General features: G+C 35.2%; 16 protein-coding genes, 2 long non-coding RNA genes and 2 pseudogenes across 26 annotated transcripts; 11 read left to right on the forward strand and 9 right to left on the reverse strand.

Annotated features, from left to right (window-relative positions):
• Positions 1-237: 237 nt before the first annotated feature.
• Positions 238-5,348, forward strand: LOC140832218 (transcription factor bHLH48-like). Of its 3 annotated transcripts, none has more exons than XM_073196114.1 (8): positions 238-427; positions 862-1,298; positions 1,427-1,561; positions 1,661-1,726; positions 3,660-3,728; positions 4,044-4,115; positions 4,265-4,472; positions 5,015-5,348. In XM_073196114.1, exons 2-8 carry the CDS (start codon positions 915-917, stop codon positions 5,050-5,052), a joined length of 972 nt encoding a protein of 323 aa, XP_073052215.1. In that variant the 5' UTR covers positions 238-427; positions 862-914; the 3' UTR covers positions 5,053-5,348. The 3 variants fall into 3 exon arrangements, with proteins under 3 accessions (XP_073052215.1, XP_073052213.1, XP_073052214.1); XM_073196113.1 differs by having other exon boundaries at positions 248-427; positions 859-1,298; XM_073196112.1 differs by having other exon boundaries at positions 245-1,298.
• Positions 5,349-7,742: 2,394 nt separating this feature from the next.
• LOC140832219 (uncharacterized) lies at positions 7,743-8,354 on the forward strand. The gene has a single exon (XM_073196115.1). It carries the CDS (start codon positions 7,813-7,815, stop codon positions 8,158-8,160), a length of 348 nt encoding a protein of 115 aa, XP_073052216.1. The 5' UTR covers positions 7,743-7,812; the 3' UTR covers positions 8,161-8,354.
• A 3,200-nt stretch (positions 8,355-11,554) lies between these two features.
• Positions 11,555-13,798, forward strand: LOC140831870 (chaperone protein dnaJ 6-like; annotated as a pseudogene).
• Positions 13,799-16,704: 2,906 nt separating this feature from the next.
• LOC140832220 (serine/threonine-protein kinase Nek6-like) lies at positions 16,705-22,550 on the forward strand. Of its 2 annotated transcripts, none has more exons than XM_073196116.1 (14): positions 16,705-17,105; positions 17,191-17,315; positions 17,902-17,971; positions 18,680-18,745; positions 18,867-18,913; positions 19,232-19,277; positions 19,369-19,449; positions 19,528-19,570; positions 19,663-19,712; positions 20,545-20,629; positions 20,714-20,763; positions 20,854-20,927; positions 21,017-21,068; positions 21,148-22,550. In XM_073196116.1, the coding sequence occupies exons 2-14, from the start codon at positions 17,197-17,199 to the stop codon at positions 22,240-22,242; spliced, it is 1,878 nt and encodes a 625-aa protein (XP_073052217.1). In that variant the 5' UTR covers positions 16,705-17,105; positions 17,191-17,196; the 3' UTR covers positions 22,243-22,550. The 2 variants fall into 2 exon arrangements, with proteins under 2 accessions (XP_073052217.1, XP_073052218.1); XM_073196117.1 differs by having other exon boundaries at positions 16,711-17,105; positions 17,905-17,971.
• An 848-nt stretch (positions 22,551-23,398) lies between these two features.
• LOC140832221 (target of rapamycin complex subunit LST8-1-like) lies at positions 23,399-27,659 on the forward strand. Its single transcript, XM_073196118.1, is given in 12 exon segments — positions 23,399-23,681; positions 24,007-24,129; positions 24,941-25,042; positions 25,156-25,268; positions 25,413-25,482; positions 25,897-25,974; positions 26,607-26,655; positions 26,658-26,722; positions 26,806-26,900; positions 27,042-27,121; positions 27,207-27,266; positions 27,349-27,659. Coding segments are annotated over 11 exon segments (945 nt in total). The 5' UTR covers positions 23,399-23,681; positions 24,007-24,021; the 3' UTR covers positions 27,474-27,659.
• A 1,781-nt stretch (positions 27,660-29,440) lies between these two features.
• LOC140832222 (1-acyl-sn-glycerol-3-phosphate acyltransferase 2-like) lies at positions 29,441-35,087 on the reverse strand. 3 transcript variants are annotated; one of them, XM_073196119.1, is made up of 11 exons: positions 34,674-35,087; positions 34,357-34,479; positions 32,782-32,821; positions 32,599-32,672; positions 32,465-32,524; positions 31,440-31,517; positions 31,138-31,296; positions 30,505-30,630; positions 30,176-30,268; positions 29,952-30,035; positions 29,441-29,872 (listed from the first exon to the last, which is right to left on the reverse strand). In XM_073196119.1, exons 1-11 carry the CDS (start codon positions 34,752-34,754, stop codon positions 29,645-29,647), a joined length of 1,146 nt encoding a protein of 381 aa, XP_073052220.1. In that variant the 5' UTR covers positions 34,755-35,087; the 3' UTR covers positions 29,441-29,644. The 3 variants fall into 3 exon arrangements, with proteins under 3 accessions (XP_073052220.1, XP_073052222.1, XP_073052221.1); XM_073196121.1 differs by lacking the exon at positions 34,674-35,087 and adding an exon at positions 33,671-33,727 and having other exon boundaries at positions 34,357-34,484; XM_073196120.1 differs by lacking the exon at positions 34,674-35,087 and adding an exon at positions 33,671-33,744 and having other exon boundaries at positions 34,357-34,482.
• A 1,072-nt stretch (positions 35,088-36,159) lies between these two features.
• Positions 36,160-38,809, reverse strand: LOC140832223 (uncharacterized). Of its 3 annotated transcripts, none has more exons than XR_012118088.1 (4): positions 37,933-38,809; positions 37,538-37,834; positions 36,645-37,452; positions 36,160-36,486 (listed from the first exon to the last, which is right to left on the reverse strand). It is a non-coding gene; the product is annotated as an uncharacterized lncRNA (long non-coding RNA). The 3 variants fall into 3 exon arrangements; XR_012118089.1 differs by having other exon boundaries at positions 37,538-37,639; positions 37,715-38,187; XR_012118087.1 differs by having other exon boundaries at positions 37,538-38,177.
• Positions 38,810-40,124: 1,315 nt separating this feature from the next.
• On the reverse strand, positions 40,125-44,148 carry LOC140832226 (zinc finger CCCH domain-containing protein 30-like). Its single transcript, XM_073196123.1, has 2 exons — positions 43,850-44,148; positions 40,125-42,965 (listed from the first exon to the last, which is right to left on the reverse strand). Exon 2 carries the CDS (start codon positions 42,942-42,944, stop codon positions 40,746-40,748), a length of 2,199 nt encoding a protein of 732 aa, XP_073052224.1. The 5' UTR covers positions 42,945-42,965; positions 43,850-44,148; the 3' UTR covers positions 40,125-40,745.
• Positions 44,149-46,547: 2,399 nt separating this feature from the next.
• Positions 46,548-49,802, reverse strand: LOC140832227 (pentatricopeptide repeat-containing protein At1g59720, chloroplastic/mitochondrial-like). Its single transcript, XM_073196124.1, is given in 3 exon segments — positions 46,548-47,243; positions 47,245-47,526; positions 47,765-49,802. Coding segments are annotated over 3 exon segments (1,758 nt in total). The 5' UTR covers positions 48,686-49,802; the 3' UTR covers positions 46,548-46,688.
• Positions 49,803-50,138: 336 nt separating this feature from the next.
• LOC140832228 (1,4-dihydroxy-2-naphthoyl-CoA thioesterase 1) lies at positions 50,139-52,071 on the reverse strand. 2 transcript variants are annotated; one of them, XM_073196127.1, is made up of 4 exons: positions 51,875-52,071; positions 51,076-51,348; positions 50,618-50,809; positions 50,139-50,414 (listed from the first exon to the last, which is right to left on the reverse strand). In XM_073196127.1, the coding sequence occupies exons 2-4, from the start codon at positions 51,208-51,210 to the stop codon at positions 50,262-50,264; spliced, it is 480 nt and encodes a 159-aa protein (XP_073052228.1). In that variant the 5' UTR covers positions 51,211-51,348; positions 51,875-52,071; the 3' UTR covers positions 50,139-50,261. The 2 variants fall into 2 exon arrangements, with proteins under 2 accessions (XP_073052228.1, XP_073052226.1); XM_073196125.1 differs by having other exon boundaries at positions 51,076-52,071.
• A 4,137-nt stretch (positions 52,072-56,208) lies between these two features.
• On the forward strand, positions 56,209-71,576 carry LOC140832229 (villin-3-like). Its single transcript, XM_073196128.1, has 22 exons — positions 56,209-56,368; positions 64,903-64,976; positions 65,112-65,211; positions 65,356-65,424; positions 65,503-65,739; positions 65,817-65,994; positions 66,105-66,235; positions 66,478-66,639; positions 66,708-66,858; positions 66,936-67,036; positions 67,143-67,301; positions 67,682-67,819; positions 67,930-68,067; positions 68,280-68,408; positions 69,264-69,411; positions 69,556-69,566; positions 69,650-69,790; positions 69,862-69,987; positions 70,236-70,298; positions 70,383-70,632; positions 70,723-70,958; positions 71,034-71,576. The coding sequence occupies exons 2-22, from the start codon at positions 64,921-64,923 to the stop codon at positions 71,145-71,147; spliced, it is 2,838 nt and encodes a 945-aa protein (XP_073052229.1). The 5' UTR covers positions 56,209-56,368; positions 64,903-64,920; the 3' UTR covers positions 71,148-71,576.
• Positions 60,781-62,558, forward strand: LOC140831871 (uncharacterized). The gene is made up of 3 exons (XM_073195587.1): positions 60,781-61,331; positions 62,000-62,381; positions 62,481-62,558. The coding sequence occupies exons 1-3, from the start codon at positions 60,781-60,783 to the stop codon at positions 62,556-62,558; spliced, it is 1,011 nt and encodes a 336-aa protein (XP_073051688.1).
• Positions 71,577-76,710: 5,134 nt separating the features above from the next.
• LOC140832230 (zeatin O-glucosyltransferase-like) lies at positions 76,711-78,318 on the forward strand. The gene has a single exon (XM_073196129.1). The coding sequence runs from the start codon at positions 76,811-76,813 to the stop codon at positions 78,197-78,199; it is 1,389 nt and encodes a 462-aa protein (XP_073052230.1). The 5' UTR covers positions 76,711-76,810; the 3' UTR covers positions 78,200-78,318.
• Positions 78,319-90,502: 12,184 nt separating this feature from the next.
• LOC140831584 (zeatin O-xylosyltransferase-like) lies at positions 90,503-92,074 on the forward strand. Its single transcript, XM_073195326.1, has one exon. The coding sequence runs from the start codon at positions 90,559-90,561 to the stop codon at positions 91,951-91,953; it is 1,395 nt and encodes a 464-aa protein (XP_073051427.1). The 5' UTR covers positions 90,503-90,558; the 3' UTR covers positions 91,954-92,074.
• Positions 92,075-92,404: 330 nt separating this feature from the next.
• On the reverse strand, positions 92,405-93,587 carry LOC140831585 (uncharacterized). The gene is made up of 3 exons (XR_012117901.1): positions 93,379-93,587; positions 93,136-93,287; positions 92,405-92,965 (listed from the first exon to the last, which is right to left on the reverse strand). It is a non-coding gene; the product is annotated as an uncharacterized lncRNA (long non-coding RNA).
• Positions 93,588-94,529: 942 nt separating this feature from the next.
• On the reverse strand, positions 94,530-95,882 carry LOC140831872 (cytokinin dehydrogenase 4-like; annotated as a pseudogene).
• Positions 95,883-96,006: 124 nt separating this feature from the next.
• LOC140831586 (cytokinin dehydrogenase 1-like) lies at positions 96,007-96,781 on the reverse strand. Its single transcript, XM_073195327.1, has one exon. The coding sequence runs from the start codon at positions 96,695-96,697 to the stop codon at positions 96,032-96,034; it is 666 nt and encodes a 221-aa protein (XP_073051428.1). The 5' UTR covers positions 96,698-96,781; the 3' UTR covers positions 96,007-96,031.
• Positions 96,782-103,518: 6,737 nt separating this feature from the next.
• Positions 103,519-106,818, reverse strand: LOC140832231 (probable inactive purple acid phosphatase 16). The gene is made up of 5 exons (XM_073196130.1): positions 106,361-106,818; positions 105,311-105,535; positions 104,550-104,841; positions 104,258-104,426; positions 103,519-103,878 (listed from the first exon to the last, which is right to left on the reverse strand). Exons 1-5 carry the CDS (start codon positions 106,632-106,634, stop codon positions 103,666-103,668), a joined length of 1,173 nt encoding a protein of 390 aa, XP_073052231.1. The 5' UTR covers positions 106,635-106,818; the 3' UTR covers positions 103,519-103,665.
• A 2,538-nt stretch (positions 106,819-109,356) lies between these two features.
• LOC140832232 (uncharacterized) lies at positions 109,357-111,825 on the forward strand. Its single transcript, XM_073196131.1, has 3 exons — positions 109,357-109,615; positions 109,780-109,885; positions 110,694-111,825. Exons 2-3 carry the CDS (start codon positions 109,801-109,803, stop codon positions 111,629-111,631), a joined length of 1,023 nt encoding a protein of 340 aa, XP_073052232.1. The 5' UTR covers positions 109,357-109,615; positions 109,780-109,800; the 3' UTR covers positions 111,632-111,825.
• A 1,381-nt stretch (positions 111,826-113,206) lies between these two features.
• Positions 113,207-114,842, forward strand: LOC140832233 (AAA-ATPase ASD, mitochondrial-like). Its single transcript, XM_073196132.1, has one exon. It carries the CDS (start codon positions 113,339-113,341, stop codon positions 114,680-114,682), a length of 1,344 nt encoding a protein of 447 aa, XP_073052233.1. The 5' UTR covers positions 113,207-113,338; the 3' UTR covers positions 114,683-114,842.
• Positions 114,843-118,706: the final 3,864 nt, after the last annotated feature.

Consider the following 118,706-nt stretch of genomic DNA (forward strand, 5'->3'; position numbering starts at 1 on the left):
TATCTAAGGGCAATAATGGAACGCATTTGTTTGTATAATATATGTTACTTCAATTATTTAGATAAATTAAATTTGGTGTGTCTGATCGAGTCGGTTTTGTTTTATCTAAAATAAACGTATTATTTTAAGTAAAGGTCGATAATTATATTTAAAATAATTAATAATAATTTGTTACAGCAGAGTAAGTGAATTTGGTTGGGACCGAAGCAACGAAGCTTTCACAGCACAGCTGGGGGGTTTCTATAATATATAGTGAAAAAAGGAAGCTGATGAATTTTACACTCAACAGCTCAACGCGCGAGCGATAGAAACCAGAAGAATGGATTTTGACCAATGCTCGCCATTGACGTTTAAGCTTTTAACGCAGAACTTTTAAAGCACACAGAGCTCGACTTACCTGCTTTTTCCTTCCCCTGAGACATTTCAAGTACTTCCACTTTTTCGAAACCTTTGGAGTTTGCACTTTCTTTTTCCTGGTCGGAAAATGTATCAAATATCTGGTGTGTGCATGTTTTTTTTTTTAAAATAACTTTTTGAGGAGAAAAACTTCAATTTAATGAGTTGTCGTTTTGTGGGTTAATTTTTCTTGATTGGAATCTGGTTTTTTCAAGATTTATTGAGGGTATTTCTAATTCTGGAATTTCAGTTCTCGATACTCGAAAATTTACTGAAGTTATGGTGGAACTGAGTTAAAGATCCCTAGTACATTCATTGTCTGCTTACTTTTACTCAATTTAGAGTTTATTTTCTCTCTTTCGCGAGACCAAGCTCTGGATTTTCAAAATTTCGGGTTTCAGAGAAATTGTTTGTCATACCTGATTCAATTAGTGATTTTTTTTTCAATTATGGAACCGCAAGTAGGAGAAACCCAGCTGCCATTTAGATCCGGAATACGCGGGTCAAATCCCGAAGAAATGGGCTTCGGATTTTTGCAAGCCCACGACGTAATATCCACTCAAACTCCATCGGAGACCGGCGGGAGCTCTTTTACGGCGCTTCTCGAACTTCCGCCGCCACAGGCGGTGGAACTCTTGGTGAACGAAGATTTTCAGGCAAAGACTCCGCCGCCTATTTTTCCTTCCAATACTGCCCTTATCGACCGAGCTTCCAAGTTTTCAGTTTTTGCTACGGCTTGCAACTCGCCGGAGGGTAACTGTGTGGTGTCAGGTTCTTGCTCCATGAAGCCAGATGTGGTGAAGCAAGAGCCACTAGAGTCAGATTCGCACCTTAATTCATCTAAGCCCGCAACTTCAAATCAGAGTCCCAAGAGCCTGAAGCGGAAGGAGAAGGAGAGAAAGGTGATTTCGAACCCCCGACCGTGATTTGCATGGATGTTCCTTTCTGGGAATGCTTCAACCATCTAATGAAAATTTCGTTATCTTATAATTTTTTTTTCCCTAAAAATACATTTCTGCATTTCTTTCAGGTTAATGAAACGAATAAAAAGAGCAAAAAAGTGGCGCCGAACGATATTTCTGATGGCAGTGGAGATAAGCTGCCGTACATCCATGTTAGAGCTCGCCGTGGTCAAGCCACAGATAGCCATAGCTTAGCCGAAAGGGTAGCACTCTTAATCTCATAATAATTACGTTTTATAATATTTGATTAGCAGCTTAAAATGCGGTTAGGTTGTTGATCGAATAACGGGTTTTTTATACAGGCAAGGAGAGAGAAGATTAACGCCAGAATGAAACTATTACAGGAGCTGGTCCCAGGATGCAACAAGGTTAGCTGTCATTTTCTGGTGCCTGATTGGTTGGCAGAAAGGCAGTTGTTTCCCTATTATTAGTAATTCATTCGGATCTTAGTGCTACATAACAATTAAAAGATGCAACATTTATAAAGTAGAAGGCATGCATTAGTTTGCACTGGCGAACCCATTATGAACGGAGGTGGAGCCGAGAGATTAATCTCTCCCACGGACCAAAACATATTTTAAATTTAATCTATAATTTTTCACAAACTTGTAGTCTCGTCTTCCAAATTTGTTGAGTCGTCTCCTTAAATACAAATCCTTCTGGACTTACAAGGCTGTCCGCGGGGAGCCCGAAAACCTGAAAATCTAAACTAGTCCAGTTGAATCTGGTTGGATTAATTCCGGTATGGTAAAATCAGGTGGTTTTATTCCCACATCCGGGTAACCTAATTAGATATTAAACTAAATGTAAAATTGTCTTTCATATATTCGGGTTTTATGCATTTCATAATTTTGTATACCAAAAAGCAAAAAAAAAAAATGAAAAAGGATCAGTCTGTGAATTGATTACCACCATTAGGGTGTCGCTGTCAACTTTTTAATGGGGGAATAGGAAGAAAAAGCTGATGGGATTTGAACCAAGAAAGGGGCTGCCCCTGTTGAATTGTCTCTCTCATGATTCTTACATTTCGGTTTCACCTTTTGGCCCTTTGCGTTGGGTCGTTACCTGTCATTCTAAGGACATTGTTGTCATTTGCTGCTTCACATCACCTCATTTTCACTAAATGGTATTGCATCAATCAGATTATATGGTTCACACTTTGGACTATTTCTTTTGTGATCCCAGACAAAAAAGGCACGAATATTCCACGTTTGATTTTATGATTTGGATTTATTACATTAGCTAGGGAGAAGTGATTGTAGGAGTTAGGTATTGAATACTGGAGTTGTGATTATTGATTGCTTTCTGTTGGTAGTTTAATGGGAAAATTTTGGAAAATCAAATTTTATCAAAGGACAATTGTTTGGTGGTTTTCTTTAATGTCAGCTTTTTGTAGTTTTCTACCTCAGAATCTCTCTTCATCATACTTGTTTCCTTTCAAATATTTTTTAGTGGTCTCAAAAGTGTACGTTGACTTCAGTGGCAATTTATAATTTTTTGAAGAAAGTAGGGAAACTTCAAGGTACATTGAAATGAAAAACCAAATATTCATGTCAGATTAATATACCGCGATGACAATTTATTTTCATTGTTGAAACCTTGTCTAAAAAGTTCGAGCTTATGTGAGGTGGTACAATCAGTAATTTTACCCTTTGACACACCCCCACACTTGTAAGGCAGGAATAAAGGAATATATACTCGGAAGCGATATCCAAGATGTATACGCGAAAGTCAGTTAAATACCAGCAGCAAAAGCTATCCAATTCCTTCTTAAGAAATATATGGGAGTTTTTGCGCCCTGGAGGTTTCAATCTTGCGACCCCATACATCTGATACCATTTTAAAACCACGCTTGTCCCGAAAGCTTAAGTTCGTGGAGATGCAGCCAATAGTTATATGCTTTAAGATGAATCTCCTGCAGACAAGGATCACACTTGAATATTTCCAATTATAGGCTTTGAAAATTTTTAAACTATTGTTATTTGGTTATAGTCAGCTGCCTTAATTAACTTTACTGTGTTATAACATGTTCAGGAGAATATTGACACATAATTTCTTTCGTTACAACAGTCTCTAATCATGGGTCTCTGAGGAATGGCGAACGGTCTCATACTCTTTTAAATAAAAAAAAATTTGCACGAGCCTATTTTCAGCTATAACGGGCCATTCTTTTTTTTTTGGTCAGTTAGTACTCTGTGAATGTTAGTCGAACGTGTGAAAATATCTGATTCCTCTTTGGTTGATACAATATCATCAACCCTTCAGAGTGAGCCTTTGAAGCTCATTTTGTGTGCTCTACAGATTTCAGGGACTGCAATGGTACTGGATGAGATAATAAACCATGTGCAAGCACTTCAACGGCAAGTGGAGGTCTGACTTGGTGCACTCTCACCTCTTATGAGTTATTCTGAATTTGACTTATATCTGGTGGAATACATGTAAATAAAACACCCCCACCACCTATTCTTCTGTCTCCTGAAGACTGAAAAATGGTGTAGAAAACAGTCCCCATATCTTCGATTTATCTTTTAGATATCTGTTTTTGTGTTCGGTCCTTGTTAAACGACCATTTAGCTAATAAAAAATTAGTTACTTGAGCAGTTTGTTCCTTTTTGTCGTCGATTCCTTGTCACCTTTGTTTCCTGCCCATTTTCAGCTAATCAAAAATGTTTCTTTTGACACCAGTTTTTATCCATGAGACTTGCTGCCGTTAACCCGAGAAGCGATATCAATCTCGATGCCTTCTTGGCTGAAGAAGTAAGTAGATATTACCTCTAAAACAGATATCACTGATAAAATAATATCAAAATGAGAGAACCATTTGCAAATCACAATAATTATATCATCTCTTTGTATATAAACAAGACTTCAAAATTTTTTTCTGTCTGACAAAATTGTTCATGTAGAGTGAACCAGCAGTTGATAATAATTACCAAAGCATGTTTACTGCATCAATGTGGCCCGAAGGCCAAATAAGTGGGAGCAGGCAGCAATATCAACAGTTGTGGCACTTTGAGGGGCTTCAGCAGCCCATCTGGGGAAGAGAAGAAGACAACTCTAACTTCATTACTACAGAAAATCCACTTTTAAGCTTTGATTCTTCATCAAATTCAGGTACTCTAAGTCTATAATTAATAATGACATACTTTGTTATTTTTAAGTGAAATAATTTGGCCTTTGAATCAAAAGCAATCCGTATCAAGGGACTCTGGATTTTGGAGAGGATGGCAGCTTAATGTAGCTTAGAGTGCGAAACTTAAGTCATCATTCGGTTTTTATTTTGGGCGTTTCTCGACAATGTTTGATTCAGGAAATGAATTGAGAAATGTGATAATTATGTTGTTTTTAAGTACTGAAAAAGCTGAAATGAAAAGAGTGATGATTGTGTAGGAAAGTGTGTTTAATGGGATGGAATATGTTTTGGAGAAAGAAATTAAAGATGAGATGAAAACGATTTGTTTCCACTTCCAAGACATATAACCTTTTCCCCAAAATAAAATCGTACAGAGTTACATTTGAAGTAAAATTCGCATGTAAGAGAATTTAAGTTAGGCAGAGTGTCTTTGCTTGCTTCCTTACATTGGCTGTGGGTCCTCGTCACAGTCAACGACAGTGTTATGTCTTGTTACGTGGAACTAACTCTTATGTTGTCATAGCTTCTCTGCACTCGAGTCAGCTGAAAATGGAGCTCTGAAGGAAGGCTAGAGTTTTTCGGGTAGCTCGGCCTGTATATAGCATATATCTTAGCAATCAGAGAGGTCTTCTCATTAGGGAGCCGTGAGTTCCATGTCTGGAAATCCTCATTTGAGTCTATATATAAGAAGATTAAGTCGTTAAACATATTGATATGTTGCTAATCTAAGCTAAACGTGTTGTTCCATCTTAATACATGTCATATTAACGAAGGTTGATTGATTCATAATGTAAAACAAGAATCTTAACTAATTTATGATGTTGGATGAAGCTAATGACATTACCAGCCTTCTTGTCTATTATTGCAAAATAGCGGAAATGCCTTAAGCAGTGAGCGATGTGTGCTTCGTGAATTATCAGGTCATTGTTCTGGAAATGTATGCTTCAGCATTCTTAGATATGGCTGTGTCATGCTTCATAATTTCGTGTTAGAAATCTTGGTGGCAAAATTTAAGAAATAGTTTATAACCCTTAGAGTTGATTATTGTAGGCGAAGCCATTAACTGTATAACCCATTAAACCCACTAGACTTGCTGTTTCTAGATGATTCTATGCTACATTGGGATTGCTATTCCCTATGTGGCCAAACATATTGTATAAAAAAAATAAGGTAAAAACTTGTCTGAGATGGTCTCACGGGTCGTATTTGTGAGACGAATCTCTTATTTGGGTCATCCATGAAAAAGTATTACTTTTTATGTTAAGAGTATTACTTTTTATTGTGAATATGAGTAGGGTTGATCCGTCTCACAGAATAAAATCCGTGAGACGGTCTCACATGAGACTCACTCAAAAAATAATTGATGGACCTCACATGATTAGTTTTTTATTCAAATGTTTGCGCGAACATCTCGTGTGAAAAAACACTGAAAATAGATCTCTTGGTTAATTAACATATATATCGTGCATTGTTCTAAAATCGGCTGCGCTACGGCCGACCGCCTAGAAAAAGGGTTAGCCAGCCTTGGTGGTAAAGAGCTTTTATTTTAATTATTTTATTTTTTTGGTCTTTTAATTTAAATTTAAAATATAATTTAAAATTGAAAAGTAGTTTTTTTATTTGTCATAAATCAAAGTCTAACAAAAAATGTGATTTGTTGGCTTGTTTTAATACATCAAATTTTATCTTCATTTACGATTTAGAGTAAAAAAACTTAACGAGGATAGTTTTGTATTCGAAGATGAAGAGAATCACAATGATGATATTGATTTAATTTAAACAATGATTAATATCTAATATTTTTGAGTATATTTGTTGTGAGATGATCTCACGGATTATATTCGTGAGACGAGTCAATTATGTCTATATTTACAATAAAAAGTAATATTTTTGGCATAAAAAATAATATATTTTTTTCATGGTGACCCAAATAGAATATCCGTCACACAAAATTGATTCAGAGATCGTCTCAATGTATTTTATATGAGCACCAAATTTGCAAGGTTGACAAGTATAAACACCAAGCTTTAGAGGCAGATCTTCACCAATGGAAGGCATGCGTTGCAACCGGCGGAAGTGAAGCACAATCCTTATGAAGCCAGTAATTTCACTGTTGTGTTGGCATATGAAGAGGATGCCATTTTTTTGTTCTCCACATGCACTACATACAGCACTGATTTTCCTGTGTGTGGGGCTTTACGGGCAGCCGCGGTGGCTTCTGTGTACTTGGTTTCCATCTTATTCGGAAAAGCACATCATGGATGAAGACTAGCATTTCGGTATTCAATTTCTTTGGGACAGTATGTGAAGCTGTCGCATATTTGGTAGCATTTTAAGCACTCCTCATCCTCACGTGTTGGACTCTGTGATAGAATAAAAGAGTTATACTTAGCATTAATAGAATCTGGATCCATAAAAACCTTGGGAAGGTCAGCACAATGTTCGTGCTGGCTGGAAAACACTGCAACTCGAAATTCTGCTACTGTAAAAGCGAGTACCGGCAATCATCAGAAGCCCACATACTGTACAAAGTTTAGGCTTATCATCATCATCATCATACTGGAAAATCAATGGATGCTAATGGATAAAATCTTTAACGGAATTCGTACCCATAAATATTAATATACTTCATAATTTTTAAATTTGAACATATGATGTTTTCATTTACAAAGTAGTAGCATTTCGAGTTGTAGTGTTTTTCAGCACAAACATTCTGCTGACTTTCCCAAGGTTTTTGGAAAATATAATAAAATAGGAATATAATTTATTTTTGAATGAAAATGAAATGATACCACATGGCAGAGACGATAACCAATAGGAAAATAAACAATAAGAAATAAGTGATATGCTAAAAAAATGATGCACTGTGATAGGCACCTTCTGAATCTATGAGACATAATGTTATATCTATGGGAGCAGCATCTTAAATATACAGAAGAGGATACATAGATTTTCAAGACTAATAGATCGAAAAATCAAACTGCGATCAAGACGCTAAGAGATGACTATGATGTTTTGTCGTATTAAGTTGAAAATAGAATTCATATATATCTATAATTAAAGAAAAAAATATTAATAATTTCAAATTTACAAATATATATTATATATATATACACTCGATACACTAATATATATATCGTAAAAAAAATCTTGGATTTGTGGGGCCACTTTCATTTTCTGGAAAGCTGGGGCAGTAACACTATTTTCACTAAATAAGGGACCAGATTGTCATTTACAACTTTGGCAACGACGTCGTAGTTATGCTGTCATGTTGGTAACAAGCCCGAGTGCTTCTCCAAACCCTTCTCTTTGTCTCGCGAAATGACGTCTTCCAAGCCATTCGCTGCCGCTGCAAACACTCTTCGATACCGCCTCAGCTCGTCCCTAAGGACCCGAGGCGGCGGAGGAGGAGGGGCGAGCCGTTGGACCAGCCCAGGCCACGAGGATCAGCCCAAAGGTTACCTATTAAACCGCACGCCACCGCTACCTGGGGAATCGAGGAAATGGGAGGACTGGGAGCTGCCGTGTTATATCACTAGTTTCCTTACAATCGTCATACTTGGGGTGGGCCTCAACGCCAAGCCCGATCTCACGATCGAGACGTGGGCGCACCAGAAAGCCCTGGAGCGGCTCGAATTGGAATCTTCCCTGCCCGTTGAAACTGATTGAGAAACCTTCAGATCGTTTTTATCCGGTGTGGCTTTGTTTAAACCTCTTTTCCGCTATTAAGTCTGGGCCTTTTGTTCGATATATCATGTTTTGGATAAATAAATTTAACGACTTTTGCTGTAGCTTCAGATTTCTGATGAATTTGAAGTGGTTCCTTTCTTTGAATATTAACCGATGAGATTTCAGTTCGTTAACTTACTGGAAGTTAGTTATAAATGATTTATACATACAGTTTCTTTATGCCTAGTTATGGTAGACTGTTCGAAGTAGATGATTGATGTTGCTGATAATTTTGCGTTTCTGCGTGGTTGCATTTTTTTTCGGTTTCATCATACTCCATCGAATGGCCTCTGGATTTCTTGTTTGATGACAATGTCACAAAATCGTTTGCTGTTCTATCTTTTTTTAGTTAGAAAAAAAAAATTAATAGAGAGCCATTTCTGACCTTTTTAGCTAGATATTGTGGTTATTCCGACATCTTTTCCTCACCGCTCAAGTAGAATTTAGACGTACTGTTATTGTCTGAGACAGGGTCATTCCAGCTAAAATGTACTTATGTTCAAGCTTCCACGAAGCATTCAACCTTATGCAGGTTTAGTACGACATTAAACTTGTAAAAATGACTATTAATTATATCAAATCAATTAATAATTGCACAGTAACACATAAACGCACAAATTTTAAGAGTAAATATGTAAAAATGATTATATTAGGTGTTCTTCGTTTCCACATATAATGTGATATAGATAGAGTCTTTACCTTTTAGGAAGTGTTGGTAGTGAAATGGACATGGAAGACTTGAAGTTGAGCCTTTTCGGATGTATTTTGATGCTAGCTGATTGTCAGACTGCTGGTAGTTCAGATTTTAGATATGCTTATTTTTATGAAGGAATCATCAAGGAATCACAAAATTCCACTCTTTGTTGAAGGTCGATCTTAGTAAAGGAAACAATATTGAGTCATTAGGCATATTGAAGTTTAATTTCATGAATGCATTCTGTTGAATGACCAATTATATGAAAAATGGTCCCGGCTGTGGCTGTTGATATAGCACGACGATATTGTACGTTCAGAAGATTTTGAGCTGCACTAAACCGATTTCCTACTAAACATTTGAGAAGCTTATTTGGATGCAGTGAAAGCCGATTTCTACCGCTCCTAGGTTTTCATTGTTCTAGCTTGTATCTGATGCCTCAGCATTTGACAATGCTGCTTTCTCCTTTTGTTGTATTGAGGTTAAATTTGAATATGAGTTTGGAAACCTTGTTTGGACAGATCATTTCAGTTCCCTACTTTCATCTTACTTAAGCAATGGTTGTCCACTTAACTAGCGTGCCCACGTGAGAGTAAGGCCTCTCTTGTGGAAGGAGTGACCCTTCTGCTAGCCAATAAACCCTTCCACCGAATCACCGATTATGGTTGCTACTTTATTTGCGAACTTATTTTATTTATTAATTTGTTTATATATTTATCTATTAAATTTATATTTAAATATTATGTATTATTATTATTCATTCAACAATTAATCTAATTTATTTAAATATTTAATTCACTTATTTTATATTTATCATTATTATAATAAATTTAATGTTAAAATGAGTAAATTCAAACTGTATGACAAAATGTTTAGAAAAAATTAAACTTATAATTGAATTGTTATAAAATAAATTTATATACGGTGTTTGCAATTCTTTCGCTCTATGCTAGGACACGACTATCAATTGTTTGGTATTTATTCCTCGAGAATAAGGATGAAATAGTATTAATAGGGAATTTAAAATTTGAAATGTTTCGAGTAAGAAGAAGTGAAGAACCAATAGTTTTAAAAACTTTATATATAACCAATTTACTGAATTATTTGGGCTTGAAGCCGGGTCGAGAGCTTGGTTGAGCTAGCTCAATTGAATTGTTCGTATTGGGTCATGGGCTTTGATGGCCGGGATCACTTTACACATGGGCTTGCTTTTTATTGGCCAGCACAGCCCAATTAAAGTATGGTATTTTTGGTTCATGGTCTGTGCCATCTAGGCCACTAGAAATATGGGTCTTCTGGGCCATGAGCTGGACTGGCCCAATTTCGTTATGGACTTCTGTAATCATGGGCAAGTCCTACCGGCGTTCAAGGGACATCAGGAACGTAATCCTTATCCTTCGATTCACGTTACTGTACACTGTCCCTCTCACATTGTCAATCGGTGGAGATGGGGGAGAAAAGAAAAGCTAGGTTGGCGATAAAGCTCCGGAAGAAGTAGATTACGATGAAGAAGAAGTCAAGGAAAATCTCCGGGCATCTTCTTCCTCAAACCCAAAAAGCTTGTACGAGGATTGGAATTTGTATTTCATTTTTCTTGCATTCACGTTCGTGGCGTTTTTCCTTGTTTATGAGTTGTTGAGCATTAAATCCATTAATTTCGTTGGTTCATAAGACAAACTATTTAATTTTTTTCTTACAACTAGCACCGAAAAAATTAGTAGAATCTGTATTTGAATTTCAAAAACTCTGATTATATAAACACAAAGTGCAGTAAAATCTAATTAAGTGCAGTAAAATCTAATATGCCGAATGGTGGCCATAGTGATGCAAGTTACTCGGGGAACTCTACTAGTATGATATGTTAACAATTGCAGGCTGTTTATGCATCACATGTTCGCTTATTCTCAGTTTTGGACTTCTGGTGTGCGAAGGAATGTGCCTCGGGCCTCAGCATCTATTTGGGTGGCAGGAAATTGAATAAACTATATATATATACTCATCTGAAGTACTGCCATACCTTGAGAATAGGCCTAATGTATTTGACTTCCATTTCTTAAAATTTGTACGTTTCTATGAATAGAGGTTTCCAGAAGAGGGGTAAAAGTTTGGTGTAAGTTTCGAAGAAGTCGGTTTTCATCTGGTGTGGCCAGAAAATAATGCGTTTATGATGATTAGTTCGGGTAATTTGGACAGAAAAAACCCAAAAAAATTATTAAAGAGAGCAATATTAGCAACTATTTGGGAGACGTGGATGAAACAGATAAATATTTGAAGAATATCAAGAAGACGATTCTCAACCTAGGCGAACATGGAATATTGGATTGCACTTTGAGTACACGTGGACAAAAAATCTTAAAAAGGAACTTCATTTAGCGTTATCATCTGGTTGACGACCTGTAATATCCTGGGTCAATAATCATGTAATATGAATATATGGTCGTGCTGAGACATGTTACCAAATTTGGGTTGTTATGTCTTTGCTTGAAGTATTGATATTAGAAATGTTCTATCCTTCAATTTTATCTCCAGTACTCTAAAGTATTGTTTTTGCTCCAGAAGCTGCATGTGCATGGTATTTTTAATCATCTGACGATACTTTGTGCTGAAAACGGTAAATTGTGTATTTGTGCTTCCTGAACTCTTGGGGTGGATCAAGCTGCATCTTGACAGGAAATAAAGAAAGCTTATTACAAGTTGGCGTTGCGACCGCATCCTTATAAAAATCCCGATGATGAGGTAAATAGATAATTTCAAGGTGTTGCGTATGGTTCCCTTACAGAATGTCTTATGTCCTATACCTGATTTTGGATATTCAAGAGTCTTTACGCAGGAGGCCAAGGAAAAATTTCAGCAGTTGTGAAAGGTTATGTCAATTCTTGGGGATGAGGAGAAATGGGCAATGTATGACCAGATTGGTTGCATTGATGATGCTGTGAGCCATGATCCATACATGCTTTTATTGCAGTTATTTGTTAATCTATTGATGTTAGTATGTTTTAAGACATTTAACAAGGTCTACACATTTGAAGCCTCTAGTAAGTTCATGCCATATTGTGGTCTGCATTAAGTTTTTCTGTGGAACAAATATATTATGCTGCCAGTCGCATGTGAATGGGATTACTCTTTGGTGTTGAATTTCAAATAATAGAGCATACGTTTGAGCTTTGGATTTTTACTACCTTAAACAGTGTGAGAACCTGATGTTAAGCTCTTTAGCTTTAGCTCAATGCTATTCTTTACGTGGAGTCACTTTTTAAGGTTTTTGTTTGGAGTTTAGTGTAGGGAGTAGGGACTAATACAGGAACTTGAAATGTGAATTAATGAAGCACCTCATCCAAGATTTTTGAACCATTATGCCGATTCTCCTCATTTGGGATGATTGAAATAGTTAGATTGTCACATATGTAGAGATTCTTCATTACAAACTAGTTCTAATTAAAGGACAAAAAGTTTATTGCTTTTCCTCTCAATGCCATACAATGGTACCTTATTTGATCTTTCAATGTTAATTCTCAATTGCTCGTTAACAGGACTTGGTAGGAGATGCCATCCAGAATTTGCAGACATTTTTCCGATCCATTTATAAAAAGGTTGATGCCATGCTCTGTTGTTTTGCAGCTTTATTTGATACATCTTTTGTTTGTTCACATTGAACTGGGTGCATTTATCGCTTTTAGATCTATGAAGCTGATATCGAAGAGTTGAGGCAATTTATAGAGGCTGATTCAGAAAAGAAAGATTTGCTTAAGCTGTTCAGAGAATCCGAGGGCAACATGGACAGGTATGCTATACTTGGGAAGCTGGATTGCCCTCTGATTGTTAATCTGCGTGGTTTGTGTTTGCCGATTAATTATTTATCTGTTTCTGTTATGTAGGCTTTTTTGCTGCATGCTTTGCTCTGATGCTAAGCTAGATTCTCGCTGATTTAAGGATATAACCTATGAAGCTATTTCTGCAGGTGAGATTTGTCACAATTTCCGTTTCCTATATTTGAGATGATGTTTTGCAAATTGCATGGTTAACGGAGTGGTGCAGAAAAGCTAGTTTTGCTATTGTGGTCAATATTTTTTTGGTTGCTAAGAATAGACATCTTGAAATTTAAGTTGCCAAATAATTGACGTTACTTTGTTTCTCATCTTTACCACTTTGTCTATTTACTTTACACAGGTAGTTTTCTGTTCTTTCGTTTTTTCCCTAACAAGTAAGTAGTACTCTTTTTCATGTCAGTTAACGCTCTTTCATTGACATGCACATGCATTTGTGGGGAAAATAGAATCAACCAAAGCATGTAAGAGATGGGCTAAGCAGGTGTCCAAAACCGAACCACCTACAGGTCCATCGAGACAAAGAAAGAAGTGAATCCAATTCTCTTCTCCCTCAAGAACCTTCAGTTAATTAGTTAATCTCAAACTAAAGATTTTTAAACGCTTCTGGACCCTCTTACAGGTGGAAGAAAAGCTCCGAAGATTTGTATGCTATAATTGCTCAAAGGCAAAACGAGAGGCGAAGCAAGGTCGATTCAGTGTTCTCAAATCTTGCCCACAAATACAGCGGAGGTGAAGCTGTTCCAGGACCGAGTGAAGAAGAATTCGAAGCTGCTCAAAGAAAACTCGACAGCCGGAAGAAATCCAAACAAAAGTAGTGCCAGTTTCTTGCCCTCTATATTCTGCTTCTACTTCTGTTAAATATTGATAGAATCAAAATTTTCCCTCTATTTTGTTTCAAGTGATCCGGAAACTTGTCTCGCAAAGGTGGTAAATAGTTGGTGTCTTCTGATATAGAGTCAAGGTCTGAGATTAGAGAAGATAAAATTTCAAATTATGGCGAGAAATTCAATCTATCATATCCACTATAGAAAAAAGTTGAAACTTGAAATATAGGGGGGGGAAATAAAATAAATTTTTTGCTTAAAATCTTGATGGAGAACTTTTTCCATAGTGGTTGGAACTAGTCGTGTTTGACCCATATTCAGCATAATTTTTCTTAGGATTTAGTTGAAAAATGGAAGCGTCTTTGAAGTCGACCTCAAAAATTTAATCCATGATTGACGTCGCGTTGTACGATCGGCCTCAAATTTCACACTTTCCCGTGAATGCGACAATACACCGATCGGTGTGAAAAAGATTCATTTAGGTGTACGATAGTGATTGAACAGTCCAAATTTCAAATTAGCTTTAAAAGATTGTGGCTAACCCTCCCTCTGATTCCAAAACGAGTTCAATCCAAATTTATTAATGATAAAAATTTATACTTTTCTTTTATAGATGAAACTTAAATCTTTTCTTAAATCTAAATATTAACGAAGTAGAGTATCCATCTGAAATTTTAGACGTTAAATAATTGATTATTTATATTTTTCATTGAAAATAAATAAATAGAAAACAGCACGAATGGTCTACCTGCCCACAACCTATTCTACCGACAGTTCTGTTCTTAATTATTTATCTTTTTTTCCAGACAAAACTCACTTGTCAAATAATAAATAATAAAATGACCACTGATCCATCAACCACTCAAGGACTTGTGTCCCACTAAATTCTCTCTAATCCGGTTTTATTTCCGTGTAAAACGTAGTAAATAAACATTTGAATTTTTCTAGTAAAAAAGGATGTAATTATTCGGAAACATATGAAATATCGAAACTTTGAATAAAAATCGAACTATAGAGAATCAACATACCTATGTACAAACACAGTCCGAATTACTCCAATCATTACCTCCGAAATAATCGAATCAAAGCATGAATAATAAATCCCATGGAGTTGGACACGTTTGTTTCATTTTTTAAAAAAGTGAAATGAGTGGATTTGTTTACAAAATAAATGAATAATAATTTACTCGAATAGTAATTAATTTGATACTACCAACTGCCAAAATAGAACAGTTTAAAGTAACAAAGATGGCTCTGATTTCAGACAATGAATGTCAATTCACAAGTACTAAGGCGTACGCATTTAATGAAATGGAGGATTTGGGTAGTTAGCCTGTAAACGCTGCGAATTTCTCCATTTAATGCATATACATAAATATGTGGCCATGGGAAATCTGGTATTTTTTTGTAACCAAAATTCAACATATGACTCCATTTAATTTTATATGATTCATATTTCAGATGAATTAGATAAGTTCAAACGTTATCTAACAAAATCAGCGTTGCAAGATCAAGCTAGATTATACGGATACAGCAACCGACATCGATTGGTTAGCATAAATAACGACCGAACTAGTTACTCCTGCGTGAAATATGACTTATAATAATTGAGTTTTCTTTCTAAAGATTTTGTCCTCAGGTCATATGATCACTTGTCTATGAAATATAATCAAAATATTTCAGCTGTCCTGATTTTCACGTGGTCCAGAGGTGTTCGTACAATTTTTATAAAAAAATTAAGATGTATTATGTCTTTTTTATTTTAACAAAAAGAGACCATAAGTTTGGTGCAAATAAATCTAATCTTATATCAACCGGGAAAATGGGATTAAGAGTGGAATCTGTTCAGTGCGAGAAGAAAATAAAAATAAAAATGGAGTTTGTAAATTGACAAAAAAAAATAAATAAAAATGTATTAATGATTATTAATAAATGAATGTAAGAACATTTCTCTTCAATTTATTTTAAATTTCATTAATTAATATGAAAAACATGGAAAAATTAAAAATAAAATGGAGTGTGTAAATTCACAAAAAAATAAACATGTATTAATGATTATTATTAAATGAAAGTAAGGACATTTATGTAAATTCACAATTCATATTCATATATTTATATAGATATAGAATAGATATAGATATTAAATGAATGTAAGGACATTTCTCTTCAATTTATTTTAAATTTCATTAATTAATATGAAAAACATGGAAAAAAATTAAAAATAAAATGGAGTGTGTAAATTCACAAAAAAATAAACATATATTAATGATTATTATTAAATGATAGATATTAAATGAATGTAAGGACATTTCTCTTCAATTTATTTTAAATTTCATTAATTAATATGAAAAACATGGAAAAAAATTAAAAATAAAATGGAGTGTGTAAATTCACAAAAAAATAAACATGTATTAATGATTATTATTAAATGAAAGTAAGGACATTTATGTAAATTCACAATTTATATTCATATATTTATATAGATATAGATAGAATAGATATAGATATTAAATGAATGTAAGGACATTTCTCTTCAATTTATTTTAAATTTCATTAATTAATATGAAAAACATGGAAAAAAATTAAAAATAAAATGGAGTGTGTAAATTCACAAAAAAATAAACATATATTAATGATTATTATTAAATGATAGATATTAAATGAATGTAAGGACATTTCTCTTCAATTTATTTTAAATTTCATTAATTAATATGAAAAACATGGAAAAAAATTAAAAATAAAATGGAGTGTGTAAATTCACAAAAAAATAAACATGTATTAATGATTATTATTAAATGAAAGTAAGGACATTTATGTAAATTCACAATTTATATTCATATATTTATATAGATATAGATATGGATATAGATAGAATAGATAATATCTAGTAGAATTTTTTTTTTATTCTTGAGATGGACCATAACTTTCAATGGAGTAGATTTTTAGTAATTTTTTACTGATGAAAAGTGACCAATTTCCATGATGAATCTTCGAATGCAAGAAAAAACATTTGGGCATCTAATCTCTTTGAAGTCCATTTTTACATTTCTATTCTATCCTACGCACAGAAAACTGTGTTCATATCTGACATGTAGTTGATCATTTGACTTCGTGTTTGCCACTTTGTATTTATAATACAGCATATATTATCAAAGATTCTTTATTACCATAAATGTTTTTTGTGTAGCCAAGCCTTAGCCTGTCTGTTTAGCAAAATAATCAACTGTTTAATGACCCCTCGTCGTTATTGCCTTTTCTTGACAGTATCTTGGCCTCATTGAAAAACCCGAACCCGTACTCCCCGCACTTACACAAGCACGAGTTATTAACCTGTTGTCATAAGTGTGGTCTGATACTTTCACAGCTTTACTTTTTGAGGCGTTTCAGAGTTGTTATAATTGCGTTAATTAATTCCGCGACCAAACTTTGAAGTAGTCTTCCGCTTGAAGCTGCAACGGCAAATCCAGGGGATTTGCTTTTTCTTGGTTTCTTGTGGAGGGTATACCGTGGAATCTACAGTTTCTTTCTCGAGTGGGCCAGGTGAGTTTTTCATTATTTATTTGGTCTAAAAACTGAATCTTTAGCTGAAACTAGAGAGACCCACATGAGTTTTTTGGCTTTGCAGGGATTGATGGAGGCGGAAAATGGCGATACTAAGAGCAAGATGGAAGATTATGAAGGAATTGAGCAAATTGGGAGAGGTTCTTTTGGGGCGGTGTTTCTTGTGCTCCACAAAACTGAGAAAAAGAAGTAATGAGTCCATGCATAAAATTTTAATCTTTTGACTTTTTGTGTAAGGTTGTTTTCTTGGTCTATGTTGGTTTACTCGTACTTGGGCAGCATAAATCGGAGATTGCAGAGTTGAGGGGAGTTATTTTAACGGCATAATACTCGGCTTCATTTACAGATTCTTCGATTTTTTTCCAGAACCGTTACGGAATATTTGGTGTGAATTAGATGCTGAAGTGATGCGCTTGTTAAGAAAAATAATTTATCCGTGTGTTTGATTCTTTGACTATAACCTCTTGTCTTAAATTTTCAGTGATGTTTCAATAAAGTTGTAATGTTTGAGAAAGTGTACTTTTTTCTCTACTTGGTAATTCTTATATTTTTACTGTGACGATGCATAAGAAGGCTAAAATAGCTAAGTTAATGTGAAACTATTATATGAGAAGTTCGAATATATTCCTTTCAAGGATCATTGTTTAGCCTCATTGGTTCCTGGAAGATGGTTTTGCTTATATATTGTCAATTTAATGAAGCTTCCCTTATCTCTGGTAAGTACGATGGTTTTGCTTATATATTGTCAATTTAATGAAGCTACCCTTATCTTTGGTAGGTACGTGTTGAAGAAAATCCGTCTTGCTAAGATGACAGAGAAGTTCAAGTGTACTGTGAATCATGAGGTTAATTTATGCTTTATAGTTAGTTTTTATGGCAAAATATGGAGTCATAATTGAAGCAATTTTTGTTTCGATTTTAAGATATCACTCTTGATTCTTGAATCTATATCTTGACGAGGTCTATATGTTTAACATTTGGAGCTGAAAATTTATAATTGAGGTTTTTGACATCCTCAATTGCCACTCTGGAGTAGTTCTGTTCAATTTGTTATCTATAGTGATGACTATAGCTATGTAATTTTATAAACCTAGAATGTCTTAATACTGCATCAAAGTTATGGAAAGAATTTGTTGATTCGTAAGCATAATAATGGTCAGTTATCAGAACTATGATTTTAATCTGCATTGAAGCAACTGTCATCAACTGTTTTTCCTTGGGCATTTTAATGATATGAATTTGGGTCAGAAGAAAGCTCAACGTATTTAAAGCGTGAATTATTTAACTTGATAAAGCTCCATTGCTATTTTTCTACACGAATTTTTTTGGCATTGAGAACATCCATCATCTGCCAAACAACATACCTTCTCATCTCATTTTGTTCCAATTTTATGAATGGATTTCTTAGGACACTTCTTTAAACAAAGGTTTTGCTCTTTTACTATGTTTTTGCACTTTGTTGCAATGCATGACCTATACAAGTGAATGGTTACAACATTTTCCTATTTTGTGATGAAAAATAATCTTTTCCATGCCTCTGGACTCTGATACAGATTGATGTAATATCGAAATTGCAACATCCTTACATTTTGGAGTACAAAAATGCTTGGTTGGATCAGGTAATGCATTTTTGAATATTCATGTCCAGTTGAGATCTTCCTCAATAGCTTTTATTTTGTGTACATGTGTGTGTTTTTACCCCGGAGTTGATTCTGAAATAATCTATTTTTTTATCCACAGGGGAATTGCATTTGCATTGTCACCGACTATTGTGAAGTTGGAAATATGTAAGTGATTCTTCAGGGTTATCTACAGTAGAACCTTGATTGAGGTGTATAAAAAATGCCGTGCTCTGTTTCATGTAAAGAGAAAGTTGTGCTGTTACTTCTGGAAATAAGAATTGAAACTTTCTCCTCCTAATATATATGTATTAACGAGAGGAAAAAACAATCAAGGAAATTGTAGCATTTTGGTGGTCTTTTGCCAAATCCTATAATGAATGTCTTTATTGTGTTGTTCTTTGTTAGATTCTCCTAGTTTTCTTGTATTTTTCAAGTAGTTTCTTTACATTTTTCTTCCTTTTTCACAATATTTCCATTGCTCAGATCTGAGAAAATTAGGATGGCTAGAGGAGCATATTTTCCCGAGGAGGTAATCTATTTGATATCCTTGTAAAAGCAAGCCTCTTATCTAAATGGAATAGCTTGTCCTTAGTGGTAATGTTCTTGTATTTGCTTTTCAGAAACTTTGCAAATGGTTGACTCAGATGTTATTAGCTATTGACCATCTTCATTCCCATAGAGTCCTTCATAGGAATCTAAAGGTTTATTCCGAAGTTGCTTGTCCTATTTAAGTGACATTCATTGACTATCGTTTCTTACATTATTCACATTCAATACAGTTATCTAACATATTCATTACCAAGGAAAATGACATCCGTCTTGGTAAGAGGGCCGAAATAAGTACTTCAAATAACTTGATTCTTGTAATAATTTCTATTGTATTCTTATGTTTTGTTCACTTATATATTTTACAGGTGATTTTGGAGTAGGGAAACTTCTTGACGAGGAAGGCCTTACCTCAACGGTATGGAATATATAATTTCCAATTTCTAGAGTTTGTATGGAAAACAGTTCTATTTTCAACTTTCTATGACATACAAGAGTGTGCAAGATACGTAGCCTACGAGAACTGAGAATAAATACTGGTGGTGATTATGGTGAAAAACAGAAAGTGAATCACTCATTTTATGTATAGAACTCGAGCTTGAATTTGATCAGTTCATGTTCGAGCTTGACATTGATTGAGCAAGTGTTCGAAATATGATTGAGTTTGAGATCTAGTTTTATTTTATATGTACTTATATAATATCTGTGAATATATTAAGTTACAGACCGTCAATGATTTTGAACTTGGCTCAAAAAATTGCCGAACATGTTTGAACACTTGAATCAAGTTTTATAAATAAATTTTCAAAGATAATATTATTTGATTTAACCCAAAAAGCTCCTTAGAGAACTTGATCCAGTTAAATCCTAAAGTGAGGAAAGAACTAATATAATGTTAACATGTAGTTCCCCAGTAAATTATTTTTTGCAATGAAGGAAAGGATTAGGAGGATACCTGCACTAACATGGAGAGGTTTGAGGAAGGGCTGCCGCTACGCTGTAGGTTAAACGATTAGAGATGATGGAACTAAAATGGGGCTGGTGGAACTCATTGCATTTATCTACTTTATATTATTTCCTTAGAAAATTATCGAGAAAATTCTTACTACAGAACATGTTTCACCTGACAAATTTTCATTGACTTGATCTAAAATAGATATCTATGGAAGTTATAATGTCTCTCCTTCGTATAAAGCCATAACAACTGTACATCTTTGTGTAATATGTATAATTTCTTGTTCAAATACTAGGTTGTCGGGAAACCCAACTACATGTGCCCTGAGCTTCTCACGGATAATATGCCATACGGCTATAAATCAGATATATGGTCGCTAGGTAACTCAAACTTCGAAGGTTCGAAGTTCACTGCGCAATGTTTTTCTTTTTGTTTGAATGTATCATTTTCTTATTTCTTCTTAGGCTGCTGCATGTTCGAGATTGCTGCACACCAACAAGCATTTAAAGCCCCTGTAAGTTTGATCCTTCTGTTTCTGTAGCATCTAATCCATTTCAACAACTTTAGTTGCACAAATTGCTAAAACTAGAACTGACTAAACTAGGATATGGCTGGACTTATCAACAAGATTAACAAATGTTTGCTCTCTCCATTTCCTCATATATATTCTTCGACACTGTAAGCAGATTTTAAATTATTTCTTGCTTTTTTTATTTTATTATAAATATGAAATGGATTGACATTAACTAGGACTTCAAAATTCTCAGAAAGCAGATCATTAAGAGCATGCTAAGGAAGTGTCCCGAACATAGGCCAACGGTGGGTTGATACTTTTCTTCCCTTCATTTCGAATTTGAGTGAATTTCCATTGTGTTTAATTCTCTTTCTTCCATCATAGGCTGCCGAATTGTTGAGGCATCCCCATTTGAAACCTTTCTTGCTTCGATGTCGGAACCTACCTACTGTCTTTCTTCCTGTAAAATCTCCATCACCTAACAGTACAAAGGAGAAAACAAGCAAACCATCGCCTAGCAATTCTAGTGGTGGAAAAGATGACAGAGGAACAGAGATGAAACCGAAACAGAAGGAACTACTTCCGTTATTTGAGGAAAACATTGATGTGCAGGATCTGAATTTACTAGATGTTGTTGTCTTGATTGAAGACAAACTCGAAACTAAAAGGGTTGACCCCACAAGCTATTCAGGGGAGATTTCTCATGACAGCGAGGATTCAAAAAGTGGGGTCACAAGTTGTGAGACGTCTGCTTGCAATGAATACAATCAAGAAATTTTCGAATCTTCAATGTCACATAAGGAAAGCTTCAACTTGGAGGTTACATCAGCCTTCGAAGAAAAAGAGGGAAATTCTCCCATATTGGAAGATTCCGACAGAAAGAGGGATAAATCAATCGAATTGGAACCTCTGTGCAGTCCTCAAGTCACGGAGGGAAAAGAAACAAAGGAAGAAGATGCAATTATTGAAAACTGCAATAAAATGATAATGCTAGATACTGTCTGCAGTGATGAGCTTGCATCTGTTCTTGAAGAAGTCGTTTTGTTAACTAAAGAAACTGTAACATCCAAAGTTGATGCAGAATCTCGCAACTCTTTAAGCCGGGAAGAAAGTGCGGGTACATATTCAGGAGTTTCCCCTGATCCTGTGTCATCTGAAACTCGCCTGGATAAGGATATGGTTGAAACTGAAACAGAAAACTCAAGGGATTCAAGCCAAACTGACAAAGGAGACACCCATCCAATGAATCAAGTTTCGAATGTTGAGATAAAAACTGAGTTGGGGAATCTTAGCAACGTGAGAGCGAATGCTTTAGAGTCGCTGCTCGAATTGTGTGCGCGGCTGCTGAAACAGGACAAGCTCGATGAGCTTACTGGTGTACTAAAAGCTTTTGGAGACGAGACCGTTTCTTCCAGAGAAACGGCAATCTGGCTGACGAAAAGCTTGATCAATGCACAAAAGTTAGCCAAGGAATCCTAGTTTTCAAGATTCCATTTCGAAGAAATATTTTTTTAAGAAAAGAGTGGTGTTTAATTGGGTGTGAATGTATGTTTTGATTGGTAAGAGATTAGTGCTGGACTGGATGTTGGGAGGATTGTGTTTATAAGCACACATGTTTGAATGTGTCTTTTTTCCTCTCATTTATGCATGTGTGATTTTTTTTTCTTTTTTGTTTTGTATTGGGGTTAGTGAAAACAGTTAATTGTAGTTCTCATTTACCCCAAATGATATACTGTAGTTTCCCTCTTTGAAATGTTTTGCTAGAAGAATTTTTAATTGGTTTGGTTTCTTGTTCTTGAAAAAGTATAATTAATACTTGATCAATTAATAACCGTTTTAAATAAATTATTTTATTATCAATATAAATTTATATTAAATGGGTTATATTATATTATATTAATCACAAGGAAAACAATAAAAAATTTGCTCGACATTCTTCCAGTTACAAATTGTGAAAATTAAAATTGTCGTTCACATTTAAAAAATTAAACAATAGTTTTGTATAAACACACACAACCAATTTTTTACGTGTGATGCAATATGTCGGGGTGATCAGTCGGTTAATTCGGTTACCGACCGAACCGAATTAGCCATAACCGAACCGAACCGAAATATTTAGCCATAACCGAATCGACCGAATTAATTTTCATAAGCGATGAAACCGAACCGAAATAAAATCGGTTAATTCGGTCAGTCGATTAGTTTAAAAAAATTGTGATTTAACTTTAATTATATATGTAATTTTTTTTTTAACACTACACTTTACACAAATGCATAAAAACATAAAATCACACACATCACAAATATATAAGTTTTATTTGAACACAATTAATACATATTATATAGATTTTAAAATTAAAAATTAAAATATTTATAAAAATTGATAAATAGAAAAATTTATTAAATAATAATATTTATTATATCGGTTAATTTGGCTAACCGATTTCAAAAATTTGAAAACTATAACCGAACCGAATTAACCGATATAATCGAATTTTTTAAATTTGAAAACCGAATTTCCGAAATAACCGAACCGAATTTTCGAATTGACTCGATTCGATCGATTAATTCGATTTAACCGAAATCTTGCACACCCATAAATATGATTGGGTTATTATCGCATCCCAGAGTGACTCTTCTACCGGGTGCCTGGGCTGGCCAGCGATGATGGTGGGGTGGATTGTGGGCCAACACAATCCGGGACTGGGAAGAAATTGAAGGCCCAGATTAGCTCGTTTAGGGTCCATTGTATGGGCTTAATAAGACTTAAAAAGATCAGAGTTCTGAACTAACCTTCGAATTTTCTTCCACGTTGAGATTGCCACTGTTTTTGCAGAATCGAGCAAATGGCTCTCTATAGAACCCTTCTCAAAGCGCAAATGATGGGTTAAGTTCGGTGGATCAAATTCAATTTTCAGGTACAAGAAAAACTAAAATCTTGGAATCCATTTCAAATGATTTATTTTTTCTTTTTCTTTATCTCTGTTTTTTTTCGTTGAACCCCTTCATTCAGCTGCCCTTATTGGCATCAAAGATCCGTGCTTTACCTATTTATCCTTTGATGTTTTCATTTTCCTGTACGAAGTAGTTTTAGACATTTTTTTAGTGTTAGCTGTTAAAAAAAGGTGTATCGATAACCCGTTGTTTCCTTATTGATCATCGCTTTCCTTTGTTTGTAAACATGTTTTTTTATTATTGTTCTCTATCTATGTATTCCAATGCTAGTTCTAATGGGTTTGACAGTAAAAGATAATTGACATGAGTCAACCGTCAGTGGTTTTAGCCACAGCAAGCTATGATCACACAATTCGATTCTGGGAGGCAAAAAGTGGGCGTTGCTACCGGACTATCCAATATCCTGAATCTGTATGCCCCCGATCTCAGCTTTTTTTAGTTTCGAATTTTAGTTTGCTTTGTTTTTACTCTATTTTTCACTTTCCAGTATCTGAATCTGTATGCCCCAAAACTTACCAGCCTCTTGGGTTTTATTTTTGGTTTTGCTGTGTTTATAACTCAACGTTTCCTTTTGTTTCGTAGGTTCCTGTTTGTTTCCACCCTAGTGCTCATGTGTAAAACGGTTAATACGTGTATACTTTATTGCTCAATGTTATTTATTCATGTTGGATTTCAAAATTCGATACTATAGACAAGTTTAAGCTTCCAGCGAAGACTGCAAGCTGACTTACGTGTTTTACTAAATTTGATGCTAAATTTTTAGAGTGGGTAAATTGTTTCTTTTAAACTTTGATGTTTGCGTTGTGGCCCAAAGGCGCTTTTTAAGCTTGCAGTTTCCTATGGAGAAGGTTTATTTTAGGACGACAAAAAAACATGTGCAGTGCCAGTAGTTAGATTTTGTTTACTGAACCTGTGTATTAGGTTTTTAATCTTTTTGACTGAATTTAAAAAATCCTTTCACATTTGACTGTCTTAGAATTTCTCCCCTTCTACATCAGAATGTTAGTTCTATTGTATTTGAAGTCTATAACAGTGATTCAACTGTTTGGCGTAATGCATTGAACTGTTAGTATTTGGTTTTGAAGCATCAATGTTTACAGAAGGTCTGGCAGACGTGAATTGGCTTTCTGTTATCATACATCTTCAAAGGTTTCTATAACACAGTTTTGCAAAGCATAAGTGCGCCGAAGATAGCAGAAATTGATATTCATTTTCTCTGCAGCAAGTAAATAGGCTCGAGATTACACCCGATAAATGCGGCCTAGCAGCAGCGGGAAATCCTCATATACGATTATTTGATGTTAATTCAAACAGTCCTCAGCCAGTATGCCATCTTATTTTACTTATTCTAATATATTCTGCATTTTCTGTGACTAGATTTTAATACTCTATCAGCTTTGTCTTCACTTTATCTGCCAATTCTTGTTCTTATATCAGGTGATGAGCTATGATTCTCACACTAATAATGTGATGGCAGTTGGATTTCAGTGTGATGGAAATTGGATGTATTCTGGTTCTGAAGACGGCACCGTAAAGATTTGGGACTTGAGGTAGTGGGAAGTTTTTATAATATGTAACTTGTCAGATTCAATAATTTTTGTCTTCTTCCTGCCCATCATCAAGGAGAGTCTGTTGATCTTGAGCTTTTTAGTCTAGATTAATCCTCATGGATCTACTTTCATTCTGTGGCATAGGGCACCGGGTTGCCAGAGAGAATATGAAAGCCGTGCAGCAGTTAATACTGTTGTCTTGCACCCAAATCAGGTATGTGATGAATTTGTTTGTCTATCAATTAGGTATCTTACTGAAATTTGAACAATTTGAGGTATGTAGGAGAGTAATGTTATGTTGTCAATGGCTAAAAAAATCATATCTGGATTATTGCTGCCAAATATTGATTTTTAGCTTATTAATCTTCTGATATGTTACTGGTCAAAGGAACCACAAATGGATAATTGAAATAGACCACGGCATAGAGGTTTTGATCCAATACTTCTTGATGGAAGCCAGTTATTTTTTAAAGAATTTGAATTCTGACCATACAAAATCTGTGATGGGGGATATCTAACCATTTATTATCTTTCCTTCAACTTTCATAAACAAGCTGCTCTGTTTTGTTTTCCTGGAGAATTTAAATGTCCTATGATGGTCTTTTACCTGTTCTTTGGTGATTTACAGACTGAACTGATATCTGGGGACCAAAATGGCAACATCCGTGTGTGGGATTTGAGAGCTAATTCTTGCAGCTGTGAGCTGGTATGTAGTGTACTGCAAATCTTTTGATTGTTTGAGTTATCCACAAATCTCAGCTTCATCTCTCTTTTCCGAAAGAACAATTTTTTTCCATTAAAGTTCAAGCTAGATTACCCTAAGACATCAAATTTGTTGGCAGAAAGAATCGAGAAAGTTTTTATGTGATGTAGATATAGTCTCAGTAAAGGTGGTTTAGGCTATTGAAGTGATTGATCTGGTAGGTTGAATCACTGATCCCAGGTTCTTGTTGAAAATAATTAATGTGTAGGGATCATGAGCATATTATTGATAATTGTTCTTAGCCATTGTGAAACCATGGGTGAGAATTGATCCTTTTTGGTGGTTCTGAATTGGGCCATTGCTTAGGATTCCTGTGACAATAATATTTACTGTTACATATAATTTCATGCGTGGCTGGCTTTAAGACATGAACTCCATCCTTTAGGGGGGGAAAAAGAACTGGCTTTTGTTTTGCTGACAACTTTTGATAAACAGAAAACTCGAGGGTTAAGAATCTGCCGCACATTTTACTGCGTTTACCTGTGGTTTATTTGGTGGAGAACTCGATTTTTTCACATTCACAGAACAAAGTTTTGTAGTGCAACTGTAATAGCTGGACTTGACATATTTTGTAGGTTCCAGAAGTGGATACAGCAGTACGATCCTTGACAGTAATGTGGGATGGAGTCTGATAGTTGCAGCAAACAATCGAGGGACTTGTTATGTATGGCGATTGTTGCAAGGGACTCAAGTGAGACAACTATGAACAAGTATATTATTTACTTTTTATGCTTTGCAATTGACGACTCGGTAACCATGAGTCGAATATTGCAGACTATGACCAGTTTCGAGCCACTGCATAAGTTGCTGGCTCACGATGGGTATATTCTTAAATGTCTCCTCTCTCCTGAATTGTGTGAACCAAATCGGTTAGGATCGATGACCTTTCTCTTATCTAAAGAACTGTTTTCTATTCCATTTGGGCTGGCTTCTATTTCGGATTTTTCTCCTTTATTCTAATCTCAGGACTAGAATTGTCTCGGATTTATACTGAGAATGATGACTTTTAGGTACCTGGCCACTGCATCTGCTGACCATACCGTCAAAATATGGAATGTAGACGGTTTTGCATTGGAAAAAACTCTAACAGGTAAACATTTGGTCCTTTTAAACAAACATCATGTTAATTATATCTTCTTGTTATTTGCTGCAACACCGATGTTACTCCTTTGTAGGACATCAGCGCTGGGTCTGGGATTGTGTTTTCTCTGTTGATGGAGCTTTTCTTATCACAGGTATATCAAAATTCCTTCCGTGATCTCTATGATAACATCTACTAACTGCTTCCTTTTACCGGACTGACACATTTGGTTTCAGCTTCTTCTGATTCAACTGCAAGATTATGGTCCATGTCCAATGGTGAAGAACTTAAAGTCTACAAAGGTCATCAGAAAGCAACTGTATGTTGTGCTCTTCATGATGGGAACGAACCTTCAAGCTGAACTGTTAACTGCCATCACTTGGGAACTTTTTTTACTTTAGTGCAAAGATTTCTTTAACAATATTGTGAAGACACAGTAGCTGATGAAATTCGATTCGAAAGTTTTTAGTTTTAACGTTACTAACCTGTTGTGTGCATATAACCTTGAAGAAAATGAAAAAAAAAAATGATCATATTTGTGTTTTTTTTTAGTTTGTAAGCTGCTACCGTAACAGAAAATCATTAACTATGCTGAACTCCAGGTGCAGCACAAGCACAGCCCTTGGATACTTGTTTGTCACAATCTAAGGGCTGTTGCCCACCAGGTGTGCAAGTTGGCGGTACAGAGTGAATGGGAGGCTCTGGATTTCGATTGAGGGCGACATTAGTTTTAACAGGTCAAATTCAATAGATTTGACGAGCAAAATTCGAAATTCTTGATTTAAAAACATTTAGAATTAAGTTTTCTTTTCTCACTTCAAGAAAAGGATCTTATTTTTATTATAAAAAAGGATCTTATTTTATGATTTTTATCCACTGCAGGCACGGACAGCAGCTAGTCAGCTACCAGCCTATCATTGGCTGAAAAGTTCTCAAATTTTTTAAAATACATAATTTTTAAAACCTTTAAATCTGCACACCATTGCCACCATTGCTACAAGCATGGTTCGTCGGAACGGTTGCGGTGCTTAGAACGTCAACTACCGTTCCAGTTTCAATGTTATGTTGCGGAACGGTTGTATAAAAAAATTAATAAATTTAAAAAATTGGTAAAAAAATTAAAATATAAATTATATCATACTAAAAAATAAAATATATGAAATTATTACAAATTAATCTCTCAATACAAAACTATTTTACAATAATAGCACAATAAGAAATACACACTAAAAATTATAACATATCAAAGCTAATACCATGAAGAGTGACGCGGAGGAGCGAGATCATTGTTATATTCTTCATCACTATTAAATTGATTTCGAACATTTGGATATTGATGTGATTGTCCATAGGGATATAGATCGAGATGACGAAAGATCATTAGAATGGGATGACTGATTTTGTAATAGGGTTTCGCCACGACGATTATAGTATCCGAATCCCTAATGATTTGAACAAAACTCAAAACATGAAAGTTATAGCCTTATATCTTATCTTTCTAATGGAGGTGGCCTCACAACAATTGGATCAATATACAAGACATTATACTATAAACCACAACTAATGCCACATTTTTCATACTGTTTATGCACTTCTATTTCCTATTTGGCTCAAGATCAACTTTCTATTCTACACATTCATTTTCATAATCATCAATAACTATGAAATATAATACCAATAACATAACCATTCTATTACCATACACCGTAATGAACCATGAATATCTCATAACCATATTTTTTAAACACCAAAACCGTTCCGTTCCGCCCGTTTCGTTCCGCTTTCCCGTTAAATCGCCGATAAAACGTCGAAGAACAGCGCTACAAAACAAGCACCGATTTGCCCTGGAACTTTGGAACGGTTGTCACCGTTCCCGTTCTGTTCTGGCCGCATAACGACCGTTCCGACGAACCATGGCTACAAGCACTTCGTCAGAACATCAATATTGGTGATTCTATAACACTCAATACTTACTCAACCCATTGTAAATATATATTATATTCACATATTCATTCTTTCAACTTCATTTTAACATTATCATTCATTATTTGTGAATTACATTATCCATTTATCTATCTTTATTCTTGTTTCATATTAAATAACTACATTTTCAAGTTTTTATACATCTTAAATTAATATTATTTGAAAATTTTTAATTACTTTAAATGATTTCCGCCTTATTAAAATATATTAAAAAATTAAATAATTTTTTTTTGGTAAAATAGCCGTTTATAAAATGAAAAATAGCAACTTGGATTTTAATAAATTTGTTACAAATATTTTTAAAAAAAAATTAAAAACAAAAAGAAATGGGGTGGTGGGCCTGAATTGTGTTCGTGTAAACACCACACTAGTGCTCAAACAACACCAAAGTGGATGCTCTCAATCTATAATACCTTAACATATATTAATGAATTGTTACTCACAGCCTGTTTTCAGTACAAAAGCTTCGAGCACAAGCACTTCCGAGCGTCAACTGTAAATCGAAAAGTTACTCAGTTACAAAGTATAGGTTGGGCTTACTGCCGTGTTTTATCTAGTTGGGGACGTCCCTCCATCATTCTTAAGCTTTGCAGGTGCGATTTTGGCAGGGGTTGATCGCTCAGACTGAGAAAATTGAATCAAGATTTGCATGAGACCCGTCACAATTGCCAAGCTGATTGCTGAAAAGGTAACCCCTTTCCAAGAAGAGAAAAGTGAGAACCACTGGCAAACTTTCAAGGTCCCCAAGATAAGCAAAATGGCCCAAGAACAGACAACCTGTTATTAAAAGAAAAGATTCACAGTGGTCCGAAATGGAGATGCATTAAGATACAAAGGAGACTACTGAGGATTTTACCAACAGGGACTTCACTGGGCGACCAGTGTTTTGCAATTGTTCACCAAAGGAACCCTCGGCCGTGTATGTGTCCAGTAGCTTGTCCTGCTTAGACAGAAGCTGATCATAAAGGGGTCGTGTTCGAAAATACGTAAATATTCAGTATGATTTGGCCAAATTTTTATTAGCAAGGCCAAACCATGTAAGAAGAAAAGTATGATTCAAGGATCCATGAGCTGGTACACCTTGGCTACGAAAATGTCCCTACACCACTGAGCAACGGCATCATCTGTATCGGGTAAATCCTTCATTGGCTCTCTCTTGAGGTGGACATGCACCTAACAGATGGCAAAATATCAACACGGCTTACAAGCAAAAAAGAGCAAACACAATGCCTACAATGGTTTGCTACTTTATCATCTGACCTAGCTTGTACTATAGGCTTATACAGGGAAATTTAGTGCACCACTAGATGCAGTATGACGCCACTCCAAATATTTCAAAACTGCATATGTTGCCATAACATCACCACATATGACAATATTTTTTGAGAATTAAGATTTTGCAGGCTTACCACGGAAGATTGCCCTTTGAAGAGTCTTAGCATGGTTGGCGCAGGAGAAGTTTTGGGAATTGCAACAGTGACGTTATAAATAGCAGGAACAAATGATCTCATATGACTTACTGCTGTAACAAAACCCTGAAACGAATCCAAATTAAGCCAAAAGCAAGTATATTGGATAACTTACACAGCATCAAACAATAATGTTTCAATACCGTATAAAAAGGTTAAAAAATTGTTTCAAACTTTCAGTGTATAATGGTAATTCTGATTCATATAACTGCACAAGCAAAGCTCCAGAAAGCAAGTACAAAGGGCTAGTTTATTTGAACAAAAGGCAACCCCTGTCAAGGAATATTTTTAGGGGAGAAAACATAACTTTACAAGAACGATATTCTGAAAGCAGCAATTATCATGTTCCATCAACAATGAGAAAAGACATTAAATCACTGTTTTAACATGAATCTGTTTTGCTTGCTGGATTTGCTCATACTAAAATTTGTTAGGGATACATTCCTGAGAACGACAATCAGGCAGCTCAAATGATTTTTCAATAGGGATTAAACTAGTCAAATTGAAAACCTCCCCGATATTCAAATCAAACATGGACAGCTATGAATAATTCATCTTGGAGTAGGTTGTAACCTTAGTGCGAGGAATCAAAACATTTCTCGGAACAGGCAACCCAGTTGAGGATGCATATTCTTGTGCGGCTAAAAGTTTTGCCTGGGTGAAGCGAGTACCCTCAACAAATAGTGCCAGCCAAAATGGCCTAGGGAAATCCCTCAGCCTTTGAAGTCCTGACTGCAAGAGATTTCAGCAAGATCATTTTAGGATCCAGGACTGCCAAGTAAAGAACACTAAAGAAAATGATATACAGGTAAAATAAACACGAGAAAATGAGGCAGGGGCAACTCATGGTAAAAAGAGTTATCTCTTGACCATACCTTTAAGGTGCTTTCATCCTTCGCCCAGCTTCTTTCAAGAAAGAAATACTCAGAAAACCACATGGACCATCCTATCACCTGCACAGAGTGAGAAATCAGGGCATCCATTCAATATAAGGAGTGTAAATGAGTTAATATTGAGTTGAGCATGTGAAGGGTTCTACTCTCTATCTCAAGCTTGAGCTCAAAATCAAGCAGCTTGAGCTCGAAATAGCTAGCTCACAAGTTTTGTTTCAACATATTTGTTAGCTCAGATCACGAGATTTTGGGTTTTGAGTGGCTAAAAATTAAGCTCGAAATCAATAGAAGTCTCAAACTCGAGCACAAAAAACTCAAGCTTGATTGAGTTTGTGTGGAACAGGCTCGACATGTTCATGAGCAAACTCAGCTCAACTTACAAATCTAGTTCAATCATCAATGTATCTGGTCATATTTTCCAGCAAAAAAGGAATTGGAAACACAAGAAGTGCATGCCATAGAAACAAGAGTATAACAGAGAAAACAACATAATATGTTTGACTTCTGTTTGATGGATCTAACTGTTGAGAGGATTGGGAATCAGTTCCTAACAAGAATATTTGTGCAGCATTCATTATAAAACTCCATTAAAAAATCACACCCCATCTTTTCTCTACTCACGTCAAAACAAGGTCTGGCTAGAATTATGGCCTGCCGCGTGCCTAAGTCTTGGAAAACAAGCTGTTCCACTATTGAGCTGATTGATTTGTCCACACCATATCATCACTCACCAATAATTCAAACTGGCATATAATTTTGTAAAAATAGTTTGATGATGAATTCAGTACCATCCACAACTTATATCAACTCGTATAACGCCATCTCGTGAAAAAACACAGATGGTAGTCATATACGGCTAACTTATTAGCATCCATCAACCTCAACTTTTCTCTACTGCTTAACTTGAAATCTAATACGTAACAACTAAATCATACAAAAATAAATTTGCAGTTAGAGCAAAGGAAGCTTCAATACCATAAGAGAAAAGGTCAGCGCTAGCTACTTACTGGGAGGAGCTTTGAAGATTTCTTCATAACAGCTAATGTGCTACCCAGGCAACCTGATCGCTGTCATACAAGAGACTTGCATGAGTGAATATATGTTAATAAACTCACCGAGAACCAACACGCAGATGACAAACCTGAGCCAAAACCCATCCAACAAGCCAATCAATGTCACTTTTGTGATTGGACATGACAAGTGCGTGCTCTTTACCTATACAAGTAACCGGAAAAGTCAAATACATGCAAATTCAGCAAGGGTAAATTTTCAAGGCACAGGGATGCAAATCAATATCTATAAACAACTTTTCCTGCAGACTTACCCATCAATTTAAAGGTTTCAGAATCAGTGTACAGTTCAATCTGCAGCACAGAATAATTGCAACATGAGAGATTCAAATAAATCAGATAATGACTAATTTGTACTCCATCATCTTAAACTAGTTAATGCAATAATCAGCATAAAATTGCAAAATGCCAACTTGAATATTGTACTCCATATTCCATAAGATGCAGGAAATATGTCGTATGAAAGTTCCAAGCAGCAAAGTAAACTTTGGTTTATCATACTTTAAGATACCATTTGGTGTTATGGATGAGATGAGTGAGAGTGATAAAAACATGATAAGATATGTCTGAGTAATATATAGAGATGAATAATATGTTGTTTTGTATGCTTTTAACTTTGAAGCATTGCTGTGTTTACCACTCACTATATCATGTATTAAATACCCTTTCCAATTGCACACAATTACCTAATATTATAAAATGTTATTTCTTATGAATGAGGAAAAAAATTTAACCCATGTGAAATCATCCAGTTGGAGGTAATTTTTTCCCCTAAATAAAGTTCTTGTTTATTTTTAGTATTAACATATTAAATAAAAATGCATTTACATACGAATTTAAAGACAATTTGGTACATGAATAATTTACACGTAAGAAAAATCTTTAATGAACAATCTTCAAAAAAAATTAAAACAAAACATTACTTTGCACGATGACACAATTTTTAGAATAAAATATGAATAATTTTCAAAATAAAAACGAGTCTAGTCGTAATATTTCACCAATATCATGTGCTCATCACATGGGTTGTGAGTGATGTCTCGTCCAACCCACATGTAGTAACATCACGGGACATGAGATGAAATTGGGTTAACTAAACAATAGACAAACATTAGATGAATAAAAAATTATGGCTCATCTCACTTTCATCTAGTGTACCAAATGGTACCAAAAGGTTTCAGAATCAGTGTACAATTCAATCTGCAGCCACAGAAATACTGCAACATAAGAGACATATGATTCAGATGAAGAATGACAAATTCAAAACCATGGTTTAACCATTGGCTTATTTTCTTAAATGCTGCCACAAGATTCAGCTCACATTGTACTCCGTCATCTTAAACCAGATAACATATGAATCGGCATAAAATTGCAAAGAAATCTGCTTTGGTCCTAAAAAGGAATCATGTCATCTTAAAGTTCTACACAGCAGAGAAAATTTGGTTTGTTACATTTCTCCAACAATCGTTAAATATCGTAAATCATGGGGTTTCAATTCACTTTATTTAATTGGTACTTCAATTCACTTTATTGCATTGGTACTTGCTTGGGGAAATAAAGTTACCCTTGCATAAGGTTACAATAATCCTCCACTGAAATTTTTTAGTCCTTAACCCCAAATAGGTCGAGTCAAATAGACAAAGATTTGATTTACAGGCAACTAGAACAGAAATTAGGAACTTAATCCCAGCTGCATACACAGATGTTTCAGAAACATAAGAAGTCAAGGAAATAATTGCACCGGCAGCATCCTGTGATGATCTCCAAGAGTCCCAATAACCAATACAAATTTTTAGACTAAAATTTAATGCGACATTTTAAGAAATCACCTTAACACCAGCCCACCAATCGACCAGCCACACTAATTCAAGCCACAAAAGCTCAGCCACCTCTCTGTTTATCCTCCTATACATGTTCTTTGACAGCGGCCGTACTAACACATAACATATAGCCTGAAAATTTCCCAAAACTCAAGTCATGCATTTCTTCAAACTTAAAAAAAATGAACTCTAAAAGAAAAAATGACCGAGAACCAATAGCTTGACATTAAGGAAAAAAAAACCCCTTCTTGCGTTTTGATGTGAAATTCGATGAAACCGATAACACCATCAGAATTAGCCAGTAAAATTATCCCGAAAATTCAAACCTGAATCAAGTTGACGACTAGGCCAGAAATGAAAAAGAGAACGCCCAACGGCACAATAACAGCTGCGGCAGCAATCGCCATAGCCCCCGTCACAAGCGACAACGTATAAATTCAGATTACGATTCTTCTATCTCAAGGAATAAAATAGAAATAAATCGAAGCAAATTATACAAGAGGAATTTTCTGGGGAAACGTGTTGCAGCAATTTCAAGATTTCGCCCACTTCGACACCCGGACATCAAATTACAATACTACACATAAAAATATATTTACTGAATAATTTAGGAGCACACAATGGCGTAATCTAGTAGCAGCAGTGCAACGCGAACGGGATGCATTTCTTTCGAATGTATAGAGAGTGTAATTCTGATGGAGTAAAGAAGGAAACAATGGCTAATGTTATTATTTCGCTGAATTGTACCGTACAAGTCATGTGAAGCGTGAGATGAGGACAAGATAACATGCACGCGCCTATTGCCTATTGGCAAAACATTTTATTTAAGGAAAAAATTAATAATACAGTTTTTTTTCAAAAATAGAAATTAATAATACAGTTGTGGGAAAGTAAAATTGGGTAAAAAAAATACAACTGATTGTGTTTCCACTAAAAATATTTCTCCCATTTTAATAATTCTAGAACTTAAATTAACTCTTATTATTGTGGTTTTTAAAGAATATAATATAATATTTCTAATTTTCGCGGAAATTATAACCGAGGTGCCAATTGTTTTTTGCTTTTTAGGAAAATAAATTTAAAAAGTCTAATAATATATAAATACGAACAAAACTGATGTGAGACGGTCTCACTGATCAATTTTATGAGACAAATATTTTTATACTAAAAATATTAATTTTCAATTGATTTATGAATGAGATTGACTAGTCTGGTAGATGAGATCCTATTCATATGGGTATTACACTCACTTCATTTCAACGGTAAGATCTTGACACACATATAATTTTTTAAAAAAAAGTGGGTCCTTTATATACATGTGTAAATCTTGATCATCTATTCTATCATGAGACAATATCCCACATGGATTGGGTAAGATGAAATAAACGGACTCGTCTTACGAAAAAACTGTTAGTAAATATATTTCTAGTGTTGTATTGATGTGGGCAATTAATAAAGGCAATAAAAGTCGTCTAGGTAGCGGAGCATGCGAGGTGGAAAAGGGTCACGAAATCATATTAATTACTGCCATAAAACAGTTACGTGGTGGTGGTAGGTGGTCCATCAACTTTGTTTTATGGAGACGTAGGCCCCAAAGAGTGATACGATTTCTCGATACTGACACTTTTTGTTCAAGAAACTGGATCCATAATTTCTAATCCACGACAATAAATTGACCTCTCGTATTTGAATTTTATTAAAATCCATTGCTATATATCTTTAACTAGTATATCAACTAATGCATCTCAGATTCAAATCTTTCTGTTCAAGTGTAAACCTATGCTTATCTGAATCTAAAATCTCTAGTTTATAGCTTGCCCGTGAATTTCATTGCTAATTAACTCGTTTATTGATTTATATATATATACCAACGGCAAGAAGTTAAAAAAAAAAATCATTGCTCTCAGTTTCTCCATTCTTGGAAAATTTTGCCTACTCCCACTTTTTCTGAACACCAACTTGAGAAGTTAAACATGCAAGGAGTTGCTGGCACATTTTCCTTACATCCAGGGAAGGATCTGTCGAGGATAGGTTTTGAAGCAACACTCGTGCTTCCAATAGGCCTTCGGATACACGTTCAACTACCTCTTCTTCACTTGCCATCAAGCACACAAGCAACTTAACGCCAGCCATTTTCTCCTGTTAACAATGAAAGACTACAAATTAGAATGAATCATCTGGTTATTTTAGCAGATGGAACATGATGGAATTCAGAAACATTCTAAGTGCTACACATAAATTGAAAAATAACCAGAAAACCGTTGCACAAACTACAGTGGAGCAAAAAATTAATATACCTTGTGTGATCCTTCTCTAAGAGATTTGAGAGCAACAGCGAGGAGATCAGAAGAATACAGAAGAATTAAAGACTTCATATGATATGCCACTGAGTAGTGAACCTGGACACATGCAGCCCAAATATCTGGCTCCACCATGACCTGGTAAAAACAAAAAAGGACGATCACGGTCCCTAAATAGTAAGCTATATCAGATTCTTCCAAGTATAAGAAATTAACATATCCATATAGCACGAATAACACGTGGAAGAATTTTTTTTACAAATTAAACGGCTTCTTTCAAGTTGCTGATGTCTTCTGGCAGGCACTTATAAGGACATTAGCCATATATGGGCGAAATGAGAGGTGGGTTGTACCCTCAGATTTCCAGTCACCTCCATCCAATTCGCAAGATAACTTCTTCTTGTCGTCAGTCAATTGAGTGATCACGTGCAAAAGGAGAGGACCTATATGAGCAGAATCACCAGCAATTTTGTGAATTGAAGGCCCTTTGGGGATGTCATTATGAATATATACACAAATTTAAAGCTATACCAAGCAGATTGCTCTTTACTTGCCTCAAAAGATGGATTCTCCATGGTTGAAAGTTCTGGAGATTGTGGATCTTGTAGTTCAGAGAACATCCATGTTGCGCTTTTGAAACTGAAACCATACTGGTGTCACCAGATGTCAAAATTTGGGAGAGAGGCAGTAGCATAGTTGAATGATTACTTTCATCCTTGCCTACTGATAGCCAACATAGAATATGTTGTATTGATTTCCTCATTCTAAATAAATCAGGGCGTCCACATGCTTTGCAACCTCTCACCTAATCCAGTAAGCGTGTGAATTGAAAAACAAGTGTATACAAAGATTGTATCAGCACACCAAACAAATGTTGATGAGAAATTTACCGTAAGAGCTGTACAGAAGGAAAACAAGCAAACTTTGATACTCAACACATCCGTTGCATAAGCAGCATATTCCAACTTCGAGGACGAGACAGGAATCAGAATCTGTGAAAGCAAAAAAAACAGGGAAACCTAACTGACACAACTTGACAAAAGAAGACACGAAAAAAATAAAAACACCTGACATAACATCAAATTAATAGTCAGGAAGACTTCTGTGCGCAGCTACTAGCAATATCCTTCTCCCACTCTATTACAAAGTTTTGATGCATCTTTAAAAACCTCAAAAAATCATCCATCCTATTATAGCTTTCAAGAAGGGTGGTTAGGCAGTGAACATTTTCCAAACAGAAATGTACTTGTAGGATTCTCCTATGTTCACATCAGCACTACATTACCTAATTTTGAGATCACTCCGGTGCTCCTGCGGTCTTTCTCTCGTTGGAAATCCAGGGTGTTTTCCGGGGGTTTAAAGACAAAAATCCCTTAATCTGCAACCGGTAAGCAGATTTTGTGCGTAAAATTCTCTGGTTCTTCCTATTCTTCTTGTCATTCATCTTCTATTCCATCGTCTCTATAACTCTATCAGGGTTAAGAGAAAAAAATTCTAACATGCTTCAGAAAAGAAGGAACAATATTTGCACATTTTCTAAAACCAAAAACTGACTTGCAACATTCTATCTAGTGATAGGAGATGTGGCAAATATCGTTTTGGATCCAATATTTGTCTTCTTATTCAAAATGGGTGCAGCGGTGCAGCCATCTCCCATGTCATTTCCCAGTAAGTTTTTTGTGGGTATTTTCTTTTATTTCTTTGGAGCTGGTTCTAGTTTTAACACTTGATTCTATAGGTACTTAATTTCCATGGTGCTTTTGTGGGGATCAATAGAAACGGTCCATCTCCTATCTCTAACAATCAAAGATCTGCAACTCTCGAGGTTTTCAAGAATGGTACATAATTTTTCACATCGAAATATGATTATTAATTATGATTGTCGGAACTTAGAGATTGACAGTTGTGGAAAATTTTGTTCCCGACCAACTTTCTTGCGAACATAATCCTTCCATGTGTGAATCTTTGAACCAGGATCTCTGCTGTTGTTTCGAGTGATAGCGGCGACTTTCTGTCCGAGGTGTTGACCCAACCGATCAACTCCTTAGCTTTTGTTATTGATGGAATAATTATGGAGTATCTGATTTTGCTTATTCTGCTTACCCAATGGCAAGTCTGTTGCTCCTTCAACTTTTCTTTGCCATTTGATTTCACAGGTTAGTTATGTGAATGAGCAACCTGAGCGGATATACCTCTACTGAAATGGAGTTGCTTGAGCTAAAGCTTGAAAATATAAGCCAGATTGAGCTCGGTAGAAGTTGAAACAAGAATTATATGTGTGCTACCTCAAGCCTGAGTTAGTTGCGCTCGAGTTCGAAATCAAGCTCAATCAAACTAACATAATCCTTATACTGGGGGCGCAGATGCCCTTTCAATATTAAGGTAGCAACTCACAATATCCTCCAGATTTGATCATTATTTTTCCTTCATTTCCTACACAGATTTCTGTAGCAGCGGTGAGTGTCCTCTGCCTGTTCATGCTGTCCTCAAGCCAAGGATACGTCGGTATATGGTTGACGTTATCTATCTTCAAGAGTTTGCGAGCGCTGGCTGGTTTATTATAGTAAACTCTCAGTATATTTCCAAATATCAAAGAAATCAAGGCTCTTGATAATTTCGAAACATTGTTAAGATCAGCCATCAGACTGAAATTGCTCAACATTTTGTGTACTTGATGCGCAGGATTCGAACAAGAACAGGGCCATGGAGCTTTCTTTCCAGTTTTGATCCATCCGTTGATTCCTTTTAGATCTTCTGTTATACAGTAGTATCTGTACTTTTAAATGCTTGCCTGTATTAGTACATTATTTATGCAAAATGGTTGTATAAAGTACCAATTTTTTTGGAGAAAATAAATATCCCAATACTGTATTATCCTGTTTTCGTCGTGTCTTGAGAACACATGTTTACGAAGAAACGAGAAAGACTAGAATATTGGCATGTGATACGTGTATGCAAAAATTTTTGTGCTTAGCAATTTAGAGATTATATAAAGATTAAAAACTATATTGATTTTTTTTCCATATAATTTATTGTGTCTCATAAAAATAAAATTTAAACATTTGATTGGGTGGATGGAATCCATGATGAGATTTTTTAATCAAATTAATTGTAATCCATATATTTTTAGTGATCTGTTGGAAGGGTATGTTTTTAAAATTATTAATTTGAATTTATTTCGGTAAAAACTTCAGAGGATTTCAAATAATCAACGAGTTTATTCATCTTTATACACATATTTTGAATTCAAAATCATCAACAGAGGAAACATGAAATGCGCAGTGGATTTCAAATTTGATCAAATAAATGTAGCTGGCAAAATCCTGAATCTAAAATCCCTTGCCCTTATTTCTACAATTTTTCAAGTGTCAAATACAGATGAAAATAGTTCTTGCATGGGAGAAACATGGAGTGAATGGAGACGTTATAAGAAAATAACATAATAGGACCAATTAGCAATTATATGCTCGCACCTAATAAAATAGCAAAAGATAATTCATCCACCATATCAAAACTAATTCAAGAAATCTTGTAGAGCCAGAATAAAAACAGCAGAAAATTACTTGGCCATTAGCGATCAAGAATCAAGCATTAAAGAATGAAAATTTGAGAGCTCAGGAGGCTGAAAATGGAACAACAGTTATATTCATAAATACATTGGAGTCTCATCAAGTATGTTCTCCAATTATACTCCAGTTCCTATGAGTATATTATGCATCCATCGGACAAGATTGGCCACGATCTGATGGTGTGATTCTTAGTGGGTCTCCAAAGAGACTCAAATAGTTATGTAAAATTGACGAAGTATGGTTCTTGCTGAAATAACAAGGGGCAAGGTCCGTAGCACCCAGAAAATATATATATTCATCATATAAGGGGGACCCTGCATATTCCAACCATCTCAGTGTTCCCATGCATGGAAATATCAACCTCAAGAAATGAATCGAAACGGTTAAAACTTGTGTTTCTTCAAAGATTCATAAACTTCTGCTTCTTCTAGCTCACAGCCAATAAAATCCATGAATTTTACAAGCTGGCGACCAGATGAAAATAATATCATGCTCGATTGACAAAAACACATATGCAAAGTGTTCTTGTTTACTGCGCCATTAACTGATCAAGCTGCATTTGTTCAAGCCATGCACCTAGAACAGACTGGTCGACTTGCTCGGTTTTGGCACTAAAATTTGCATGCTCGCCAGAGGATGAAGCAGAACCTGCAACATTCACAATTCGGGATGTAGATTTATCTTGCTTATCCTGCGGAGATTCTTTGACAAGTGAATGAACCCATGATAAATCCGGCTCCTCCCCATTGTTGAGGGTCTCAAATGATGATGATCTCTTGAGTCTACCCAATTCAATGGCTGTGACAGCCCATCCTGGTACACCATTAGGTGACCCCCAAGAGTCGTCCAGAGAGGAAACTGCAGCTGCGGCCTCGGATCCAAGATCTCGTGAACTCAGACTCCTAAACTGTTGATGTTGCTTCTCAAGCTGAGCTAGCATTGATGCTCGGGAATTCATCGGAGAGATAGGATCCACATTGCGGGGCGACATTCTCCCCGGAGATGGAACCCCAAAAGGGGACTGGAGTATAGAGTGATCGATATTTCTAGGTGAAAAATTTGTCTTGATTGGAGATAGCATGCTTTGTTGCTGCTGCTGGAATTGGTGAAAAATGGCAGACTTGTGTGTAGGAGAGAAAACAGCTGAAGCCAAGGCTTGATCAGAATATCTTGGAGAAGAGCTCTCTGCAGAAAAAATGTCCTCCAGATTCGATGGAGTTAGAGTCTTTGAACGAGTAGAAAGATTCAACAGATTGGTATTGGCACTTGGTTGTGATTGAATGGATAGCTCGTCCAAGAGCTGCCTCTGATGTACATCAATATCTGCAAATAAACTCGAGTTTTCCGGAGTGACATCTCTAGCATTTAACGATGAGCGCAATCGACTGGACTGGAGGTTGCTTCCTGGCAAAAGCAAGGCCGGAACATTTTGTTGCGGTGGCCAACCCGTACTTGTAATGCCATTGGTTGATGGAGACAAGGGCGGAGAGAATGGAGAAGGAGACATCACAGGGTGTGAAGATGGTGAACCAGGTAAAAAGTTCATTGCCGCAGCAAAATCGAATGCATTAGAAGCAGAGGTTATTGAGCGAGGAGATGGTACAGCAGAACCAGTGGAGGCATATAAAGGTCGAAGTTCAACTTGGGTGTGGGCAAAGAAACAAACTCTTCTATTGCAACTCGTACCATCTTTGCAAAGCCGAGTCCTATATTGAGCAGGGTGAAGCCAGCACTCAAAAACCCCATGAGCATATTCACACAAGTCCCCTCTTCGACAAGCCCCTTTACGAAAATCTGGGCACATCACACAGCTATAGTGAAACTTCCTCGGATCCCTCCTCCGGGCATTTTCACCGGGGTGAACAAATGGGCATTCAGTCCAGTCATGGGAGTAGGCACGAGAACAGGGTCGGACCTTAAATGAAAACATTCTAAACTCATCCGTTGAATAGATGATGTTCTTGATGTCAGGTAAAGATGGATCAAAAGGGTATTCTTTCTTCTCTGGAACAGATGACACATATACATCATTGAAATTCAGTTCAGCCGGTATCATATCTGGAGAACATGGAGATCCATTTCCAGGAGAGACTGACAGTGGCGGAGAACTCGAGTTAGAAGTGCCTCTTGACAGTCCCAAATCTGACAGTCCCAAATCACCCTCATCAAATGAAGCATCAACAGCCAGTAACATTTGAAGGGAAAATTTATTGTCTGGACACTTAGGAGAAACAACAGTAATATCGAGAGGGAATTTACCATTAGCATTTATTAGATTGGGATTCGCACCTGCCGCCAAGAGTAGTTTAACAATGTTAACTGCATTCATAGACCCACCAGATGCAGCACAATGTAGAGCAGTATCCTTATCAACACCACAACATCGATTGACATCGACTTCAGGTGAAGAGAGAATCACTTTCAGAACATCAATGCTGCCATAAGTGGCAGCCACCATTAAGGGAGTTCTATGATGCAGAACCATTTGGTTGGAGTCTTTTCGTCGTCCATACCACAGTCCAACCTCATCAATACTAGATGGTTCACACTCAACAACCCTTTCAAATCCTTCTACGTCATTATTGGCAGCAAGCTCAAGCAAATTAGCAAAAGAGTCGTCGGTTTGAATGGTCGAAAGATTAAAACCGATCGAAAGATTAACACTCATGATTACAGCTCTGCTATCTTGATCACTTCCGGCCTCTATATAATGGTACAATTTGCACATGCTTTCATCACGTGAATCCGACTGGTTGTAAGAAACAAAACAAAAACATCTGACATCATTGTAATGAAGGAAAGCTTAAAAACAGGTGAATATGTAACAAGTAGATGACAATAATTGATCAAGACATACAAAAGAGGATTAGTAGCTGAAAATGTCGATAAATTTCCAAAAAAAACTATGACCTAGAAAAAGGAAAGGCATGCATGGTGCGCAACATAAAAGACGTGTTGTATACCTATAAAAAGAAAAGTTACATTTATGATGATGTATGAGGATTGAGGAATAATCAGAATGAGACTAAGTGTTGTAAAAAGCTCTCATCTTTCAGTAAAATTGCTAAGATCCGTCAATATCAAATTAATTTTTTCTCGTGTGGAATATTTTTCTCCATTATTAGTAGCGTGATGTATGTGTTAAAGTTACGATAATCAGCACAACAGAAAAAGGTAAAAAAAAAGATAATTAAAACATACGCCTCCCTTCAATTTTATTCCCCAAAAGATTAATGAGAGTCGTCATACATGAATGAAAGAAAGTGACAACATCAAAAAGAAATAGTAATAACATTTTTTATTGGAGTTTTTTCTAACAGCTGAAAAATTGCAAAGACTAATTTGAAACACTAAAATTTATAACAGACACCAAAAATTAGCAAAGAAAAATTCAGCAGGAAAAACCACCAAAACAAAGATTTCCGTTTCTTTCCCTTAAATGACCACGAACCCCCTCCAGCCCAACACACACGCACACAGCAAAAAGACAGCCATTCAGTATACACCTATCAAGTATCAATACAACCACTTACTCGTAAAACCTATATACAACCATAACAAAAAGCTTGCAGATGTCTACAAATATACTCGAGTAATACTCGAGTAATAGGATTAAAAATCGGTATTTCTCACCAGTTAACAATCAAACGAGCAAGAATAAAATGAGCCGCCATCATCAGCAGCAAAAGTTTCAATCTTGAATATTTAAACCCATTCCCATCACCGTGAAGGTGGAGTTTCAATTTATATATCCGCAGATCTACAGAGATGGAGTAAATTGGAAAAACATGAGAAAGCTGTGACAACAAGAAAAAAGTCATCCCCCTCCAGCCGCTGTTTCCTTCGCCATTTCCTACTGCTATGTTTCTTGTTGACATCCTCTCGAACGCATTTCGACCTCTCTCACCTCTTTACATTTTCGTTTTTATTTCTTCTCGGTGCGACCGGTGGGGCAGGTGAAAGGACTCGAAGAAAATAAACGGAAGAAAGATGGAAGCAACCGGGGAAACCGGTGACCACTTTGACAGCGTCAGATTTCTCAGGACTCGGAGACTAAACTGGAATGAAATGAGGTTTGGGTTCCGCCTATCAGAGCAGCGGACTTCAGGCAGAAGTCAAATTAGGTTAAACAATGGATCAAAATCCAAAAGAAAAATTAAGAGTTGCGCCAATGAAATTCGGGGAAGTTGGAATGGGAACTGTGCTTGGTTATATTCACTTTTTATTTATTAGGGTCCCAAAATAAATTAATATATGAGAATAATAACAATATTAATATTCGAAAAAATATCATCGGAAATATTGGCATTATTTTTCTTAGTTTTCCGTTACTAAAATTTATTTCTCTTTTAAATTATTAGATTAGAATAATGTGTATAACATTAGTTGAATATATACCATGGATTTTAAAATTAATTAATACATTAAAATTCTATTTGGAAAATATATATGTGCTAAATAATTTTCATTGAAATTTCGTTTTACCTTCAGTCAGGCTGTAAACAAGTTAGATTTGATTAAAACTCGAATCCAGCTTAGATTTCTCTTGGTCAAAAATTATAATGGTTAGCTAATAAATAACTTTATTTATTTGTATTTGTGACAGCGTATAGCTATACGTCTATTTGGATGTTTAATGGATTGAACAGTTAGATTCATGAATTCGAGAAAATACGCGTCTATCTACTGATATTGTCTGATATCTCTTAGATATCGGTCTTACTATTTCTTACAACATGTCATGACCCCAACATAGACATTATTATCCGTTAAGATAAATGTTAATAGGTCAGGCTGTTAGGCTCTTGACTCTGTCGGCCATGTCCCCAACAGGTTATTACCCATTAAGATAAGTGATAATGTGTCGGATGTTAAGGCCCATAATTTAGGGATGTGCGTGTCTATTTGTTGATGATGTTTCATATCTTGTAGATTTTATCAGGCTTATCATTTTCCTACCGTCGGTTATATCTTCAACAAAAAGAAGTATTATCCGTTAAGATCTAACGTCATTTTTTTACGATTCATATAGCCAATCAGATCAAGCGACACAATGTTAGCATCTTGACGCAAATCAACTTATAAAAATATCACTCATCTCAGTACTACTCTTACTCATCTATGCGTGACCCAACATTTCCCACATGAAATACGAAAATATTATTTTCTGGATAAAATCACTCACACTTAATTGGCTTGAATATAATGGTTTCAAATGTTATATATATATATATATATATATATATATATATATATATGGCTCCACTATTGGAAATACAAACTAATCGTGTCCAATAAACCGATTTTATGAATAAAATATGTCACTATCCGAACTTTTTTTTTCCGGAGTTGGTGGCGGAGATTTGTTATGTTTGAGTATCAATCCGAGATATCGGATCAAACTCGAGATATCTCTCGGATCAAACTTGAGATTCTAGTCTTAGATAGACTATGATGATGTTCGTAAAAATTTATTTTAAGTGTTTTTCAAGTTTTACATACAGTTAGTTAGAAGGTTGAAAACATTTAAAATAAACTATTACCCATACTACCATGCGGTCCAAACATAATTTTTATCCACAATCTCAATCGGTTTATTCCATCGGGACACTATCCACATGATAAAATTAATGACTAAATTTAGCCACACATACACGAGTCCCCCTTAGGTAGCATCGATCCACCTTATTCGGACCCATGAATCTTACCAGACCAGATCTCGGCATGAACAAATATACATCACAGAAACCACACAGATCTTTTTTTCTTTAAAGTGTTGTACCAAGATAAAAAAAAAAGGGAGTTAAAATATATCATTTTACAACTCTCTTCCAAATATGTGAAGCCCTAAAACAACTTTGTGATATAGGTGCCAACATTTGGAAGAAAAATTGGATAATTGTATATTTATTCGACTAAATTTATAAACTATTTTAAAATAAATTTTAAAATATTTAGAAATTTAAAATATATCACCAATACTCGATAAATTCCTAATTGACGCATATGATTTTTAAAAAAAAAAAAGAAGAAGAAGAAAGAAAGCAAGATTCTTGAAGCCCAACCCAATCTTTCAGCTCTCAAGTCACAGTCCAAGTTTGACAGCAAATTGGCAAATGCATATAATTTTGTTTTAATCATATGAGCAAATGCATATAATTTCAAGGACTATTTTATGATGATGAACGTGCAATCTGAAGTTAAAAAGCCGAATTTCTATGTACGGTCCGTTTTTCAAAATAGTCCTCTATGATTTCATAGCTTGGTGTTGTACTAAAGAACATGATGTCAAAACGTCAGACCAGGACAAAATTCATTATACTCATTGTCCAGCATCTTACTCATGCGCTCTTCGTCGCTTGGATGCTGAAAATCCAACCAGTCCACAGTTTGGTCTAGTGGTTGGAAAAGCAACTGCATGAGAAGTCCATATAAATCCCCGCAAATGGCTTATCTGGTGTGCTACCCATCATCAATAAAGTTTACCAAAATCCCTGCAAGAACAAGCTCCATCAACGAACTTGTGGAACCGAACACGGTCCCTAACTACAATCTCTCTATCATACAATCTGCTTATAGCCTTTGTCACTTCATGACAGTCCACACAGACCCTAAGGTTTTTCACTATTCTGATCACTACAGGCGCTTTAGTCTTCAACAAACCATAAGCAATAGCCAGTCTTTCACTGTGCTCCCAAAGAGCTTCTTGCTTTTCTGCATCCCCTACATTCTGCAATATAGCTGCAATCCAGGTTTGGTGTCCAAATTCAAAAACCCTTTCAGACACTTTTAATAGAACTTCTCTTATGTCCTTTGCCTCCGGATGGGACCATTTTCCCATCACAAATTCATGCACGTGACCCTCAATTTCGATAGAGGAGCAACCGGGCACAGCCTTGATTCCCCTATCCTTCATTTGTCTCCTCACACCACTCATTTTTGCCCAATCCGAGCATGATGCATACAACCTTGAAAGTAATATGTAATTCTCTGCATTTAGTGGCTCTAATTCAAGAAGCCGCTCTGCATGCAATCTCAACGTAATCCATCATCTTATTGTTCTTGCAACAAACAAGTACCGTTCGCCATATTGCTGGATTTGGAGCAATTGGCATACTTTCAATAAATTCATAAGCCTCTGCAATCTGGTTTGTCCGACACAACAAATCGACCATGCTGCCATAATGCTCCATGGACGGATCAATCCCAGACTCAAGCATGCCAGACCAAAACTTTTTACCCTCAGAAATCAGCCCACCATGGGCACAAGCTGATAATACACCGATAAGTGTCACATTGTTCGGCTCAACCTGAAAGAAACATTAAAGAAAGAGTTCAGTATGAACCTAATCACAAAACTTAAAAACAAATAGTATGAAATATGCACAAATAAGGACTCCAATATGCACGTGATATGGAAGACTAGCTAGGATCAAACAGCTGTAATCATCAGCAAAGATCTGAACTTAGCATTCCTACGCATCTGTCCACTACACATAGATCGCAAGATTCATTTGTTCATAAAGAAAAAGGTGTTAATTTCTTCACCCTAGCTTCTGCCATTCTTGCGAAAATCATCAAGGCTTCTTCTGAAAGGCCATTTAAAGCAAACCCTATGATCATGGTGCTCCAAGCCTTGGCATCCTTAAAAGGAATGGTCTCAAAAACTTCACTCGCCTTCTCGATACACCCACATTTGGCATACATATTAACAAGTGCTGTTTTTACTCTGAGATCATTATTTATCGATTTCTTATCAATAAAAGCATGCAGCCATCTCCCCAAATCCAAAGCCCCGCTCACAGCACAAGCCGAAATGACACTGACAACAGTCATTTCATCAGGCATCACACCAGTCCTTTGCATCTCCCTGAACAACTCCAATGCCTCATTCACCATTCCAACTCTCGAGTACCCGCCAATCATGGTGCTCCACGCCACAACATTTCTATCAGTAATTTCATCAAACACCTTCCTCCCTAAGTCCATTTTCTCACATTTCGTGTAAAAATTCAGCAACGACGTCTGAACAAACAAATTTCCACCCAGCCCAGACGCTATCGCATGCTTATGAACCTGCCTCCCTTCTTTAAACGCCATTAAAATCGAACAGCACTTCAACACAAAAGCCAGGGTGAACGTATTTGGTTTCGGGAATTTACCTCGAACCAATTTTCTGAACAAGAACACGGGTTCTTGACATGGGTTTTGCGCAAGAAACCCTCTCATCACCGTATTATATGCGAATATACTTGGATACGGTATTTGCGAAAGCAGCCGTCTCGCATAGTCTATGTTCCTGTAGGCAGCAAAGCACAGAACTTTGGAGAGAGCAAACGAGAGAGAATTGGATGAAAGGTGAAAATGAATGAGAGCTTGTGCGTGGATTTGTCGGACGACTCTCATGTTGGAGCATTTTCGTATCAGCGATGCAACTCTTTCTTCTGCTTCTTCCTCCTCTTCTACCATCTTTTAAATATTTCTTTCTCGCAGCTAATCTATGCAATGCTATTCCAATCTTTTCTCGATGATTGGCCTATTATCGAATCAAACATGAAATTTAAACATAATCTGTACATAAATTCAATGCTTGAAAGTTGAAATGCATGGGATTTTAATTCAATATAAGTCCGAATGTTGGAGATTTTTATTACGGAGAATAAATTCAATGCTCTCGACCCGAACATTGTGTTGGAATGAATAAAAAATGGGATTTGAAATTTGAAATATATTTAGCACACTTGTAACAATAATAGAACAATAGCAGAGATCTTATTAAAGAGTGCAGACAGTTGATCACTAATGGACAATGGGACTGGGACTCTAGCATCTTGTTTAATCGGTTTGGAGATACAGAGGATCCCACTCCCAAGCACCTAAAGAACAAGACAGGCTTTATTGGTTTTTTGATAATGGAATGGATACAACTATCATTCCTTACTGTTCTGTCCAGCCATAGCCCACCTCTGGAAAGCCACGAATTAAAGTTCTACCATGTTCTGACAACCAAATATGGCGCTTCGACTTTGGAGCTATATGGTTGGTTACGTGAATCATTTTCTAATGCTGAATGCGAAGAGAGTATAATGCAGATGTAGGCGGCGTGGAAGGAACGACAGAGAGAATTCATGAGGGAAAAGGGTATTACATAGCTAGCAATGTTTCAGGACATATGGAATATCTGGAAGAATACAGAAGCACCTTGCGTCAAAATAAATTCTCCACAAGTGCCTACTCTGAAGCCAAAATCTTTTGAGAAATGGAAGTTACCCGAACGCGGAACTCGGAGATTAGATGCGGACACATGCTATGACGAAGAGGGCGAAATCTATGGAACATGAGGCATTATCGGAGCTAGCAACAGATCAGGGGTTATTGCATTTGGCAAGAGTATATCCAAACCACTTTCGGTGGTTGACGAAGAACTACTTGCAATCCAGGAAGGTCTGAAGATAGCTAAAGAACGACATTGTTATCGCATACAAATTGTGTCGGATTCTCTTTTGACTACGTAAGCGAGAATTTGAACCATACTGGTATTCAAGCTTCTGAAGCTTCGAAACTACTGGATGAACTTGAGAGCACGGGAGTTATCCATGTCCGATGTTCGACGAATATGACTGCATATCATATTGCTAAATTTCTTCTTGCTCCCAAATCTCACTCTTTAGTAGGTGACGATTATTTTTTACGATGTGAGACTCATAATTGCATGTGTAAATGGCTAGCATTACTATTCGATGCATCAACGAGAGTAATAAAGATACTATTACCATGCACACGAATTTAATTTAACACGTTTATTATTACCATAGGTTTTAGAGGGTTTTGTATAGTTGCATTGCAAAATATATTTTATTAATTGTTTTTTTTTAAAAAAAATGGTGTAAAGTTATTTTCTAGCCTATATAAAAAATTATAATTTATCAAGACTTTGAATATTTGACTCCTTTGGCTAAATAAATATTCACGAGATTTCAGTTATTTCATAACTGGATATAATTACATTCTATAATTGGCAGGACAAATATAAGCAACATCAGTCTCACAATTTAGCGTATTTTTTGAGATTTTCGGCAGCAACTGTGGCGGATTCTGGCACTGGTAAATTACAAAGAAGAGTAACTCTTGATGATGCTATCAATGTTTTAACTTCAGTCTTGGAAGGATCACATTTCCACAAGTTAACCTCCCATACCTGCTCAAAAAAAAAACCTCCATAGCTTAGTTATATACATTTATTTACATAATAAATTGTTCTAAGACGCCCGCATATTAACATGCCGCATGCCTCTTTGATCAGTGAAATCTAAGGCACAAGATCTTGCCAACACTGCTTGGTACTCGAAAGCAAATCTTGACTTAGGTGAAACACAATACCAACAAAAAAGGGTATTCTACCTGAATGGTTTTACCAACATTCACTGGAGCAGCCTCAGCAATGACAAAGTCGCCTAAGTTTGCGCTTTTTAAATGATTGATGCTAAGATGAAGGCCCGCCACTCTTTGAAGACCGGAGGCGACGTGAGCTCCCATGCTAGCCAGTGACTCTGCTATCAAAGCAGACACCCCTCCATGAAGCACCTTGAATGGCTGCACACCCACATCCCAAGTTCTCAATCGCAATTCTCAGTTCACCAATCATGTACTTAATTGCCATATGAATCAGGGACTATTCTATATCAATATCTATTACTATATATAACAAAAAAAGCATCTTAGATTATCCATCTCTAGCTTCTTGCCGTGCCATTTTCGGAACTTTCGAGAAGACATTTAACTAATGAGGAACAGTCCGTTCAAATTTATACAGTATACGCCTTGTTGACTTAAAAAAGACCAAAGCATAGGAATACCACCTGACAACATTTTGAGTTGATCCGAAGATGGCCTGAAACCTTTTTAGCTGAAATCTCGTCTAGCTCAAAGCCGATTGTATGGAGTGGCGTATCCAGAACCTCCGTCTTTGACGATGCCGGTGGTGGTGACTCCATTATATAATCAAGGACTCTTGATGAATTTATTCGATTTCTCTTCTTGGCAAGGAGGAACGAGTTCTCTCGCTCTTCACCAAATTAGATTAGTCGGTATCCAGTTTGCCAACTATATATATTATCGGGGTGCGAATTTCACTGAGATTAAGCAACACGAAAAAATTGTCAAAGTAGGCAACTCAATGAAAAGAAGAAGAAGAAAAAAGAAACATGGCTTGAATTTAATGTCAAATGGGTAATGGCGAATTTCAATACGACTAAATTTCGCATAGCAACCAGTAAAAATTATGCAGCTAGATAGTTGGAGAGAAATTAAAGATTCCACTTTGTCAAGATTCTGAATGAGACCCTTTTGGGAAAAAATAATGGACCTGAAACTTTTAGGCTTTGTTCTATGTGGAGCGTACCGTATCCTATGTATCGGTTTTAGTTGGCAACATTAATAATTTTAGTAATAAACCTTCAATTGTCAAAATAAAGGAAATTTGATTAATCACCTTCAAAATCATCCAATAGACTAGAGATCCCAAAGACACAAACTAATCCCAGAAAAAAATTATATTGGCAGAGTTGCGATTCAGATACAGAAGGACTAAAAGTCAAATCAAAGCTCGAATTATACGCAACAATGAAGAACTAAATATTAACAGAGAAGTGAAGCCACCTGGCTATATAAGGCGAAACAAAGCTAGCTACGAGAACTCAGAAGCTCCGCGCGGGTATGGCTCGAAGAAAACTTAAAAGGGGTGGGAATCTACTGATCTCCATCTGCACAAAAATTGATCTTGGAATAGAAAAAGGGATGTTGCAGGCCATCGAATGGTGGCTGTAGAATTTGACAGCTTTAGGAATTGTGTGAATGGCCCACAATGTTGAAAATATTTTCATGAATTTAATATTTGATTTTCCCATTTAATTTTGGTATAATCCACATAAAATTTAAGTCGAGTGCCAAAGCCCAAAGGGTTGTTTTCACCATTCGGTACTTCGACAGGGTTAATCAAATTATTGCTGAAAGATGTGGAGCACAATTAGCAATCAAATGTCCAAATAAAAATACCATAAACAATTGGGCATTTTTTTTTGGATGAATATGTCGCATAAACTTATGTGACTTACTTGATTTGTAGATTATTATTTAATTAACACGCAAGAGTTTACCGAACCTTGGCGAAGAGTAATTGCTACGGTTTCAAAGACCATAAAATAATTCACGAAATCATAGATGATTTCGATATTATATACACAATGAGTAATTATAAATAAATGTGGGGGACGAAAACATAACTAATTCTGAAATCAGATGGCAAGAATTCATGTCAATTCCAATCTCATTATATATATTAGAAAATCCAATCCTTAATGATCACATAAAATGTGAAATCGACTGTTCTTCCCTGCAGTACTCTTGCAAGCATGACTCATTCCACATATATTTTTAAATATGTTGGGTATTTTAATTCGGCTAATACATAACAATATCAGACGAAAAATAAAACTTCGACATTTCGCTAAGGTTGTGGAGGAAATTTGTTTTCCTAAAATAACTCATATCATATTCATGTTCCATATATAAATTTAACTATACACTTCTCAAATATCCGATGTACTTAAATTTCTGCTAAAAATGTAAAAATTACCATATATGAAATATTTTATATATCAATTCAGAAATCATATAAAATAGTCGCACTTTCCAATTTTAAACTATGACCAAATACATCTATTTAAGTGTATGTATAAAGTTAAACCCACAGAATTCTGAATAGAGAACAAAATTAAGGATGGCAAACTCCAGAGCTTTGCAGTTGTCTCTCATATTCGTGGTCATGTTTTCGATAGGTGGGCAAGTTTTATCATATTTATTAACGAAAATATATATATAAATAATTAATAATATGAAAATATTTTTGCTTTGTTTGTAGGTGCTAATCATGTTTACGTCGAAGGATACGTTGACTGTTACGGGGGATCCTATCACATTGGCCACTGCGATTACAGAAATCAAGCCGATGCCATCAAGTGTAATGGTTTCTGTCGTGATAATGGTTGCGGGTCTGGGGCCTGCATCAACCACAATCCGAACCCGATAAAGAATCTCTGCCGATGCTTTTCTCAATGATTTGAAAATTTTTCATGGAACTAATTTTTGATTTCCCGTTTAATTTTGGTACGATCGAAGTTATGATCGCTAGAGCATAGTCCTGTACGTGATCTTGATGATGTCGAGATTTACTTGTCAAAACATAAAATTTATGAGTCGATTATACCATATATATTTTGTGAAACATAATTCGTTTTTTATGAGCCATTTGTGCAGTATAATAATTTACGTAGTATATATCTAATATCTTTCAATAATAATATTAATAATTACTCCCAAAATTATTGCGGGAACGCTTACGCTTGTGTATGCTGTTGCCCATTAATTAACTGCTTATCAGAAGATTTTTGCAGGTAAATGTTGAATGCATCAAACTCGAAACTTAAATTTTCTGGTATTGTGACTCCATTGGCATTGCACTGTAGGTACTACGTACGGTTTCAGATAATGAAGAATGACGGCTAGAGACCGATCGATAAAAAAGTTCCAGGCATGGCCTCGTACCGCTAAAATTTCATTGTCAGGTCCAGTCTTCATCAATGAACGGCACGCACGCACAGCTTTTTCCGTCTTTTCGTGATGTAGAGCTCAAGTTTTTTTTTTTTTTTTTATCATTGGCCACCATTAATGAATACGCTTTGAGGAATATTTCGTCGAACCTTTTTTCGTGAATCTGCCTCACACCGGCATGCACTCGTTGCAGCTAGCATAACAGGTGAAAATAGTTGCGGTATGTTCAGCATACTTCTTGCCAACGATTGGTGCATGTTAGGTTTTTGAAGGGCTTCGTTGGGTTTTACTTTAATTTTCATATGATATATACGATAAGAACACGTACTACTATGCTAGCTGCTACATCGAGATTTCGATGCTTCACACCAGCATTTCTGGCAGGTGTTTCACATCATTTACTGCTAACTCCGCGTCGATTCTGGAGTCGCGAATCGTAAGCCTTGTGTCCCTCGGGGCCGAATAATACAATCGAATATGTACTTAATGCTGTGTTTTTGTATGTGTGATATTGCATGCCGTAACGAAATATTTTAATTTAATTTTTATTGCGGGTGCTTCACCTTTCATTCACGTGAGGCTTTAAAATTTGCCAAATTACCTCTTGTGATGTTATATAAATATATGGTGGTTGGTCTCGTGGCTTGTGATTGATTTATACAATTCAATGCGTGTACATGTTTCTGGTTATGGAATTGGGGGACTTAATTGTTGGGGTTTGTCTCCCTCGTGTGAGATATTAAAAACATAACTATATTTTATAAAATTTGGACCCAATCAAGACAAAAACTTGTGTGAGACGGTCTCACGGGTCATATTTTGTGAGACGGGTCTCTATTTGGATAATCCATGAAAAAGTATTACTTTTTATGCTAAGGGTATTACTTTTTATGGTGAATATGGGTAGAGTTGACCCGTCTCACAGATTGAGATCCGTGAGACGGTCTCACATAAGACCTACTCCCCAATCAAATGTTTAATATAATAAATATAACAAATCAAAAAAATAAAATAAAATTCGACCGGGCCACCTCCGACCTTTATTTATTTATTTATTTATTTTTCTAATTCAAGATTTTCTAAATTTGGATAAGCCACCCAATGCCACGAAGAAAAGTGTAGGACTTGGGTGCATCGATACATGTTCAATCTCGATGACTCGACAAAAACACATGTTCCTTTCCTCAAAAAATAAAAAATAAAAAAACTTCTCATATAACTATTGAAAAATCATACATGTTATCGTGGTTATAATATAAATAATCTATTAATAAATTAAAACTCAGTAGGAAGTATATAATTTAAATAAATTGTGTTTTTATATCAATATGCAACAAAATTAATCATATATACATGTTGGAATATTTTAAGTTTTGATGATGGGCCGAAAATAGAAATCAAAAAATATTAAACTCGATAGTCAAATAATTCAGTAAACTCTCATAACAACGAAAGTTTAAGTGCCTTTGACGATATCGGAATCCAAAATAACAATTTTGGAATTTCAGCATAACTATTAATCTATTTATAATACGACTGAACTCAATAATCAACGAATCTTGAGTTCAGATATTTAATGCAGCTTACCATTTTGGCAAAATACAAAAAATATCTGACATTGAGTAATATTTTTGAATAAAAATCTTGTACAATCTAATTATAGCTGTTCAGTTTTGAACGCTGATCATATCTATAAAATCAGTACTCAAAAGTCATTCTACATTTAATATCAATCTTATATATTCAAATATTCAAAAAAACTCACCATCAACAATTAACGTGCCTTAAAAGAACAAAATTTTATTTTCTATATAGTCCAATTCAAACCCCTGGAAAAATGTTTATGATCAAGTATTACAAGGTTAATTTTTTTTTAAAAAAAATTAAGTGCTAATCCAAACATGATGCAATCTTCAATATCATTAATTTAAAATTAATCGTTATATTTGTTCCAAAACACGAGATTATCTATCTATAATTCATCTACACACACATATATATATATATATATATATATATATATATATATATATATATATATATATATATATATATAATGATTTATATGAAATAAAGACGTATTATAAATACCAAAAATAAAAACTTGTGTGAGACGATCTCATTAATCGTATTTTTAGATCAATCTCTTATTTGAGTAATCTATTAAAAAATATTATTTTTTATTATGAAAAATAAATACACTGAATACCAAAACTCGTGACCAGTAAAAAGCAAACACAAAGTAGAAATAAAATAATAAACTTGAAAATCATACAAATAAAATTAAATGGAAACAGAAATTATGACAGATATCACAAATATTATGACGGTACAGTGGATCAATTATTGATTTCTCTTTTTCTCTTTGTAATAATTTTTTCCTTTGCCCGACCTTTTTTGTAATAGCCAGCTCTGCATACTGTTCGCTCCTCCCTTTAAACCTTTTTCCTTTTTTCCTTGAAATCTCTCTTTTTCAAGGACAGCATTCTTCTCTGCTTCTCATAAATTTTTGAAGAAAGAAAGGATTTTGGAGATCTTGAAAAGGTTTGTCGATTGATATTTCCTAAGCGGATCTTCTTCATTCATGAATTTGATATATTTATTTTATGTCGTGGTATGCATTATGTGATCGTTTGATTTGTTTGTCGTGATCTGAAGTGTTATTCTCGGTTATTTGGAAGATGGTTTGCTCTTGCATTCGCTAAGCTGTTGTTGATTAATCTGATCGGAGAAATATGCACCTTTCTATGATCTTTACTTAGTCTAATGCTGAAAACTCAAGAAACGGATGATATTTGCTTTGTACAATGCTATCGTGTTCTCTTAATGTTGAAAGGGGATCGATTGAAAAATGGAGCCCGATGATGTATTGAAGTTTCTATTTTTAGCTTTTGAAGTATGGAAAATTTTGCTTTTTGACTAATTTGTTCATCTAGCTGCGAAGGTTTATGAATCATCACGCAAGTGTCCAAGAGCTGGTTTTTGTAATCAGATTTATTTGTATTCTCATGTTGTGGCTCCTTAATGGCGGCCTGCCTGAAAGTTGGAATTTTAGTTGGAATTGGTGGCATACGAGTCCTAAGCCCGGAACAACATTTAAGACTCTTTGCTTGGAGGCATCCACAGATGCAAAGGCTGAAGCACATATATGGGTAGGATAGGAGTGATGAAACTCTCGTGAGATTAGAAATTAGGAGGGAGAGAAAGGAGCTCAGTACAGGAAGGTCGCACCCTAAGAGAGTCAAAATACAGAGATGCACATATTGATTTCCCCCTTCTTATAGCCTGTAAACCCCCAAGAAGGTAGCATTAGGATTTCAGACCTCTGATTATTTTTCTAATTTTCTTGCCCATCAACGAATCATATGATATTAAGTAGTTCCTATGGTGGGTGTGTTGGGGGTAGGGGTGGGGGGGGGGGGGGGGGTCATTTTAATAATAGAAAAAACTGAAGAATATCTGGTCATCGTTATTTTGCAAACCTTGGTCTGTTCCAGGTGATGTGTCCAGAGCTCCTGTTACAGATATATAAGATAATATATTGAAGTTAGTTTGGGTAAACGAATATATTCAAGCTAGTTTGGAATTGGATGACGTGAGTATATTTTAGCCTGCGGTTGTAGGTGAAAATTTGGGATGTGCTACTTGATAAAAACCAAGGGTATAGAACTGTACTAGCTACTTATTAATGTCATAGAAACCAAATCCAGATAACAGTGACATCCTGTTTTTACTTTACATGATAGATATTCACGTAAACTTCATGGGTGTTTCTGGCGCATAAGTAAATCTTGCCTGGATTTCTGTTTTCGATTTATTCTGGATCCCTTGGATGTCCTAGAAAAAGTAAAACTCAAAAACTTTTTGTTGAAATTCTATCTCCATGGTGTGAATTAATTATTTTGTTGGCTAACAAAACACTAGTTAGAATCAGCGTTGTTTGACCTCATCTAGATTGTGAAAACCGGATTATCTAAACTACTGGAAAGGTCGGTTGTCGAGATGCAAAGTATGACAATAAAGAAGTTATACACTGTACAAGTTTGTCTCTCTTGATGACTCTCAAAATCAGTTTCTTAAAATAGATTTCAGAAGGAACTAAGCTCAGAAGAGTTTCATTTTCTCAAACTAAAAGGATTGATGCTAATAAACATTATTTATGTATCAAAATGCTCCGAAACAGTATTTATGGTTCTGCATCGGAATCTTGCCTCATATTCATGCCTATAATTCTTCTGAAGAGAAAGCATAAAAGCTTGTGGAAATTACTAGTCAAAAGGATTACTTGAAAGAAACAAGTATTTCATAAATGCAATGATGGGTGGTTGAGGATTACTCCAGCTGGCACACTTTTGTCTCAGAATACAAAAGATACCTGCTACTGTTGATTTTTACTTCACAAACCTTTAATTCAGATTTTATGGGTTGTGTGGTGATCAATTGTACTTTCACAAAAAAAAGCCCTAGTGAGAGAATTTTTGAAAAATGCTCTCTCCTTTGTGCCTCCCGCTTTCTCGGTCGTCACCAATATTCCATCTTAACCCTTAGTCACTCTTCTCCGTCGATCGGTATTAGCGTCGGTCGGCACCGGAGAACGGTTGCCGGTTTTCTTATCCTATCCTTTCACTTTTTCTTTTCGTTGGATTCGCTGTTTTCGTCGCTTGTAAGTTGTTACTTGAGCTTTGGTGGTCTTATCAGTTCAGCGCTGAGATGGTTCCGAGCTACTTAAGGAATCGGCGGCATGATTTCTATGATCCAAAGATACGTATTTTTGAAGAAACGGTAAAGATTGAGTTTAAAACTTTCTCCCTGCGATTGGGTAATGTGGGTCGGTCGATTTGGTGGTCAGAGCGAACAAGGAAAACCAGCTACATGCTGGATTTCGAGTGTGATGAGGCGCGATGGATTAGCCAAAGATTCAAGGAGTACACCGATTCATATCAATCAGGCTCGGATTTCCGTAGGTTTAGAGGCAAGAATGCGGTTTTCACAACCCATGTATTTGATAATAAACGTGGAAGATTTATAGAGCTATCCAAATATAATATTCATGGAAGAAGACAGTCTACGATTGTTCCTAGTGGTTTTAATTCAGAGGGGTGGATAAAGATTACAAATGCACTGGACAAGTTGATGGCAAGGAATTTCTACAAGGGGAATTCGAGTATTAATCGTGTTCTAGGTGCGGAAAAATTGAAGCCGAAGATTCATCAGCAAGAAACGCAATTTCAGGGGAGGAATGTAAATTTGGAAACGACTAGAGTGCCGGTAGACTGCGATAAGGTGAGAATGAAGAAGAACTGGAATGAGGCAATCATAGTAACCAGAGATAGAGTTAATTCTTCTTGGGAATTAATCGTAAGAGTGCTTGGGAAAGAAACAAAAAGGAAAATTGAGCTACTTCCTTTTCAAGCCAATAAAGCATTATGGTGGCCTTCCAATGCGGCTGAATTCTCCTACTTTGTCAATTTGAAAAGAGGATTTTTTGAATACGGAGTGACCTTGGAATTCGAAGGGTGGTATGCAGATATCAACATGCAGGACCCGATGGAAAGATGCTGTAATAGCTGGATTTGGATTAGTGGGGTGCCTTGGGATCTATGGTCTCCTGCTACGTTCAAACTGATTGGCGAGCAATGCGGGGGATTGTTGGCCATTAGGGTTGACACTCTACACTTCAGGGTTCTCGGGGCAGCGAAGATAAAGGTGAAAGGTACTCAAGGAGGTTTTATTCATACTTAGATGAATATACCAATGGAAGGGAGGAACTTAGGAATCAGTATTAGGGTTGAATCCTTCGACATCAGTGGTTATGAGAAATACGAAAGGCAGACCTACGCTCTAGTCTTAGTGAATGGGAAGAAAACTTTGGCGGGATGGGGTAATAACAACATTTATAGGAATTTGCTAGCACAGGAGGCATTAAACAGTGAGCAGCCTAAAGGAAAAGCTATATTAGATGCAAAACAAGGACAATAAACCTTCACGGAAGACATAAAGGGCAGAGGTGAATCAGCAAGGTCAGGACATAAACTGGAAGTTAAAAGTGGGTCCGATAAATCAAAGGATCAGACAAAACTTTCTGATAAAGGTTCATCTACAATGCAATATTCACAAGGGGGAAAAGTGAACACTATTTTGAGTAATATCGATCCAAAAGATGCAACAAAATTCAGATCATGTTCTATTGAATCCATGAATAAGCAACAGGAGTTTGGCCACGGTTCTTCGATTGATAATGAGAGGTTTAGCACTAAAATGAACAGATTTTGGAAAACGTACTGCAGAAGAGGAAAGATGGGTGAAAAGGAGAAGCAAGAGTCAATGTTGTCGGTGGGGAAGCCAGTCATGGATATAAATATCGGGGGAGACCATCGTCTGAATTTGGATGATCATTTGGAAGACTTACAGGGATTGGATCCTGACGTTCCAGAAGATGAAATGAAGGAAGCGGAAATTTATTACTCAGAATCAGAGAGTAACAGCTCCCTCTGCTATGAAGACTCTGCTGCAGCTGAAGAAGATGAACCAGCAGAATTGGCGGGGTTTTTCTCATCAGAGGAAGGTAACAACTCAAAGCCTAATACACCAGAAAAATCGATGCCTAATGTGGGACAAGTACTTCATGGTATTCAAAATTCAACTTTATCTCATTCCTTTTCACTTCATTCCGTTCTTCCTTCTTCATTTTCAGTTTTGGGTATTTCTAGTGGTTTTTTAGGAGGGGGGTTAGGCCGGGTTGATGGTAAGCCTGATTACGAGAGAGATGTACTACCAATGGCTGTGGTGGGGGAGAAAACTTGTGGAGAAAGGGAGGATGCAGGTATTGAGTGTGATGAGCAGAGCCTTAAAAAGGATAGTAGGCCTACTGTTAATTCTGAGGATGAGGAAAAGAGAATTCTTTGTGACTCAACCGATGATAGAGGCAGTCAATTGAGGGGAAATAGCGTTACTTTATGAAGCTATTCTCGTGGAATATCAGAGGTGGTGGGGCAGTAAGAAGAAGACAGTTGGTTAGGACAATTATAAGGCATGAAAAACCGGACATTGTGGTTCTTTTGGAAACAAAGCGTGAAAAAATCGATAGGAAATTTGTTGCAAGCGTGTGGAAATCTAGATTTGTTGAATGGGTGTGTTTGCCATCGGTTGGAAGTTCAGGAGGCATCCTTGTGTTGTGGGATCCTCGCGAGATTATCGTTCTTAATAATTTGATTGGGGAATTTTCTGTCTCAATTGAAATCAAACAAAATGAAGGGATTACGTGGTGGTTTTCAGCAATCTATGGTCCGGTTAGACCGAGGCTTCGAGAGAATTTTTGGGATGAACTAGCGGGACTGAAAACGCTTTGTGGGAATAATTGGTGTTTAGGGGGTGATTTCAATGTGGTGAGGAATGTAGGGAAGAAATTGAATAGTCAATCAGTAACTACTAGTATGTCATGTTTCGATGCGTTGGTGGAAGAGTTGGAGCTCCATGATCCATCGTTACTCCATGGGAAGTTCACATGGTCTAATTTCAGAGAGGTGCCAATTTGTTGTCGTCTGGATAGATTCCTTTTCTCAGGGGGTTGGAATGATTATTCTCTACGGCTAGACAAACAATGTTACCAAGAATTACATCGGATCACTGTCCTGTTTTGCGGGATGATACCAAGCTGAAATGGGGACCTACACCATTTCGATTTGAAAATGCTTGGTTATCACATCGTCAATTTAAAGAGCAAGTCAGAATGTGGTGGACGGATGGGGTATGTCAGGGGTGGGAAGGGTATAAATTCATGCATAAATTGAAACATACCAAGAAAAAAATTTCGGTTTGGAACAAAGAAGTGTTTGGAGACGTGGGGGTCAATTTCAATGAGTTGACCAACAAGATAGATCGGTTGGATGGGATTGAGGCACGAGGCAGCTGGTCGGAAGAGTTGAACCGAGAGAGGAAGGATTTGAGGTGTGAGTTGGAAACAGTAGCTTTTAAACAATTTCAAATCAATAGCCAAAAAGCGAAAATTAAGTGGCTAAAGCAGGGGGATCAAAACTCAAAATTCTTCCACTCATTGCTCAATCACAGAAGGAGTAGATCATTGATAGAGAAAGTGGAATTGGATGACGGAAGGGTGGTTACCGATGCAAAACAAATCGAATAGGAAATCTTACGGTTCTATGGGTTCTTGTTTAGGGAATCAGATAGTGATGGATTCAGTGTTGATGAGGTGGAAAGGGGTCTAGATGGTTTGGAGTGGTCCCCTTTACATCAAGTTGAGGCTGAGGAGCTGGAAAAATCTTTCGATGAGGACGAGATCAAACGAGCAGTGTTTCACAGTGATGGTTCAAAAGCACCCGGGTCGGATGGTTTTACGATGGCATTCTTTCAAAGTAACTGGGATACGGTGCGAGTGGATTTGTTGAAAGTTTTTGCAGAATTTTACAAAGATGGAATTGTTAATGGGATTACTAATGAGACTTACTTATGTCTTATTCCAAAGAAAAATGATGCGAGGAAGATTAATGATTTCAGACCGATAAGTTTGACTACGACTTTGTATAAAATATTGGCTAAGGTACTAACGAATAGAATGAAAAGAATTTTGGGAAAAACAATCGCGAAAATCAATGTGCTTTTATTAAAGGAAGAAATATATTGGATTGTTGCCTAATAGCTAATGAGATTGTGGAAGAATATCGTCGGAAAAAAAGAAGGGTTTGGTGCTGAAAATAGATTTGGAAAAGGCGTATGACAACGTCGATTTGAGATTTCTGGATTTTGTTCTTCGAAGGAAAGGATTTGGGGAGAGATGGAGACGATGGATGACGGGATGTGTGTCAAATGTATCTTTTTCAATCTTTATTAATGGGAAACCGTGTAGGAAAATCAAAGGGGGAAGAGGACTAAGACAAGGGGATCCGCTATCACCTGTTTTTATTTAATCTAGTGGTTGATGGGTTGGGGAGGATGGTAGACAAGGCAAGGATGGAGAATTTAATCGAGGGATTCGAAGTTGGTAAGGAGAAAGTGGGTATATCGCATCTTCAGTTCGCGGATGATACGTTGTTCTTCGGTAATTCAAAAAATGATTTGTTGGCTTTGGTAGAGATTATCAAACGATTTGGCAAATATTCTGGGTTGAAGATTAATTTAGGGAAAAGTGTGGTTTTGGGATTGAATTGTTCGGAAGAAGAAGTAGATGATATGGCGTTGTCTAGTGGATGCAAAAAGGAGAGTTGGCCTATTAAGTATCTAAGGTTACCATTGGGGGGCAATCCAACCAAGTTGGTCTTTGGGAACCAGTTCTCTCCAAGATGTCCAAGAAATTGGCTAGTTGGAAAAAAACGTTCTTATCCAGGGGTGGTCGGCTTATTTTGATTAAGAGTGTGCTTTGTGCGATGCCTTCTTATTTCATGTCATTATTTAAAGTTCCGAAGAAGGTGGCTGCATTGATGGAGAAAATGATGAGGGATTTTTTGTGGGATGGTGGTGACGGGGAGAAAAATTGTCATGTCGTCGGATGGAAGCAAGTGTGCAAACCAAAGGACAAAGGCGGATTAGGTTTGGGGGATATTTGCCTAAGGAATAAGGCCTTACTTGAGAAATGGTGGTGGAGAGGATCGGTGGATAGTGGATCTTTGTGGAAGGAAATTATTAAGAGCATATACGGGACTCAGGATAACGGGTGGGATTTGGGGTTGGCGGAGAAAGTGACTTACAGAAGCCCTTGGAAGTGCATCTCTCGGTCTTATCAGTCTTTTTATCAACTTATTAGGTTGGTGCCTAGATAGGGGAATAATATTCGTTTTTGGGAGGATGTTTGGGAGGGTGAGATTTCATTCAATTCTAGATTCTCTTCTCTTTTTCGAATTTCTGTTGATACCAATAAACTAATCAATCACTTCTTCCAGGTTGTTAGTTTTGGGAATGTTTCTTCGATAGTTTGGGATGTCAGATTTATGAGAGATCTTAGTGAGAGGGAGTTCGGGGAATTTACTGAGTTGATGACTGTGTTACAGTGTGTTAGATTGCAGATGGGGGTAGAGGATTATAGAGTATGGTTGGGTGATTCCTCGGGGTTGTTTTCTGTCAGTTTCCTTCTATAACTCATTCTTTACTTACTCTAATTTCCTTTCATCTTGTATTTCTAATAATATCTGGAAAGTACAAGTCCTACAGAAGGTTAAGATGTTCTCGTGGATCGTGGCATTGGGTAAACTTCCTACGTGTGACTCGGTGCAGAAGAGGTGGAAGGAATGTGTCTTGAGGCCGCAATGGTGTAGCTTATGCCGAAGCAATGAAGAGGATCAGGACCACTTACTCTTGCATTGTCCATTTTCTACTATCATTTGGTCAAAAGTTTTAAAAGAGTTTGGTTTGCAATGGGTGGCTCCGAGACAAGCTAGGGATTTGTTCTACTCGGGATCGGGGTGTCAAAATCAAAAAAAAATCAGCAACTTCTGGCACCTGATTATGCACTTCATATTTTGGTCTTTGTGGGTGGAAAGGAACAAAAGAATCTTCGAGGATGTTGAGGATTCCGTCGTAGCAAGTATGGGAAAAAATAAGAATCCAGATTGCATCGTGGGCAACAAATTTGGAACAATATTCTCACCTAAGGGTTTCGGATTTAGTGAGAGATTGGAAATTCATTTTCGTTTGATACTGTGATAAGCTTATCTTGTTCTTGGGATTAAAGATTTTATTGCTTAAGATGATTTAGTTGATAGGCTTTCTTATCGATATTGTAATATGGCGGCGGATTACTTATCCAAGCCTATGATGTAACTATGTTTTAATATAAGATATTAATGTTTCCTATCAAAAAAAAAAAAAGATTTTATGGGTTGTGATTTGAACAGTCCTTTCTTGTTTGATTTCCTGTTCTTGTATATGGTAGCATTTTGTTATAATATTCTCCTCTATGGAGGTGTTATGATGCTTGATGCAACAATCACTGTGGAGTACACATTTTTGAAATAATTTCTTGCTTATAAGTATAACTTTCTTGTTATTGTTTTCTTCCGGCAATTTATTTTGAGGAAGTGAAATATATTTCTGGAAAAATCTTTTCACTGTATCACAATCATTAGCAGCGGGCAGGATAAAAGACAATGTCTAGCTCATCCAAAGCTCTGGAACCTGCATTTCACGGAGCGGGTCAGAGAATGTATCCACCAACCAATTATATTATTGCACCCTTACGATTTCTGTGAAAAATACATATTTGATCACTTTTATTCATTTGGACTTGTTTTTCCATTTTGAAGTTTCTACTTTTTTTGTTAGACTTAATTCGTTTCAGAGGGACCGAGATCTGGAGGATTGAGAACTTCCAACCTGTTCCTTGGCCAAAATCTAATTTTGGTAAATTCTACTCGGGAGATTCTTATATTGTTCTACAGGTGCTTGGTTGTTTCCTCCACTCTGTAGTTATGCGTTGAATTTTCAAAATTTCCATTTGGACGTACTTGATTTAGAAGTAGGAAAATCAGGCTCTATGTGTCAGAATGATGTTTAATTAATCGTTTCCTCTCTCTTACATGTAGACAAGTGCTGGTAAAGGAGGTGCTTTTCTTTACGACATACATTTCTGGCTTGGAAAGGATACTAGCCAGGTTCAAACTTATACTTCTTGGTCCTAGGAGCACTTCAATGGTGTCAATCTTGTAACTCGAAGCTTCATGTTTTTTTAGGATGAAGCTGGAACTGCAGCTATCAAAACTGTTGAACTAGATGTTGTTCTGGGTGGTCGGGCTGTGCAATACAGGGAAATACAAGGGCATGAGTCTGACAAATTCTTGTCATATTTCAAGCCATGCATCATACCATTGGAAGGTGGTGTTGCATCTGGATTTAAAAAACCAGAAGAAGAAGAGTTTGAAACGCGGTTGTATATTTGTAAAGGAAAAAGAGTTGTGAGATTGAAGCAGGTGGAGTAACATCCAGTGTACCACATAATTGTAAATATCGACAGGAAATAAAATAATGTTATTCCTATGACATGTAGGTTCCTTTCTCCCGGTCCTCCCTAAATCATGACGATGTCTTTATTCTCGACACGGAAGGCAAGATATTTCAATTCAATGGTGCAAACTCCAATATTCAGGAGAGAGCCAAAGCATTGGAAGTAATTCAGTTTTTGAAGGACAAACACCATGAAGGGAAGTGTGATGTTGCCATCGTCGGTAAGAACACTCCTTCAATGGCTTCTGTTTTATTTGGTGTTTTATGTTACTTTGTTGTTTTTTGACGTGGCATTATATAAATTGTCTCTGAATGTGATTCTCCACTTCAGATGATGGAAAATTACAAGCTGAATCAGATTCTGGTGAATTCTGGGTTCTCTTTGGCGGGTTTGCTCCAATTGCTAAAAAGGTTGCTACTGAAGACGATATTATTCCTGAGAAAACTTCTGCCCAGCTTTATAGGTTGTTATTTTTCACATCTGATTAGTTTTATCTCTGAGTTAGTCATTAGTCGTTATAAGTTTGTATGCCTATGGTAATTGCTAAATCTATTAGCAACGGATAGCATAAAAAATCAAGTTCTTGATGACGTGAAATTGGGCATTTCTTTTTTGATTTTGATGGATCAATTGGATCTAGAAAGTAAGAGGCGCCACATTTATGGTGACAGTAATTAACTTGTGCTTACGTCCTTTCCCTACAGCATTATTTCTAGGTCAACTCAAGGCAGTTGACGGTGATCTTTCAAAGTCAGTTCTAGAAAACAATAATTGCTATTTGTTGGATTGTGGTTCTGAAGTATTTATTTGGGTTGGTCGGGTGACTCAAGTTGATGAGAGGAAAGCTGCTATTCAAGTTGCAGAGGTAAAAATGATTAATATCATCTGTATACGACGTAATATATGGATTTTCTCAGCCAAATGATGTTCCAGGATTTTTTGGCTAGCCAAAATAGACCAAAAGCAACTCATATATATCGGCTTATCCAAGGCCACGAGACACATGCATTCAAATCCAACTTTGATTCATGGCCTTTAGGGTCAGCACCTTCTGTGGCTGAGGAGGGAAGAGGAAAAGTAGCGGGTATGTCTTTTTCCCTTTTTTGCAGGTATATTTGCTCTACACGTCTTCTAAGTAACAAATATGTTACAATTTTTCAGCTTTGTTGAAGCAACAAGGTGCTTCCACGAAGGGTGCAAGCAAAAGTACTCCGGTCAATGAGGAAGTCCCTCCACTGCTTGAAGGGAGTGGAAAGATAGAGGTCCATTCCCTGCTTTTCTTTTACGGTCCGGTCCTTCTGGAATTGACTAAGATATAGATGTTATTATATAGGTTTGCTTGGAGTTTTAATTTTTGTTTATTTTTAGGTTTGGCACATAAATGGAGGTGGCAAAAATCTTGTGCCCAATGAAGACATTGGTAAATTTTACAGTGGGGATTGCTATATTGTGCTCTATACATACCATTCTTCTGAAAGAAAGGAAGATTACTACTTGTGTTCTTGGATTGGAAAAGACAGCACTGAGGTACCATAAAGTGTTGTCGGTTAAATAGTTAAGACAATCTATTCCTAATTGTAAATATAACAATTAGACGTGCGCTTACCACTACATTTGACTGAAGACGTTGGAAGGAGAAGGCTTAATTCTAAAGATTAGTGTCTGGATTTGTATAAATGTACCAGTTTTCTGTTAGTATTATTGTGTGTATGGGGCGGGTGGTTGTATCTTGCAATTTCACTGAGCCTGCCTACAGCTCTCCTCCAATTTTTTTTATGAGCTGAGAACATGCCTGCTGCCTGTACTTTTCTGACATCTGGAGGCTAAGAGCTTTGAATTTTGTATATTTTCCATTTGCAATCATATTGCCATTTAGTCACTAATAAAACTTGGTCCCCAATATACAGGGGGATCGAAAGCTCGCTGATAGATTGTCCAGCACAATGTATAACTCGCTGAAAGGAAGACCGGTGCAGGGTCGGATATTTCAAGGGAAAGAGCCGCCTCAATTTGTTGCCATTTTCCAGCCTATGGTGGTCCTCAAGGTATGTCTTTGGATATTGAGAATAAAAGGGAGAAAAACAAGTTGTAAATTGTAATCAAATGATAGTGAATCCATGAATTTTTCTCTAATAATCGCAACATGTTTTATTAGGGTGGAATAAGCTCAGGTTACAAGAACTATATTGCTGACAAAGGTTTGAACGATGAAACATACACTGCTGATGGTGTTGCACTCATGCTAATATCAGGAACTTCTTTGCATAATAACAAAGTCATTCAAGTTGAAGCTGTACGTCCATTGACACGTTTATACTTAATGCTGTGTACTTTTGAGGCTTTTCTCTTTCAAAGAGTTCTGTTTGTAGGGTTTAGGTTTTGGCACATCCAAGTTGAGAAAAACTTGGTCTCCTAGTTATTTGATCGTAGTTGTATGAAATCCGAACTGTTGTATGTTTGGGTAATGTCTATGATGTTATAAATCTAATTTGGTTATTTTCTCAGGTGGCAACATCATTAAACTCAAATGAATGTTTTCTGCTGCAATCTGGATCTTCTTCTTTTAGTTGGCATGGTAATCAAAGCACCTTTGAACAGCAAAACCTAGCAGCCAAAGTCGCAGAATTTCTGAAGGTATGAAGTTTGTAAAAAATTATCTATTTATTACATTAAATTATCATCCAGCTTGTTGGTGTCGACACCAACTGAAAAAGAGTGACTTTCTTGCATGTGATCCGGGAAAATCGAGAAGAGAATGGGGTATGTAGGATAAACTGAGAGAATGAGTAAGAAGAATTGGGGAGGATACAAGGAGAGATGAGAAAAAATGAAACCGAGAGAGAGAGAGAGAAGATGAAGAAGAGAGGAAATTTCAGCAATGTTATAATCAAAATCTGTCATCTATTTGCTATCAAAAGCCAATTTGTAAGAGTTTTATGTCAATTAAAAAAGAAACTAGATCAACCAAAACAAATATAAGATTATCACATTTACCAAATTTCAAATCTTCATGCTAAACATGTATTTCAATAGTTGAGGCAACTAGATGATAAGTATTCTGGAATTGATTCAGTTCCATTGAGGAATATGTGTTGGGATGGTTTGTTCAAGAAAAAACTAGTTGTATTACAATGTCTTTGAATGAAGTGCAGGCATAAAGATTTTGATTTCTTGATTGATTTGAGCAAAAAGTTCTCGATTTCATGGATGATTTTCATTGTGGATGTCACAACTTGTGTCATATGTATAGTGTCATGCTCTGGACAATGAAATTATCTGTGAAGTGCAAACATCAAATATATGATATTAGGACTACATTATCTGTTTTTTCAGAGCTATTATTTCAACCAGTTTCTTAATGCTCCATATTTGTGAGATGAATTCAATTTGCTAGAAGATGTCATTACTAGGGGTCCTTTTTATACACGTGAAAGTATCTTTATGGAATCTTCCATTGCAATTAACAACTACATTACCTTGATAACTCAGCCTGGTTCAGTCATCAAACACGCTAAAGAAGGAACTGAAAACTCATCTTTTTGGTTTGCTCTTGGAGGAAAACAAAATTACACCAGCAAGAAGCTATCCTCGGAGGTTGTCAGAGATCCCCATTTATTTGGGTTCTCCTTCAATAAAGGTAGCAATTTTCGTCAATGTGGTGATTTTTCTCTCCATGCTTGCTCGGTCTCTTTATGTTGATATCTAGAGTGTAGTAGTAACATCTCTTGGCTTGTTTTGACATATTTTCTTCTCATGCTCATGCTGCCATGTGGACGCCCAGGAAAGTTAGAGGTATATACTGTTAACAAAAATTGGCTAAGAAGTTCCATTTAAGCTTTAAATACTTGGCTTTCTAAATAATTATTGTTTTCTAGGTTGAAGAAATATACAACTTCTCTCAAGATGACCTCTTAACCGAGGATATATTGATACTTGACACACATGCCGAAATCTTTGTATGGATTGGTCAGTCTGTGGACCCAAAAGAGAGGCAAAATGCTTTTGAATTTGGACAGGTACTGGACATTCAGTTGTTAAAGTTGCATCTCCTATCTGTGCTCTATTGACTGCTTGAAGCATGCTGCAGAAATATCTTGACATGGCTTCTTCATTGGAGGGGTTGTCTCCAAATGTTCCATTGTACAAAGTCACAGAAGGAAACGAGCCATGCTTCTTTACCTCGTATTTTTCATGGGATCCTGCAAAAGCTAGCGTATGTCATAGATGGCTATTTTCAGTTGGATGTTTTCGTGATGTTATTCTGGTTCTGATTAATTTAGTGTTAACCTTTACACAGACGATGAGGACGTGCCTAAGTCCTAACCCAAAATTTTACCTTTGATATCTTCTGTGAAATTTGTTAGTTTGCTTGTTTCATCTCAATCACTTCTGTAGATATAAATCTTTTTCCTAATGTTACATGCCTGTGTTGACAAATGATACATGTGCATTTGCCTGCAGGTGCATGGAAACTCATTCCAAAAGAAGGTCATGTTACTCTTTGGTGCTGGCCATGCTGTGGAGGTAACATTGGTCCGAGGAATTTTCTTCGACTCTTACTGTTTCCTTTTGTCATTTGATTTTTGTTTTTTTTTCCGTACATAACAGGAGAAGGCCAATGGTACAAATCAGGGGGGACCGACTCAAAGAGCTTCAGCATTAGCTGCTTTGAACTCGGCATTTAAATCCTCTCCATCTCCGAAAGCTGGTTTGGCCTCAAAGCCCAGGGGAGCAAGCGGGGGTTCACAGAGAGCAGCTGCAGTGGCTGCTTTATCATCTGTTTTGACTGCCGAAAAGAAAGAAGATGTTTCTCCTTCCCGCTTGAATAGAAGTCCAGCTGCAGGGACTAGTCCTCATGGTACTATAATCCTGCCCCTTCTAATGCGTAAATAGACTTTTAACATTAGCCAATTTAGTTCTTTGACCAAGATAGTCACAATTCTTGCAGCTGCAGCGAAGTTTGAAGATTCTGCTGAGATTGAAAATTCCAAAGAAGTTGTGGAAGTCAAGGAATCTGAAACAATTGAACCTATCACAGAGACAAATGTGGAGGATTCAGGATCAAAGCCTGATATTGACCAGGACAAAAACAACACGGAAACCAGTCAAAGCACATTTAGTTATGAACAGCTCAAGGCTAAATCTGACAACCCTGTGACTGGAATTGATTATAAGAGGAGAGAGGTTTGTAGCTTTCGATCCCTTAATCTGTCCCACTTCGGAATAATTCACTCTGCTTATTGTAATGATCCATTTCAGGCTTATCTCTCTGACAAAGAATTCCAATTCGTACTGGAAATGACAAAAGACGCATTCTATAAGTTGCCTAAATGGAAGCAGGACATGTATAAAAGAAAAGCCGATCTCTTCTAGGACTCCATTGCTTCCCAAGTACTTTTCTCTCCACCCTTTGCAGATCTTGTTTCCTCTCTTTCTATACTTCCAGCGCAACCTGATTTTATGAGGTCACATGACGCCTGGATTCCAATTCTTATATATTGGTGTCTGCCTTTGAAACATTTGTATTGGTTTGTCATCTGTTGATTTCTTGGAGTCGTTGTCAACATCTTGGGTACATGCAGTATTGCAGTATATTTTGAAGATTGTTGTTCAAGGGCAAGAGACAGATTAAATTCTTTAATTTGATTGTTATGCCAGAAGAGTTTGTGATTATTGAAGTTTTATTTATGTTTGGTGTTAAATAGTTATCTGTGTGTAAATGCTTGCATTGGCAAGGAATGTAGATGAAGTTGCTAAAAAAACCAGATGGATCGATTAAATTGTGAATGTTTTTGGGTTTTATGAGCTTCTCGAGACAAATTTGAGCAAGTATTGGTTTGATCCTGAAATATAAAATTGATTGGTTTGTTGTTATATTGAGTTCGACTTGCATATTGATTTTCTTGATCTTAAACACACTAGGCAATTTTTCGATTAAGTTGAAAGTATCTAAAATTAAACGGAAATATAAACATTATCAAATTAATATTTAAATTACTTTTAGTAGAATTTATGAAACATGTTTTTTTTCTATAGAATTTAATTCATGAATGCAGTTTTTAATAATTTAATTTTAGATAATAATTTTTGTCTTATGGATTAGTTAAATGTAGTCAATAGGAACCAGCCGTCCAAAGGGGAGATTTGGATCTCATGTCGTTTGCCCCGTTCAAGGTTAAGTAGGTGCAGTTTTTGTTTTCGCATTTTGGGTATTTAAAAAAGAATTTCGATCTTCCTATATATAAAGAGAGTATTTGGGAGATATTTTTTATATTTTAAAGTGAGTTTTTTAGAGATTATTTTAACACAAAATTCTTGTGAAATGATCTCAATAATTAATTTTGTGAGATACATATTTTATTTGGACCTATTCGTGAAAAACTATTATATTTATGTTAAAAATATTATTTTTTTATTATAAATATAGATGAAATTGACTCATATCAATAATAAAGATCCGTCGGACCTTAGATCTATTCTTATTTTAAAGTAAGTGATAAGAAAAAGAAGAAGTGTTTGAAAATAAAAGTTTAAAAACTAATACAAGCAAAAGTTTGAGTGTGTGGAGAAATTTTTTTTCCAAACTTATTTTTTTAGTAAAATGAGAAAAATATCATTAAACTATGTAACATTTATTTTTTAAATTATCTAAATTTTGATACTTACACAATCGAAAATGAATTTATATGATCTTTAATATTTTGTGTCAAAATTAATTTTTTTATAACATGAATATGTGAAAAATTATATAAGATTAATTAAAAAAATTAAATGAAAAATTGTATAAATGCACATAAAAAAGTATGAAAATGAAAATTATATAAAAATGCATTATATATTTTAAAAAAATTAATTTTTGTAATATAATATCATTGAAGGTTTATGAATTCCGTTAGAAAATCTTAAATTCATGTATAAATAAAATTTAATTTTTTAAAATATCTAATAATATTTTTAAAAATTGAGAACAATTGTAAAATTATGATAAAGTTTTTAAGCATACAAATATTAAATAGTAATTTTAAACTATTAAACGAAAGGACAAAAATTTGTGTGAGACTGGTCTCACGGATCTTATTTATGAGACTGATCTTTTATTTGGGTCACCCACGAAAAATATTACTTTTTATGCTAAGAATATTATTTTTTATTGTGAATATGGGTAGGGTTAACTCGTCTCACAGATAAAGATCCGTGAGACAGTCTCACATGAGACACACTCAGAACAGAATTAGGAAAAAAAAAACATCTCAAACTTGTTTATGATTTTAAGTTAAAAATTACAAAAAATTGAAACAAAACAGAAGTTGATATTCACAAATATTCCAAAGTACTCCCGGCTGTTTTCTAGAAGCTATCCCCAAAAAGGTGGGTGGGATCTAAATTAAATTGACGTAAACGTGAAAAGAAAATGTTTGTAGACAATATTAAAAGTAGAGTGAGTCTCATGTGAGACCGTCTCACGGGTCATAATCCGTGAGACGGGTCAACCCTACCCATATTCACAATAAAAAGTAATACTCTTAGCATAAAAAGTAATACTTTTTCATGGGTGACCCAAATAAGAGATCCGTCTCACAAATAAGACCCATGAGACCGTCTCATACAAGTTTTTGTCTTAAAAGTAAAGGCCTGCAGAATTTTTTTTTTTTAAAAACTTGCATTTTCGAAATATCATTTAAACGTATCGTAATTATCTATAACATTTAAAAACGATCTTAAATATTTGACATTAAAATCGTGCGGTTTAAAATAGCCATAAACAAATAAAAATCTTAAAATCATCGACGTGTAAAAATATTCTTCTCCTTTCAATCTCATAAATCATAATGCGGAAAACATGTGGTCCTCGGGTTATGTCACCGCACCAGGTCTGCCTACTCAGAGTTCGGCACCTCCAGTCTCCTCATCATGAAGCTCACCTGCATCACACACGCCTAGTGAGTCTAAAGACTCAACACACCAGTACCATGAATAACAAGTACATATACATAGCACACAACAGTGAAAAATATCATACTCAACATACCTTTCATGAACTTTAAAAGCTTAATGTAAACGTATCGTGAAAAATCATATCGTGTTATGTCATCTTATGTCGTCATATACGTGTCAAATCATGTCATCATATACGTGTCAAAACATGTCATCTCATGTCATCATATACGTGTCAAAACAGCTCATCGTGTCATCATAAACTTAAACATTTTCTTTTAATTGAATTCAGTTCATTAGTTGTGACTTTCGTATCAGCTCTATCGTATCAGCTCTATCGATGGATCCATCTACGTATAACCACGGTATCGGGCGGCGAGGGACATCAGCGACAGCATTACCCGTCCACTGAGCCCGGGCCTCAGCTCATCATATCATGTCAATGGAAATACGATCGTCGGGCTCTCTCTGGGGCCTTCTCCCGTAAACGGGCTCCCTCTGGGGCCTTTTCCCTCACGATATCTCCTAATCATATCATCGTATACATATACATCGTCAGTCACAACCAATTCACATCCTTCAAAAATAGCATCATAATCATCACTTAATAAAACATGCATATACGTAACTTTTTCTTTTAAACCAAGCATGCACCGTATTTATTATAATTTCATAAAAATTCATAAACATGATGCATAAACATTTAAAACGTGATAAAATGTGCTCTTAGGCTTTTTTAAAAAAATATTATAAATTAAAAAAATCTTTATAAAAATGTTGCAAATTGAGAGCATTTACAAAACTAGTACAATCCGTAATTCACTGCACCGGATTCTAACAGCGACGGTTAATAACCGTCGCACATAGCGACGGTTTTATAATCCGTCGCCCACAGCGACGGCTTAACACCCGTCGCACATAGAGACAGTTTAATAATCCGTCGCTATTTGCGACGGTTATTAACGCGCTGTTAGAATCCGGTGCAGTCTAGCACGGATTCTCCGTGCCCCCTTTCCTTTTTATTTATTTATTTTTTTTTAAATAAGTCTGAATCCGGTGCAGTGAAATGTGGATTGTATTAGTTTTATAAACATTTTCATTTTACAACATTTTTATAATATTTTTTAAAAAAGCCGACAAAATATTGCATGATATTACAGTAAATAATAATATTGACGACGTGCGATTAATGTACGCCGTTATTGTCAAGTGCACACCGTTAAAAGTAATATGTGCAGCGTGCTTTTATATGACAGAAATAACGGCGTGCATTAAAAGCGAGCTACAGATAGTAATATCCGTAGAATGCATTTATGTGTTCTGTTAAAATAACAATGCAATTTTCGCAGCGCACAATAAAGACACGCTGTTAATAATATTATTAACAGGGTGCATGTTTATATGCGTTGTTGTTAATAATAAAAAAATTTTAAAAAAATTGTCTCTAGACATTAACGGCGTATATTAATCGCACGCCGTCAATATTATTATTTACAGTAATATCATGCAATATTTTGTCGGCTTTTTTTAAAATATTATAAATTAAATAAAACATTATAAAAATGTTGTAAAATGAAAGTGTTTATAAAACTAGTACAATCTGCATTTCACTGCACCGGATTCAGACTTATTTAAATAAAAATAAAAAAAATAAAAAGGTGGCACGGAGAATCAAGAGCGACGGTTAATAACCGTAGCCAATAGCGACGGATTAGTAAACCGTCGTTATGAACGACGGGTGTTAAGCTGTCGCTGTGGGCGACGGATTATAGAACAGTCGCTATTGGCGACGGATATTAACCGTCGCTGTTAGAATCCGGTGCAGTGAATTACGAATTGTACTAGTTTTATAAATGCTCTCGATTTGCAACATTTTTATAAAGATTTTTTTAATTTATAATATTTTTAAAAAAAGCCCGACTTAAATTTGTCTTCCTTGTACCTTCATAAATTATATTTATATATAAAAAATCTTTATTAAACTCGTCTTCAAATCTATCTTTTTAGCAGGAAACCAGCAACTCTCTTTCTAACAACTCTCTCTTTTTTGAGAGGAGGAAGTCTCATGTGAGACCGTTTTACGGATCTTAATCTGTGAGACTGGTCAATCTTATCTATATTCATAATAAAAAGTAATACTCTTATCATAAAATGTAATATTTTTTCATGGATGACCCAAATAAGAGATTCGTCTCACAAATACGACTCGTGAGAGCGTCTCATACAAGTTTTTGCTTTTTAAGAGTCATGAGATCGTCTGAAGGATCTTAATATGTGAGACGGGTCAACACTACCGATATTCACAATAAAAAGTAATACTATTAACATAAACATATATTGTTTTTGGAATTCTGGATTAAATAATATTTAATCACTATATGTTAATATTCAATTGAAAATGTGAAATTCTATATTTTCTTAATAAATAAATAATCTGAACCATAGCTAGGGTTCACAATAGCAGCCGAAGATGTTAAATCCTCAGAAACAAACAAACAAAAATGCACAACTCCAATACAGTGCACAATTCAACTTTCTCTTCTCCACATGATTAATTTATTCAATTACTGGCTAAAAGCAACGATATGTGTCATAATTTTAATTGATTGCTTGCCAAAGAAATCATTAAGTACACGGAAACTTGATGATTAAAGTTTCAACAATAAACAATTAATGATGAATAAAAAGAAAAAAAATTATAAATAGAGAATTGATTTGTAGTATAAAAATATATAAGGATGATTTAATTAATATCGATTTATATAATTGAGACTAAATTTAGAGTTGTAATGTGTTAATAAAGGTTAATGAGATCCTATCTATGTGGGCACTACCCTCATTTTATTTCAACAAGAAAGATCTTGACACACATACAATTTCAAAAAAAAAAAGTGGGTCCTATATATGCATGGACAAATCTTGACCATACATTCTATCATGGGAACAATGTCCACAAAGATAGGATGAAATAAACCGGTTAATAAATTAGAAAGTCCCCGGTTTGATATTTTTCAATGATATAAACTCCCAATCACACCAATCTCTATGACTCGCAGAAAATATTTCGTTTCTGGATAGAAAGTCTCTTCATCCTCGATCAAATGGGAAGCTTGCTCAATCAAAATGACGAACCAGCTCAAGTTGCGGTGATAATGGTGCCATTTCCAGCTCAAGGGCATCTCAATCAGCTTATGCAACTCTCTTGCTTGCTATCCAAATATGGTCTTCAAGTACACTACATCGGATTTTCCGTCCACAATCGCCAGGCCAGACTTCGTGTCAATGGATTAAATCCTCAGGATTTATCCAAGATCCGTTTTCATGACATCCCAACTCCAACTTTTGAATCTCCTCCTCCAAAACCTGATTCTTCCAACAAATTCCCGGGGCAGCTCCAACCGGCGTGGGACGCCTCGTTGAGCCAACGACAACCGATTTTTGAATTCCTTCGAGGAATTGCCATGAAATATAGAAGGGTTGTAGTTGTGCACGACCCTTTGATGGCTTTTGTAGTCCAGGATGTTTCATCCATACCCAATGCAGAATCCTATGTTTTCAACTGTATATCTGCCTTTTCACAGGCAGCTTTTATCTACGAGAAAATGGGGAAACGGTTCCCGCTCGAGATTCCAAAAGAGGTACCGGTTTTTGAAGGATGTTGTTCAGACGAGATCATTACTTTTGCAGCTCTGCAACAAGAGCCTTTGAAGTATAGAGCTGGAGATATATACAACACCTCCAGATTGATAGAAGGGCCTTATTTGGACCTTTTGGCGGATAAAGACATTGTTGGTGATAGAAAAAGTTGGGCCATTGGACCAATACTCCCCCCCAACATACGTTCACGTGATAGCCCACCAAAATGTTTACAGTGGCTCGATCAACAGAAGCCGAATTCTGTTATCTATGTATCATTTGGGACTACAACTTCTCTTTCGGATGAAGAGATAAAAGAGCTGGCGTTGGGATTAGAACAAAGCAGACATAAGTTTATCTGGGTTCTAAGAGATGCGGATAAAGGAGACATTTTTACTGGAGAAACGAGGCGAGCAGAACTACCAAAAGGGTTCGAAGAGAGGGTGGAAGGGGTTGGAATTGTGGTGAGAGATTGGGCGCCACAGCCGGAAATTCTTTCTCATCCTGCGACAGGTGGGTTCATGAGCCACTGCGGATGGAATTCATGCATGGAAAGTGTTATAATGGGTGTGCCAATAGCCGCCTGGCCAATGCATTCAGACCAACCTAGAAACGCTTTCCTGATAAGCGAGATACTGAAAGTGGGGATTGTTGTGAGGAAATGGGGTTCCATTGGAGAAATGGTGAAGGCTTCAAGTATTGAGAATGCGGTGAAGAGATTGATGGCATCAGAAGAAGGGGAAGAGATAAGGAAGCGGGCTGAGAAATTGGGTGTTGCCATACGACAGGCGACTGAAGAAGGTGGCGATTCTCGACTCGCGCTGGATTCATTTATCGCTCATATCACTAGGTAGATTTATTACAACTAAAAATAGCAAAAAATGTCCTCTTGTTTTGTCAATTATGTGATTTGCTCCGGTAAGTTAGGTCGTGTTTGACTTTTTAATTTTTAGTGTTATTATGATCTCAGGAATATTGACGTGTGTAATACTATTTTAGCAATTCATAAAAAAAAATAATCAATAGTCAAATCACAACCTAACTTATAACTCAAAATCCGAATTTATAAATATAATGATCAAAGCACGAACAATACAAATTTAGAGGACTATTTTTCTATTTTAGGGATGATCTTTAGGGTTTTTTCCTTCTTCTGTTAAAAAGCTGTGTCAGAAAAGAAAAAAAAATTAAACAACTGGGTTTCTCTGTGTTGGTTTGAGTTGGGGTGTCAAAAATAACATGTATTGTAAACTTGGCAAAAACTTGTGTGAGACGGTCTCACGGGTCGTATTTGTGAGACGGATCTCTTATTTGGGTCACCCATGAAAAAAGTATTACTTTTTATGCTGAGAGTATTATTTTTATTGTGAATATGGGTAGGGTTGACCGGTCTCACGGAGTATGACCCGTGAGACGGTCTCACAGGAGACTCACTCTGTAACTTTATTCGAGTAGACTCGAATAATATTTGTTTAGAGTCGAGAGTTTCAAGTTTGAATCAGATAGGATTGGACTTAAAATCTGAAATGAAAAAAATAATTTGAGTTCAAGTCAATTCAAGTAGATATGAGATGATTCGATTTTTTAATGGATATTTTTATATAGAATAATAAAGATTAGCTATATTTTATATATTGTATTTAAAAATTATTATTATATATCAATATCATACATTTGTATAGTGTAATATTTATTTTATAAAATTATTATTTTTTGAAATAATTGTGTATTTTGTGTAGAAACATTTTTTATGATTTCACTTTCAAATTTGTTCACTCTATATTCATTTATTATTGCTTTGATGCAACGCTTGGGTTCCATGTATTTATATATTTTAAAATTTTTAATTTTTTATTTATATCATAAGATTGGTTAAGGGATTAATTATGGGTTTTGACTCGAAATTAAATTTTATATCATGATTTAAGTTGCCTGAATATCTTATATAGTGCTGATTGCACATCTCATGGGTACACGAAGAACTGACAAATTTTTAAATTGGGGTGAAAATAAAAATTATAAGAAAAAACTCATAAATTGAATCAAATCTTCATAAGGTGAATTCACTCTATTCATATGGACCAGCTGGTTTCTGTCTAGCCAAATACTCCAGGCGACCATTGCAAATTGGCTAAATCTTCTACCCTTTCATATAAGATTAACCAATGCCAAATATCCATTAATGATCAGCCTTTAAAACAAGATAATAAAAGCCATAAAACGTACTCTTTCCCTGCAACTCAGAAAATATTTCTTCTCCGGACAAGAAAAGTAACTTCATCTTTCCACTGCAAATGGGAAAAGCTTGCTCAATCAAAATGACAAAGAAGGGAATTAAAGTTGCAGTAATATTGGTGACATTCCCTGCTCAAGGGCATCTCAATCAGCTCATGCAAACTCTCTTGCTTGCTATCCAAATATGGGCTTCCAGTGCACTCACTACATCGGATCTTCCATCCACAATCGCCAGGCCAGATCACTTCGTGTCAGTGGATTAAATATATCTAAGATCCATTTTCATGACATCCCAATTCCAAGTTTTGAATCTCATTCTCCAAATCCTGATTCTTCCTGCAAGCTCCCCGTGCAGCTCCAACCGGCCTGGGACGTCTCGTTGAGCCAGAGACAGCCGATTTTTGAATTCCTGCAAGGAATTGCCACGAAATCTAAGAGGGCGGTAGTGTTTCATGATTCTTTAACGGCTTCTGTTGTCCAGGATGTTGTCTCCGCACCTAATGCAGAATCCTACGTTTTCAACTCTATACTACCTTTACTAAAGCAGCTTATACCTTGGGAAACATAGGGAAACTGTTCCATAGCTCAAAGAAATTTCAAATGGTGTGCATCAAATTATATCATGAATTTTGTAGTTATATGATAAACTTGAATCTTCTAGATATTTTAAAAAAATTTTGTTTTTGAAGGTAAACTGCTTCATTAAAATGTCAAATATAGATCATGTTCTATAGCTTTCAACAACCAAGTAGGATAATCACCTGATACTTAATCTAAATTAGACAAGTAAATCAAAGTATTTTGAGCTAAAAGATGAGCTACTACATTGACAAATATCTTCATATGGTGAATCGATAGGGAATTATGCTAATGAAGCATAAATTGAATCTCCAAAGCTAAAGCACCGACTGATCCCGATTCTTCTTCAAGTTATTTTATTTTATCATATTGGTGTTTATTTTATATTGTTATCCATTATTTTTTCATTATCTTGAGTCATTAACTTTTATCTTGTGCTAATTTGAATTAATTTTTATAATATTTGCAAATTTGAACAAAAGATGAAAAAACTAAATTTTGAAGATAATGTGATTTTACTAGACTTTCAAAATAAACAAAATAGTATAAATAAGAAAATAAAAGAGCAAAAGTAAATTTTTACTCTACTTCCTTTTAAAACACAATGTAAGTAAGGGAAAAGGAGAAAGAAAATAGGAAATGAAATTTGGGCTTTTGGGATATTGACCATTTAAGGTCATAAGAAATAAAAGGTGAACATGGGCACAAACAAAGAGAGAAGAGGGAGGAGGCAGAACATTACGTACAATAGCAAAGAGGAAGAGAATGAGAATTTGGAAGAATGACAACACAACTTTCTCTTAACAACTCGGAGGAATGAAGGTGAGGAGGAATAGAATTTCACGTGAAAAATCGCGATAATGATGCTGAAATTTTCTTATTTCTTCTTAGATTTATTATGATGAATTCAAACATTATTTTGTTTGATATTTGGTTATATTTTCAATATATTATTTTTTTCGATTTACTTGTTAATTGATGTTGACTTAATATTTCTTGTTACTAGCATTATCACATGTTTACATGTCTTTTGATTAATCATGAATAAGAAGAAAATTAATTAAATATAGCAACAAAGACGTCAATCAACACATGGGTAAACTGACTAAAAATAGTATTTGATTTCAACGTGCGGTTTTAGGTAAAAACTATATTCCGCAAAAATTCAATGCATTTAAATCTAATTAAATTCAATTAAGAATAATAGGTATGTTAGATTTAAATAGGTTCATTAACTCGGAGAATCATTTAATAAATAAATTGGGGATTTCATTGTGATTGTCAATAATTAAATAATTAATTGATTTAACGTGTTTCATTATAGTAGAATTCAGTATCGTTGTGTGTCTTAGTATTTTATTTAAAGTTGAATCTGTCATTGATTTTTGAATCCGTCGTTTTTTATTACAGTTATATTATTTAATAGTTTAGATTAATAATTCTTACATCTTCCTTTTATTTTTTTGTCTAGCTTAAGTTAAGTGACAAAATAAAAATGATAGTAATTAAATATTAGTTTACGTGAGATTTATACTTAAACTCATCCTCTGTTTGCTATAACTTGACATAGTCTATTGTTTGATTTATTTCTTCGACGATCACTCTACAATCTGAGCCTTCACAGTACAGAGCTGGAGACATATACTCCACCTCCAGGTTAATAGGACCTTACTTGGACGTTATGGTGAATAGAGAGATTGCCAGTGATAGAAAAATTGGGCTATTGGACCAATAATCCCAACCAATTTCCATTCACGTTACATCCCACCGAAATGTTTACAGTGGTTTGATCAATAGATTCCTTCAGCAATATTTGGCACAACTCTAATTCGTTTCCTACCTTAGAGTGTACAATAAAAGATAAAATTTTGAAAATAATACATGAGAGGGGCTAAGAGCAAAGATCTCTTTTATTCAAACACAAACATTTATTTATTACATAGTAACCTCCTGTAGAGGAGGAGAAACTTGTTTAGCTACTAATAGTAGCTGAATTTACTACACACATAAACTTGAAAGAGAAAATATTACAAATGGATTTGAAGAAAAATGAAGAGGTTGATCGATGCCTTCATCTTCCTTCTGCTTCGTTATTTATAGAAGGCTTCTTCGGATTTGAAACTCGGACTTCAAATCTTGATAAGCCTTTACAGCTTGCATATGGACCCTTCGTTGGTTGAGTGGTCCTTTCCTGTCTTTTTCTAGATTATTAATCTAAACATCAACTTTTCTCTTTCTTTAATTTCACCGCACTGCCAGTAGGAATGCGTTTGAAAAAGATCAGCTGTAATTTCATCCCCCTTTTCTTGGTACATTTGAGCTATTGATCTGAGGGCTTTTAGCTCACTTCTTTCATACTTGAGTTTTCTTTTCAAAACCTTCAGATATGTGAAATACATCTTCTTTAGGTTTTCTTTCTCAGTATGTTTTTTCCTGGTTCCATTCTGTCCTTATTTATAGATAAGATTTTGGGACCAGTTATTTTGCTTTTTCTTCATTGGATTCCTTTTAGTTTTGGTATCCAATGTTCTCTTGTCTTTTTCCACTTAATTATTAGTGGTTAACGAGTCACCTACCACCTATTATTGGTGGTCCTTGTTTTTCCACTCACATGAATTTTCACATGGTGGTCCTTCTTTTAGTTAGTGGGTGAGTCACATGTCCACTATTAATTTTGTCGAGGAATCTTTGGCTTTCGCTGTCCTCGAGGAAATCGTGAATGTGGTCCATCCCCACTTGTGCTTGTCTCGGTAAAGTGTTTCGGATCAGATCTCGGTTTGAATCCTTTACCGAATTCCGGTTCCTTCTGGTTCTGGCATTCTGGACAGATGTTTTCAGACCATCTTCCTACATGTGCCATGTTACAGAATTTCCGACGAGTTTCTTTGCTTGCCGGCATCTTGCTATTCCACAAAAGATTTCTCTTTTTCTCGAATAAATCTTCTGCAAAACTTGTTGTTTTTCCTGTCATGGTATTTAACAGGAATGATCCGTTCACTGAATGGTTTTAAAATTTGAACGGAAACTTGACTTTGTCCATCTCAGTGAGACAGACCCATAGACCCCAAGCTCTTCTGGTAGACATATCATCTTCAGAAATTGAAGCAACCAGGGGTGTTTCTTCTGTTGGAGGATCTTTGATAAATTTTTGAATATTTAAATCTGGCCTCCTTAGCTTGATGAAATGAAAGGCTTCATGGGAGCCTTTTCCTGCAGGTTCTGGTGCTGCACTAAAGAAGTATAGCTCCAAAACATCTCCTCTGGACAAATAATCATTGTTTGCCCAAGTCTCGTGAACAGCTTCCTGGATCCATTTTGGTAGACCTGGTATTTCCGGAAAGCTGGGTGATGTCGTATAAACTGAGGCAAGAGCCCTGAATTCATACCATGCCTTGACCTCCTTTGGATATGAATTTTGTTAAATCCATATCCTTGGATATTTTCCTGACACATCAACCCTGTTGGTAGCTGGGTTAATGTCAATTCTTGTTTTCAATTTCTCCCAATTTTGTTGATAAACCTGAAATGGAGAAATTACACCTTCATTAGTACCAACCTTAGCTTTGCCTTTGTCAATACGAGGCCTAAGGTTGATCTCTCCCTCTTCAATCCCCGAGGTGAAGGGTTGACTTGAGGACTCAAGATAAGGATCAGGAGTCTCAATTTTTGTTTCAGCCGACTCATCTCGTGATGATCCCGACTTAACACTTGTGCAAGGGGTATTTGAATCCCCCGCTACAGGTATAGAGTCCTGTACTCGAAAACTCTCCATTTGGGAAACCAGTGGTTTCTCAATGCCTTGGAGGATAGGCCTTTGCATTACAGACAATAACTGAGTATATGCCTGTAAACACCCTGTAATTCGATCAGAGACAATTCTCTTATCAGCTTGTTGTAGCCTTCCCGCAACTTCTGCGTTACCGCTAACTTGTTGAACTCGGTTTGAAGCATTTCAAGGTGTTCCCTCAATTGCCTCTGCATCTTGATAATAGCATCTATGTCAATGCTGTCCATCTTGTTAAAAAATCTGCAAGAATATTTTCATGAGATTTAATTATCACAATATCAAAAATATAATTTTGACATATTGCTTGCCATCGTAATAATCTAGCCTTCTCAGGTTTAGACTCAATTCTATTCCTTAAAAAAGCTTTAACTTGTGTGTTATCAACTTTCAAAGTGAATTTCTTTGCAAGTAGAAATAATGGCCATTTTTCAAAAGCCTTTTTTTACTGCATAAAATTCCTTTTCGTTGATATGCCATCTTATGGCTTCTGCATCTGAGAATAACCCACTACAATATCTGCATGGTTGTTCTCCATCCGGTGTGAGCTTTGTTAATACTGCAGCCCACCAATGATCACTGGCATCGGTGTACAATACCAGATCATCCTCATCTTGAGGAATAGCCATTTTTGGAAGATTTTTGCAAACCTCCTTTAGATGGATCAGTCCTTTTGTGTGTTCATCTGTCCATATAAATCTAGCATCTTTTTTCAACAATGGACTGAACATCTTCCTGTGTTTTGCTAGGTTTTTGATAAACATCCCAGCAAAATTAACAACTCCTCAGAAACTTTGAAGTTGCTTCTTGTCTTTGAGATTTTCTGGAAAATTCTGCACCTTTTCCACTATGTGTTCTTGCAGAATTATTCCTGACTCATCGATTTCAATTCCGAGGAATTCAATCTTTCTTGTAGCAATGACTGCTTTCTTTTCAGATAAAACCAGTCCTTCTTTTTTACAAACATTAGAGAAAATCTCCAAATGTTTAACATGTTCATTCATATCTTTAGATGCTATTAAAACATCATCAATATAAACAAACATAAACTTAAAATAATCTTTAAAAAGATTATCCATTTTCCTTTGAAATATCTGGGGTGAATTAGCCAATCCCATTGGTAAAACTTCCCAAATATAATGTCCTTGAGGTGAGGAGAAAGCTGTGAATTTCTTGCTTCCTTCCTCCATCCGAATCTGATAAAATCCGGACTTACAATCAAATTTAGAGAATATCTTTGCATTGCGTATGCAACTGATTAGATGTTCTCTGCTTGGTATAAAATACCCATCAAATTCCAGAATTTTATTAATTTCTTGATAATTAATAACTAATCTGGGTTTACCTCGTTTAATCTCACCATGATTTCTTACCAGAAAACCTGGACTGCTATATGGTGACATACCTGCTTTGATCAAACCAATGTCCAAATGTTCCTTGATTATAATCTTCATATCCCTTTGATCAATGATATTCATTGGGATGAGTTTACAACGGACAAATTCATATTCTTTGCCTTCCTTGATCTTAAGGCAAGCCCTGAGTTGATTTCTGTCCCACCATGCCAAGGGATCTTCATTGTAATTTTCTTTGATCCTCTTCTTGACATCTTCCAATGATACCTTAGATTCGAACTCTACTTCATTTGTTTGCAGAGTTATCTTAAGGCATTCTATATCTTCTGGTTGGAGTACTTGATCTGCTCTTAACTGGAGCATTGTTTCTCCAAACCATCTAGAATCCTTCATTTTTGGGTTCAGAAGTTGTCCTGAATCACCACGCTTGCTGCGAAACTGGATCGGCAATTTTCTGTAAAATGCCTCTCGTAGTCTCTGGACTATGATTTTGTGATCACAGGGTGTTGTGAACACTAATCTTCTCGTCTCATTTTCTTGGTTATAGGACTTGAACATTTGTAGGAAATTATTTCCTAACAATATATCAGCTCCTGTATCATGAAAATAAATTGGTGGTGTCTTTCCCGCACCGCCAATCATAATTTCAGTCATCTTAATCCCTTTACATAAGATTAAGATTCTTCTGGAAAAATCTCTGCCAGCAATCTTTGGTAACTCTTCTTCCAAATTATTTGGAAAAATTCCTCTTTTTGCTCTGCAGATTCCAGCCCCTGAATCAATATAAGCAGCAAAATATTCTGCCTTATATTGTTCATATAACATTCTATCGGAATGTATATAGAGAATGGACTTGTGGTCATTGGATTTTCCACATTTTATCATTTGCCATAAACTCCATTCCATGCTCTAGACGTTTCCAAGATTTGTGTTCCTCGAGAAACTCTAAACCAAGAATCAGTCGATCTGATTCTTTTCCTGGAATTCTTTGAATATGGACTTCCAATTCTCCGATATTAATCAGTCCTTGGTAAGTTCCTATCATAGGTTGTTCCAAATAGTATATTGAATTACAATGAAATTGATTCCTTTGCTTTGTAATGTCAAATACTATTTCAACCTCCTTCCACCCTTCTGGGCATCTAAGCTTTCCTATTGTAGAAAAACTTTTCAACTCCTGTTGGGTTTCTATGATAGGCTTTTTATCCCATCTATACCTTGTAATTCTATCTCCTTGAAAAGATAGTCTTCTTGATTCCAATCTAAGACTTTGATTTCTTTGTAGAATCGGTTTGTCTTTGATCTGGATATCTGTTTCCTGTATTAAGGGAAACTCGACTCTTTCTGGATAAATTGCCTGAGCAACTTTTCCAAATATCTCAGGTATCTCTATAAACTCATTTCTAATAAACAGTTCAGAATGATGTGTATTAGATAGAGCATATGAAATTTGATAGGTAATAGAATATGACCTATTACCTTCTTTCATCAGCCTTTTTTCCTTGAAGTTCTGATGCAATGTCAAGGCTCGGCTGAAATCTCGATCTGCCAGGTTGTAGGCTATCCTTGGATAGATTACTCCTACAATCTTTCCTGCACAGAGATTTCCTGAGATTGTTCCCAGTACTGAATCTTGTAGATTCCCCATTCTTTTATCGCATATAGTAATATCGATCGGTGAATCTATCCCTTCTTTGAAAGTAGCCTTTATCATAATTTGGATTGCTCCGATATGAATCCAGGACATAGTCCTTGCTACTTCTATCTTGAGTTTTTGTAATTCCTCCTTAATTTCTTCGGAGGGAATTAACTGCATCTCCATTCTATTTCCTGTAAGTTCCATCGGGATTGCCATTTCCCTTCTAGAAACTTTATAGATTAGATGATGCTTTCTGTTTCTTAGGCCAAGACTTCCTAAGAACTTTTCTACCTGTCCTGCAGAGAAACCTTGATATCTCTGTAGACTCGGATTTTCTCTCATGATTCTTTGAACCATGTTATGAGATATTGTTTTCTGGCTAAAAAACCCAGACAGATCTTCATGTGTTTTGTGTCAAAACACCTCGTCTTCAGTCAGATTCCGATTCTGTTCCATCAGATTCTTCCTGACTTAAGACTTCTTCTTCTTCATATATACTTTCATCTCAGGCGATGTCCTCAAATCGGTATACTTGAATAAGATCTTGGTAATAAACCGCTTCTTCAATATCCGGGGTAGGATCAAAGCGTTTAATACCTCTTTTTTCATTTTCTGGACAGTTGGTCGAGATATGACCTCTTGCTCCACATGTCCAGCAATTACAGTCTTTGAAACTTTCATTGGCCCGAGTATGAGCTCTTCTGAAATTTTTCTTGGTAGGTGTTCTTCCTGTGCTTCGAGAGGTACTCGATGCTTGGGATGATATCCTACTCCTTGATGGTCCACTTCTTTGTCCAGATTTATAAGATCTGGCTTTCTGTCTAGACCATACAGTTCTTGGTTTCCAAGAACTTCTTCCACTCCGTGCATAAGGATGAGTCCTAAAACTTTTCCTTTTATGCTTCTGTGGTTTACTTCCAATAATTGTTGGAAGATCATTTTCCTTACAACACAAAGGAGTTCTTTTGTTAATACCCCTTAAACGTTTGTAATTCTTTTGTAATGCTGCCATATGACACCATTCTGCTAATTTTCCTTTGAGGAAAGAGGCTCTTCTTGCCAGTGTATCTGGGTTTCCAGGTACATATTCCCTTATGAGCATTTCTCTCCAAGGGCTTGGCATTTTTGCGAAGAAAAGCTGCATCGCTATATCTTCTTCGACTCATGAACTCCATCTGTATTTAGTGAATAACATAATGTATTCATCCACTAAACATATGTCATGTAATTCAAGACTATACAGAGCTTGAGTATATTTCTTCTTCTTCTTTGTATCTTGACTATTGAAATAGTCTACCCCTATAAAATGTGCTTTAAAGAGGGTAGCCATTTTTCCAGCAATCTCACTAAGAGATTCACCAGCTAGGACTGACTCCTTCATGTCTAATGAAGTCATTTCCCAAGCAATTTTCAATGATCCCATGAGACTCATTTCCAATAGTTTAATGAATCCTTCTTTGTTAAGATCGAGTGTTCCTGCTGCAATTCTCATAGCAGATGTCCAATCATCTATGAGATCTTCTCTGTTTTTGAAGTCTAATACATCAAGGTTAAGCATAACCCCGTAAGGATGTATAGGATCCAAAACAGTTTTCCCATTGGGTGTTTGGTGCAAAGGGATTTGATTTCTCCTTGCCCTTGTCCCTGCTGGGTGTGATCCTCCACCAGTATGGAAATCAGATTGAGCTTCTCTCATGTTTACATTTTGAGATCCCACACTTTCCCTGGGTGGTTCTTGAGAAGATGACCAGGTTATAGTAGGTGATGTTTCACCTACTGCTGTGTTCATCTTTAGATCTACTACTTTGAGATTTGCGAAAGATTCCGCAAGCTCTTGTAGATCCTCTAAACCAATCTTTTCTAAAGTTGTCATCAGATCAGTTTCTTTTCTGAGACAGACTTGATTAGATTGATCATCTTTTCTTCTTCAGTCAAAGGTTTTGAAACCACTCTGGCCTTCCCTTGTTGATGTAACAAAGGTTCAGTACCAAAAGATGGTGGTAACCAACCTCCTGAAGTTCGTCTACTGGAACTGGGTTGTTGTTCCAGTTTCTGAATTCTAGTTTGTAGGTCCCTCAAGGTTACAAGAATTTCTTCTTGTTTCTCTAGGACTTTCTCAATTCGTTGAGGTACATAATATAGCATATTGCCATAATTTTGTACTGTCTTAAGAATTTCTCTAAGATCTGAAGAGAGCTTAGAGGAATCTGGAACTATCTCCAGAAACTTATTATTTTGAATCATAAGTTTACCTGAGATTTTACCTGAGGGTGCAGTAGCTTCCCTTTCTGTTTCTGATATCTAATTAGATGAACTTGTTTATATTCCAAAATATTGGAATATTCCTTGTAAATTATTTTTCTCGAACCGTAGTTCGGATTCATAAAATTTTTAAAAATTCTCCTTCTCATACAATTGGGTACTAGTAAGAATAAAATTTGTGTTTTAAATAAATCAACCTTAGTCTCTGATACCATTTTCGAAAGCGCGGGATCAATTAATCAATTAAAATTACATATGGAATAAAAGGTAAGTTTGATATATAAAAAGTTTTTTCTCTATCCAGGGAGCTAAGCTTAAAAATAGTTTCAATAGGGACTGACCCCCAATTCCCCCTAGCCATAAATTGATTATTTAGACACATGTCGCGCAACCCACTTTTGGAATTCGAGATTCAACAAAATCTGACAAGTGTTTAATTACAATATCAATTGAATTTTTCAACCAGAAATAATAATAATAAAAGAAAATTGTTTTTTATGTAGTTGTATTTTATGATTTTAGCCTTAATTTTGTGTTATGATTTGGATGATTTGAGTCATTTTTTTTTTTGATGTTGTGTTGGTATGATATAATTACAACGTTGATATGACGTTGATGTGTATAATAACACCACAATATTTCCAAGAAAAATGACAAAGTGCAAAATATTGAAAGATACATACTAACACTGAAATTTAAATTACGTAAAACCAAAATCAAAATGAAAAAAATTACTTGAACAAAACAATTTTCCCTAATAATAATAACCTGGGCCATTCCTAAACCATCGTGGTCACATGGACGATGGTATCTGCGGGTATCTGCGCGCGGCTTCGCCAGAAGAAGAAAAATCCAGCTTGCACACATACTTTGCAACAATAACTTCACTGATTTTTTCAATGGAGGGTTCATGCATGAGACACATGTACGTGCATGTGTATCAAATTAAGAAACAAACAATAATAGCATGGTACCAACGCCGTGCAAAATTCCTCTTTCCCCTTTTCTATATTTAAATTAATTAGTTTAATTTAATGTGAAGTTTATCCGATATCAAAATAACATTTATTATAAGATAAGCTATCATATCGAACAACGTGAAAATTTCAAAAATGCTGCAAAAAGAAATGACAAGAAACTCAAAACTAGTACGAGACGACAAAAAAAAAATAAAATTATTAGAGAACAAATAAATTATTTTGTTGGTTTTTATTAATTATAAAATAGATTAATATTGGTATTAATTATTGACCCGCAATATGAATTTTCCAGGGATATATATAATATGAGTTCCCAGCCATCCCCCACGACTCATTTCATTTCCGGGCATAAAAAACTAACTTCATCGATCAATTGAAAATGGGAAGCTTGCTCCATCAAAATGATGCATCAGCTCACGTTGCAGTAATAATGGTGCCATTTCCTGCTCAAGGGCATATCAATCAGCTCATGCAACTCTCTTGCTTGCTGTCCAGAGATGGACTTCAAGTATACTACATCGGATCTTCCGTCCACAATCGCCAGGCCAGAGTTCGGGCCAATGGATTAAGTCTCCAAGATTTATCCGAGATCCGTTTTCATGACATCCCAACTCCTAGTTTTGAATCTCCTTCTCCGAATCCTGATTCTTCCCGCAAATTCCCTGGCCAGCTCCAACCGGCCTGGGATGCCTCGCTGAGCCAACGACAACCGATTTTTGAATTTCTTCGAGAACTCGCCAAGAAATATGAGAGGATTGTTGTCATACACGACCCTATGATGGCTTTAGTAGTCCAGGATGTTGCCTCTATACCAAATGGAGAGTCCTATGTTTTCAACTGTTTCTCTGTCTTTACTCAGGCAACTCATACCTTCGAAAGAATGGGGAAACGGTTTCCGTTCGAGCTTCCGAAAGAGATGCCACCTTTTGAAGGGTGTGCATCAAATGAGGCCGTTGATTTTTTAGCTCGACAATCTGAACATTTGAAGTATAGAGCTGGAGATATATACAACTCCTCCAGATTGATGGAAGGACCGTATTTGGACCTTTTGGCGAATATAGAGATTGTTGGTGATCGAAAAAGTTGGGCCATTGGACCAATAATCCCACCCAAATTACCTTCAAGTGACAGCCCACCAAAATGTTTACAGTGGCTCGATCAACAGAAGCCGAATTCTGTTATCTATGTATCATTTGGGACCACGACTTCTCTTTCGGATGAAGAGATAAAAGAGCTGGCGTTGGGATTAGAACAAAGCGGACAGAAGTTTATCTGGGTTCTAAGAGATGCGGATAAAGGAGACATATTTGCTGGAGAAATGAGGCGAGCAGAATTGCCGAAAGGGTTTGAAGAGAGGGTGGGCGGGGCTGGAATTGTGGTGCGAGATTGGGCGCCACAGCCAGAAATTCTTGCTCATCGGGCAACAGGCGGGTTCATGAGCCACTGCGGGTGGAATTCGTGCATCGAAAGCGTTACAATGGGTGTGCCAATAGCAGCATGGCCAATGCACTCGGACCAACCAAGAAATGCTTTCCTCATAACCGAGATATTGAAAGTGGGGATTGTTGTGAGGGAATGGGATCCAAGTGGAGAAGTGGTGAGGGCTTTGGCTATTGCGGATGTCGTGAAGACATTGATGGCATCAGAAGATGGGGGAGAGATAAGGAAGAGAGCTGAGAAGTTGGGTGCTGCCATGCGACAGTCGACCGAGGAAGGTGGTGTTTCTCGACTCGAGCTCGATTCATTCGTTGCTCATATCAATAGTGTCAAGTAATTGTAGCCAATGAGTAAATGTACGAATAAGCTAAGAATTAGGTTGGAGTTCATTGTTATTGCTATCCGGAATAATAAAAAAATTGATTTTTCTCTAGACACAAGTAACCTTTACCATCGTATCTGCTATAGCTAAAGATTACTAGTCTCTCCAGCATTAGATTGACAAATGACATGTTAGGAGGCTGGAATTACATGTTATATGATTTAGATGATAATACGTATATAGCTGCATGACTGTTTTGTTCAAGTTAATATCATTAAAATATGATTATTTTTATTGTTGTACAATATAAGATTTGGGCTACGTGTAAGGAAGGTGGATGTTCCTCTTCTCCTGATCAAACAGCAGCCCACTACAATTACTGTTCGCTATGTTAGGGTAAAATAAAGTTTTAACTTGTAGATTTCGTATCATACTTGAATTTGATAAGGATTCAGAATGGTCCATTCAATTCATCCCATGATCGTTTTACATTAAATATGCGGGTTGGTAAATAGGAACTATTTTCCTTCTATACACTAGAACTACATTTCTAATTTTTCACCAGGATATCCGCTTGTAACGTCCTACCAAAATAATACAATATATTTGATTTCCCTCAATTACCTTCATTCTACCACCAAAAAATGTAAGGGGGAGCTCAACTTTGACTCTTGTCTCCTGTACATCGGTCTGGTAACCTTCTTCCGCAGCCAGTGTTCAATATACGAAACTAGGAAGTTTAGATTGGAGAATCCCCGGTACTGGTTCAGGGAACTGGTGTGATTTGATTCTGGTCTTGAAATACTGGAGGGATAGTTGTAAATGCAGGCTCAATGGTTTCATTTAAGCTCTTTGTTGGTCTTTTCAACCTCTTCGGTCTTTGCTGCTGTAGGGTGTCAATGTTTTGTGTCGGAACATCGTGTTCATAGTCCATTATCATTGAGTTCGGAGACGATGAGCCAACAGTTTTAGAACTCTTTTGTGGCCTTGAATTTTGCTCAGCCTGCTTGTCCGTTGCAGCTTTCCTCTGCATATACATCTAGGCCTTAAGAAAATATATAAAACACATGCAGAAATTAATCAAATCTGAATACTCTTGGATATCTCAAGATATCAAGAAAACCAGTAACAAATGGAAACTTAGAAGACGAGAACTTGCAAATTACAACAAAAATTCAAAATGATGTTGGATGTCACCTTTTTGTTGGTAGGTTTTGGTTTATCGGGTTCAGGAAGCTCAGATTCACTACCATATCCAGGGTTTGTAAATACTCAATAATTGCACCACCTCCTTCGGCATCAACTCGTATGCCCTTTGTTCCACCTTTCTTCTTTTGCCTGTCTTTAGCCTGGTCACAGAATAAAGCACGAGTACTTCCATATCATCACAAGTGCTTTTGAATTTAAACAGAATAATTTCAAGGCGTTATTATTTCCCACCTGTTGCGAAACTTCTTTTAATTTTTGTTCGAGTTGAGCATCATCGATCAATAATGATACAACATCTTCAGGAGCCAAAAGATCACCCTGAACATGACCACCTGTCATGACAAGCTGCTGCACGGTACTTTTCTGACTAGCTCTCTGCCAAAAATTTTCCTTTCTTTACATATTAAGCGATAAACAGTGACCTGCATGATGAAGACAATTGAGGAATAAAAATATATAAACAATAATAGGGAAAAATCAAAAGGCCAATTTTGAGAACAGTGATAATTAGAGGAATACATGATTGTGAAGATTTGAGAAATTAAAACTCATCTCATACTTCTAAATATTTTCAGGGAAATATAAATGATTTCATCATATGCGAATAAATAATAATGCTTCCAATAATGCTTCCTTGCAGATGGATATTAACATGTGTGCTTGTATCCATTACATTTTTTGGTCAATATGACTGGAGAGGAACAACACAATATTCACATATTTGTTGGAGTCCATAAATGATTTCTGGGAGAAAATCAAATTCAGAGTCGTAAATTGGATGACTAAGTTGACAGAGTTTCATCAATTTTCTATTTCAGATTTAGTTAGGAATTAGAAATTTATACGGTCAGGACGATAGTGTACGCCAACTGCTACAGTATGCTTCTACTTCTGAATTTTTTTTTTTTAAAATTCTATTTTCTTTTTCCCCTTCTGTTCTTGTTTCAGGTTTGTTGTAGGGTACTGAACTTGTGGTGAGTGGTTTTGGGAGGGTAAAAAAGGAAATTAAAATCAGTTAAAAAAGTAAAAATTTACGATAAAAAATAAAAATCTCAAATTCATAAAATATATTAAACTACACACTTTATAAAATTTTATCTATTCAATTGTGTTTTTCTTCACAAATTAAGAGAACTATTTATATAATTTTTTTGAAAATAATTCAAAAATAAATATATCATTACATACATTATCACACACTAATTTCAATATTTACAATTCTACTTTCAACCGTCAATAATTCAACTATTGTTTTCAACAAAAACAAAGATTTTTTTTTTTGTTTTGCTTTTGAATGTAACTCGTGCACAATTATTACATCATTACGTACATTCAAGAGGCCTTATCCCCTTACCTTAGAGTTGTATTTGCTATATGACGTTTCAAGTCGAATACCAGTGTCGTACGTAGGAATTTGCCCTCGGGAAGATATTTTGTCCAGGGGCTACAATTGCCAGGGGATCATAGGTTCTTTTCCTCCTGCTGAAAACTTCCCAGTGAGTCCCAAAGTGAGTCTTCCAATCTTCTTGAGTGTACTGAGACGACGTCTTTCACAAAATTGTAGTATTTTGTTATGTTGGGCTAAAATGTGTTCGAGGCCATCCTTTCCTGTGGAAGATGGCATTGCTGAAAATAGGAAGGCAACTATGTAGAAAACCTCCTCCTCGGGCGTGATCAGGGACGTTCTATTTTTCCATCTGGGATAAAAGAAAGAGATTGAATCAGATTATCGTAGGAAAAATGCATTAAAAGAGAGTTATGTTCACGAGATTAAGTACCTCGACTTGTTCATGGGATAGATTAGGACAGGACCATTGCTGGTATCTCTAACAATGTTACCAAAAACTTCCTCTGAAAACTCATGAATCCTGCTTCTTGGAACAAAAAGATTCAGCCATGGGTGCGACACCTCCCACAGCCCTTTTTCTCTAAGCTTCATTTCAGATAGATGCACTGGGTCCAAAAAATCCAGATAAGCGACTTCTGACATGAACACAGTGGACTCGATGTAACTCAATTTTGATAAGAGGGTATCAATATCCTGCATGACCAGAAACAGGGGTGAAAATGTTCGTAAGTGCAGCAGTTGAAGACGTTATGTAGATATTCGAAGTCTCACTTTATCAATGTGTTTGTATTCTTGGGGATCGAAGTATTTCGCGAGTTCCAGACAAAACAGAATCCTTCCTTCAGAGATGAAGTGGTTTGCTCCAACAGGGTCTTTTGGTTTAAAAGATGATCTCCAAGAATTTAATATACCAGTTCTATTAATAATTGCGAACCCTTCTATGTAATCAAAAGAATCATTTGAAGATATTAGCTTCTCCTGATCTTTGGTGAATGTAGAAATGTCTGAATAAAGTGCTCTGATCCATTTAACCTGTGAAAACCAGTTGTCGTCACAACTCGCAAATGGATGTCTGGTGCTGTGACATTAGCTTTTGTAATATGTTAAAAATCTATTGACCTTTTTGGGGGCTCGCTCTAATGCAATTCTTGCCTCGGTGATGATCCCAAACTGTCCTAATCCTCCAAGAACTGCATGGAAGAGATCAGCGTTATGCTCCTCTGAACAAGTGACAATTTCTCCTCTACCTGCACAGTAAGACTAAGATTATTGCCATCTGTTGTTTGATTGTTTTGAGGCATTTAATTTTCCAAATGATATCTGGCAAATATTTTTTATATGAAGGCCAATTGTTCTTTTCTTCTTAACATATGATGTCCCTAGGCATGCATTACATATATGTCAAAACAAACTTTTAAGTTTTAACCATATTTCCACTAGATTGCGGGATAAAGGGAAAATACTCAGAAGTCGAGCTTAAGTATCAAAATGCTTTTCGAGTTGAGCTCCTGCAGTAAGGTTCTACTCAAGCTCAAATCAGCTCGATAGTGTCGGGGCTTTTGATAACCAACCTGTGACCACTTTTAGTTGGTGGACGTTGTTGATCTGCGGTCCATATCGGAATGCTTGGCCACTGATTCCAGCATTTGATAACGTTCCCCCAACTGTGAGATGGAGATAATCAGTCCAGGATTTTGGTGCTAGCCCATGTTTAAGACTCTCATGCAGTATATTTATCCAAAGTTCACCAGCTGACACATCAATGTAGGGCAATGTCCCAGACTGAATATTCATTGCCGGCACACTTAGTGATTCCATGTTGATAACAACACCCTGGTATGCCTGTGCTTGACCTTTTAGGGAGTGACCATGGCCTCGTGCAGCAACTGTAAGTTCTGAAGTCGAGTCCATATCAAAAATATATTTTACAGCGGACGAAATATCAAAAACTGATTTTGGGTGTAAAACTGCAGAAGGCATGAGGTGGTATATATTGCCAAAATCCTTAGCTACATGTTGAATGTTGTCAAAGCTTAGGTTCCCATCAAATGTAATATTTGCCAAGGATGAATGCATGATTGATGGAACTGAGTGAGGAGATGCTGCAGGGAGGTTCTCTCTGTTGATTGCAAAACAAAGTACAAAGGCTAAAAGAGACCTCACTGGTGGGAAGAAGCTTTGAGGCTGTGCAGTACCGATCATCTCTAATGCGTCCGAAGATTAAAATGGATTTTCTGAGTGCATGCTCCGAGTTCGAGTGACAAAAGAATTTATAGAGAAGTGAGTGGATAGTTGAGATGATTTCCTTGCCCAACCCTTTAGTTAAATTTATGAGTGGATCGAGATATGTACAGAGAAATGAGATATTTATTAGTACTCAAATCTTATAATCACCCGTTTTTCAGATTCTTGTCGCTGTCGTGTTGATTTTACTACTACTTTTGGACCAACCAACAGTGAGTTCACGTTACTTAGCTTCCATCTTTCCAGAGCCAAATGTTATCTATAGGTTGTAGTCCATGCACAACGAAACCAACAAAGAGTTTCAACACATCAAACAACGATGGTCAAATTCAAAAATGGGGAAGCAATTTTACCATGTTAATCGAGCTGATGATTTCTACCGTCATTCTACGCTGACCAAAATATTGCTCTTGAGTCTGATCTGCATTTTTATCGAGCTAAAATATATTTGCTAAATTATGTTTTAAACAACTATATCCTTATATATTGCCTCAAAAAAAAATCTATATCCATACAAATACTAGAAACTCTTGACACACGATGCAAACAAATAATTATTTTTTTTGTTTTTCGAAAATGTTTGTAAAATCTCTAAATTATACTAAATTTAGAAAAGTATAAAATTATAAAAATATATGATATTTTAAATAAGAAGTGATATGATAATTTAAGCTTGAATAAGACTTAAATAAGTTATAAGATTAATAATATAGATTTATTTTCAATACCTAAAATAAGGGTTTTTTAAGTATTAAATAAAAAAATAAAGCATGACACAAAAAATTAGCTAGTATAAACGGCACACGTTTAATAACACACACACACATATACACTATAGATTTTATAGAAGAAAATGATATTTTAGTCATGAATATTTGCTTTAGTTATTTTGATTCTGTGATGCAATTATGACTAGAATTGTTTTTTGTTTTATTCTTTTTTATATAATAAGTTTTGCGATTTTAGTTCCAATACCGTGTTAATATAGTTTCGATGTGAAATGACTCTAACATGTGTATTGTTGACACTTACACGGGAAAAAATTGTAAAATATATGTATGTTTATATATATATATAGTGTCGATGTGAAATGACTCTAACATGTGTATTGTTGACACTTACACGGAAAAAAATTGTAAAATATATGTATGTTTATATATATATATATGTGAAATGACTCTAACATGTGTATTGTTGACACTTACACGGGAAAAAATTGTAAAATATATGTATATATATATATATATATATATATATACTAGATAAATACACGTGCAATAAATACACGTGCGTTGCACGTTAAGAAATAGATATAATTTGTATATGATTATTTTATTTAAATATGTTCAATTTTTTTTTAAATTAGAATAACTTTTAATAGATAAATAATTAATTATTTGGTTACAAATGAAATCATAACATTTTTTAGTCTTTGATTTGAAGACCTCTTGAAATCTTTTTGTGCATGTCGGTTTTTATCTTTTTATCTCTTTTTTTGTACTCAGCAATTGGCTCTTCATCTGGAATCTATATTTCATCTTCGTCTTCATGGATCTTCATATTTTTGTTGATGTTTATTTCATTTGATTTTTCTACCTTTGGGGGTACACTGCTTTGTTTAGTTGGCTTGATAATCTTCCGAGATCTCCATTTCTTGATATTGACATTTGTTGTTGGATAATTTTCATGTATCTCAATAGCTTCTGCCACAATTTTGAACACTTCTTCACGTTTTTCTACTGAATTATCCAACTTGAACAAGAATGTGTGGAGCTTGGAGCTTGGTTGATTTAGCGAATCTTTATATGTGTTATTTAGTAAATTCTGCATTGAAAATTTTTATTGTTAGATGCATTATTTATGTAGATATAAATCATTATTTGTTCTATCTTATACCTGGTCATGAATTTGAATGAAATTTTCAATAGAACATCCAACAAAAGACGCTGCAACTTTTCCAAATATGTTATTCTTGCCATCTCATTCTCATCTTCAATTGTGACTGTTATTCTATACCTTTAACATAAAGAAGTAAAGTAATGAATACCTTTTTTTAGTGTGATTTAAAACTTGGGTTGTGTATTGGTAATTTGTTTTATACAAAAACGATTTGAATTCATTTTTATTTCTCTTTTTCTGTCCATTTGATGTACATAAGAGTAATTATTACACATAAAATTAATTTAAACTCATTTTGATTCTTTTGAAGTGTTTTCTTATTGTATCAAATAATTATTTGTGTTTGTCATGCATAGGGTTTACAATTTGGAAAATTGACATCCACGTCAATGCAATCCTCATTATGTTCACCATTTGCTTGGTATAGAGCTTTGCACGGTAAATCACAATTATAAGAAATAAATATTACGTCGTGGTTAACAAATATAACTTTTGAAATAAAGATTAAGCAACATTCGAACTAAAAGATAAATCTTTCATTATCATTCATTTTTGTTAGGTTAAGTGTGCAATAGTGAGGGTAGTATTGGGATGAGTGACTCATGTGAAGTTTTCGTGAGTTAAACTGCTGACATTATGTCGCTTATTTAAAATTTCATTACAGATATAATTTTTAAAAAAAAACTGTAAATTTCATTCCCAAAAATTTTATTTCATTTTTCTTCAATTATTATAAAATTCATTAATACCTGAAAACGGACAAAAGAAGACATGTATTTATTAATATTATTTAATGAAAATAAGGACATATGTAAATTCACACAATTTTATTAGACTTTTCAAATTTATTAGTCGTGTATTATTTAAGTTATTAATGGATGTTAATTTACTCAAGTTTAAAATAAAAATTGCATAAAAACTCCTACGAGGCTGTTTCACGGAAACATGTCTCATATCCTACCCTAATCAAGAAAAATCATTGTTTTTCACTCTGAAAATTGACCGGTTGGCCCATCTGAATAATATATCCATGAGACCGGCTCACGTAAGACCAATCAAAAATTGGAGAACTATAAAAATTCATAAATCAAACAAAAAAAAAGAGAAGTCAAACAAAAAGAATTATTTTTAAAATAAAGATATAATTTATTCTGTGAAAATATATTATAAATTTTATTATTCTTCTATTTATTTTAAATTATATTAAAGATATATTTTTTAAAACAAATAAAGTATAAATTCCATTACATAAAATGGTAGCTAAATTTCATTTTGTTAAATTTTATTAGAATTAATTGATAGTTGGGAAAAAAAACAAACAATATAGTATGTATTTATTATTATTATTATTTTAAATTTTATTAAAGATATTATTTTCAAAAAAACATTATGTTTGAATTTCATTCCAAAAAATAAGACTTAATTTAAATTTCATTCTAAAAACTGGTGGCTAAATTTTATCTTTCTTCAATTTATTTTAGAATATATTAAATAATAGATGGGAAAAACAAATAAACAAAGAGAAGTATATTAAGAAGTATATTAATTATGATTATTATTATTATTATTATTCATATATGTTAATTTATTTAAGTTAAAAAAAATGACACAGAAACTCCTATGAAGTTGTTTCACGAGTGAATTTTGTGAAACATGTCGCATATCTGACTTGAATCGTGAAAAATAAATTATTTTTCACTCCTGAAATAACTGGGTCAGCCCCTCTCAAGACTATATAACAATGAAATTGTTTCACAAAAATCTACTAAAAATTGGAGAACTATAATATTTTGAATAACAGTGTAAACGTCATTTTTATTCGATTTATTTTAAAATTCTTTAATTAATAAAAAAAATAGAAATCAAACAAAAATGCAAATTTCATTATTCATTTATTTAATTTAAATTTCATTAAAGATATATATATATTTTTTTTTTAAAAAAATAGAGTGTAAATTTTATTTCAAAAAATGAAAGATAAATTTAAATTTTATTCTAAAAATGGTGGCTAAATTTCATTTTTCTTCAATTTATTTTAGAAGTCATTAATAGCTGATAGAAAATAAACAAAAAAATAAATATTAATATTATCGTTTCGAATTTCATTAAAGATATGTTTTTTTTAATGGAGTACAACTTTCATAACAAAAAATAAGACTAAAATTCATTTATCTTCAATTTATTTTAAATTCCATTAATTAATATATGGGAAACATGGAAAACAAAAAAAAATTAAAAATGGAGTGCAAATTTCATCACAAAAAAAGAAGACTAAATTTTATTTTTCTTCAATTCAGTTTAGATTTCATTAATTAATAGATGGAAAAAACAAAGCGATATGTATTAATGAATATTATTTAATGCAGATAAGGACATAGATGTAAATTCACAATTCAAACTCATATATTTATAGTAGTAATATTAATAATAATATATAGATAATAGATTGAATTTCATTATAGATATAAGTTTAAAAAAAATGGATTGCAATTTTCATCACAAAAAATGAATGCTAAATTTTATTTTTCTTCAATTTAGTTTAGATTTGATTAATTAATTGATGAAAACATGCAGAAAAAATAAGGTCCTCGGGTTAGCGTGTGCACATCCAGCCTCGCCTACTCAGTCTTCGGCACCTTCAATCTCCTGATCAATATGCTCACATACATCAATCACACCTAATGAGTCTAAAAACTCAACACCTGTAACTTAATAACGAATACATATACATAACATATCTTTAATTTATTTTAAATTTCATTAATCAATAGATGAAAAACATGGAAAACAAAAAAAAATTAAAAATGGTGTGTGTAAATTCACAAAAAAAATAAACATGTATTAATGATTGTTATTAAATGAAAGTAAGGACATTTATGTCAATTCACATTCATATATAGATATAGAAATAGATAATCGAATTCAACTCGTTAGTTGTGACTTTCGTATTAGCTATATCGTATCAGTTCTATCGTAAAATTTAAAAAATAGAGTGCAAATTTCATTACAACAAAAAATAAGGCTAAATGTTCTCTTCAATTTATTTTAAATTTCATTAATTAATAGATGAAAAACATGGGAAAAAAAATAAAAATAAAAATGGAGTGTGTAAATTGACAAAAAAATAAATAAAAATGTATTAATGATTATTATTAAATGAATGTAAGAACATTTCTCTTCAATTTATTTTAAATTTCATTAATTAATATGAAAAACATGGTAAAAAAATAAAAATAAAAAATGGAGTATGTAAATTGACAAAAAAAAAAATAAACATGTATTAATGATTATTATTAAATGAACGTAAGGACATTTCTCTTCAATTTATTTTAAATTTCATTAATTAATATGAAAAACATGGAAAAATTAAAAATAAAATGGAGTGTGTAAATTCACAAAAAAATAAACATGTATTAATGATTATTATTAAATGAAAGTAAGGACATTTATGTAAATTCACAATTCATATTCATATATTTATATAGATATAGATATAGATATTAAATGAATGTAAGGACATTTCTCTTCAATTTATTTTAAATTTCATTAATTAATATGAAAAACATGGAAAAAAATTAAAAATAAAATGGAGTGTGTAAATTCACAAAAAATAAACATGTATTAATGATTATTATTAAATGAAAGTAAGGACATTTATGTAAATTCACAATTCATATTCATATATATATAGAAATAGATTAAGCAGGATAGTGACGGGTCGATTGACGCTCGACCTTAGAAGATCATGGTTGGTGATGATGATAATATTTGCATGGCCCAAAGTACCTTTTTTGACTGATGGTATCCATGCATGCAAGTTTAAGCACCAATGTACAATATGACAGTATGACACCAATCCAAGTACTGAAGTTATCTTGTCAGGTGATGACACAATCTATGTTTTTAACGTGTATTTTTCTTGTTTGATAGTGCTTCAACTTATGACTGATAAGGATGTTAGGATATACGATCGAGTAAACAATCGAACTCCAGTAATGTTTGCAATGTATGGTCCAGGCCGCGCATATTTGTGGGTTTTTTTGGATAAACATAATGATGGGATTCTATTATAGCGGTACACTGTAGTGTGGAGAAAATAAAAAACGTGAAGTCTTTAAATCAATTTTTTATTGGAATTTTTCATGTAGAGGCCTGGGGAGAAGGAGATCTTGATTCGTGTGTACAATTAAATGGAATAGGAAAACTCATTTGTTATGCCAATGGAGCCAATGATTGCTCTACTTGACAAGAATTGGCTACCAGTTTTTGTAATATTTTTTATAATTTGAACTAGATAAATTTTAAAAATCATCTTAAGAATTGAATATATCAAGATACATGATAAATATCATTTATAATAATGAACTTTTTATATAGAAAAAGCTCATGACATGTTAGATTATTTAAAACTAGGTTTTATCTATTTATAAAATTTTGCTCAATTACTAAAATTCATAAAATATATAATTGTATATCTCCAAACTAAGCTGGGCTAAAGCCCACCCTAGCCCCTAGTGAAGGTAATCGCATTTCATTAAAATATAGACATATAAAAATAATTCTGATCTTTCTGGGAATAATTTTGGGTCAGACTGCATGGTCCATCGATGTATCAGAAACTTGAGTAAAATAATTGAAGTACATCTTTTGAATTTATCATCTTTCTCACTGTAGTTTTCATAGGTGAATGCCAGGATTTGTTGGAAGGAACGATCAATTTTCCTGTTTTCACTGTATGTCTTTGTGGCAGTCCGAGACATATATTCGATTTCTATGAATTACAAATTAAAGAAACTATCAGGCGTGGAATTAATACGGAACAACAATTGAGTCTATTGTCTTACATATCAACTATAAATTTTGGTACGATAATACAATGATAAAAACACGGTCCTAAATATTTGTATTCAACGGCTTTCGAAATATATATCAAACTACACAATTGATTCATGGTCTGTCTTCCTCTTCATTTGTTCGACTCGTGGAGTTTCCTCCTATAAACGGCACAAAAAAAGAGGCTAAAGAAGTCAAGAGCTCAAGATTACTTCACTGTGCGTGTGCCCATCTTCCATCCTAATCCATGATTTTAGAGAGAACGGCTGGTGATTGATCTCAAGAATCCGAGCTCCCCTTGGCCAGTTTCCATATCCACCATAACCAGTATGCCGAGCGAAGCATAGCCAGAGATTCTTGTAAGGGCAGCACCAGTCCAATCCATGGTTGTGGCCTACAAAAACAGCCTGCTTTCCCCACAAAACAGTTCAGAAACAATATATATAATCACTACGGGACCATGATATCTCCTTTGTTCAACGCAAATGAAAAGTTGTCTAGGCAGAGGACAATCAATTAGGCCCAGTGGCGGAACTTTGGTCTTTGTTTGAGGCTTTGAGCCACATCGGTGTGTGGGTAAAATTTTAAGAAAAAACCTCATCCGAAAAACAGATTCTCAAACATCTGACACCAAAACAACAAGGAGATTGAGGAAATTGTTCATGCATTTGAGGAACCACGACTCCAGTGTGATAAATTCATGAAGTGTGAATTTATGGTTTTAGAAAATATTACACGACACAACCAAAACTCGTACCTAATACACACCCTTTAGCACTTACGTACCTTGACTGAAGGTCTTTCTTCAAGAACTTTCATGATACCCATTTCAGCTTCTTGTGCAGCAACATCCTCCAAGAAAATCGAGCCAACGCAACGCTTACGTACCAAAAAACTAGGAGCCGCTTTCTTATATGCTTTGGTTGGAATATGCCAAAAAATTATTTCAGGCACCCTAGGGAGAAATTAAATAAAAAATAGTTCTCCATTCAAATGAATAGTCGGAGCAATTAATTCATTGGTAATGCTGTCTTCTTAAAGAAAAAAATACAAAATAAAAATCTTACGAAGCTCTAACCTCGAGTCTGGATTGATCTCTTCAGACTTCTGCTTAAACCACTTCACTTGAGCATCAGAGATAACTTGCGGGTACGATCCTCCACCAGAGTCAAAGAAGTACATGAAAGCTGAGGCTTCTTCGGAATTACTTGATGAAGCAAGTTTAAGGACATAGTTGGAAACACTAGGCCATAGACTTTTGGGACCTTTCTTAGAATACGACAATATGTTTTGCTTGATCTCATCACTCATCAACTGCAAACGCGACGTCCCTTTGAAGCTGCATTCTTCACCACATGATGCAAAAGGTCCTGGAAAAGTATATGAAGTGAATTAAGGTGTTGCTTTTATTTTTCTAAATTGTGCCTCCTTAAGTCTTGAAAATGAAATGGAACTAGACTAAATTATTAGAATACTCATCATGCTGAATCTTGACTTTGGAGGCAGAGCAGATTAAAGAAAAGTGACGAGTGACCATTGTTGAAATTAAAAAAAGAATTGACATAAAAGATGTGAGGAAGCGAGAGATACACAAAAAATGGACTCAAAAAAAGGGGAGACGACGAAGCAATGTCATCTGCTTCGAAGTTATAGCAGCTGATAACAGTGAAACTCAAATTTTTTAAACCTTACATAAAACCAAAATGTTTCTTGTCAAATATTGCGCAGTATTGACAGCCACACATGACAAGTATAATTAGTGTTCCTCCTAAGATTATGAGAAAGTGAACTTATATATATCTCTCTCCAATCTATGATAATTTTAATCGCAAGAGTCACCTGCATCAGAGGTATTTGCATCAGGACAATGAAGCCTCGGAATCCCTGTTGCCGTAAACCAGTCCATCGGCCATTCAAATGGAGCATCATCGTGGTTCCCAAAAACACTAGCCCACGGTATTCCACGCGATCTTGTTGGGGACACTGCCTCATCCCAATGTAAGCTTGCATTTTCAATCATTATGTTATTGGCCGTGATCACGTCCCCCAGATAAACCACAAAATCTGCAGTAAATTTTCCAGTTGATTGTGATATGCAGTAGACTAGAACACAATATGCTGATCATCATGCAAAATGTTCGTATTTTGCAAGTATATCACAACCTTAAGATTAGTGATGTTATTTTGTGAGTCGTGAATAATGGGGCACCCAAATCGAGCCCGAATTTGGATGTGAGACGCCTCAAATATTATCACAGCTTGATCAATAGAAATTTCCGCATTTCACTATCAACAAACTATAGGATACATCAACACGTGATGATGTTGAAAATTATAGTACTATTAAATGATCTCCAGGTTTACACCAAATGAAAAGTACTCAAACAGTTCTAGAATGGGAGGATTACTAAAATTATATCAATTAATCCATTAAACTATTAGGTTTATCATACAAACAGAATCATTTGAAAATGTAACGGTTGCATAAGATTCCGACAGACTATTGGCTTGGGGATTTCAACTCAAATTATTCATTTTGACTTCAGATTATAAAAGTACAACGAAAAGAATAATTCTTTTGTGAAAATTACGCCATGAAACTTAGCTAACTTCAATCGATATTTTAAAATCCCCTACTCCGCATGAACAACCCAAATTAGCAAAACAGAAAAGTTACAAATAAATACGAATTCTGACCACTTTACATAATTATTTTCAAATTCCTTTGTATTTGGATTGAGCCAGGATTTCGAATTCAATCTCCTTTCAATAACTCTCATTATTATTGATGTATTTGAAATCAAGATCAAGTCTTTACTTCCAAATGATGGAAATGCAACCTTAAAATACCTTACACGAAACTTTGTATTGGATAACGTCCACACGCACCTGGTTCCTCTTTGTCCAGCACGGTGGACATGACTCTCGCGGAACCAACATCCTGGAGCGGGCCCCAGTCCGTCCACGCGTCCTCGCCAAAGTGAAGGTCGGCGAAAAGAGCGATCTTGAACGGCGAGCCCTCTCGCACCCGGATAATATTTCCCGACGGCGCTCCACGGAGGATCAGCCCCGGATCATCTGGACGTACGGCTGAGATTAATGATAAACACATGATTACGGCGCATTGGACTGAGTATTGCTTTTGGGTTGAAGAAGTGGGCATGAATGAACATCGACTATTAAGTCAAAGCAAAGTAACGGGCGGAAGAAGAGATCAATGAGCGCGAACAATGTTGCTGTACTATTAAAGTTCCCTCATTAATGGCCTTTGTGCGTGGGTGGTCACAACTCACAAGGTTTTCCACTCACGTACATCCAAAGTCGAGTATATATACGTCTGGTATAACACGATTCGAACTCGAACTCGAACTCGAACTCAAATATGATTCGTATATATGATAAAAGATAATGACTAAAAAATCAAGAACGCCAAAATTTCCGTGGCTCCTTTAGTAATTCGGCAAAAGGTATCTGATGGCATATTTCCGAATACGATGTGGACCATGTAATGTTTAGATAGTTGCAAGTAAGAATAATGTAATATTCCTTGCAATATCCCATAACATATAGCAATAACTGTTATTATTAGATTAAATATTCTTATTTCCATTTTCAGTATCGTTGGTTACTTGCTCTTGATGATTTCGAAATAATAATAACAATGTGTAATATAACTTTTGTTATTATATTTTTATAAAATATTGAAACAGATTTATAAATGATATTCAAATTTGTGTTTAATTGTTTGCATGCAATTGGTACTGTGTTAAAAATCATTATTAATTTTACATAAAATGGATATTGGGAATAATCTGAAGTATGGGTTTAAATCAAACCTCTCCGGTGAAAAACATTAATATTAATGTTGAATTCTTGAATTGCATTTATTGCTATGATATTGTCGATATTTGGCTTGGTTTCACCAAATATGGATTTCACGGGATTTGTGAGGCAACTTGTAGTACTACACACCAATAAATCAAAATATCAATGTTAAAATCTGAGCCTCTATGATATAATATGGTAACTGATAGAAATATTACAAAATAATATGCTCTGTTCTATACAATCAAATTGAGAAAATTTAAAACTTGAAGTTGTATGTTTGTTTCTTTTTAATTGTAATTTTTATCATATATTGTCAAATTTCAGTTTTACTGATATATTTGATTTGAGAAAAACTTGTGTAAGAAGGTCTCAGGAATCGTATTTTGTGAGACAGATCTCTTATTTGGGTCATCCATGAAAAAATATTACTTTTTATGCTAAGAATATTATTTTTTATTGTGAATATCGATAAGGTTGACCCGTCTAACAGATAAAGATTCGTAAAACTCGTCTCACAAAAGACCTTGCTATTCGTTTTGATTTGGATTTTTTTGTGCGATATCACTTGAATAAATTTCGTATCTTTTCGAATTCTTTACGAACAATGACATATCTCGTAGAAGGTGATGATCCTTTTTGTACTTTAATTTCGGAGGTCCGCAATCTTCTTGCATCTCCTATTTTCATCTCCTTACAACACATGTCAAGATCGACAAATGACGTTACTAATAGGCTTGCTCATGAAATTCTTGTCTTCATCTAGTTTGGAATGGTTGTATAGTAGTTTTCCTACATGGTTTTCTAATCTCGTATCTTTGGATTTGCGAAATTTATATTAATGCAAGTTTTTACTCAAAAAATAAAAGTATACGGCATGATATTCAATCTTATAATTGATATAAAAAATCAATATTAATTACATCTTCGGTTATAAATCATTAAAAATTATTAAGAAAAAGATTATTTTATCGATGATGACATAATATTTTTATTGACATGATTGTAACTTCAAACGATCGGAAGACGTCATCAATGTTTTTTCACTCTTTAAATGGGTAGCAGTGAATCGATCGTACAAATGTAACAACTTGTAATCATATAGTAGAGAATAATCTAAAATAATCATATTTCAGCACGATATTGCCAAAATGGAGAAAGACCCATTAGTGCTAAAATTGTCAAGATTGGTGGAGTTTCAATTTAGAATGCAAGTTGGGCCGAGTAATTCGAAATTCTTTATATGACTTTTGTCATTGGTCAACCCTTCCGACAAATGAGAATAAGCGGCTTAGTATATCAAATACGACGCTACGAGTAGAAAGCAAGGGTGATCATGAATAACAAGGAGACCACCAACACTAAAACAAGTGTATAATTAGGATAAAATTAATTTACACTTTTATGAAATTATTTAAATGTTGGACTATGCCATTAAATTTTAGTCATATAAGTTTGTTATTTTGAGGTTCAATCATACAGTTTTTCGAAGTTTAGTTTTTATACAGTAACTTGATTTTTTTTGTTTTGATATTTTTCTTTGCCCGAAATCATCAAATTCATCGAATATGATTTATTTGACATTGATTTTCTACTCGTGAAATGTTTGGGGAGAATAAAGCGCATATCACTCAAATTAAAATTCATTTTATCAAATAAAAATAAAAAATAAAGCAAAAAACATTTCAATACTTCAAAATATGAGGAAAAATGTGTGTGGTTGCTCTCATTATTTTTGTTTATGTGTATTTAAAATGTGTAATATAAGATTTATTCTTGTCATATCAATCTCCGATGAAATTATTGATTGGACACACAAAAACATGGTAAAACATGTAAAGAACACCAAATTCATTTTTGTACATATTAATATATAATATAGATTTACATAAATTAAAAAAAATACTAAATAACGATTTTAAGCGGACCAAACCAGCACAGTAGTTTATGGCCAAAACTTGTGGCTGTAATTAAAAAATGAAATCTAACTAACATTTATTTATTAATTTTTTTTCCTAATGATTTTAAGGTTTGAACGGTTTAATGAAGACTCTTTTAGGCTCCCTTTCGAAATCCCCATCGGCCACCCCTTTCCCCTCCTAATAAATTTGCTACACACCGATCACATCATTATAGCGTCTCCTCTGACAACAATTTGCTGCCCTTTTCTTTGATTTTTTCCCTGCTTGGCAAGTTCTTATTCGCCTTCTGTTTTTGTACCGTGTCTTTTGAAGTAGCCACTGCAACAACAAGAAGACAAAAACTCAGCTTCCAAACCTCTCGTGCGACTCTTTTCAGGGATTTTACGCGTATTCTGAGGTGCCCGTTTTTTCTTTTCTCGGTTTCGGCACTGAATTTTCCTTGTTTGTTTCTTGAGGTTCTGGGTTTTTTTATTTAAGAAATAAAAGTTTATTTTGGAATTTTTAAGTTTCTTTCTTGGTTGACTTGCTTGAACTTTTCGTTTTTTGTACGACTGCTTTTAGTATTTTTTTGGTGCTGTCATCATGGAGAATCGGAGGAGGCTAAACTGGGATAACTGCAGACAGGAGGTACCGAGGAGAAGACCGCAGGGTAAAAAGCCACCTCGAGGTTCGTTCGAATTTTTTTTTTTATTTCTGATTTATTTGTTGATTTCTCGTTTTTTTTCTTTGCTGACATTTTAATTGAAGTGGGTTTCCTGATGTAAATTTTCTATCTTGAAATCTTGTGAATTTTCTTTCTGAGTTGAATGTGAAAGTACTGATCTTTAATTGTTTTATGCTCTCGATGATTCCATTATTAAATGGAGGACCCTTTAACTTTGAATACTATATGTATATTTGTAGCTCTTGCTGGAAGAACACGAATTTTCACTTTTTATTAAAACAATAAAAATCGAAGACTTTCTCTTTGAACTGATTTGATATGTGCCCTATCATTCGAAATGTCTCAGCTACGTACATTTTCTTCCTTTCAATGTTTAGAGTGAAAATCATGAGGTTAAGCGGATCAAATCATGTTGTAAACATTGGTGCATAGAGCATGATTGTATTTGTTTTGTTCCTGTTTCCATGTCTGGAATTTGATATGGTATTTCTTTGTTGTCGATCTATTATGCAAACCATTCGTACTTGGATTACAAGGATCATTCGTTGTCGATCTATTATGCAAGTTGATTGTATTTGTTATGTTCCTGTTTCCATGTCTGTAATTTGATATGGTATTTCTTTGTTCCTGTATTTGATCAGTCTAATTTTTTGGTCCATGAATCCAATCATTATAAAGACAAGCATTGAAGAAAATATTCCATCTCTGAAGGATCAACTCACTCACACAGAAACAGTTCTTTCAATTCTACCTGTCATGTTTGCAATTTGTTTAATTTAATTTGCACAGATACATTGGTTTTTTTCTACAGGCAGTTGGCAGCTGACTGTGCCTTCGTGGGAGAAAGAATTTTGCAAAGTCGTTGGTTCCCTGGATTGGGAAACATTACTGCAATTGAAGAAATTTACACACCTCTGTGATAACGTGGTCAAGTGGAACGACTCGGCAGGGGAAGAGGCGTTTTGTAATGCTAAAAAACGATTCTGGGCTCAAATAAATGGCTTTCCATGTGAAGTTGAATTACCCAATCCTGACCTTTATATTGACGACATAAAATGGGATATGGAAACTGATCCCGAGCTGTCATTAAACCTTGATACCAAACCTGCAATTCCTTATATCGAAGAAAACATTGGTACTGTCGTATTTTTTGGTGATTCTCTCGTTTCAAACCAAGAATTTTCGCCCTCAGGCTGGGGAGACGAGGAAGAGAATGTTAAAGTACCGGATAACTTATATTCCGCCAATAATGGTAATTCTTGGGAGCATAACTGGGACAATTCATTCAATAACGAAGCTGCAGTTGCATGGTCGGGTTTCTGTGATAACGTGTGGCATTTCAGTAATGGAATTGGGCAAACAGGATACATGCCGTGGGCAAGTGGTTGGGATAACTCGTGGGGATGGAATTATGACAATAATCTTGGCAATTACGAAGTTGGGCATGAAATCTTGCCAGACAATAGAGCTTGTGAAGAACAGCATGACTACAATTTTCCCAGTGTAAATTCTGGTGGAAACTCGTCGTGTAACAAGACTTGGATGGCTACAAAGAACGACCTATGTATGAATGATTTCCCAAAAGACGGGAAGGGTTGGCATAAACCTGTCCACCGGGGAGAACAATCTGCAATGGCGAGGAGATCCAATTCAAGAAAGTTGAATCCGTATAATTCATGTGTGCCGGTTACCAATCCTACTGGAATCACTTTGGAGGGAACATGGAACAAGGGAAAACATGTCTCCTGAACTCAAAATGGAAAGGTGCAATTTATTTCATTCTATTTAATTTGTTCTTTACAATCTGTACACAATATCGAACTCGGGAATGAGTATCATATTTCGTTGAGTTTCCGCATCATAATTTCTAGTTTCCCCAAAAAATTTACGGCAATGTCTGATATTGGGGTGGTTGTGTTATAAGCTAGCATTTTGTTTGTCCATTCGAATTTTGTCGGAGGTTCTATGTATTGTTAGAGTTTCCGGTGTGGCATTTATAGTCTTTTTTGTGCTATATACTCATACGTGCCATTTAATGATTCTTGGTTTTACGATCAGAATTCCATTCGTCTCCAAGCGTTTGAGACAGTAAAATATGGAAAAACATAAAACCCTCTATTTTAAATTAAAACTATTTTATAAAATAGGCACGTTTATTTCATTTGTGTGGGAATTTATGTCTAATTTTAAAAAAATACAGAGATCGTCAATTTTTTTTATAAGCGATTATATATATTTAGGGTTTTCAAACCGGTGTTGAATGGTATGTGTTTGTTTAGCGAAAACCATGCGAGAACAAATTTTTTTTTATTTGGGTCAAACATAAAATATAATTATTATTTATTATCTCAAAATTATTATTTTTATTGTGAATATGAGTATGATTGATTCATCTGATATATCCAATCAGTGAGTTAAATTGCGCTTTATGAGTTATTCGAGTCATATCGTTTTATTGAGTAAGTGTATGGAATATAAACTATTTCCTATATATAATCTTATTTACCTGAAATATCCATTAGGAAATGGTAAAACTTCTAATTAATACAATTTAATACAAGGGGCCTAATTCAGACAGGTTGTGGATCCAAGACGAATATCTAGCGTCTCACGTTTCAACGGCTTGTTTGGTTGAGATGATGACAAGTATCAACAAACAAGTGGTATACTTCTCGTGTCGATCCACCGCCACATGCACGTACCAATCAGACACGTAATTAATCCGTAATTTTCAAACTATGTTTGGCTTTGATGGATTATATATATTATTGTACAAAAAATTGTTATTCTTGTAAAATTTGTTCGAGGAAGACATTTGTCCTAAATCTATTCATCTCAAATATATAATCTAATTTTTTATTTAATATTAATTTTCTATTATTTTATCAATATACTCTTATCATTAAATATATTAACTAATTTCAGTAAAAAAAAGCATGTTTTTAGAACACTCATTGAATAAGGGAAAACGAAAAATCTGTTGTGAATTTACTTTCTAATAATTTTGTTAATCTTATTGAAAACATATATATATATATATATATATATATATATATGTATGTATGCATGTATGATCATTAAATTATCACAAAAAAATAGAAAACAGAGCACTTGAATTTCTACGATAGAGACAAAAACAGGACCTAATTCATCGCATAAATATTTTATGACTATACAATGACATGATTCCATCCATCCTAAAATTACTTTATCATTATATCATATTTTAATATAATTTGCTGTATTAAATGATACAGTCCGAAAAAATATATTTTTTTATTAAAAAAAAACACAATCACACACAGAGACAACAAAAGCGCAAAAAATATAGCGCACTCTGCCTCTACATTTGTCCTAAAAACTAGTTATCCACGTTGCATAAGCCCAACACGACAATGTGGTGCCTCAAATGTTTCGAATGAAGAACTAATCAGGCATCCCAAAAAAATTAAAAAAATGAAGATGGGAGAAATCTTTACACAATTTGGATCCTTAGTGGCAACTCTAATGTTTGCGAGAGCAATTCTTGAACGATATGTCCCTCCCCAACTAAAAGCTTTTCTTGAAAAACATTTCATAAAAGTCTTCAATTTCCTTTCTCCGTACATCCAAGTAACCTTCAATGAATTCACCGGCGAACGTCTGATGCGCAGCGAGGCTTACTCCGCCATCGAGACCTACCTGAGCTCCATTTCATCCTCCCAGGCCCGGCGGATGAAGGCGGATGTCCTGAAAAACAGCAGCCACCCACTGGTGCTCACCATGGACGATAATGAAGAAGTGGCTGATGCCTACAAGGGAGTCCAGATTTGGTGGGCTTCAGGTAAAAACATTTCCAAGGTTCAGACCTTATCTTTCCAACACATTAACGATGAAAAGAGGTATTACAAGCTGAAATTTCACAAAAAAGACAGGGATTTCGTCGTAAATTTTTACTTGGATCATGTGATGAAAGAGGGCAAGGCCATAAGGGTGAAAAACAGGCAGAGAAAGCTTTACACCAACAATGGTCCTTCTTGGAGCCATGTTTTATTTGAGCATCCAGCAACTTTTCAAACATTAGCAATGGATTTGGATAAGAAAAGGGGCATTATAGATGATTTATTGGCATTTAGTAATGGTGAAAGTTTCTATTCAAGGATCGGAAGGGCCTGGAAAAGGGGCTATCTTCTTTATGGTCCTCCGGGGACTGGAAAATCCACTATGATTGCTGCAATGGCTAATCTCTTAAGATATGATGTATATGATCTTGAGTTAACTTCAGTAAAAGATAACACAGAGCTTAAGAAGCTACTGATTGCTACTTCCAGCAAGTCGATTATCGTGATCGAAGATATCGATTGTTCTGTAGATTTAACAGGCCAGAGAGGGAAGAAAAGAGCCAAAAAAGAAAATGAGCAAGAGGAACCAGCTGATAACTCAAGGAACACGAGTAATGTTACTCTTTCAGGGCTTTTGAATTTCATAGATGGGATTTGGTCAGCTTGTGGAGGTGAAAGACTCATTGTTTTCACGACAAATCATGTGGATAAATTGGATCCAGCTTTGATCAGAAGAGGGCGAATGGATAAACATATTGAGCTGTCATATTGCAGCTTTGAAGGGTTCAAGATTTTGGCTAAGAATTATCTTGTCTTGGAGGATCATGATTTGTTTGGGAGGATTGAGGTTCTGTTAGGAGAAATCAAGATTACTCCAGCTGATGTTGCTGAGAATTTGATGCCGAAAGGTGTGGGTGAAAATGTAGAAACTTGCTTGAAGAGTTTGATTTATGTTCTTGAGCAAGAAAGGATTGCGTGATCCCTGAGGTGAATCCAAAAAGATTAATCTGTTGTATTAATTTATGAACTTGCAATTTGCGCATTGTATACATACATTTTTTACACCTGTTACCACTTACATTTTCTAGCAGAAGCAATCTCTTCTGATTTTTTTAAGCTATAATTAATTTAATCTTGCTTCTTTATTGTTAGAGGCAACAACCACTGTAGTATCATCATATTTGCCTCCGAAGTGCAGAAGCCCAGTTTCGCGGGCTCGTTCAGCCGGGCAACCGTAGCCAAATCGAAAGCCACCAGATTTGGCTTATTCCTTTCCTCCGGCTCCAAACTCTGCTTTACCACGGCTTCTATATCTTCATGAAACATATTATCGAAAAAGCCCCATCGGTCCCGGCGATAACTATGTCATAAAACTCTGCCGACATCATGATCTCCTCTGCTTTCTCCAGTATATCGCCACCCTACATTTCCTCACCTGATAACGATAGTTGAATTTGTGCTGCTGTACGGGTGAAGTGTACACAATCTTTCCTCTCCACATAACCATGAAACCACTGTCACCCAAGTTTGCCGAGCGGATGTCACCCAATTATTTATATATAATTATATATATTTATACACATAAATCAGGATTTTAGTGTGTTAGATAATTAATCGGTTACATCAAACCGTAAAATCTGAGATCCTAGATAAGATTTAAAATATTATTTTATTTTAATAAATTTCAATATAGTTTGAATTTTAATATAATCGGGTTATAGAGCTAATTTATATAGCATAATTTATTATAGTTAAATCACGTTATATTGTTATCTGAATTGTTATCTGAATTGATTTTCTAAAGATTCTACGATTTATATATGGAAATATTTTTTTAAAAAAATGTAAATATAATTAATAATCAGTACATTAATAGATATCAAGTGAATGGCTAAAAGAATCTTCGCTGTTCCGAGCAGGATATGTGTAGATCTTGAGAAAGAAATGGGAAAAAATGTATATTTAATTTCTTTTTGCACTCTGATGGAAAACAACAAAATATTTTAAAAAGAAATTTTTTTTGTGTTTTGATTTAATTGAAGTGGCTCATAAATTAAACAAATACGTTTATAACTTTAATAAAAAAAATAATCTGAATTATGGATAAAAAAATAATCTGAATTACGGGCTCATTCAGCAACTGTGAAAACGTGATTGGTACGAACTGATCAGGGTTTTCCAAGATACGGGGGATCCTGGATATTACCTACCTTATGTAGCCATGTAGAATCATATACATATATATATACACACACACACACACAAACATAATTTTCATTTGAATATTAGAGAAAACAAAATGCTGATCGACGAGAAACGCAAACTCAGGAGGTTCGTCTGTAAACATGATCCCATGATGTCGATGATCGCCGGATCCTTCTGCTTACCCAAAGAAAACAACTCAAAACCCCTCGGCGAAGATGCTCACTTCATCTTGGAGGAGGCCAACGCCATTGGAGTGGCGGACGGCGTGGGCGGATGGTCAAAGAGAGGCATCGACTCAGGCGAGTACTCGAGAGAACTGATGCGCAACGTCATCACGGCAATCAAGAACCGCCGCCGCAAGGGGGGCCGTGGACCCCAAGTGCGTTCTTCGTGAAGCTTTCTTGAAGACGCAGGCGAAGGGTTCTTCCACAGCCTGCATCCTCACCCTCGCCGGCAGAACACTCCGCGCGGTGAACGTGGGCGATAGTGGATTCTTGGTTATAAGGGGCGGAAAGATTGTGTACAGTTCACCCACACAGCAGCGCAAATTCAACCATCCTTATCAGTTGGGGAAGAGTTCTCGGTGCGATACCCCGGACGTGGCGGAAGAGATAACGATGACCGTAGAGAGTCATGATGTCATAATCGTGGGGACCGACGGGCTTTTTGATAACGTGTTTCCATGAGGATATAGAGGAAGTGGTGAGGACTGTGTCGGGAGAATGAGCCGGAGTTGGTGGCTTGGGCATTGGCTAAGGTGGCGCGCCACAAGTCTTTGGATAAATATAGTTGCACCCCATTCGAGACTGCTGCCAAAGAGGCTGGGGTTCAGCACTTTGGTGGGAAATACGATGATGTTACAGTCGCCGTTGCCTACGTTGTCCCAGCTGCCATTAGAATATCAATGTAGTTCACTTCTTTCTGATTACTGTATATGTTTTCAAGAATCTTTTATTTGTTGATTCACTACATATATTTGTGCATGATTTGTAGGAAAACTAAATTTGAAACACTATTATGAATTGAATTTTGGTCTTACGTTCGCATAACTTTTTTTCTGGGGTTACCATGGCAAGAAGAAGTTTGATATAAATCTTAAGATTCATCAATATTTGTCAGTTGCTCTTAAGATTTTCTTGATTCAAGATTGGATGCATGTGAAAGTAGTTCAATAACAGAATTTGCTTTTGAAACTAACTAATAACAGAATTTTAAAAAATAACTTTTAATTTAATAACATGCATGATGTAGAGATGTCAATTTAATTATTTTAAATAGAATTTTTTTTTTAAAAAAAATGATCCATAAATATAATTCATGCCACGATGTGAGCGCGCGTCTTCAATTTTCTATTATGACAAGGTTTTTTTCAACAAACAAGATTAAAATTAGTGAAAATTTAATAATTTATATAACATTTAAATTTTTATTATATTTTTTATAAATTAATTTCATATATTTTTATTATTTTCAATTATTTTAAAAAACAATAATATTCTAATTATCAGTAAAATTTATTTAATTTAATAATTTAAATATTATTACTATTTTAATTATTAAAGTAAATGCATATTTACAAATTTATTTCTAATAAATATATTTAAATTAATTTTAATAAATTTAAATTATAATTATAAATATTTAATTATCTATCCAATTACATTAAGAATATATATTTAATTAGCATTTGTGACATTTTGGTCATTACAATAAAATTTATAAAATTAATCCATCATTTTAAAATAATACATACCAAACATTTTTTAATCACTCTAATTATTAGTCATTTATTTATCCTATTACACATACCAAACAGAGCCTAAAATTATTATTTATCCAAATGCTCACAAGACATTTATTTATATAATTTATTTTCCAACGAATTTCTTAACTCAAGTGGTAAAAGAAACAACTCTAGATAATTGAGAAAAATTCGTTCATATTAGATTTTTATTATTTTCAGATCCTTCGGTTCCTGAAAATAATGTACGTATAAAAAAATGATATATCTTAATGTAGCAAAATGTAGATATCAAACTATATTAAAATTCGATTTAATTTGAACAATGTAATGGAGACCATATGCAAATATCAGTACGTACATCGAAACTGGATTTAAAACATATAGGCACTGTTTGGTACACGGGATAAGGGTGAGATTGATAAATAATCCGTCTTATCCCACATTTGGCACGTTTTTAAAAAGCCCATGATATTGATAAATACATTTTTAGAAGGATAAAACATCTTTAGTAAGAGGTGTGATAGTTTTAATTTAATGATAAAATATACTACAAATTACTTAATTACCCCATGTATAAAAATCCAAAACCCTATCTTCTCTCATTTCATTTGGTATCTCTTTGTCTAAATAATTTAAATGCATTTAAGTTAATGTTAAATGTTTATTAAATACATACATATATACAAATATATAGATACATATATATACACACACAAATAGTTACTAGGCCCCTTCAATATGAAAAGGATTATAAAAAAATAAAGAAAAAGGCAAAAATCAAATTTGACTGATGATCACCTTTGAAAAAGGAAAAAAAATTGTTTAAATAATTTCCAAAATAAGACGAAAGAAACGAAAATTATTCTTTAGGACCATATATATATATATATATATATATATATATATATATATATATATATATATATATATATATATATATATATATATAGCGTAATTTAAGAATTGAGATATGAAATTACAAGATCTTCATAACAATGAAATATAAGTTTTTGTGATAGGGCTAATTTTGTCATTACATGTCAATATATAAATT

Source organism: Primulina eburnea, chromosome 5 (assembly GCF_022965805.1).
Source record: "Primulina eburnea isolate SZY01 chromosome 5, ASM2296580v1, whole genome shotgun sequence".
NCBI classification, from domain to species: Eukaryota; Viridiplantae; Streptophyta; class Magnoliopsida; order Lamiales; family Gesneriaceae; genus Primulina; species Primulina eburnea.

Excerpts from the sequence above, each read along its gene's own strand:
- LOC140832218 (XM_073196112.1), top strand. The coding sequence starts at position 846 with ATGGAACCGCAAGTAGGAGAAACCCAGCTGCCATTTAGATCCGGAATA. Across the intron at positions 1,562-1,660 it reads GCCATAGCTTAGCCGAAAGG|GCAAGGAGAGAGAAGATTAA; the intron begins GTAGCACTCTTA and ends TTTTTTATACAG. Across the intron at positions 4,116-4,264 it reads ATGCCTTCTTGGCTGAAGAA|AGTGAACCAGCAGTTGATAA; the intron begins GTAAGTAGATAT and ends TTGTTCATGTAG.
- LOC140832219 (XM_073196115.1), top strand. The coding sequence starts at position 7,813 with ATGACGTCTTCCAAGCCATTCGCTGCCGCTGCAAACACTCTTCGATAC.
- LOC140832220 (XM_073196116.1), top strand. The coding sequence starts at position 17,197 with ATGGAGGCGGAAAATGGCGATACTAAGAGCAAGATGGAAGATTATGAA. Across the intron at positions 19,713-20,544 it reads AGGAAGGCCTTACCTCAACG|GTTGTCGGGAAACCCAACTA; the intron begins GTATGGAATATA and ends TTCAAATACTAG. Across the intron at positions 20,630-20,713 it reads ATCAGATATATGGTCGCTAG|GCTGCTGCATGTTCGAGATT; the intron begins GTAACTCAAACT and ends ATTTCTTCTTAG.
- LOC140832222 (XM_073196119.1), bottom strand. The coding sequence starts at position 34,754 with ATGGCGATTGCTGCCGCAGCTGTTATTGTGCCGTTGGGCGTTCTCTTT. Across the intron at positions 34,480-34,673 it reads TAGTCGTCAACTTGATTCAG|GCTATATGTTATGTGTTAGT; the intron begins GTTTGAATTTTC and ends GGAAATTTTCAG. Across the intron at positions 30,269-30,504 it reads TCAAAGGGCAATCTTCCGTG|GTGCATGTCCACCTCAAGAG; the intron begins GTAAGCCTGCAA and ends GCCATCTGTTAG.
- LOC140832226 (XM_073196123.1), bottom strand. The coding sequence starts at position 42,944 with ATGTGCAAATTGTACCATTATATAGAGGCCGGAAGTGATCAAGATAGC.
- LOC140832228 (XM_073196127.1), bottom strand. The coding sequence starts at position 51,210 with ATGGAGTCACCACCACCGGCATCGTCAAAGACGGAGGTTCTGGATACG. Across the intron at positions 50,810-51,075 it reads TCAACTCAAAATGTTGTCAG|CCATTCAAGGTGCTTCATGG; the intron begins GTGGTATTCCTA and ends GTGGGTGTGCAG. Across the intron at positions 50,415-50,617 it reads ATGTTGGTAAAACCATTCAG|GTATGGGAGGTTAACTTGTG; the intron begins GTAGAATACCCT and ends TTTTTTGAGCAG.
- LOC140831871 (XM_073195587.1), top strand. The coding sequence starts at position 60,781 with ATGAAGCTATTCTCGTGGAATATCAGAGGTGGTGGGGCAGTAAGAAGA. Across the intron at positions 61,332-61,999 it reads CTCCATGGGAAGTTCACATG|GGAATCAGATAGTGATGGAT; the intron begins GTCTAATTTCAG and ends GTTCTTGTTTAG. Across the intron at positions 62,382-62,480 it reads TGTATAAAATATTGGCTAAG|CTAATGAGATTGTGGAAGAA; the intron begins GTACTAACGAAT and ends GTTGCCTAATAG.
- LOC140832229 (XM_073196128.1), top strand. The coding sequence starts at position 64,921 with ATGTCTAGCTCATCCAAAGCTCTGGAACCTGCATTTCACGGAGCGGGT. Across the intron at positions 67,302-67,681 it reads TTGGAAAAGACAGCACTGAG|GGGGATCGAAAGCTCGCTGA; the intron begins GTACCATAAAGT and ends CCCAATATACAG. Across the intron at positions 67,820-67,929 it reads AGCCTATGGTGGTCCTCAAG|GGTGGAATAAGCTCAGGTTA; the intron begins GTATGTCTTTGG and ends ATGTTTTATTAG.
- LOC140832230 (XM_073196129.1), top strand. The coding sequence starts at position 76,811 with ATGGGAAGCTTGCTCAATCAAAATGACGAACCAGCTCAAGTTGCGGTG.
- LOC140831584 (XM_073195326.1), top strand. The coding sequence starts at position 90,559 with ATGGGAAGCTTGCTCCATCAAAATGATGCATCAGCTCACGTTGCAGTA.
- LOC140831586 (XM_073195327.1), bottom strand. The coding sequence starts at position 96,697 with ATGATCGGTACTGCACAGCCTCAAAGCTTCTTCCCACCAGTGAGGTCT.
- LOC140832231 (XM_073196130.1), bottom strand. The coding sequence starts at position 106,634 with ATGCCCACTTCTTCAACCCAAAAGCAATACTCAGTCCAATGCGCCGTA. Across the intron at positions 104,842-105,310 it reads TGCAAATACCTCTGATGCAG|GACCTTTTGCATCATGTGGT; the intron begins GTGACTCTTGCG and ends ATACTTTTCCAG. Across the intron at positions 103,879-104,257 it reads AAGAAAGACCTTCAGTCAAG|GCTGTTTTTGTAGGCCACAA; the intron begins GTACGTAAGTGC and ends TGGGGAAAGCAG.
- LOC140832232 (XM_073196131.1), top strand. The coding sequence starts at position 109,801 with ATGGAGAATCGGAGGAGGCTAAACTGGGATAACTGCAGACAGGAGGTA. Across the intron at positions 109,886-110,693 it reads GGGTAAAAAGCCACCTCGAG|GCAGTTGGCAGCTGACTGTG; the intron begins GTTCGTTCGAAT and ends TTTTTTCTACAG.
- LOC140832233 (XM_073196132.1), top strand. The coding sequence starts at position 113,339 with ATGAAGATGGGAGAAATCTTTACACAATTTGGATCCTTAGTGGCAACT.